The sequence below is a fragment of the Microplitis demolitor genome, chromosome 2 (assembly GCF_026212275.2).
Source record: "Microplitis demolitor isolate Queensland-Clemson2020A chromosome 2, iyMicDemo2.1a, whole genome shotgun sequence".
NCBI lineage: Eukaryota > Metazoa > Arthropoda > Insecta > Hymenoptera > Braconidae > Microplitis > Microplitis demolitor.
Genome location: NC_068546.1, coordinates 3,781,466 through 3,918,377, shown reverse-complemented (window position 1 = coordinate 3,918,377; position 136,912 = coordinate 3,781,466). Strand labels below are relative to the sequence as shown.

The 136,912-nt window shown below is 28.2% G+C and overlaps 10 protein-coding genes and 1 long non-coding RNA gene across 12 annotated transcripts; 6 read left to right on the top strand and 5 right to left on the bottom strand.

Annotated features, from left to right (window-relative positions):
• The first annotated feature begins 1,905 nt into the window (after nucleotides 1-1,905).
• LOC103579924 (RING finger protein 207) lies at nucleotides 1,906-9,500 on the top strand. Its single transcript, XM_014439610.1, has 6 exons — nucleotides 1,906-2,275; nucleotides 2,352-2,500; nucleotides 3,811-4,631; nucleotides 6,390-7,044; nucleotides 7,195-7,602; nucleotides 8,869-9,500. Exons 1-6 carry the CDS (start codon nucleotides 2,079-2,081, stop codon nucleotides 9,498-9,500), a joined length of 2,862 nt encoding a protein of 953 aa, XP_014295096.1. The 5' UTR covers nucleotides 1,906-2,078.
• A 2,673-nt stretch (nucleotides 9,501-12,173) lies between these two features.
• LOC103579923 (poly(A) RNA polymerase, mitochondrial) lies at nucleotides 12,174-16,442 on the bottom strand. Its single transcript, XM_008561489.3, has 4 exons — nucleotides 16,218-16,442; nucleotides 15,945-16,135; nucleotides 14,389-15,298; nucleotides 12,174-14,305 (listed from the first exon to the last, which is right to left on the bottom strand). The coding sequence occupies exons 1-4, from the start codon at nucleotides 16,426-16,428 to the stop codon at nucleotides 13,698-13,700; spliced, it is 1,920 nt and encodes a 639-aa protein (XP_008559711.2). The 5' UTR covers nucleotides 16,429-16,442; the 3' UTR covers nucleotides 12,174-13,697.
• A 9,095-nt stretch (nucleotides 16,443-25,537) lies between these two features.
• On the top strand, nucleotides 25,538-30,495 carry LOC103579922 (facilitated trehalose transporter Tret1). Its single transcript, XM_008561488.2, has 3 exons — nucleotides 25,538-25,682; nucleotides 25,773-26,120; nucleotides 28,051-30,495. The coding sequence occupies exons 1-3, from the start codon at nucleotides 25,626-25,628 to the stop codon at nucleotides 29,227-29,229; spliced, it is 1,584 nt and encodes a 527-aa protein (XP_008559710.1). The 5' UTR covers nucleotides 25,538-25,625; the 3' UTR covers nucleotides 29,230-30,495.
• A 2,519-nt stretch (nucleotides 30,496-33,014) lies between these two features.
• Nucleotides 33,015-37,778, bottom strand: LOC103579926 (uncharacterized). Its single transcript, XM_008561493.2, has 4 exons — nucleotides 37,420-37,778; nucleotides 35,081-35,453; nucleotides 33,128-33,283; nucleotides 33,015-33,056 (listed from the first exon to the last, which is right to left on the bottom strand). The coding sequence occupies exons 1-4, from the start codon at nucleotides 37,776-37,778 to the stop codon at nucleotides 33,015-33,017; spliced, it is 930 nt and encodes a 309-aa protein (XP_008559715.2).
• A 7,723-nt stretch (nucleotides 37,779-45,501) lies between these two features.
• Nucleotides 45,502-50,240, bottom strand: LOC103579921 (odorant receptor 33a). The gene is made up of 5 exons (XM_008561487.1): nucleotides 49,578-50,240; nucleotides 47,264-47,692; nucleotides 46,999-47,200; nucleotides 45,623-45,778; nucleotides 45,502-45,546 (listed from the first exon to the last, which is right to left on the bottom strand). Exons 1-5 carry the CDS (start codon nucleotides 49,934-49,936, stop codon nucleotides 45,502-45,504), a joined length of 1,191 nt encoding a protein of 396 aa, XP_008559709.1. The 5' UTR covers nucleotides 49,937-50,240.
• Nucleotides 50,241-57,104: 6,864 nt separating this feature from the next.
• LOC103579919 (testis-expressed protein 10 homolog) lies at nucleotides 57,105-62,139 on the bottom strand. Its single transcript, XM_053742785.1, has 5 exons — nucleotides 61,633-62,139; nucleotides 59,475-60,651; nucleotides 59,167-59,395; nucleotides 57,374-57,528; nucleotides 57,105-57,293 (listed from the first exon to the last, which is right to left on the bottom strand). The coding sequence occupies exons 1-5, from the start codon at nucleotides 61,831-61,833 to the stop codon at nucleotides 57,190-57,192; spliced, it is 1,866 nt and encodes a 621-aa protein (XP_053598760.1). The 5' UTR covers nucleotides 61,834-62,139; the 3' UTR covers nucleotides 57,105-57,189.
• Nucleotides 62,140-62,249: 110 nt separating this feature from the next.
• Nucleotides 62,250-74,664, top strand: LOC103579918 (ATP-binding cassette sub-family B member 6). The gene is made up of 11 exons (XM_014439607.2): nucleotides 62,250-62,638; nucleotides 64,273-64,710; nucleotides 66,684-66,883; nucleotides 66,955-67,114; nucleotides 68,859-69,070; nucleotides 69,466-69,612; nucleotides 70,576-70,799; nucleotides 70,881-71,161; nucleotides 72,008-72,108; nucleotides 72,454-72,955; nucleotides 74,199-74,664. The coding sequence occupies exons 2-11, from the start codon at nucleotides 64,399-64,401 to the stop codon at nucleotides 74,616-74,618; spliced, it is 2,559 nt and encodes an 852-aa protein (XP_014295093.1). The 5' UTR covers nucleotides 62,250-62,638; nucleotides 64,273-64,398; the 3' UTR covers nucleotides 74,619-74,664.
• Nucleotides 74,665-74,687: 23 nt separating this feature from the next.
• LOC103579917 (mitogen-activated protein kinase kinase kinase 7) lies at nucleotides 74,688-87,067 on the bottom strand. Its single transcript, XM_053742786.1, has 8 exons — nucleotides 86,432-87,067; nucleotides 83,667-83,892; nucleotides 83,466-83,583; nucleotides 82,025-82,354; nucleotides 80,677-81,082; nucleotides 80,485-80,575; nucleotides 76,548-76,798; nucleotides 74,688-74,974 (listed from the first exon to the last, which is right to left on the bottom strand). The coding sequence occupies exons 1-8, from the start codon at nucleotides 86,684-86,686 to the stop codon at nucleotides 74,813-74,815; spliced, it is 1,839 nt and encodes a 612-aa protein (XP_053598761.1). The 5' UTR covers nucleotides 86,687-87,067; the 3' UTR covers nucleotides 74,688-74,812.
• Nucleotides 87,068-91,297: 4,230 nt separating this feature from the next.
• LOC106693166 (uncharacterized) lies at nucleotides 91,298-95,949 on the top strand. The gene is made up of 3 exons (XR_001345052.2): nucleotides 91,298-91,430; nucleotides 93,238-93,376; nucleotides 94,652-95,949. It is a non-coding gene; the product is annotated as an uncharacterized LOC106693166 (long non-coding RNA).
• Nucleotides 95,950-101,343: 5,394 nt separating this feature from the next.
• Nucleotides 101,344-106,197, top strand: LOC103570564 (uncharacterized). Its single transcript, XM_014439604.2, has 3 exons — nucleotides 101,344-101,449; nucleotides 104,492-104,823; nucleotides 106,111-106,197. The coding sequence occupies exons 1-3, from the start codon at nucleotides 101,344-101,346 to the stop codon at nucleotides 106,141-106,143; spliced, it is 471 nt and encodes a 156-aa protein (XP_014295090.1). The 3' UTR covers nucleotides 106,144-106,197.
• A 5,241-nt stretch (nucleotides 106,198-111,438) lies between these two features.
• Nucleotides 111,439-127,939, top strand: LOC103570561 (testisin). Of its 2 annotated transcripts, XM_014439605.2 has the most exons (9): nucleotides 111,439-111,639; nucleotides 120,014-120,498; nucleotides 122,588-122,632; nucleotides 123,329-123,601; nucleotides 123,818-123,903; nucleotides 125,877-125,962; nucleotides 126,085-126,359; nucleotides 127,331-127,488; nucleotides 127,609-127,939. In XM_014439605.2, exons 2-9 carry the CDS (start codon nucleotides 120,021-120,023, stop codon nucleotides 127,765-127,767), a joined length of 1,560 nt encoding a protein of 519 aa, XP_014295091.1. In that variant the 5' UTR covers nucleotides 111,439-111,639; nucleotides 120,014-120,020; the 3' UTR covers nucleotides 127,768-127,939. The 2 variants fall into 2 exon arrangements, with proteins under 2 accessions (XP_014295091.1, XP_014295092.1); XM_014439606.2 differs by lacking the exon at nucleotides 123,329-123,601.
• The last annotated feature ends 8,973 nt before the right edge of the window (nucleotides 127,940-136,912 follow it).

Below are 136,912 nucleotides of genomic sequence, written 5' to 3'. Positions count from 1 at the left end.
GTAGTTTTTTTTTTAACTTGATAGTTATTAAGATATTTAGAGTTTAAAATATTCTAGGGTATTCTAGACTCATTGATAATAAAAATATATGCGCTGTCAAAGATTTTCCTTGAAATTTAAAGAAAATTACTTGAAGTTATTGACAAGTTCAACCAGTCATAAATATAAAATATAAATATCATAAATTAACTTATTTATATACTTTATTTTTATATAACTTTAAATTTCCAAGTGATAAATGTCATGAAAATTAAAATCACAATGTATTTTATTTTATTTCATTTAAATTATTTTTTTTTTATTGTCCATAAGTCAATTAATTTTAAATAATATTAATTTTAAAGCTGATAGTTATTTTAAAAACCTGAATTTTAATTTAAAATTATTTTTTTTCATGTGTAATTAGTTTTTAAATTCGCGAAATTTCATAGCAAGACTTTAATAAACTTGCAATTATCAAAAACTAATTAAGGTTTTTTAAAAAAAAGTTAGTACTGTATTTTAAAACTTTTTGAATTTAAATCCAACTCAATTAATTACATAGATCATATATTTTTAAATATTCACATTGTATTTTCATTTAAAATTTTGCTCTAATTTCTTTAATTACGAACTAATCAATATTCTTTTAAAATTCATAAATTTTATTAAATTTCCATGACAATAATCCTCAAAATTTCCACCTAGATACTGAATAATTTATTTCACCTTTCTGTTAATTAATTATAAATATTTCTTATTGATACCTTTATATTTTATATAAATATTTAGTCATTTTCAAAATCTCTACTTTTTATTTCAATCATTTTTAACTTTTTTAAAAATATTCCGAAATTCTCATGTATTATTTCATACAATACTCAAATTTAATTCTAACTTTTCAAAAAAATTATTCATTTCAAAAATTTTAATTTTAAAAAGTTTGCCGCATCGCCTAATATTCAAATTTACCCGCCACAAATTACAACCCCTTAATTACACACAATAACAATAAAAAAAAAAAAAAAAATTAAACATAATTTTTTTTTCAACCCCAATTCAAATTTTCCACAATAATTTATTTTTTTTTTCTAATTAAAAAAAATTTATTTACTTCTTTCAAATTCCACCCTTGAATAAAAAAAAATCTCCCTCTAATTAAAATGAAAAAATAAAATATATAAAGAAAAAAAACTAATGAAGCAAAAAATATAAATTAAAAAAAAAAAAACTCATTTATTTCCATCATTAAAAAAATGCTAAAAATTGATTGTGACAAAAAATAATGAATCCGTCATAAATAAAAAAAAAAAAAATCAATTTATCAGTGTATCTGACGTCAAATGCAAGCCCATAATCAAACAAACAGGCGACAATAAATGTCTAAATGTAGGTCTGTAGTCTCGGTAGTTTGTTTTCACGCCCTTTGACCCGCTCGAAGGGTCGGACCATCGGAATAATCCACATCTCTAGTGTATTCATCTATGAATGTGGTTCCTACACAGCTGAAAAGTAAAAAAAATATGAGAATAACAACGAATAAGAAAAAAAAATAAGAATTTTTCTGTAAAGATGTTACCTGATTGGTTGAGTGTATTCCGTAGAGTATGACGTAATTCGTAACAGCGCAAGCTCGCTAATGGGGATGGTTTGCAAGCTCTGTCATCATCGGCAGCACCACTACCAGCAGTAGCTGTGTCACGGCGAGTTAATACGTCATAATAATGATTCACGAATAAAACAACACAGAGGTCTATTGCGGAAACGCGTCATCATTAGACGCGTCTCTGGGGCGGGTAAAAAATTTACTGTCAATTATTTAATAATATAACAATACATCATTTTAATTATCAATGTTAATTAATTTTAAATCTTTCTTTATTTTAAACAGAGTAATTTGTTTTAGCGAATCGATTTAAATTTACAATACGGGGAGTGTCAATCGTAGAGAAATTATGAGCTTCTGGTTCAGATAAAATATAATTACGGGAGAGAAGAGAGAAAAAGTATTAAAATTTCTTATGGTTGGTGGATTTGACAACAAATAAGAAGATAAGTAAAGAGTGTGCTGGTAAAATTAATTATTTAGGGTAAAAATAATGGCGAATTCGGGTGATGGTATTGACGGGGATGCAACTGCTGGTATTTCAAACAGTACACAACGTAATCCATTAACTTGTGGTGTTTGTCAAGATTATTTTAATGATCCTTGTCTATTGACTTGTTTTCATACTCTGTGTGCCAGATGTATCCGCGGACCTCATTTGGATTCAAAAGTTACTTGTCCTATTTGCGGGTAATTATTTATTTTTTTCTATTTATTAATTATTTAAGTTTATTATGACGTGAGTGAGTAATTATTTATTTTTTAGACAAGCGACACAGTTGAAAGAAGGGGCGCAAATGCCACCGGTTGATCAATTGATAAGGCAATTAATTGAAATAGCCAATTCGGAAAATCCAGCATGTGCTAATTGCGACAAACGTGATAAGTCAACTATGTACTTTTGCACTACTTGCTGTAAGTTGGGATTTATGAGCTTTTCTTTATTTTAAGACACAGAGAGGGCTGTGAAATTTAAGTGACGTTCAAAAGGGATTTTTAAAAGCTGCTTATTTTTAATGACACTTGAGTATTCGAAATCTCTCGGAATGTCTGCAAGTGATTTATCGATATGTGAAACTTATACGCGATACTTACATTCATCATAATTTATCTACAGAAAAAAAGGATTTTTTGGCGCAAAAAATTTTTATTTGACTCAAGAAAATTTTTTTCATTTTAAATTAAAAATGAAAATTTTTTTGAAGCGAGGAAAACAAAATTTTTTCTAGTATTAAGGAAATTCTTTTTTTTTTGCGATGCAAAATTTTCTTGCGCCAAGAAATTCTTTTTTTTTCTGAGCACTTAAATACGCAATCAAGACCACAATGTTTTTTGAAATTTATTTTAAGTTGTAGATAATTATTAATATTGAGAATTTTTATTTTTTTTATTCTGGAAAAGTTTTTTTCTTTAAAAAATTTTAGATTTTATAAAAATTACTCGTGATAAAAAAATTAGAGCGCAGTTTTTTTTTTTTGTAAAAATTTGAGTTTTTTGGAAAAATAATTTAGCTCGAATTGATCAAAGATTCAAGTATTTAAAAAATTTCAGATCTACAAAGATCTATAGATCTTAAATTAAAAAATAAATTTTTTAATGAATTTTGAAACTAATTTAAATAAAATTTTTTTATTTTACAAAGAATTTGCACTTTTTGACTTTGATTTACATAGATCTCAAAAAATTAATCAAATTTCAAAATTCAAATCTGCGTAAATTTTTTTCCAGAAATTTATTCAAAATTATTAAAAATTTCTTTGACTATCTACAATTTTTTACTCCAGATTTTTTTACGAAATTATATATTTTACATAAATTTACTTTACAAATTAATTTTCGTTTCTATACAAAATTAATAATTTTTTTGGCTCTCATTTTCCCTCCAAAAAAACAAAAAAAAAAAAATTCCTAATTCAAAATTTATTTAAATTTGTCAAAAAAAAAAGTATCCCAAGCATTCAAATTAAATCTCATCCCCAAATTTCAATTTTTTTTTCTATCATTCAAAGCAGCGCAAAAAAATTTTTTTAAATTCATTCAAAATATTTTTTCGCGCTCTTTTTTATCCATTCGAAAATTCTTTTTTTTCTGCTCAAAAGTACACAACTCAAAAAAACAAAAATTTTAATCAATAACTTTTCATATATTTGAATAAATTTTTTCCGCATCTCAGAATATAAATTCATAATAATTATTATTATTATTGTTATTATTATTATTAATAGGTCAAGCATTATGTACACACTGCCGTGAGCACACTCACCGCGCAAAAATGTTTTCATCACACGAAGTTGTGCATATGAGTAAATGCTCAAAAGATACTCAAAGACGTTGCCCATCACACGGGGATTTATTTATCATGTATAGTCAAAGTACTAAATCAATGTTATGTGCAACTTGTTTTCGTGATACACCAGCAGATGCACGAATTCATTGTGTCGACATTGATACGGCCTGGCAACAGGCTAATAAAAAAATGGAACGCGCTGCCAATTCACTTTGCGAATTGCAAGCCGGTGTCCACGACAGTCTAATGGCATTGAAGAGCCAATTGGAAGAATTGAGACATAATTTAGATTCAGAGAAACGTTCGCTTAATTCTTACTGTCAGGGCATGCAGGAAGTTGTAACCAAAACCCATACATCTGTATCTGCTGAATTGCAACGTCAATTTGAAACAAAGGAACGTATGGTCAGAGCCCAATTACTTAGTCTAGGGTCAGCAATACCTGTATTGCAAATGCACTTAATGTTGTGCACTGTTTTTACAAGCGGTGCTACTAAGTACCAATTTCTAGAGCTTGCTCACCCCATGCTTGAGCGACTTGGACGGGTCGCACAGCTTGGACATCCGTCCAGACCGCCGGTCTTGGCTGGTCACTTTAAAATAAATTATAGAGTTGAATTTGCGAGGGCATTACAACCATTTTTAGGACAAATAAATAGTAATACGCAACAGCAGCAGCAGCAACAGCAACAGCATCAGCAACAGAAAGATTTGTACGAGCACACTCATCAGATTTCTAATGAGCCGCCGCTGCTTCAGGTGAGAAATGTGAGACACTTTGAATTGTGGTGAAAGTTTAGAAGGTGGTGTTAATTATTTTTTAAGGTTTCTTTGTTAAGGTAACAGATTTACTATGGTCGTCGAGTATATTAGGGAATTGTTTTTTTAGTTTAAAATTAGCCGGTTGTAATTGTGAGGAAACAGAGGGTTGGAATTGGCCGATGGTGATGATGATTGAGTGACTGTTTAAATTTGAGGAGACGTAATTTAATTTTGAGGATATGATACTGAAGATGTTTTGATCGGTTGGTTTCGGGGAGTAAGAAAATGTGCACAGTTTAAGTAATTTACTATGTTATTTTCCTCGGGGATTATTTTAGTTGGTGACAAAACTGAAAGTTATGGCGACGATCTATCAAATATTAGACGCAATGAGTTTTATTTATTTTTATTGTTCAATTGCTTAACGGTTCACGTGGTAAAGACAAATGATTATAAATTAATCAGTACGTCAACAGGTTGATAATTTAAAAACGATAACAAAACAAATTAAAACCCCGGCACTAAGTAAAATTACATCGGCCTGTTATTTGTGTACATCAGCCCGCAATAATCTCAATGATAAATAATTGTTTATTATAGGATTTTTTTTTAGTTGAATATGAAGATTTATCATCATTTAAATCATTAATAGAATCATCTACGCATGTTAAATTAAATGAAGTAGTGCCGGTTCAATCGCAAATGCTGTGGTTTCGTGATGCGCTACTACGCGAAAATACACAGGGATCATCGGGGGCATTTAGAAAAGATGAAATTATACCATCGGCATTAGAAATAGTAAAATATCCAAATAAATTAATAACAAATGATTATATAAGAAAATTAATAAGTAGTAAAGAAACAGTCTCTGAACAAATGGAAATAATTTACGAAGAAAGTAAACTACAGGACATTGATTTGAGACTGCGATTTTTATTAGCTAATCAAATGGAATCGAGTTTATCTGGTATGTTTCCAAACGTCACAGCCTTACCGTTCGGCTCGACTGTCAACGGGTTCGGTAAATGCGACTCGGACCTTGATTTAGTTATCAATTTACAAACAAAACCGGAGTCTAAATCAAGTCGCCTTGTATTTCATGCAAAAGCAGCAGCATCCGATGGACGCTTGAACGCAGCTCGTCTATTAGAACCAATATCCGGATTGATGCGTAACTTTTTACCGGGTATCCAAAAAATTGAAAATGTACTTCACGCGCGAGTACCAATCGTCAAGTATCACCATCTCTACACCAACATCGAGTGTGATTTAAGCATAAGCAACATGACTGCCGTCTATATGTCCGAGTTGTTGTATCTGTACAGTGACTTCAACCCGAAAGTGAGTCCGCTTGTTTACACAGTCAGACAGTGGGCGTCTTTTGTCGGTCTCACGAATTCAAAAGTACCCGGGCCATGGATCTCTAACTTTTCACTTACCCTACTCGTATTATTTTACTTACAACATCCTGAAGTCTTATCCCCAATCAATGAACCTCTGTAAAACCAGCGGTATCCGATGTACACAAATAGCAGGCTTATTTGAATCAATATCTCAATTAAAGTTTAATATCCGATCTAAATAATCATCAGAAATTTATTTCCTCAGGCCGCCAATTCCGAGCTTCTTTACCCCACTTAATAATTCTATAATTCTTAATCTTTTTTGGCCATTGTTGCTCTAAAAACTCGGTCAAGATCTCATACTATATTGAAATTATTCATAATAATCATTTTTTAAAAACATTATTTCCAGAACACAAAATTATCATCTCGAATATTGAAATCAGGACAAGAAAGCGGCCAATTTTCCAGTCACTGCCGTACATTTGATTCACAACTAAAAGAATTGACTCAACAACTAATGGCCGTAAAAGATCGTATAAGTGAATTACATCATGACGTAACAGTACTGAGACGCGTCAACACACCCCCGATAAATTTACGGTATGAACACGCCGTAAGAGATTGTCGATTACTTGAGCAGGAATTGGAGCATCACCAAATAGAATTAGAACGATTGAGAAATATATTCGATGCACTGTGGGAAGAACAGTTGTGTAAAATCCACATCGAGAAGGAGATATTCCATTCACAGATGAATGATATTCTAACATTGAAAGGAGAGCTCAAACAATTGCAATCAGTTTCCCAACAAATGGAACCCTTCATAAAATCATTTTCTGCTGGAATTTCCGCTGGTGAAATGAATGCTGCCGTTGCCGATGCTGCTAACCATCAACATTTACAAGCACTTTTGGAACATTTTACAAGGCTGCAGATGCAGGAACCCCAGCAACAGCAACAACAACAGCAGCAGCAACAGCAGCAACAACAACAGCAGCAACAATCGAAAGATTGCCGACATTCCAAGGGCTCCAATATGTCCGATAACATTTTTTATATAAAAGGTATAGATTTTATTTCGTTTTACTGATAGTTCTTTTAGAAAACTGGGTCAGTTAAATCTCTAATGGTCACAGGATCTATCGTTGCTGTGATTCGTGCCAGAAATTTGACCGCTGAAGGATAAATAAATATACTGAATATCTATATTACAGATTCAAAAGACGTGCCAAGATGTAGGACACCTTCGGGAGGGGTCGGCGCACTTTTGGATTCCGGGGGTAACATAATTGTTTACGGAACCGCTAAATCATCGGAAGCTAAACGGGGTGTACTGAGTCAATTGATTGAAAAAGCGCGAACACGCGAGGATCGTAAGAAATCACCGGGGAGAGACAAAGAGGAAGGGGGTAGCAGAGATCGCAGTCAAGGACGACGATCACGAAAATCACCTGACAGTGGTCACAAGCCTAAAACACCACCGGGTCACTCATCTTCCTCGACTTCTGCCAGTAAAGTACGTTCTATTTACCGATCGTTGAAGGGTGGCGCTGGTGACAATGCAGAGGCGACGGAACAAGATAATAAAAATGGCGAAAGTCAATCGCAGAAAGATAACACTGGTAATTATTACATTTGTTTTAATATTATTGCTGTTATACGGGGAAAAAAATATAGAGAACTTTACTGAAATATGAATTAAAATTGCTAAGTTCATATTTTAAACTTGAAACGCTATTGAAATTCTGTAATTTTTACTGTCTTGAGAATTTAATTTTTATGTTTTATAATTTTTATTATTTGAGTATGCTGACAAATATAAACTGCAGTAGTAAACTTGATTTATGTTTAGAGAAATTTACTATCCAATATAGTAAATTACCGTATATTACAGTACTAGGGAAATTTACCGCAATCCTACCGTAACACTACTGTACCAAAACGACAAATTTATGATAAAAATAACCGTAGGATTACTGTATGAGAACAGTAAATTTACAGTAGAAGTAACCGTAATCCTACTGTAGCATGACTGTACTAATACGACATCTAGCCGATCCGAAATACGGTAAATTACCGCAATTTACGGTGTTTGGAAGAGTTGTCGTAAATTACCGCAAAACACGAAATGTTACGGTGAATTACGGCATTTATGGTAAAAATACAGTATTTTACGGCAAATTTGCGGCAACACTGCGATATGTTACGGTAAAAGTGCAGAATTAAACCGTAAATTACCATAAGTGCAGTATTTTCACCATAAACTACGGTATTTTAGGTAAACTACCCATTTTTACGGAAAATTTACTGTAGTTCAGATCCGCTAGGATTTACAGTAAAAACTTTCATAAGCCTATCGTAGTATGACTGTACAAATACGATAAATTTACAGTAGATCTTACCGTAGCAAGACTGTACAAAAGCGGTAAGTTTACTGTAGAACTACGATGAAAATACGGTATCTATCTGGTGATCATAAATAGCCGTAATTTACGGTAACATATACCGTAGTATTAGGGCCACCAGGAGAAATTGTACCGTGACTTTACATTTTACTGTTATTCATCCTAAAATGCCGCAAATGACCGGAAATTGCCGTAGTTTATCGTAATTGACCGTAAAAGATCGTCAATTACGGTGCAACCGGATATTCGCCGTAGATTTACCGAAAATCTATCTTGGATTTACTGCATATTGATCATAATTTTGCCGTAAATTTACCACCGAATTACGGTTCATTACCATAACATTGCCGTAAACTTACCGTATATACTATTAGATTCGCCAGGGTTACTAAAATATATTAAGAATTGCATTTTCGAATTTCGTCTTCTTTGTTTATTTTTAAAAGTTCTACTTATTAATAAATTTTTCTTTTTGTAAAAAAGGAGCAACTGAAGAAAGTGAATACCAACGAATATCTGAAGCTTCAACACTTGGTGAGGTCAAAAAGTCACGTGTACAAGCGCAAATTCATGCAGCTCCACAAGACGAATCACAGACAGGATCATCAAAAGCTAATGACCAGCGTCAGAAAAGCGTGAGAGTTTATCCAGCGAGTGATTCCGAGGATGTTTTTTATTCTGGTGAAAAAACAGCTGATGGCAGAAGAAAGAGACGAGCAAGTTGCGACAGTCTAAGTACCACGGGATCGGGGGGTAGTAGAAGATCAAGTCTCACTGATGCCGCGTTAATTGCCCACGGTAATAAAGATTCGCGTAAAACGTTGTTAGTGTTAATAGGACCGACCTCAGCAAAATCAACGCCAAGTCTCGTTTCAAAACAACGATCATGGGAAACATTTCCGCGACCCAAAAGTAAACGGTCGGCTGCAAGCTCAGCAATTATTGCTGCAGCTGAAGCAAGCGCTACTGGTCTTGGTCCTTTGAAAAAGGCTGACAGTTTAGAAGGACATGAAGAAGCGGTAAGAACTCTTGTCGCCGCGGTACAAGAAACTAGAAACCAGAGGCATTATCATGCTCACCATCATCGGCACCAACGTAAAAGTAAAACTAATTAATTAATATTTATATACTGTTATTTATTGTTTTATAACAGTATATTGTTATATAATTTGGATTTGAATTTTGATAAGTCTTTTTTGAGGTATAGTCATTTATTATATATTTAATAGTAAGGTTATTAAATTTAATATACATCCACGCCAATATCGAGTAAGCATTTTTTTTTTATTTATTACCATGCACTTTAAGATTACTGGGTAAAATAGGCACCTGAAAAAATAAAATTCGAAGGTTAATTTTAAAACTTCAAAATGGCGCCCAGGACCGCCGATCAAACCCGAGGGCAATCTCAGACAGTTCTTCCACTTTTACAAAATGGCCGATGGCTTTTAACTGTTGTAAATGTATTTAAATTTTATTAATTAATTTAAAAAAAATTAATAGATTAATTGGAAAAAGGGCAAGACAGTTATGATTTTTCAGAGCATAGAATTTTAAAAAATTACTTATGGTTATAGATTATCTGCTACGTAAAATTTTCCAAAGCAATTTTAACCTGCAAAATTTGAAATTTTTAATTATAATCTTGAGACGGAGATTTTATGAGTTTTATGTAAGAAATTTTTTTGTACAACTAATTTAAATTGACTGTAATTTTTTTTTAGATCTACATCCTGGGGAAATTATAATTATGTTACAATTAAAAAAGTGGGGGGTTGTATCTAAGCTTGTGTCAGAGAAAGAATGAACTTCAAGAGTCCACCACTACCGATTGTTTTCAAACTGCGCATGCGCAAGGAAGAGGGGGGTCAGTCAATAAAACAGTCAGAGTAGGAACAAGAACCGAAAATAACCGAGTTAAACTTTTTTGTTGAGACAATTTTAAGAATGACCTTAAAATCGACTTCTTTTTTTAATTTAACGGTCAACTTCATTTACAAGAAATTTTTTTAAATTATAATCGGACTGAGCGATAGATAATTTTTATTCAAATTATTTCTATGCGTTTTTATAGAAAGTGCACTATAACTTTATTCACGTAATAATGGAGTCGACAATATTACAATATTCGGACTGATTTATACATTTTTTTTTTCAGGTGCCTATTTTGCCCGATCTTTATTTTGGATAAATTTTGAAAAATAATTACATGACATATTAATTATTTATCATGTAGGCAAAATAATATTTTTTTTTTTTATATTTACAATTATTGGAAAAAAAGCTGTAGACGCTCAAAAATTAACCGGCAGTGCCAGTTGATCGTAATTTTTTATCCTCGTTATTTTTAATATTGTATATTGTTACTTTTCTTCCCAATTGTTAACATTTACTGCACTGTAAATGCTATCAATTATTAATAATAATTATTATTATTATGATAATTAAATCTAATTATTGAAATACACGATGGTATTATATAATTATTTATAACGATATTAAAGATATGAAATAATATATGACGCACTTTTAGGAGCCTTTATTAGTATATAGTAGATAAAAATAAAATAAATAAATAATATTAATGGGACAGATAAATAAACTGTTAGTTATTTTAAGTTAATATAATATAATAATAATAAAAAAGCTAAAAGCAAAAAAGTTAAACATAAAGTCGTCATGTACAATTGTTTTGAAAAGACAAAGGCAAATTTTTCCTCCTTGCTATTTGTACAATAAATTTTTTTAAAAATAATTTTATTTATAAGCATTTTTTAATTGATATAATCTGTTATTATTTAGCAAGTTTGAGGACAAATTTACCTTAAGTTTAAAAAATTAAAAACAAACTTGATGTAAATTATCAAAATTTTAATAAACTTATTAATCAAATTAATTAATAATTAAAAATAATAATTATTAATTATTGTTAAAAAAAAAGTTATGATTAAATGAAATTGATAATCAATGCAAGATTATTAATGTTAGTAAACAACACTGCCAGTTGCCATGGTATTACGAATTTAAAAAATTATAAAATTAATAATTTTATGTGCGATACGTATCTAATAAGTAATGATATACGTATTAAAAAAGTTAATGAAATAATGATCAAGAATAAAAAAATTGTTAGATAAATTAATAATAAATAAAATATAATTTTTTTTAAATTTATCTGTTAAAAAATGTATTATTTCAATAGGATCAATTGACTGGATTTAAATAAATTTTTTTTTGTTTAAATAAAAATTATTAATCTTTGTGTTTACAAACTTTCCAGGATGCTCACTAAAAGGACATTAATTAATATACCTAATGTTATAGTAAATGTTACCTAATAAGTGATTAATCACTTTAATAAAGGCCAAATAATAATAAAAAAAGTAAAAAAACAAACAAAGTTGTGAATAATTAATGAAAACAAATTAAATTTTGAATTCAATAAATTATTCAATGTTATATATATAAATATATATATACATACAAGTGGATAAAATATACGTATCAAAAGATGTATACTTGGTATATAAATGAATTAACAATCGTAAATTCGAATAATTAATTATATTTGATTAATTAAATAAGTTGATAGTAATAAATTGAATTCTATATAAAAAAAATTTATTCAAATTTGCTCTCATTTTTTTTTCAAATTACTCAATATATTACAAAAATGTATTATATTATAATTAGTTCTTTTTTAATTTTTTAAAAATATTATTCATTAAAATATATACAGTGCGAAAACGAAACAAATTAAATTATTACAATTTTTATATAATTGTAATATTTTTGTCGGAACGATTTAATTTATAATCAAGTTCTTATTAGATTAGTATTCATTTATAAGAATTTATAATTTAGATAAATAACAATTAAAATTATCAGATTAAAAATAAAATAGTAATTTTTTCAAAAATTATCAATACACTTATGAGTGAATTGTAAAATCTTTTAGACTATTCGTAAAAAAATACAGATATGATCATATATGATCATGTATGAACATTTAAATCTGATAAGACACGATATATAGCCATATCCAATTATATAATTACATCCGCGCGTATGTGATCATGTAAAACTATATATATACATATATGATCATGTATAATCATATTTGTTTGTATATGATCAGATAAACTTTTTTTCTGTCAATCATTTATCAGATCCAAGTATTTACATATTTAAAGATTCCGCTTGATCATATATGATCATACTCGACCACATATGATCATATCTGATCAGATATGTGATCATAACTGATATCATATATGACTATGTATAAATTATATGTGATTAAATCAGATATTATTGAAGAACTGATTTCATATCACATATGATCATATCTGACGTCATATATGACCAGTTATGATCTTGTATGAATCATATATGACCATATCTGATATTATTTATTGTCATGAATGATGTGATTTTTGGTAGAGTCTGATATCAAGTATAAATCATGTGAGCATATTTGGAATTATATATGATTATGTCCGATATCATCTGACCATATATGATATTATTTATTAACATCTGTGATCATGTATGAATCATATGTAACGATATTTGATATTATGTATGATCATGTCTAATGTAGTATATGATCATGACTGATATCACTTATGATCATATCTGATGTCAAATATGATCATATCTGATACCACATACAATCATATCTGATATTATATTATATATGATCATGTTTAATGTAATATATGATTATGTCTGATTCCACTTATAATTATATCTGGTGTTACATATGATCGTATCTGATATCACATACAATCATATCTGATATTATGTGACCATATATAAATCATACGTGACCATATTGGATGTTGTATATGACCATGTTTTATGTGAATTGTAATCGTATCTGATGTCATGTATGAACATTTCTGATGTGGAATATGGTCGTATCTGATATCATATATGATATTGTTTATGATCACGTATGAATCATATGTGATCACATACATTATGTATGTTTATGTTTTATTTAAAATACGGTCATATCTGACATCACATGTAATCATATACGGTCATATCTGATCATACTTGAATATATATGATCATATCTGAGTATTTTGTTCCCAAACTTTCAAATTATCACTTAATGCTGCCACAAAAACCGTCAAAATAAATTTTAAAATTTTCCAACATAAAATATTAACAATAATATAAAAATTAACAATACTATGAAAAATTATTAAATAAATAGGATGTCAATTTCTTTAAAATGTCAGAATAAAAGAATCAACTAGACTTATTTATTTTTTTAGTCATATTTTTTATTTATAAAAATTTCATCTTCTCTTACCGTGGGATTGTTTTGGACTTGTACGCTTAACATCAATAGTATTTCTATTATTATTATTATTATTACTATTATTATTATTATTATTATTATTTTTATGTTTATTAACATTATCTTGATCTAATGAAAACAATTTTGAAACTTGTACTCTATTTGGCTTCGTCACGTATCTCTTCCCCAAAATAAATCTCTTATCAAGCGACTTTCTCTTCTCAACAAATATATCAAGTAGACCACGAGGATAGTAATCGTTGCCTTCGTCCATCAACGCCGCGGCTTTTTGGGCGGCAATTATAAACCCGGTTATTTCATTAACAGAAACATTATGACTTACATTCAATGACGTCTCCAATGGATTACAAATATGAAGAGGGGACGTATGTTTTCTTAGTCCTTGAGTAGTCGGTTTATTGATACTCGCCCCCTTCCGCAATGATATCGCCTGTGTCGTGAAGTCAAATTCCGCATAAAAACTAAAAAACTCATGTAATAAATCTTCTAATGTTGTGTCTGGGCATTTGCCGACAGGCCATTTTGTTAAATCTCGTAGAAATGTACAATTTACTGATGAATCTGCAATGCGAATATCTGATAATCCTGAAAGAGAATGTAATATGTAAATTAAATGTAACTTAAAAGATATATAAGATAAGTAAATTGATGAAGGATGTCATACTTACTGGCATTCGCTTTGAGATAATCTATAGAGGGTAAGATTTCTTTTTGTTGTAAGTAAAATAATACGAGTAGGGTAAGTGAAAAGTTAGAGATCCATGGCCCGGGTACTTTTGAATTCGTGAGACCGACAAAAGACGCCCACTGTCTGACTGTGTAAACAAGCGGACTCACTTTCGGGTTGAAGTCACTGTATAGATACAACAACTCGGACATATAGACGGCAGTCATGTTGCTTATGCTTAAATCACACTCGATGTTGGTGTAGAGATGGTGATACTTGACGATTGGTACTCGCGCGTGAAGTACATTTTCAATTTTTTGGATACCCGGTAAAAAGTTACGCATCAATCCAGATATTGGTTCTAATAGACGAGCTGCGTTCAAGCGTCCATCGGATGCCGCTGCTTTTGTATGGAATACAAGGCGACTTGATTTAGACTCCGGTTTTGTTTGTAAATTGATAACTAAATCAAGGTCCGAGTCGCATTTACCGGACCCGTTGACAGTCGAGCCGAACGGTAAGGCTGTGACGTTTGGAAACATACCAGATAAACTCGATTCCATTTGATTGGCTAATAAAAATCGCAGTCTCAAATCAATGTCCTGTAATTTACTTTCTTCGTAAATTATTTCCATTTGTTCAGAGACTGTTTCTTTACTACTTATTAATTTTCTTATATAATCATTTGTTATTAATTTATTTGGATATTTTACTATTTCTAATGCCGATGGTATAATTTCATCTTTTCTAAATGCCCCCGATGATCCCTGTGTATTTTCGCGTAGTAGCGCATCACGAAACCACAGCATTTGCGATTGAACCGGCACTACTTCATTTAATTTAACATGCGTAGATGATTCTATTAATGATTTAAATGATGATAAATCTTCATATTCAACTAAAAAAAAATCCTATAATAAACAATTATTTATCATTGAGATTATTGCGGGCTGATGTACACAAATAACAGGCCGATGTAATTTTACTTAGTGCCGGGGTTTTAATTTGTTTTGTTATCGTTTTTAAATTATCAACCTGTTGACGTACTGATTAATTTATAATCATTTGTCTCTACCACGTGAACCGTTAAGCAATTGAACAATAAAAATAAATAAACCTCATTGCGTCTAATATTTGATAGGTCGTCACCATAACTTTCAGTTTTGTCACCAACTAAAATAATCCCCGAGGAAAATAAAATAGTAAATTACTTAAACTGTGCATATTTTCTTACTCCCCGAAACCAACCGATCAAAACATCTTCAGTATCATATCCTCAAAATTAAATTACGTCTCCTCAAATTTAAACAGTCACTCAATCACCATCACCATCGGCCAATTCCAACCCTCTGTTTCCTCACAATTACAACCGGTTAATTTTAAACTAAAAAAACAATTCCCTAATATACTCGACGACCGTAGTAAAACTATTACCTTAAAAAAGAAACCGTCATAATGAATAAACCCGCCTGTTAAAAATTTCACCAGCCTGTTATATATAATTCTTTTACCTTACATTAATATAAATTTTTTTTATTCTTATATATATTTACTTACTCCTTCATTCGGAATTGTATACTGGTGTATGGAATTGATCGGCCCGAAACTCTGACAATACAAATACAAGTCGGCGTAAGATCTAGGAGATTCGACTTGAATAAGAACCGACCTCTGAGCTTGTGATCTACGTTTTGATATAAACGTATCAAATGGTCCAGGTGAATTGTCTTCATCTTGTTCTCTTTCATCTAAAAAAAAAAAAATAATAATAATAATAATGATACATAAAAAATAAATTACTATGCAAAAAAAAAAATAAATAAAATTTACCTAAGAAATTTTCCGAGTTTTTTTGGTTATAATCAGCAGTCAAAGTACCGATACCACGTGAACTATTACAATTATTGTTAATTGAATAATTTGTTCGTGTTATCACAGGAATAGAATTAAATTTGAACGAGTTCACAGATAATTTATTGTAATATTTATTTGTAATTAATAATAACGATCTATTAGTTGATGCACGTATGAATAGCGCCATTTTTCATTTTTACTCTACCCCACGTGTGTATACAGAATTTGTTATATATACATGTGGTATATATTTATCAGTTGATGGGAATTTCTACGTCTAGCTTATCGGCAATGAATAGAGGGAAAAGCATTTTTTTTATTACTTTTTAAATTTTCCCGCTGTTTTTTAAATTTATAGTTTGATATTATTCCTAAATATATGACATTGCAGTACCAGTTTTGGACTCTGCCCTATTTACGGACACTTTAGAAGGAAAAGTGGGTTACATGGACCACATGAAATTAATTATATATGAATATATAAAAAAAAATATTTTTATCATTTTTTAAATTTTCCCGCAATTTTTTAAAATACAGTTTGAGATTATTCCTAAATATATGAGATTGACGTACCAGTTTTGGACAATGTCCTATTTACGGACACATATGAAAAAGTGGGTAAAATTGACTACAGAAAATTAATTAAAAATAAATTAAACATCTATGAAGTAAAATGGGCGTAAAATTTTTTTTGTGTTAAAGGTGAAAAGGGGCAGTATGGGCAAGAATGAATCGAATTGACAGTTACTCAGAAATCAGAAAGTTAATTGAAAAAAAAAGTTATTAAGTTTTAATTGAATCTGATTCAATCTGATTGATAAAAAATTTCATTCGAATTTAAATTTGATTGAAGTAAAAAAAAAATTTTGATGTCAATTCATTGCGATAAAAAATTTATCAGATTTTTTATTGATAAATATAAATATAGAAGGATTTTTTAATTAAATATTGTATTGATTTTTTGATAAAGATTGATAATTATAAATTAAAAATTTAATATCAATTTTAATTTTCTTTTGCGTTATTCTAAATTTAACCCCGCGATAGTCAGAAAATTTTATAATTTTATAATATCACTGCGGTTATACAAATCCATGGCCAGAAAAATAATTTGACCTAAAAATGAAAAAACTATAGAGGCTGAAATTCAACTCAGATTTAATTTACAATAACAGATAATTCTGTGATAATTTACGATAAATTAATTAAGAATGATATTTATGAACGTCGATTATTTATTCTTGTTGATTAAAGGTTTATTCAGCAAATAATATATATATATATATATATATATATATATATATATATATATATATATATATATATATATATATATATATATATATATATATATATATATATATATATATATATATATATATATTATACATTTAATTAAATATATTAAATTCTTAGACAATCAAGTATTTAAATAATATGTTATTTTTAAATAATTACTGATCTGTAGCTTTTATTTACTCAATAAATTTATTTCAACAATCACACTTCCGGTACAAATACTAACTGTCAATGTCAGTAATTATTTTTATCATAAATTTTATTTTTTAGTTCAAAATTTTCCCTCGGAAGTTTAAAAGTTATCGAAAAAAAAGTATGATCGGTTATTTGGAAATATCTAAATAAATATTGAGTTTTTCGAAAAAGTATATGATATCTTTTTTGTAGAATTTTAAATTTTATACAAAATTGGTCTTATATATTTTTTCATAAAACTGTATATTTGCAGAGATATTATGAGTTTAAAATTCAAATAGTAAAATATCAAAATTTGGAGTTTGAAATTGCCGAGTTCTTCTAGACCCGAAGGCGTAAATTAACATTCTTGACTATAAATATTCTGAACAATAATTTCAAATCATCACTTCACATTAACTAATACATTGCAGTCTTATAAAACATGGACAATATTTATTATTGCTTTTTATTGCATATGCATATTAATTTATCATTTTAAAAGCAATTTTTTCATTTAAATTAACTTAAATATTAATTACATAAAATCCTCTCTATCTTTGATTAATTATTCAAAATGTCCATATTAAGACACTCGTATATTTTTGCACACCCACACTTTGACCTTTCACGAATTAATTTCTTTTTATAAAACCAATAATAACGAACAACTTTCGGTCACTCCGTGACTGCTTGAGTATTGGTACCAAATTTATAAAACATGATTTAAATTTAATTGTTTATTAAATTTTTACGAATTTACTCTCAAATATTTTGTTTATTTTTTTATCATTGAAGTTTAATAAGACAAATCTTGTCATTAATTCGCAAACTTATTGATTTCGATGATTGTATAATCATGAGGTTTGAAAAAAAAATTTACACACGGTCAAATTTTTTTTATTAGTCGTCTAATATATTTTTTTTCTAAAATATCTCAACTGCGATGAAAGATACAAAAACTTATTAAATTTTGAGGGTTTACCAAAGGGCTGATGTCTTTCGTTGATACAAAAAAATTCAGTATCTAATCTCAAAATATTTAAAAATTTTTATGTCAGTAATTTTATAAAATCGTATCGACATCTTTTGGCGCGAAATTTATATATGTATTCATAATTATTTATAAAACTTAAGACATTGAACTGACTGTTGCATAAAAACATCTGAAACTATGAAAAGGCACAAATTAAAGTCAAGACCTTTTCACTGATACCAAATTAAATTTGTTTAATTTTTATTATCACAGAGACATGCCATGGACTGAATTTTTCTTATTTTCTCTTAATAATATAGACAATAGATATATATTCGGTGACATTGAGGTATTTTCAGTGACAGAATAATTAAAATATTAATTTATTTAAAGAAACTAAATACGATCGTCTTTTTCCCGCTTAATTTAAATGTATTTCGAATGATATAGATAAATTTATTTATCTCGACACTTGGCAATAAAAAAGAGTTTAAACCATGAGGCACAAATTCAAGTCAAGAAATTTACAACGATACCAAATTCAATAACATTAACTAATTTTACCTTAGATGTGACTGGAACAAAATTTACCTTACTCTCTTAATAACATAGATGATTTTAATGATATATTAAGGCCTACTAATTAAAGTTTAAAAATAAGTTTAATCTTTCCTTATCTCGATTGATAAATTACATAAATTTTTTAATTACAAAAATTGACGAAGTTTTCCATCATCAAATTTATTCATAGTCAAGTTTATCATAAAAAAATAATTATATGTATACATATATATATATAAAATTTAAATAGAGTAATATGATGAAATATATAAAAGATACGTATAGGTAATAGATACATTTTTTTTTATTTATCGGATTTTGTAGCAGTGGTCATTGTCAAGGTCGTACTCAAGCAAGTTGTTACTCAATGATTGCATAATTGTGTAATTACACAAGATGAATCCAATTATTGTTATTATTATCTTACATCAATGAGTATACTTACACAACAATTAAAAGGGCAATTACCTAAGAAATAATACTTATTCATACTCATTTATTTATTGTTATTATAAACAAATAAACAGCAGTGTAATAAAATTTTTTTTATTATTATTTTATGTAATATCAATCAATTATAATTTATATCGCGTGAGCTAAAATTTTTTTGTTATCCAATAATAAATCTATAAAATTATTTTTTAACATAAAAATTTTTTTTTTATTTTTTATTTTTATTGTTAAAATTTTAAACAAAATCATCAATCAGTCTGTCGGTTAACAAATAAGTTTTTTTTTTTTCTTAACTTAACTATTGCAATAATTTGCGCAATTTATTAATCATTAAATTTTTATTGTCTTATTTAATTACTTAAATATCAAATGATAATAATAATAATTTTTGAATTTTTTTTAAAGTGTATAAAAATAAATTTTTTTTTCACTTCATCAAATGCGGAAGTGATGTAATATTTTAACTAAAAATATATTACACGCAAATTAAATTTAAACAATGAAGTTTTTGATAAATGCACACACTAATAATAATAAAAAAAAAAATGATTTTTATTAAATCAACATGTTAATTAGTTCAACTTTGATGACGTGATGGAAAAAAAAATATAATCCTGGTTAGCAGAGTCAGCAATTCTCGATTTTTTTTTCAACAAATCGAAAAAAAAAAAAAAACTAAAAATATGCACTTGTAGAAAATTTCAAAAACTATACGTGCAATTTTTTTAAATATTTTTTTTTTCCATAATTTCTCATTTTTTTTTTAAATCTAAAAATTACTAGACGGCTAATTTCAGTATCATAAAAACATTAGTGGAAATAAAAAAAAAAAAAAAAAAAAAAAAAAAAACCAAAAATATGCATTTGTCAAAAATTTAAAAAACTATAGGTGCAATTTTTTCAAATATTTTGTTTTTGATAAATTCTCATTTTTATTTTTTAATTCACAAATTATTAGTCGGCTAATTTCGGTATCATAAAAAAATTAGTGGAAATGTTTGAAAAAAAATAAAAAAAAATAAAAATAAAAAAAAAATAAAAATATGCACTTGTAGAAAATTTCAAAAACTATATGTGCAATTTTTTAAAATATTTTTTTTTTTTTATAATTTCTTTTTTTTTTTTAATCCAAAAATTATTAGACGGCTAATTTCAGTATCATACAAAAACTAGTGAAAATATTTTAAAAAAAAGTATGTGAGACTACTAGTTATAACTCTGACCTTCTCTGTCCTCTCTCACTTTTTAAAACCCAACATATATGAAACTTATAAATATATTTGTAATTTAAGACCAAGTAAGTAAACCCACTAATTACCTTAGTAATTATTATGCAACAATGGTCTTATCAGTAATCGATTTTGCGATGTTATGAAAATCCATATAATTTGTATAATTAAAATCAATCGATAAATTTATTATAATAATGGAAAAATCTAGGATTTGCATATTTATTATATAGGTAAGAAAAAAACTCTAAATTGATGTTTATATAATAAGCCGATGAATAATAAATTATAGCAGACATTAATCAATGATTGTAAAAAAAGTCTATAAAGACAATAAAGTACGTTATTAATTTCTAAAAACAATCTATTTATGCAAGGACTTAATCAATGTTAATCTTACTCTTAATTGAAGGATATGAGACGTATGGTAAACATTTATAGTGATGACTAAAAGTTATTTAGACGAGTTAAATGTATATATATATAAGACATTGAACTTCCGGAGATTAATGTCCTTGATACAGATTTCTTAATACGTAAAAGGGTATGTTTATTCTATGGTACATACAAGTGGGTGATAGTTACCCTCAGGCGACAGACAATGTACTTGAATTGTTCCGCCTTTAGATCAATTACTTTTTTATTATTGTTTACTTTTATTATTTATTTATTTATATATTTATTTTGCAAGTAAACAATCTTACTGTTTACATCCTGGATTGTTTAAGTTCTTTGGTAATTAGAGATTTTTTTCTTTTTTTTTAAATAAATTATTTATTTATTTTTTTATTGCGTAATATTTTATAAGTATTTTATTTTATTTTTATTAATTTGTTTATTGTGGAAACAAAATTTTTTTATGAAGCCTATTGGGGAGAAAAATCGGGGGACTATGGGCAGAAAAAATTTTTTTTTTGATCGGGGTGAGTATTTTTTTAAGTGAGGTAAAATTCCGGGGTTAATTTTTAGTTTAATTAGGGGAGAAAATGGCGGAAAGAAAATTTTTGAGGTTTACAAGGTTGGCAAAATAAAAAATTTGAAAATTTTTGAAGAGTAAAAAATATAAATTTTCTTAGAAAATAAAAATTTTTTGTCTCAATAAAATTTTTTTTTTTGCTGTAAGAAATTTTTTCTTGATTTCAGAAATTTTATTTTTGATGCAATTAAAAATTTTTTTTCATTTTCAACCATAATAATCATCGATACTTTTAATTTACATGCATAAAAAAATTATAATCATTAAATTTTCCTGATTCTAGAAATAATTTTATATAAATTTTTATTCTTATATATTTTTATGTTAATAATTAAAAAAATTTTTTTTAACAGAAGGAAACACTAATTCAAATTATCATGGATTATAATTTTTTATTTTTTTTCGTGATTGTGAAAAAAAATTTGGACGTAACCACAATGGACTCTCACATGATCGAAGGAATTAAAGCATTACCTCTGAGAAAATGTTATGTAGCTATAAAACTACAAGCTTTATGTGATTAATCAATTAAAGATATTGAGTTTGATTTCAATTAGAAGACATTTATTGTAAAATTGTTATTATTTAAAATTAATTACCATGAGGACAATAAAAGTACTCATTCAAATGAAATGAAATTGAATATGTTGTGATTTTAATTTTTATGAACGAACTTTAAAATTATATATATATATATAAAGTAATAGGCATAGTTATATTTTATGTTTCATTAATTCTAATTTTCGACTTAAATTTCTAATTTTTCAAATAAAAATGCCGATGAATAAAATTATCTTAAAAAAAATTGATTTTTTTTCTAAAAAATTTCATTTATTTCATGATTCATATTTTTCATTTTACTAAATTCAGATACTTCAAAATTTTCATTAATTTATTCCAATCAATTCTATTGAAAAAAAAAAAAAAAAAAAAAAAAAAAAAATATATGTATAGGGGAGGGGAGGAATGGGTCCCCAAAATTTAAAGGGCCCATTTCACGCCAAAATCATTTTAGGCACTCAAAATTTTAAGTGGCTCATTTTTCCCCTTTTTCCCTATTAGAGTAGCGTGGGGCAAAATGGACCCCGGGGCAAAATTGGCTGACATTTATACTATATATAAGCGCTCATTTCTTGAGAGGCCTATTTTGCCCCACCTTCCCCTATACATATATATACATATTTTTTTCATTTTATTGATTGAAACTTTCAGACAAGATTTTGTCACTACTCACATGCCTAAAAATATTTTTATTTCCAATCAAAATTCTCCTCTTCCATTTTAAAAAAAATTTTCAACTGCCTCTCCGCCATTAAAAAAAAAATTTTTATTAAAATTTTTGACTGACCATTTTCACCCATGACCAAAAATATTTTTACATTGACTTTCTAATTTTTTTTTATATATTTAATTTTTATTATCTAAGACACCGACAGAAAAGTTATATATTTATATATTTATTGCTTAGAAAAAAATGATATTATGTCAAACGGAAGTATTGAGTACTGTTGGCACATACTTTAAGTATTGTACTACTTAATTACAAAATCTAAAATAACAAAAAAAAAAAAAAGATAAAAATAAAAACATTATTTACACAAGTAATACATTGGAATTTTGAACGATTAACAATAATGACAATCAGTCTACTGCAACATGAATATAAGTATATAAATGCGAGTGTGTAGTCCGAATGCTCTCAGTCGAGTTGAAAAATCGCCGATGGTCAGTGTCGGTCTTATCACAGGATTTCATTTTAGAAATCATTCGTAAAAAAATCAATTGCTATTTTTTTTTTTTACTATTCAAATATATGTCAAGTGATGATTTAACATGTGATTTTTTAAACAAGTGATTCACATTGTTTTTATGAACAATTAATTGTATTAATATGTGATATTTTTTTTTTCTTATTGAACACTTAGTTAAAGGTAAACATTTTTTTATTGAAAAAACATTTTTTTTTTTTTATGATTTTTAAAAAAATGAAATAAATCAATTAAAAAAAAAAGACGAAGTGATAATAAAAAATGTCAATTAATATTAATGAGATTGAAATATGATAACTTATTTGTATTTAGTGTAAAAAAGAAAAAAAAATTGTATACGTTTTGCATAAGCGGAGTTTAATCTTACTCAATGGATAATTATTAGTTGGTGTAATTGTTAAACAATTGATGTAATTATTTTTATTACGACAATTAGTAAATAATTTTCGGTTGAATTACGCGGAAAATTTATTTATAGAATTTGCTTTTTGCTTGAATAAAATGAGAGACTTTGTTTGAAATTTTTTGTAGACAAAAAATTGATAAAAAAAAATTTATAAGGAGCAAAATGGCCATTTTTGAATTTTGAGTGATGAGTGTCGATATGAAATTTTTGAATTTTTAAGGCTACTTTAGGTGATTGTAAAATTTTGGCGATCGATTTGATTGAATAATTTTGAAAAAATAGTAAATGACAAAATTTTGAAAAATGAACGGAAAATTTTCGATGATAGAAATAATCTAGTAAAAAATGTTTGGAATTTTTGAAATTTTGAATTTTTTATTCAATTAAATGTTTTTTTTGTTTTGAAAATTATTTTAGCAATTTTTGGATTAGATTTTTCGAAATATAGTTTAAAGATTTGAACTTATTCAAAAAAGTAATATTTTTGAGTTTCGGCTCAAAAATAAAAATTTACAGAAACCTAAAATATTGTTTTTTTGAAAATTTCATAAGATTTCATAACATTTTCATAACATCAAAAAAAAATAATATTTGACATTTCCAAATTTTAATAATGAGTCAAAATTTTGATCATTTATTCAACTAATCTAAAAATTTTTAAAAATCTTTTACGAAATAATTTTACGAAAACTACAAAATTTTCAAAATCAGTCTTTTCTTATTTAATTTTAGGTTAAAATTTTATTTTTTCAACTTACAAATTATTTAAGAAAATTTCATTTACACAATTTTGATTCAAAAATATGAAAAATTCCAACAAAATTCGTTCCAAAAAGATTCCAAAAAAGTTTGATTTATAGAACTTTCAAATTTGAAAATTTTAATTTTTACTCGAGCTTTTAGAATTTGATTAGTAAAAAATATCGTAAATTTATAACTTTATACAGTAGAATTTTGAATCAAATGAATAATTTCATTATACTTTCAAATTATAAATTTTTGAACTTTTTCTCAGCGAAAAAATTGTAGTAAAACACGTTTTGAAAATTGCGTTTCCAAATAAATTCCGTCTCAAAATTAGTAGACCGTGTTCAAAATTACTCATATTTTTTGCTATCAAAATTCTAAAAATTCCAAAAAGTTCTAATCTGTCAGATTTAAACTTCTGGACATCAAATCTTTTTGTTTCGAATTTTTTTTCACGGGTTCAACTGCAGTTTGTTATTTTTAAAATTTTAAAATAATAATGAAAAACAATGTGATTTAATTTTAATATCTAAGCGAAGTATCTCAAGCATTTTGAGTCATTGATAATAGTTTTATTATTCAATTTAAATAGTGAGTTACTCATCTTACACTTCTCTTAGTCTGTTATGCTTTCGTTCCGTTTGCAAATAAAATTATCCAATTAAATTTATCGTGACTCATGTTATTAAATTAAAACATGTGATCAACACATAACATACTATCAATACAATATAATAATTTAATGCAATAAATTTGTGGTATTTTTTAATTTAAACAGAAAAAAAAAAAACAAAATGCAGGACCAAGCTCGGTACTGGTGGAAGCTGATTTACATCGCCGACGCCAAAGGTGTAAGTAATTGGCTAAATGATTTAATTAGTAATTAATTATAATTACTAATTTAAAATAATTAAATTTTAATTTAATGAAATAAATTACAGATAATTGCCGGTTTGGCTGCACATTCTGGCCAAATATCTGTGGGATTGTCCCAAGGATTCAGTGCGATATTGGTACCAAAATTAGTAAAATCAAATTTTGCGAGCATCAATGAAGCCTCGTGGGTTGCCTCATTGGGGGTTATATCGAACCCATTGGGTGCATTTATTGCTGGGATAACTGCTGAGTGTATTGGCAGAAGAACTGCAATAGCATTGGCAACATTGCCTCATGTTACCGGTTGGTTACTTATTGCTTTTGCGCATGACGTACCGACATTATATGCCGGAAGATTTATTGGCGGTATCGGTACCGGGATGGCGAACGCTCTTTATCTCTACGTCACTGAGGTAATTTTTTTTTTTTATGATTTGACATTATTGCGATGTCGGAAATTTTTTTTTTTTTTAACTATTGTTGGAAATGATTTGTGGGATTATGTCTAGTTATGACATGAAATGCATGGATTGTAATTTTGTAGAGTTAGTGTAAGATTGAAATCACTCTTCTGTTATACTGAGATAAAAAATAAGTTTTACAAAAATTAAACTGCAGATAGATAGTGTAACGATCATTCTATTACGAAGTGGCTAAAATTTTTAGGCATTTCATGAAAAATGCAACCCGGCTTCAGACAGATCATGTGAAGTTGCAGAATTACATGAAATGTCTACATAGAAAATGATGCTCAAAATTTTAATTGTTTGTAGTTTATTTTCGACTTAAAATTAGTGTATTCGATACTAATATCAAACCAGGATCATTATATATATATTAAAAAATGGCTATTATTTATATTCAAATTTGATACACATAGAAGAGCGAAATTTGTAATTTCGTATATTAAAATTAATATGAAAAAGAATCGATGAATTGCTGTCTACAGTTATTACTATTCAAATCAACAGAAAAATTTAAAAAATGAGGAACCGAAAAATTAGGAAACGTACATATTAATATATAAAGATCTAGTATACGAATTGTTCATTTTATTCTTTACCACTTATTCGATATATCTATACAATAAATTAATTTATAATAACGAATAAATAATATTTTATATTAATTATTAGTCAATGCGATAGAATATATAAAATAAGAGTTTAAAATTTTCGGTATTTTTATGAGCAACAAAATCAGTATCTAGTATACTAATTTTTCATTTTATTATTTACCACTTGTTCGATTTATGTATATTGTAAATTAATTTATAATGATGAATAAATGATATTTTAAGCAAATAATTGATCAGTGATATCGAATTTATAAAATAAAAGTTTGTAACTTTTGCAATTTCCGGCCGGAAAAATCAGTATCTAAGATACCAATTCTTAATTTGACCAATTATTACTTTTTAATAGATTATGCCATAAATTAATTAACTTTTACTAATAATTCACTCATTATACCTAAAAGTAATAATATTTAGTTGCTTTTTGAAATAATTGATAGTAGTTTTTAGGGATCTACAAAAATTAGTAAACTACTTTGCACTAAGCACACAATAGTATTAATTATTGATAACAGATTCCACTTTTTACTATTATTTATCAATTTTTAATATTCTGTTTTTTCCGTGTAAGTTACTTAAGCAGTTCGTGAAATGTCAAATGTATTGCTGATTGTGTAATGTCAAGGAGTAATATATCTGAATGCGAATTAAATTTTATTTATTACTCTCTAAACATGAATACGTGAATATTTCTTAATTCTGAGCGCCTACCACTTTTTGAAATTAGTGGTTCGGTTTGCTCTTGGAATTAGTGAATATTCACTTATTTTCACTAATTCATGTTAAGAGAGTATGGTATAAGCTAGCAAAACATCTACTATTACATAACACATTTGCTTTTTTGCAAACACACTTCTTAGTTGTGCATTGCATGCCCGAAGCTGTTCACGAGCATTGAAAGTATCCCTGTCCACTGCAACAGTTTTTAACAGCTTCCCTAAAAAATAACAGATCATTCATGCCAATTTTATCCCGTAGAAGAAACTGTAGATCTCATGCTAGCTTACCATGTATTAATAAATGAAATTTAGTTCACATTCGGATCTATCACTCCTAGAAATTACAATCAGCAATACCACTATTAGACATTTCACGAACTGCCTAAATAACAGACATTCCATGTAATTCTGCAACATCACACAATCTGTCTGAAACCCTGCATTTCATGAAATGCCTAAAAATTTAAGTCACTTCGTGTAATAGAACGACCGTTACATGATCTGTGCAGTTTATGAAATGTCTACGATACATATACCATTTAATTTCAGGCCGCAGCACCGCATCAAAGAGCCTGGTTAGCATCAGCAGGACCAATCCTCGTATCATTCGGTGTCTTAGGAATCTATGCACTGGGCGCCTTAACAACTTGGCACAGTAGCGCAGCAATAAGTATAATTCCAGCGATTATTTCATTAGCTCTTACAAGAGTAATACCCGAATCACCGGCATGGTTAGTGCGTAAAAATCGTCTTGATGAAGCAAAGCAAGCCTTGATTTGGCTCCGTGGTCCTGGATTAGTTTGCGAGCACGAATACAAAGAATTGTGCACCTCGAATGTCCAGCAACTGACAATAAAGTCTGAAAATTTAACTAAAGTGATAAAAAACATATGGAGACCTTTTATAATATTGTTTATATTCTTTGCATTGCAGCAACTGTGCGGTATCTACATAATACTTTTTTATGCGGTTAATTTTTTAAAAGACATCGGAACGGATATCGATGAATATGTAGCAAGTGTCGGAGTTGGTGTGATTCGTCTCGCTGCAGCCATTTTGGGCGCCGGGTTGGCCAACCATTTCGGTAGGAAAAGTCTTGCCTGTACCAGCGCACTGGGAATGGCGTTATCGTCTGGTGGTATTGCAGTTGCTATTAAATATCACGTGGTACCAACATGGATACCGTTATTGTGCATTGCACTTCATGTCGCATTTTCAATGATTGGTTACTTAACTCTTCCCTGGGTCATGACCTCAGAATTGTATCCCCTCAAGTATCGCAGTACCGCTGGTGGTTTGACGACAGCCATTGCCCAAATTATGACATTTGCTGCTATAAAAAGCTACCCGCATGTAAATACTACCATTGGTGTCCAGCCGACTTTGTATATTTTCACAATAGCTGCGTTACTTGGCGCACTATTTGCTAGCACTATTTTACCGGAAACCAAAGGGAAAAGTTTGGACGAAATTGGCAAAGGGCTTTCAGCACCGAAAGTTAAGAATAATTGTAATTTAATTGTTAACGATAGATTTTCAATGCTACCTGATGATAAATATGTTATATATCCTAATGATATTGTTGTTCCTAAAGAATATAATAATTTAGGAATGGATTTGAGTGATGAAAAGGACGTTGTGTTGAGGTCTGAAGTTGGTAACAATCAGGAAAATTTTAGAGATAGGGGTGTTTTGAAAATTTCGACATTAGAGCATGGGTATATTTAAATATTTTATGAAACTCATGTTCGAAAAATACGCCGCTAACCGACTTTAGACATTTCATGACGTTTTTCTTCATGCATTCGTTACATTAACTAGTGTATACTTTTAGTGACATCGAGTACTATTTCGTGTGTTGGCAATACTCGATTCACTCGGTGTATAGAATTCTATTTCGTGATTATGCTGACGATAATGATATAATATTAATTGATAAGACTTTTAGTTAGGTTTGTTTTTTAGAAGGTAATTTTTATAATTTTGAATAGTGAGAGATTGATTAATAATTTGTGACGTAAACTAGTGATCAAACAGCTCGATTACCATATGTTTTGAAAAGGGGTTTTCTTGGCTTTGCTAAAGATTCAGAGGTTTATTTTATGAAATTGAGTAACGGATGAAAAGAATGAAATGATCGATTAATATTCGACTGAATGATCTCAATTTTTTATAAAATCTTAGTTGTGATTAATTTTTTTTATTATCGTCGTTAATTGAAATCGGTTAAAGTTCGAGGTATTTTATGCATATGATAATAATCAAAATAATTCAAATTTCAAAAATCGGACTATAATCAAAAATTGATTTTTGAAAATTTTCAAAAAAGGAAATTAGAAAACCTGTAAATTTTGTACATCTAAAAATGAACTAATATGATAAATGTTTTTTTTATTCAGAATTAATTTTTTTAATCCGTTTTGAGTTAATAATAAATGTTCAAAAATTAATGCTGCTCAAAAATAATAATTAACCTTGAATTTTTTGTTTAAAACTTCTGCCGCGGCTAAAATATTAAATTAACAGAAAAATGTTTCAGATATATTTTGCAGGAAATTTAATTCTCTATAAAAAAGGTCCTTATCAAAATTCTCAAATATACACTAGTTAAAAAGTTACATGCGTCCGAAATTATGCGCATTTTACCTACCAATACTTTTAGATCAGTTCATTAATGCTTTAAGACTCTATAGCTTTTAAAATACTACACCTACAATAATTTTGCTCAGAACCTTTTTTGTAGAGGACAAAATTTCCTACAAATTACCTTATACAAATTTTTTCATAAAATTAATACTTTAGCCGTGGCACGTATTCATGCGAAATTTGAAACCTTGTAATCTTTGGGCAATTTATCTAAGCTCCTTATACATATATTTAAGTAGGAAGTATGTATATATAAAATATATATATAATTTTTTTCTTGACTTATTCACATGAAAACTCCTACATCCGATACCTCTAAATCATTAAAAGAGCTCATATTTAATATTTAATAATTAAGAAAAAAAAAACTAATACGCGATTCTGAAGAACAAAGAAGAAGAAATATTATTTTTTCAAAACACTAATTCATATATATTGTAAGAAATCTTCGAGGCTTAAAGCCAAATTAATGACTCGTAATTAATATTATAACAAATCCATTGATCAGTATTAATTATATATATAATTGTATATAAAATTGTATTATATAGAGTAATTATAAGTTATTATTATTAATCATTGTATCAATGATTATTATTATTAATCTCATCATTATTATTATTATTATTATTATTATTATTATTATTATTATTATTATTATTATTATTATTATTTACACATGTATCTTTTGTACATTATAAGTTAATAAACGAATAGTATAAGTTGTATTTTTTCAATAAAATGATCCGATATGCACTGAAAAAAAAAAAAACTTTTGTAAAAACAATATTTTCTCAAATAATAAATCATTAATATTAATTTCATTTTTAACTTAAAGAATAATTTCCTTGACAGAAGAACATCGAAAATTTACATAGTGGACTATTTCGAAAAAAAAAAAAAAAACAGATCAGCATATTTTAGGCTTAACTCAGTTTTTTTTTTATCAAGAAAATGATTTTGAATGGAACCTCAAATTTTTGCACCAAAAATACATTAGACTAAAAATTTTCGGTAGTATAATTTCTAGTGGACCCTTTAAGGTATAAATATGTATATATGTAATATATAGATATAAATATTGTTCTACTTACTTTTAATTGTAATGATAGCCATTTTGGTCGACCGCAAACTGAAGGATTTGATTTATTATAACTCGTGTTCTGATTAACCGCGACCTAGATATAGGATTAACTAGATGTGAGTCATTATATATATGTATATATATATATATCATCTAGAGTAATATCTTCGTAATGATCAATTAATATAATTAAAACCTCTAGATATTTAACATTTGGTATTATTATTATGAGATCACGTATTATTGAACGTGAAAGGATTTTTCTTTGCTACTAATTACAAGACTAAAAATAAATTATTGTATAATATAGCCGATATATTTTATAGGAGAGAAACTGGAACTAAATGAGACACTATTTTCAAGATTAAAATAATTTTTGTTTTGTAGAAAATAGGCAGTGTTATATATTTACTTATGACATTTCTACTCAAGGGGAATAGCGACAACTCTACTCATTCACTGTTTTACTCAGGCTCAATCGTACACGGAGAGAAAATTATGGTAACAGTTACAATATATTATGGGAATGGTTCCCATACTGCATGGTAACCAGTTTTTTTTTCAAATGTTGATTATAGGAACGGCACCCATATATATTATGGTAATCATTCCTATAATTATGGGTATAATTCCCATATGGTATCGAAATAGTTCCTTTGGAATCATGGTAATTGTTACCATGTAACCATGATAATGGTTACCATAATATTATTGTAATGGTTACCATAATATTTAGAAATTATGATAAATTTTTTTTTGTAATAAGCATTTTTTTGTATACTTAAAATTTTGTAATATACACTGTGAAAAATTTCCAACAAATTTTACTATGGGCGTATTGTAACACCGGACCATAAGAAAACTGGTACGAAATTTACAAGTATCCCATAGTAAACAGTATGCGCAGACGACACAATTGGGACCTATGCGCATACGTTTACTATGGGACACTTGTAAATTTTGTATCAGTTTTCTTATGGTCCGGGGTTACAATGCACCCATAGTAAAATTTAATGGGAATTTTTCACAGTGTACAAAAAAAAAACGCTTCTTACAAAAAAAAAAAAAATTATTATAATTTCTAAATATTATGGGAATTATTACCATGATATTATGGTAACCATTCCCATACTATTATGGTAACTATTCCCATAATATTATGGTAATCGTTAACATAATATTATGGTAACGGTTACCATAATATCATGGTAATAATTTCCATACATTATGGGAATGATTACCATAATATGATAGTAACCATTACCATAATATGATGGTTATGTTTACCATAATATTATAGGAATAGTTACCATAATATATAGGGCTTATTCCCATATACACTTAGGAACCATTACAATGTGGTTATAGGATCGGTTACTATTTGCTTGTGGGAATTCTTCCTATGGGTATGGTAAACATTCCCATGATTCTTTCACATGCGATATGGAAACTTCTACCATAATGATAGGAATTGTTCCCATACTTATGGACACTTTTCCCAGAAAGTATGGGTCTATATCCCATAATCCCAAGTAATTATTACCATAACGGTATGGGATGATATTTCATAGACGTACTAGGAACAGTTACCATAATTTTCTCTCCGTGTCGATTACTTAACTTCAAAATCAACACCATAGCATTTCAAACGAGAATAATTTCTCTGAGTAAATGATAGTAGTTGAATTATTTATAAACGATAGCACATTCATTAAAATTTCTGTACAATAGAATATTTTATTTCAATATTACAAAATACATTTGTTTTCTGTATTGTAACAGATTATTCGAGTACATTAAAAATAGTATACGATAGTTTCATTATCTGCATAAAAAAATATCTATTCAGTATTGAAAAACTATAACTAATTTCGATTAATTATTACTTGTACTTACACTCTTGAATGAATCCAGCGATAAATTAACGAAATGCCCAGTAACAAAAACAACGGGCCTTGATGTTTTGAACATTATTATTAACATTGATTTGATTGTTGTAGTCCGTACAGTATACCAATTGGTATTAAATATCTCATTATTGAGATATTCGAACTATCATATATGTAGTAAATGGTAAATAATATTTTTATAACCCATTAAAAGAATATTCCGTAACATGTCCCCACACAGTATAGGGCATTTGCAGAATGAATGTAAGTAATGCCCTGGATAAAATAATTTAGATCTTTGTAGACCTACGTAGATCTACAATTTGGAATAGATCTCTGAAAATTTCAGCAGATCGTCAATGATTTAAGATCTATAATGATCTCAAATGATCTTGAGTTTTCGATGATTTTCGATCTATGGTGATCTCAAAAGATTTCTAGTGATCTCAACAGATCTTCAAGAATTTCACAATAATATCAATGAAGATCTATTTAAATTAATTCAGATCTTCGCAGATCGACAAATTACTGTCAAATATTTCTGATTGGGATTACACGGAGAGAAAATTATGGTAACTTTTCCTAGTAAGTTTATGAAATATCATCCCATATCGTTATGGTAATGATTACTTGGGATTATGGGATATAGACCCATACTTTCTGGGAAAAGTTTCCATAAGTATGGAAACAATTCCTATCATTGTGGTAACAGTTCCCATCTCGCATGTGAAAGAATCATGGTAATGATTACCATACTCATAGGAATAGTTCCCATAAGCAAATAGTAACCGATCCTATAACCACATTGTAATGGTTCCTAAGTGTGTATGGGAATAAGCCCTATATATTATGGTAACTATTCCTATAATATTATGGTAAGCATAACCATCATATTATGATAATGGTTACCATAATATTATGGTAATGGTTACCCTAATATTATGGTAATGGTTACCATAATATTATGGTAACCATTATCATAGTTACATGGTAACGATTACCATGATTCCATAGGAACTATTCCGATTCCATATGGGAATTATACCCATAATTATAGGAATGATTACCATAATATATATGGGTGCCGTTCCTATAATCAACATTTGAAAAAAAACCGGTTACCATGCAGTATGGGAACCATTCCCATAATATATCGTAACTGTTACCATAATTTTCTCTCCGTGTACAGAGATCGCTAGAGATCTCCGACGATTTCTAGAAGTTTTCTGGAAGAACAAGCCTTGGCGTCTTCGAGATCTTTCCTGCTATCCGGAAATCTTCCAGGAAAACCATAGATCCAATTCTTTTGGAAAAATCAGATCTTTGTAGACATACTGTAGATCTAAATTATTTTTTTCCGGATGATGTTGAAAAAATTATTAGTAATTTAATATAAATGTGTTACCTCTATCGTTACTTGTTGAGCAGTAATACATTGTAGAAACTGTTGCGAACACATAACCATAAAAAAAAATACATTAGTTATAAAATTAAGATCACTAGGTGGAGTTTGAGATAACATATATGCAACAGTACATAATACAACTGTATTTGTAATGTAATGAATAAATACTGCCTTTGAAAATAACAAATTGCTGAATTTAAATAAACTAAAAAAAAATTAATTTGCTGTAAAAAAATTTTTTTTTCTTTAATAAGACTTACACATTAACTACACAGAAAAAAAGGATTTCTTGGCGCAAGAAATTTTTATTCGCCACAATAAATATTTTGTCGTCCCAAGAAAATTCTGGTTGTCAATTCATAATTCAAAAATTTTCTGACCGACTAACAATTTTTGGCGGCAAAAAATCCTTCTGTTCGGTGTTGATTAAATTATATATTAAGACGGCGATTTTTTTTTTTTGAATAATCGATATTAATTTTGATTGTGCACCCCATTTTACCCCATAATAAATTGTCTAATTAATTACTTTAAAATAGCAATATGATTCTCAACCCAATCACGTATCAATTGTTGTTCGATTTTCGATAATCGAAGTTGATGGTTATTTTTTTCATGAGTTGATATAGTTCCTAATTTTTGTATAAGTAATTTAAAGCGATGTTGAAGTACACTAAGTTTTGCACAAACTTGAAACATCATTGTTGGTAAAAACACATTAAAACCTGCATTGACAACAGCAAGACATATTACGGAGTACATTTGTTGAACAGCAGTGCACCAATAAACAATAGGATTTGATGAATAATTATACGGAAAGTATCCTCTGTAAGGTAATCCATAGGCCGTATCTATAGCAACGAAATGTCTCATTGTATACCATGCGATAGAGGTCATTCCTAATGTTGGAAACCAAAAAGTGATAATTCTGTAGAAAATAATTACATATTTTATGTTATATAAATATTGAGGTTTATCATTCAGACTCTCAGATAACAATTCGAATTTATGTTAATTGTTTAATTAATTAAATATGTAAAAAAATGGCACTTTATTATCATAGTGTTGGGGTAAATTTTTTAATTTTAAATCACTTGACTTGACCGAGATTCGAACCCTGATCTCCCGCGTAGGAATTCTGTCCCCATTTTGCCGGTCCGATGTCTCTTTGACTGAAACTTTCTGAATTTTTTATACAAATTCGAATACGCTATCTCTACCAGTTTTTAATTTTATCGATCTGCTTTGGAAAAGTTACAACCCGTTTAGTAATTTTTAGCTGTTGTACAATACTTAATACTACACAAAGAGAAAATTATGGTAACTGTTCCTAGTACGTTTATGAAATATCATCCCATACCGTTATGGTAATGATTACTAGGGATTATGGGATATAGACCCATACTTTCGGGGAAAAGTTTCCATAAGTATGGGAACAATTCCTATCATTATGGTAACAGTTTCCATATTGCATGTGAAAGAATCATGGTAATGATTACCATACTCATAGGAATAGTTCCCACAAGCAAATAGTAACCGATCCTATAACCACATTGTAATGGTTCCTAAGTGTGTATGGGAATAAGCCCTATATATTGTGGTAACTATTCCTATAATATTATTGTAAACATAACCATCATATTATGGTAATGGTTACCATAATATTATCGCAATCATTCCCATAATGTATGGAAATTATTACCATGACATTATCGTAACCGTTACCATAATATTATGGTAACGATTACCATAATATTATGGGAATAGTTACCATAATAGTATGGGAATGGTTACCATAATATCATGGTAATAATTCCCATAATCTTTAGAAATTATAATAATTTTTTTTTTTTAAGAAGCGTTTTTTTTGTATATTACAAAATTTTAAGTATATAAAAAAAACGCTTATTACCAAAAAAAAATTTATCATAAATTCTGAATATTATGGGAATTATTACCATGATATTATGGTAACCATTCCCATACATTATGGTAATCGTTACCATGATATTATAGTAATGGTTACCATAATACTATGGTAATGGTTACCATGATATTATAGTAATGGTTACCATAATATTATGGTAACCATTATCATAGTTACATGGTAACGATTACCATGATTCCATAGGAACTATTCCGATACCATATGGGAATTACACCCATAATTATAGGAATGATTACCATAATATATATGGGTGCCGTTCCTATAATCAACATTTGAAAAAACCGGTTACCATGCAGTATGCGAACCATTCCCATAATATATTGTAACTGTTACCATAATTTTTTCTCCGTGTATGCTATTCATTTGATTTACAGAAATTACTAAACAGATTGTAACTTTTGCTTACTAATCGAGTATTCAATATCTATTTTCACGAACGAATAAGTAATGAAAGTAATAATCTAGCAATTTTTCAGATAAACATATAGTATACTTATCACCGAAATGTGACATAGTATGACAAAAGGGCATAGGGGGTCGATAGTTTTGGGACTTCACATGTTAAAATTGAAAAAAATACTAAAACGCGAAGTTCAGATGTGAATAAAAAACTTTAAAGTGTTACGAACTTGATCTATATTTATTAATAATTAAACAAGTTTACTTTATTAGATTATTTAACAAAAATAAGTAAAAAAAATGAAAATAGCTGCTCTCTCGATTATTTTTAAATTCATGCATAAATTTCAAAAATGTGTGACGTCACATCAGGAAGGGGGTTATAAAAATGTGACAAGGACAGGGGGAGGGGTTCAAAAGTTCTAAATATCATAATATTTCCGAGGCTCGTTTTTTCCGCTTGGTTACTAAATACGATTCAAAATTTAATGGAATTATTTTGACACTTCCCATTGAATTTCATTAAATTCTATAAAAAATTTCTTACCTGTCAAGTCGATCATATTTAGCATGAATTAGTTTTTCCTCATCATTCCTCAATTTAAGTGGATAACTATTGAGTTTATCAATAATATCAATAAGGTCTCGTCGATATCCAACGATGCTCGTTATTTTCGGGAAATTTTGAACGTAGCCCACTATTAGCGATAAGTGATCAACCATCGCAGCAAATTCAAAATCATCAAACCCCATGTCCATTAGTCCAGATATTAAAAATGTTAAGTGAGATATTATTATTATAATCGTGTACGAATCGTAAACTCGTCCTTTGAGACCTTTCCATTCAACGGGTTTCCAAACACCAGCGTAAGTAAGTACATTTAAACTACGAAGTACTATTGTCATATTGTCATTTGTTATACCCACCCTCTATCCTTACATTGTTTAGTTACAGGCAAATAATAACTTATGGCGTCGCAAAATATGAGTTTACAACGACAGGAAATATTTATGGGCAATTTGGATTTAAATATTTAAAAGCAGGAATTAACTATTTTGTCAAGCGTTTAAAGATAAAGAAAATTGGTAATAAATTATTCAGGGGCAATTGTCTATAGGAAAGTTAGATAAATTAACATAATGGTCTGTAATAGTTAAATTAAATATTAATGAAGACTGGAAGGGTTGCAAAGACATGCATCTGTGGGTGGATTTATTGTCAGTCTGTTCTTTTGTTGAAATCGACGATATTCGTAATATTCATTCTTAAATTGAAACTGTTGACAGCGCAAGTCATTTTATATATTCACCCCAGTATAAATTTGATATTGATGTCTATAGACTTCAGTCTACAGATTGTTAACTTCAGTATAAAATTCTGATCCATGTTTTTTTATACAGTCGAGTTTCGATATAAGCCCGGGAAAGGTTTATATAATTATATCTTCAAAGTCGTAACAAAAATTACGATAGAGGAAGTTGCTTACAATGAGCTTGGACTGTATAATTTCTAATAAAATATTCAATTTTCGCAAATCGGGGTGAAAACAATAATTACCCGACTTTTTCGAAAATCTGTGAATTTCTTAGCGGGAAGTTAAAAACTCCAGATTTACTTCATACGTGTTTTATTTCTTCATTCTAGTACCCTGAGTGACGGGAGTGAAAATGAACTCCAAATTCACTCCCGCTTTTGCTCAGTATGTACACAATAATTTCACATATGATGGTGACCATATTTATCTTCTCTCCCTTAAGTTTTGACCCAATCAATGATCATTTCTAAAGGTTATATTAACTAGCTAAAGTTCTCGGTTGTATTTCCGTTGCTTAGCGTTGCGGTTAGCGCATAAGACTAGTGAGCGTTAGGTAATAGGATCGAATCCAGGGGGTTGCTATTTATCGTCGATTTTTTTTTTTTACGGTATTCTTAAGTTGGTTAATAATAAGTGTAGTTAGTCATAGACTCTAATAAATATTCTGCCTCTTTCAGATCCTACCTCCAAAAATTCCTCAAACTTCAGAATAAAAAAAATTTCTCCATTAATGTGTTTTTACTATTTGAGCCAAATTTAATTATTTCATTATGTGTTTATAAATTTATAATAATTATAATTTCATAAATAATCATCATAATGAGAACAGTAGTGTTGCTTATAAAGTGTCGGACGTGTTATCAGTATCTTTGTTTTTTTATAATAAATAATTATTTTTCTGCCCTCCCGGAGGGAAACTTTTAGGTCACTAGCCTAAACGAAGTTGTCACTTTCCGGCTCCGTCGAGCAGAAAAATAATATACGCACCTTGGTCAGTAAAAACGAAGCCTTAGATTACATGTTTATCAGCCTTGACTAACAATTACATATGATCTGAGACTTTTCTTATTCCCGTGCAAAAAAAAATTTTGTTTATTATGAATTTCATTGTGAATTTGATAATCAAATTCAGATTTTGGAACAAATATGACTTTGATAATGAATTAGCTATAAAAATATTCTTATTTTCTATTGCAGCTGAATTTAACAAGTAACCAACAGCTGAAATCTAATAATTTAATGGGTAATTTTTAAAAACTTACCTCTTGCTTTAAACAAGTGATAAGTGTCTAGGAAATGTCTGGGAAGTGCCTGGGAAGTGTCTTTCGGAGCACTTTCAATGCATTTTCGGAACACTTCGGATACTTTCGGAACACTTTCGAGCACATTCGAGCAGATACCTGTCAAAAACTTGTCAAAAACACTAATTTCACATGATAAAAAATTTCAAATAATAATAAGGTAAATGTCCCAATACCGGAACGAGACCTAATATCGGAACGATTTGATAATCATTATATTATATTACAACTCGTACGGGATGAAACTAAATAAAACTTTCTTTATTTGAAACCTTAATCTTTCAGTTAAAAAATAAGATATAAAATAGATTTTAGAAAATATTTAAAATATGAAAAAAAAAATGTTAATTAGAGCAATAGTCTCGGATTCATGACTTTTTCATGTCTCTTAATGGTTTTGCTAAGAAATCAGTCAATGGTCTTAAGCTTATAGAAAATGCATAGAATTACTTTTCAATAATTTTTTTTTTCGTATATGCATCTTGAATGACATAAAATTCAAGAAAACATATTAAAAATATGAAAAAAATAGTATTATTATATTAATTTTACTGTTCGTCTATTGGTACACCAAAATGAACCAGTGCCCAGTACCGGAACAGCCAATCATATTAATGTTATCGATAGACATTAACGGTGAGTTTTATTGACTGGCTAAATCAAGTACAACATTAATTATTACTGGAGCCCTAATATTTAATGCAGTATGTATAATTGTTATAAAAAATAGATTAAATATAGATAAACTCTAATTTAAATCATCAAAAATAAATTTTTGTTTTTAGTTTTTTTTTTAAATTATTTTTCTAGTATAACCTCAAATGATTTATTTTGTTTCTATTCTTTAGTTCAAAATATTTATTTTCATTGAATATTCAATCATTTTTAAATTTTAAATACATTTTACATTATGGGTGTAATATAGCAGACATCAGACAAATTTAAAATTATTAATAAATCGAGTAAATAATTAATAATATAAAATTTAAAAAAATGCAAATTTAAAAAATTTTAAAATTAATAGTGCTTTTTTTGTAAATATTATTTTTTTAATTATTTATCTTATTTATTTATAATTTTAAAGTTCTCTGATGTCTGCTACATTCATACTCGTTTTACATTAATATTATTTAATAATTATTAATATTTTCACCATGAATAAATGCAAAAAATAACTTATTTTATTTACTGTTCCGGTATTAGGACAACCGAATTCCCGTATTGGGACAAGGCTATTTCAGCGTTCCGGTATTGGGTCTTTTGGGTGTCATAGAAAAAAATTTTTTTTTTATATTAAATTTAAGAAAAATGAACTAATTTGATTATTTTTGCATTGGTAAATGTCTATTCTATATGATGTAATAAATTATTTTGGTTTATAATTTATTTGAATATTTTTAAAACGATAAAAATCAGTCATATACTCTTCGTCGTTCCGGTATTGGGACATTTACCTTAATATGATTTTTTTTTTAGTGCATTATGAAAATTGTATATTTCCAGCTTTGAAGAAGATTCAAAAATTTTTAATCGAAAGAAATTAAGACAACGAAGAGGAGTAATTCATGATAATTTTGATAATAATTATTATCAATTTAGTACGAGATTCATATTGAATTAATTATAAGATAAATGTGTTTTATTTTATAATTGTATTTTTTGTTCGTACACCCGAGATCTTAAAAAACGTAAAGAAGTATTTTACTGTTATTCTGGAGGAAATAAAGATTTTTCAGTTTTTATTTAAACGGAAGGAAAAATTTGGTTATTGAAGAAATGAGGAAAAAAGTATAAGATTTATATTTCTACTGGTATGTTCAAAACGCTGCAAGCCTATAGTATAGAAGTTTGCACAATAGAATTTGGCTGATTATTTATAAATGATAAGTAAGTGTAATATTTTTGATGATGCGATTTTTAAAATTTATTTTAAATAAACATTACACAATGGGAAAATTTTTTTATAAATACTCTTGAAATATTTCATTTATACATGAAGTTGATTAATAGCGAAAATAAATTTTGATAACTTTCTCTTACATATCAATTATATTCATTATCATTACATCGATATAAATTCTACTTGCACTAATAAAATACTACTGTTTATTTACTTATATATCAACTGCTGTCTACAAAAAAAAATATAATCATAATGGAATGATTTCCTTATCACCGAATCAATGAATATTTATATATATTTTCAAAATGATAAGTAGATATATTATTATTATTATTAATATCACTATTCGAGTACATTGTAAATAGTATATGACAACTTCATTATCTAAATAGTAAAAAAAATATATATATAATTAATAACTGTGCGTAAAATTGAGTTGATATACTTACACTTTTGAATGAATCTAGAGATAAATCGACGAAATATCCGCAAACAAAGACCACTGGTATCATAGTTTTTGACATTATTATGATCATTGATTTTTGAACGGCTCTCTTGGTGGTGTACCAGTTGGTGTCAAAAATAGTATCACGAAGATTTTCAAACTATTAATTCAAAAATTCCATAAGTATAAGTTCAATTAAAGCGGCCAGTCCAGAATTTTTAATTTAAATTTCAAGGGTGGCAGAATATTGTTTTACCAAATTGTAAAATTTGATAGTAAAATTATATGATAAATATTTTAAGAAAAAAATTTTTTTTTTCAATATAAAGTTTGCAATTACTATGGTTGGGGTGGCCACTTTGCTACGCTCTCCTCTATTATTATTATTACTGTTATCAGTGTAGAACGAATAGAAACGGTCAAGATATTCATTTGTGAGGGAACAAATATCTTTACCATTTAATAAAATTTTCTGTACCATTTATATATAAAAGAGACCGGGGCACGGCGGGATATCGCAAAAAAATTTCCAAAATAATGATGAATTTATTTCACAGTTACTGTAAAATTTTGCGTGATACAAAGTATTAAAGGTAAAACGGAGTACCAAAAAAATAAATAAAAATAAAAAAAAAAATTTATTATACTCCGGATAAAATAATTATTAATTATTATCGACTTCTTAATCATTAGTGAAATGGGAGTATGAACTGTAATTAAAAATTAATAAAAATTTTTTTTAGGTCAACTTGTACCCCGAAAAAAATTTATCTCTTATTACATAAATATATAATATTTTTTTATACCTCGACGGTGACTTGATGAGCAGAAGCGCACTGTAAAAATTGTTGTGAACATTTGACAGTAAAATAAAACAGATAACTAACAGAAGCCATACCGCCAAATGGTGTATGCGAAAATATATATGCGATAGTACACAATAAAAATGAATTAATAATATAATGGATAAAAACAGCTTTTGCAAATAACGAATTAACAGAATCAAATAAACTAAAATAAAATAAAAAATTAAATTAAATAACTATACAATAAAGAGTAAAAATTAAAACGTCAAATTGATAAAAAAATCTTAATGACAAAAGCTCAAAAAAATACTCAACTTTAAAAGTCTGATATGATTTTCAACCCAGTTGCCGATTAAATTATTTCTTATTTCATTAAAATTTTTTTTACCAAATTTCGTACTATTATTATTTTTATCGCACTCTAATTTTTTCAACATAAGTTTAAAACGATATTCAAGAATATTAAGTTTTGCACAAAGTTGAAACATCATAGTTGGAAACACTGTATTGAATGCAGCGTTTATACTTGCAAGACTAAATACAGAATAGATTTGATTTACAGCAGTCAGTAAATAAATTTTTTTATTACTTGAATAATTATATGGTATTTTTCCATCATAAGGCAGTACTGTAGGTGACTCCATTAATGAAATATGATTAATTGTATACCACATTATGGACGTGAACCCTAATACAGGAAACCACAAATTGACCCGTCTTCAAAATTAATAGACAATTTTTAATATTCAATAGTTGATATCTAGAAAAACTCGGGACAAAATGAGCCTTGATTTTTAATGCAAATTAATTTTTTTTTGTTTATAAACAGTGTCCCATTTTGCCTCGAATTCCTTCTCAGTTCCGTCGAGTCATGAAAAAATTTTATAATATCTCTGTCAAGAGTTAAAAAAAAATTAAATTATTAATTTAATTACCTATTGAAATTATCAAATTTCTGTTGAATTAATTTTTCATATTTATTTTTTGGATTTAATGGATCACTTTGAAAATGTCGAAGTACATCTAAAATAACGTTACGATCATTCATGACACAAAGCACCTTAGGTGTATTTTCGACAAATTGTAGCATTAATGTTATTAAATCCATTGAACCAAAAAAGTCAAAATGAATATAATCTATATCCATAAAGGCACTTATAAAAAATAAGCTATTTGTGATTACGACAAAGACAGTGTAGAAATTGTAAAGAATCGCTTTTAAACCATTCCATTTCACTGGTCTCCAAAAACCAACGCAAGTAAAAAGAAAAAATGAATTTTCAAGAACAGTCATCGTGTGTTGGATTATTTTACTGGTTAGTACAATGAGAAAATAAGTCTGTCGCGTAGAAGTATTAAAGATACGATTAATATTTCTGTTATCCCTCAATTTGAATTTGGGCGCCACGGTGTCTAGGGCTAGAGACTACTTTGTATTGACAAAGGGACAATTATGTAATTTAGCATTTTGCTATTCGAAAACTGTAATATTTCAACCAGATATCGTTATAGTGCAGTAGCTTATTCAAATTGCAACATTTTAGTTGATTACTCATAATGACCGCGGGATTTTATTATTCATAAGCAAGGGGTAGAGTTGCGTTGACATGCGCTGCTGTATGTCACAACTCGATAGTTCATACCATTGTCAGGAAATAGAGTAACGAGAACTTATTCGATCATTAAAAAGATTTTAAGACATCTCTATAAAACATTGACAATAGAACAGAGTTCATGTACAGAAAATATTTAAATAATATTTTTGCATCTCATTCGATAATAATTAATCTTTTAATCGAGCATTAATACTCTTTATTCGAATCAATTGCACGTTGGATAAAAGAGTATCAAATTTTTTCAGCTCTATTAGCTAATAAAAAAATTTTATAAAATAAATTTTTATTTTTTATAGAAAATTGATGTGCAAAGAAATCAGGCAAGAGGAGTTGATTTATTCATGTGTTCAAAGTTAATTACCGTATTCTGAAGGAAAAAAAGATTTTTCAGTTATTTTTCAAACAGAAGGAAAAATTTGGTTATTGAAGAAATGAGGAAAAAAGTATACGATTCAAATTTCTACTGGTTTGTTCAAAATACTTTACACTGTAATATAAAAGTTTGCATAATAGAATTCGACTGATTATTTATAAAGTACTGGTAAGTGTAGTAGATCATCATAAAGCTGTTATTTTTCAATATACTTTAAAATGAATGTTGCAGAATGAAATGTTAATTTTTTTAATGGTAATTCATGGATTTTAATGGAAAATATTTCGAACTGTCTAAAAAAATTTCACGGAAAAAAATCTATTAGTATCTAATTTAAAAAAACAAAATTAATATTTTCTTGTTCCATCAATTTTCTGAATCTGAAAAAAAAAAAAAAAAATTAATAATTCATTCTCCGCCTATTTTCCAATTACTCTATAGACTTTTTTTTAATTTGACTTTCTTGAAAATTTGTTTGATTGCTTCTTCTAATAGCTTACTTTTCATCGGGTCAACATTAAGACGAATTTTTAGACTTAGTACTTGGCCTTTAAGTAATTAGCTCATTTGAAGTTGTCTCTTTTTCCCTTGTTTCACAATACACTATTTGTTCTAAATTTTCCCAATAAAGAAAAAGTTTTATCTATTATTATCTATTTTATTTAAATCTTTAATTATGATAATTAATAACAAAATTCTACTCTACTCTACTACTGACAATAAATTTAACATTAATTTATCTACTCAAGCGTTATATTTATTCAAGTTTTAATTATTTCCATTAACTTCAACCAAAAGAACTGGGAAACTTGAGCATTAATGCGTTTACTGGATTTAAATAATTCACCATTTTTTTAAGAACAATTTGATTAGCCCTCAAGTACATTATAAATAGTGTAAGACAATTTAAGAATCTAAATAAAATTCAAAAAATAAAACACTAGAAGAGATCAAGTAAGAAACTATTATAAACAAATTGATGAAACTTACCCTTTTAAATGAATCTAGTGACAGTGTGACGAAATACCCACTAACGAATTCAATTGGGACTATCGATTTAGACATTATTATAATAATTGATTTTTGGATATTTATTTTAGTAGCGAACCAGTTGGTACTGAAAATCATATCTCGAAGATCTTCAAACTATTTTATTTAAAAAAAAAAATATTTAGTATAATTAAATACTATTAGATAGGAAAAAGTTTTGCAAAACACTGGCGCCCAATAAGCCGTTTTATTTTCTATTTAATCATCAAAAATTTTTTTCAAACCTTGTTAGCCAATGATCGAGTTTTTAATTAGAATTTGATAATATTTCAAACCTGGGAATGTATTAAATCAGAAAAATTTTATTTCAGTTGATAAAATCTATCAAATGATCAATAATTGACATTTAGTGGGCGCCAGTAGTTATTGATTCATAATTTTGTATTTTAAGATGCATAAACTAAGTATTAAAAATTATGAGCCTGCTCAATCATGCATCATATCAGATAGATCATATATGATCATATACAACCATATATATCATACATGACCACATAATCTTTTATTATAATATGTGAACTCACATATTGAATTATACTTTATTATATATGACCATATATGATCATATGTTATGCTGTATATGTTAATGTAGCTTATACATGATATCAGACATAAAATTGCCTGATTATTAATAAAATCGCGTATAATTGTATATGATAATGCATAATGTCATATATGATCATATAAAATGTTGCATATGTTGATGTAGCTTATACATGATATCAGATATAAAAAATGCTTGATTACTAATGAAATCATGTTTATTTGTATATGATCATGCATAATATTATATATAATCAAATAAGCTGTTCATAAGAATCATATATGATATCACATATAAATTTGCTTGCTTATTAAGAACGTGTATAATTGCATAATATCACATATCATATCTGGTGCTGCATCCATTGTTAATGCTCATATATGATAATATGTGATATCATATAATAAAATCATATATATGACTATATATGATAATATGTGATATCATATATAATCAATTCATATATATGACTATATATGCACATACGTGATCACATTTAAATTCATGCATGATCATGTATAAACATATCTGATCATATATGGTTACATATGAGCACATATTTTTCTCGAGTTGTAAAAAAAATGACGTTTACTTAAAAAAATATTTTTTTTTAAGTGGGTGCTCAATTTCAAAACCCATGAAGAGCCTAATTTTTAAGAACTGACTTTTAAAATATTTTTGCGTCTTTTATTGGCTCTTATTAAGTTTTAAAACTGGAAATTTGTAAGCAATAATTGAAAAGACTATAATAAATAACAGAAAAATGTGTTACCTCTAAAGTGATTTGATGAGCAGAAGAACATTGTAAAAATTGTTGCGTACATTTTACCGAAAAATAACATACGTTACCAAAAAAGATGTTATCTACTTCACAGTGGCTTAAAATATATGCAAGTGTACACATTACAATTGAATTTATAACGTAATGAATAAAAACAGCTTTTGCAAAAACACATTTAGCATAATCATATAAACTATAACAAGAAAATTTTGAAAGTCAGTATTTAATGTCTTAAAAATATATAAATTGACTCAACTTTATAAGTGCAATATGACTCTCTACCCAGTTAGCAATAAGTTGACTTTCAATTTTATCCGTCATCGCATCATTTTTTCTCATAACATCTCTAATATTTTTATTATCATTATTATCTATTTCCCCATTATGTTCTAACTGTTGAATAATAACTTTGAAACGGTGTTTAAGTATACGGATTTTAGTACAAATTTGATACATTGTAGAAGTAAAGACCAAATTGAATGCTCCATTTATGCAAATAAGACTTGATACGGAATAAAGTTGATCGAGGGCAGTCAGCATATAAATTTTATTACTACTAGAATAATTGAACGGTATTCTGCTTCTATAAGGCAGTATTACGGGTGATTCCATTGCGAGAATTCGACCTGTTGTATAGTATACGAGTGATGTCGCTTGTAAAGTTGAATATGCCAGTAAAACATACCTTGAAGAAGAATATTAATGATCATTAATCATAAAATATATATGTTTTCAGAAAAAAGGATACTTTGGCTTATTAGTACAGTCGAATTCCATTAACTCGACAATTAGCCTACACGGAGAGAAAATTATGGTAACAGTTACAATATATTATGGGAATGGTTCCCATACTGCATGGTAACCGGTTTTTTTAAAATGTTGATTATAAGAACGGCACCCATATATATTATGGTAATCATTCCTATAATTATGGGTATAATTCACGTATGGTATCGGAATAGTTCCTATGGAATCATGGTAATCGTTACCATGTAACTATGACAATGGTTACCATAATATTTAGAAATTATAATAAATTTTTTTTTGTAATAAGCGTTTTTTTTTTATACTTAAAATTTTGTAATATACAAAAAAAACGCTTCTTACAAAAAAAAAAATTATTATAATTTCTAAATATTATGGGAATTATTACCATGATATTATGGTAACCATTCCCATACTATTATGGTAACTATTCCCATAATGTTATGGTAACGGTTACGATAATGTCATGGTAATAATTTCCATACATTATGGGAATGATTACCATAATATGATAGTAACCATTACCATAATATGATGGTTATGTTTACCATGATATTATAGGAATAGTTACCATAATATATAGGGCTTATTCCCATATACACTTAGGAACCATTACAATGTGGTTATAGGATTGGTTAATATTTGCTTGTGGGAACTATTCCTATGAGTATGGTAATCATTACCATGATTCTTTCACATGCGATAAGGAAACTGTTACCATAATGATAGGAATTGTTCCCATACTTATGGAAACTTTTCCCAGAAAGTATGGGTCTATATCCCATAATCCCAAGTAATCATTACCATAACCGTATGGGATATTTCATAAACGTACTAGGAACAGTTACCATAATTTTCTCTCCGTTTACGGAGGAGCGTAAATTTCAAGTGTCTTTCGTATGTCATTTTGGGCAAGTCTTTGTAGCATCTATCAAATAATTTTGTCGTGTCTTGACCAAAAACTTGTGATGGAAATTACATAGGTCTTTTTTTGTAGAAAATGCATTATAATTTCAGATTTGTGTCGTCAATTCGAGTTTACATCCTTAAAAAAAAAAACGATGTGGGATCGCATGGGAATAAAAGAACAGATCAATATTCCTATAGGAAACCATATGGGAATCCATCCAAAAACGCCATGTGGGAACCCACTAAGGAATCTAAGCTGAATTCCCATATGGATTTTTTTGATAAGACAGTACTATTTTGCCTGTATCTACAATAGCTTGACCAATGGAAAGTAGAGTACTGCAGTCTCCATGACTCAGACTCTATACGGGGATAAAAATGTATGGTATTCATAGCCAAGCTCAGTAAATAGAAGTATCTATGATAAGAGGCAATATAATTACTAACAAAAGAATTCCCTCATAGCCAGGGTCACTGAGCAAAAGGTAACTTTTGAATTTTCCGTCGAATTGACAGCAAGTATTCATCAACTTTTATAAATCTGTTTTTTGACTACAATATATAGGTAAAATACTGTACACATTGTCAAAAGTTAACCGAAAATTTTTCTTTTAAACTTTTGCTGTAAATTTGTCATCAACTTCTGGCAGCAGGTTTCGGGTAAATTGAATTTTCAACTTGCCATCAATTTTTGGATAAAGTGGCTAGTAGGGTACTATCGTGTACTTAAAGCAGAGAATAGAACCCATACAGTTCAGAAATAATTCCTATGCCGCATAGTCTTAAGTCTAAAGAATTTCTCACTATTAAGATATCAAATAATAAAATTTTATTATTCAAAATAAAAAAAAAATAAATAAATAAAATTGACTTACGTACAACAGTAATAATATTACCTACTAAATTTGTCAAATTTACTTTGAATTTTTTTTTCATCCTCGTCTTTTAATTTAAAATGATCGTTTTGAAGTTTAAAATCAATTTCTATAAGAGCGTTACGGCTCAGTATCATGCATAATATTTTCGGCGTATTTTCAATGTATTGTAGCATCAATGTAATGAGATCGATGTCAGCAAAAAAATTAAGATGAGTAAAATCGATGTCCATAACACCGCATATAAAAAATGAGTAATTGAAAAATAGTACACTCGCTGTATATAAATCATAAATTCGCGCTTTTAATCCCTTCCATTTAGTTGGTCTAAAAAGACCTAGCCAGGTGAAAACCATCCAGCAAGATTCAATCAGAGTCATTTCTATATATTGTTTGAGTTACAGTACGATGGGAGACAGTGCAATGTTTTGAATTTACAAGCCAGTTGACAAATTACGTATGTCGTCTATAAGTATTAAATGCACGGTAGCTGTTTCTGTTGCTCCCCTATTCGAGCCTGGGCGCCACAACGTCTAGGGCTAGAGAGTAATTTGCATTGACAATGGGACAATTACGTAATTAATTATTCCGCTGTTATGAAATTATAATGTTTTAGCTTGAAATCATTAGATAGGAACAACTTTTTCAAATTGCGACAATTTCGTTGATTACTTATAATAACCGATATTCTATTATTCATAAACATGGGGTAGGATTGCATTGACATGCGTTAAAGTCATAATTTGATATTTCATATTGTTTCGAGAAAGCAGAGTAATAAGAACTTAGTCTTTAAAAAAAATTATTATATAAGATATATAAATAGAAAACTCTAATATTTGAAACCGGAAGTTAGTCAATTTTTTACAATGAAAAATAATTTTTGCAGTATAAATAGTATGATCAATATTATTATAATGATATACTATCACCATAAAGTGGTTAACTGTCAAAAAATATGGTTATTGAATATCTACCAAATTTTATGGAAATATATGTAGTAATAAATTAAAAGAATAGTATCAAAAACTAGTTTTTAATTTTAGACTATTTATGTTCAATTTTTTTTTTTTTTTGGCTTACTACTTTACAGAGTAATAAAAAATGGAAAAAGAATTTTTATAAAAATAATTTTTCATAAAATATGAATTTTGAGAAAAGTTCAAAAACATTATTTTGATTTTGTTATTTAGTGACTTAACTTATAGTTTTTAAAATAATCACATGAAATTTGCGTTAAATTTTTTTTTCAATTTCAGCATGCAGAACTAAACATATGGCTTTTGAAAATTACAGCTGTCCAATTTCTGAACCCAGTAAGTGTAAAGAAAAAAATGTTTTTTGATGCGGAATGGCTTGTTGATAAAATTACTTAAGCATTTCTCGGGCAAAATGTGCGTCAGAAATTTATTAAAGATACTCACGCATGGCTTGCGCAAAATTTTTTCAAGAAGCGCTAAATATATGATGTAAGCTAAAGAAAAGGGTGTGGCAGAGATAGTTATTTAGCATTTTTTGAGAAAATCTAGTGCAAGCAACGCGTGAGTTTATTTTTAAGGAATTTCTGGCGCGAATTTTGCGCAAGAAATGTGTAAGAAAGTTCATCAACGAGCCATATGTAAGATGTCTGCAATATTGTTCCGTACAATAACATGTGTAAGTATCCATACAAAAATCTTTACTTAAACCTTGCATTGATATATTGTGACAAACGTAGACACCGATATTTCGTAGAAAACGCGTTATAATCTTAGATTTGTATCGTTAATTCAAGTCTACAACCTATCAAAAAAATGTATATGGGATCGAAGGGCTACCCATAGGAGTCCGTCTTGTTTAATTCTATGTAGTATCTATCAAAAGTTTTTATGATCAGTGTCTTGACCAGTAACTTGTGATGGAAATTTTTACAGGGTATGTATTGAACATGCTTCGAAAATTATCATTGACCCTATGAGTGCGATAATTCCATTGATTTTTTTATTAAGTGTGAAAATAGAGAGACGATGGATGACACTGCTCTGGAGATCTCCAAGTAACAGTAAAAAATTTGTGTTGAATAGTTGAAATTTTTCTATATTTACTTAGCAACAGACTATTATTTTAAAGTTAAATAGTAGTATATTCGACACCAGGGGAGAAAGTAAAACATTTGAATCCGTGTGTGGTCCATGCTCGCTTTTGGCTTAGGGAATTACACACGTGGGTTAGAATTTCCTATTTTGTTTCCTGGCTGTGTAATTTTTACACATAAATTGTGTTGATTATTATGAAAATTTTTTACTGTCCCTACGGACTTGACTGAAAATCAATTAAAAATTCATACTTTACCGTAAAAAAAAACTCAGTCCATTACAATAAAAATAATTTCTGTCAATTTTTATTACAGCATTAATTTGAATTAAAATTCCCGCTTAATCTAAAATATATTTATTTCTGTTTTGACGATTTTTTTTTTACAATTAAAAAATAAATAATGATTTTTTAAAATAAAATAAAAAAAAAAATTCTTTTAAGAGCGCCATCTGGGCAAGCAAAGCGTGCAGACGTATTGTTAATCGGTGTGTACTTTTTGCGGTATAATTGTGGTGTTTTGTGGAATTATAAATTTCAAAAAGATAGAATCATTTGCAAATAAAGTCGGTGTTTAACGGGAAAGGTGTAAATAGTCGACAAAAAGAATCAGGGTACAGCTGTATCATGCAGAAGCCGGCTAACCTAGAAGGGGGAACGCCAGGTGAAACGAAGGGCCAGAGAGGTGAGGAGACGAGGGGGAAGGTGGAAGAAAGCGGCAGCCCATGGGCGGGAAATGATAACGTGATCACACAGGAGGAAAACGACAAGTGGGATGAGGAGTGGTGCAGTGAGTCGGAAGATAGTGGAAAAGGTGAAGCAAGCGAAGTGGGTTGCGCGGAATCCGAGCCGAAAGCGGAAAAAATTGTGAAAAAAAGAGGAAGACCAGTAGGAAGTGGAAAAAAGGCGGGCAAATGGAAGGTAGATAAGACAAAAAGTATTAAAAATTTTTTCCAGCTGTCGGTAAAAGAGAGTGCAGGTTTACCTAAGAAGGAGGGGCTGGAAAGAATAACAAGAAGCAAGAGCCAGACTAATGTTGGAGTGGGGCAAAGGGGCAGAGGAGAGGGTCTGTTGACAAGCACTGATGACAGAGAGGCCTTCAAGGTAGCGGACAGATTGAGCAGAACTCCGACGGGCAAAGAGATGAAGAGAAATGAGAAGGAAGAAGAAGAAAAAGGTAACCAAGAATTTGAAAAAGAAAGCGGGGCAGAAAATAAAAAGAAAAATGAATATGAAATGAAAAAAAAAAGGATGAGAATAATAATAATAGAAACGGAAACGAAAATAAAAAGGAAAAAGAAAAGAAAAATAAAAATAAAAATAAAAAAGGAGGCGAGAAAAAAAGTGGAAATGAAGATGAGTCTGGAAAGAAAAGAGAAAATGAATTTGAAAAGGTGAGTGCTGAACAAGTGGCAGAGCAAGGGGGGGAAGGAAACTGGTTCCGAGAGGTTGTGACGACTGGGCCTGTCAACGAGAGGCAGAGGGTGGAGGCGGAAAGAACGGGGCGGAAGGAAGACGGGAAGGCGTTAAAGGAGTTGGAAGCAGCGACATGCGCGGGATGTGATTGTAAATGCTGCAAAAATATGAAAGCTAAATTGGAGCAGATAGAACGGAAGTGGCTGGGGAAGCTTGAGGAGATGAAAGAAGACTTACTAGATGCGCTGGATGACATCAAAGAAAAGAAGAAGAAGGATTCGAGGATAAAGGATGTGAACAGCGAGGTAGAGTGTGGGTGGGTGGAGGCGGATATAGAATCTGAAGAAGAGGTGAAAAACAAAAAAAAGGTATTGGTGAAAAGAAAGCAGAAGAAAAAAGGAGCAGCAGTAGGTAACAGTGGCAGAGGAGAGGCCGCTACAACAAGAGGTAAGGAGAAAGAGGTATGCATAAATCTGGAGGAAAGGCTGAGCTGGGAAAGCAGTGACGAAAGAGATATACCACCGAAGGGCAAGAATAGCAAGACATACAGCGTGGCGCTGGGTGGGGATGGAAAAGCAAAAGGCAGTAGCTCTGAAGCGAGAGAGTCAGTAAAATCGAGTGGCTCAAAAAACAACAAGGAAATACAGAGCCAGCACGGTACCCACCAGAAGTTGGAGAGAGCAAAGGAACCGGAGCCACTAACGAAGGAAGAGTGGGAGAGAGAGAAGAACGAAAGGAACTACAGGAGAAACAGGATAGTGGTGTGGGGAGACCTAGGGAAGGGGAGAGTGACTATTGAAACATTTAAAAAACTATTCGAGGAAAAGCTGGGGGAAAAAGTCATCATTGTCAGAAGCAGGAGGGAGATTAAGGAGGGCAAAGATAACTATGTTTTGACCTTGGACAAAGTGGAGTCAAAGCTAAAGATAATGAAAAAAAAGTCTTTGTTTAAGGGAACAGGCATCTGGGTGGATGATGACCACACGGAACAGCAGACAAAGGTACTCCAGTGGCTACAGCATGAGGTGCAAAGACTCAGGAAAGAGGGCAAGAGGGTTAGTCGAAACTATATGAAGGTGCTGGTGGATGGAGTTTGGTGGTACTGGGACGAATTACTCGGGCGGCCAATGAAAACGGCATTTCAAAAGCGCCACCAAAGATAAGAAGGTGAAAAAAGGCAGGGCAAGTGGTGGGCAGGTGGTGGGCATAAAAAAAGAATGGGCTAAGGAATGGGAAGTAAAAGAATGGGAGTATGGGATGAAAGCAGAACTAAAAAAAGAAGGCAGGGACCTGACATTGATAACAGTATATAACAACGTAGGCATGAAAAAACTGGAGGGACCACTAAGAAAGATCCTGGAAGATGGCATTTATAAAGGAGAAGATACGGTGATAGTTGGGGACATGAACGCAAGAACTGGAGAGGAACATGGATTTGTAGATGAGGAAGTGGGACAAGTCGGGCTACAAAAGAGTGAGTCTCAGGATAAAGTAATAAACTGGGAAGGAAGAAGGCTGCTAAGAGTATGTGAAGAGCTGGGGTTGAGCATACTGAATGGAAGAGTGGAGGGGGATCGTAAAGGGGCAATAACTTTTGTGGGAGGAGGCGCAGAGGATAGCAGTACGGTGATTGATCTGGTCATGAGAATGGGAGAGAAAAAAGGGTACGAGATATCCAGGATGGAAGTGGTTGCCAGGACGGACTCGGACCACCTCCCGATTGTCCTAACAATAAAGAACGAAGAGGGGGGTGAGGCAAGGGCGAATGAACAGGAAAAAGAGTCGGAAAAAATGGAAGCAGGTGTAGTGGGAGGTGAGAGCTACAAACTGAGGTGGAAGGCAGAAAAAACGGAGGAATATCAGGAGGTATGGAGGAAAGAGTGGAATGAGAGAGTGAGAGGAGGGGAAAAGAGAAGATGGGATGAACTTGTCGAGACCACGAAAACTGCAGCAAGAGTGTGTGAAATGGAGTACAGAAGCGGCAAAGAAAGAAGAAAAAGGAAACCGTGAAAATAGTTGAAGAGGTGAAAAAGTTCATTGAAGAATGGAGAGGTGATAGAGTGAAGGTGGACTTCGAATATTTGTTGACGCAGACACTTAGAGGCGAGCCAATTTATGAGATATGCTCGTACATTAAAAAATTTGAGCAGTTATGCAACAGCGAGGTGGGTGGCATAACTGAGGGCTAAAAACTGGAGGTGAGGAGCAGCGGTGGTAAAAGAGATGCAGGAGTGTTCATAGGCAGCCGGGAAATGAGTGAAATAAAATAAAAAAAAATAAATAGAAAGAGTGTAAATAATGTAGTGCAGAAAGGGAAACACCCTTGTCAAAAAAGTAAAAAAAGTTAATTTAAAATGCAGATAATATATGAAAAAAATGTAAAGAGTTACAATTGTAACTGTACATTGCTATAAAGCTTTATTATTATTTATTAAATTCTTTTAAATTTATTTTTAATATTAATTTTTTAAAAATTATCTGCCAAAAAAAATATTAATCCGTATAATTTTGGTATTATTATTGAAAAATGAATTAATTTATACCTGATGCCTAATTTATTTTTATACTTTAGAATGTTAAGTATCAGTACGCTGTCAATTAATGATGGATTTAAATATGATCGACCGGGTATTTCCTCAGTAATCAATAGAGCTCATCATTTGTTCCCAAGTAGTTTAAAAAAAAATCATCATGGTCATGAGAAATAAATTTGAAACCACAACAACCTCGTAATTCATCTAAAATTAAAAAAACTAATAAATAAATAATAAATTAATTACAAAATTTTTAATAAAATCAAACATACCATAGATAATTTTTTTTTGAAAATTTTCAGCATAAGAAATTTTAATTTTGAGACAATTTCAAATTTTTTTTTAAATTTAAAACTTTTCAAAACTAAACTTTTAGTTTAAAATTTTTAAGAGAAAAAAAAAAAGATCAAATTTGAAAATTAATTTCTTATACTATATTTTTTACGTGATATATTTTATCAAAAAAAATTCACAGAATCACAAATATATATTTTTTTTAACACTTGCACTCGCACTTACATTTTTAAAATAAAAAAAAAAAATAAAAAACTTTGATTTCATTGTCGACAAAAAAAAAGAAGATTTTTTCCTTCTTCTGAATTGGCTAAAATGTCTACTTAAATTTTTTAATGACATCTGTCATGTAATATTATTACTGAGAGCTCGCAGAACTATGCGACTGTAGTTCATATATAATACTAATGATATATACATTTAAATATGATGATAAAATGATTTCTGCGCAACTAGGGGTTGGCCGGATTGCGTGAACATATAATTTAATCTGACATTATTGGCTAGAAAATTTTGTTCCATTTCGAGTTTGCGTAGACTGTAAAATATATTAAGTAAAGTTATAAACTAAATGTAACAACAATTAACGATGGCTACTAGGGCAATCTAAGATGCAGAGTCATGTGATATTTAATTATTATAATTATGGTACTGGATGCAAATTCAGATTCAGAACCATGTCAATCAGCTAATAAAAATTTTAGGCCCCGGATACATGTCCGGAGAACAACTGATTTTACTTAAATTTCAAATTTTAATAGTATATAGAATTAAATTAAATTAATACACATGCATTTTTTTTTTTTTTTTTTTTTGTAATTGATTTGTTGAAAAAAGAAAACCTGAAAATTGTTGATTGGCTGTCAATTTCAAGATCATAGTGCACCTGGGGTTGATTGACATCCAAATGTCATCCTCTTGGTAATTTTTTTTAAAAATTGAATTTTTTTTTTATTTCTACAATCGATAGTAAAATAAATTTTAATTTGTCATAAATTTAATAACAATAATAATAATATTAATAATAATAACTTTATAAACTTCGCCTTGACTTCAAACTTTTATTCAATTTTCAGAAATCGATTATTGGATAAAAGAGCGGATTCGCAGATGTCAGGTGAATATTTAAAACTTTTTTTTATACAATGCAACTTTTTTTATAAGTACTTTGAATCGTTTATTATAAAACTATAACTATTGATTGAATAATATATTGCATTAACATGTTCTTATTTTCCTCAATTTTATTCAAACCTTACATTTTATTTTTACAATGTACAGGTTTTATTTTTCATCATTTTTATAAAACATATAAACTAATAATAAAACTGACCATCGATAAAATAAAATAAATTACAAATCATCAAACGCGAATCGCTTTCATTGTGAGATCCAATTATTTTTATTGTTTTAGCATTATCTATAATAAAAAAAAAATATATATATATATTTATAATGTGAAATGTTATTTAGTGCTTTGATGGTAAATAAAACAATTACCTAAAATGCTTGTTTGGTTTTTTTCAAGTCCATCGCGTAAATATTCGCGATACTTAAGCACGACGTGATTTATCATTTTAATTATATCATCATGGATGCTTTCTTTTAGTAAGAGATCAGGTAAACTCATAATAAATTTTTTAAAACTGTCATTCCTATAAAAAAAATATATTAATATTAATTACCACAAATAAATGTACATTAATTAATATATGACTTTAAATGTCAAAATTTTGAGTGTATGGTTAAAATTAATAACTCAAACAAAATTTTTCTTCTAGATATTTTTAAGATTAGACTAAAATTAACCACTTTCATTTTTTCAAATTTTCATAGCGGGAATTTTGAAAATTTGAATCACATCTTCAGCGTCATAAATATTTTTGATAATAAAAAATTAGTTAATCAATTAATCAGTTAATAAATAGTTACAGTGAAACCTGGATAAGTGGGATCCAGATAAGAGAGGAACCTCTATAACTGAGACTTTTTGGAGGTCCCGGCACTTCCACAACGAAAAACCTGTTTAAGTGATACTGAGGAACCTCTCTAACATAAATTTTTTTTGAACCTCTTGATTATTTACTTTCATAGTAAAAGCTATTATTTTATTATAAAGACAACACACTTCTTTCGTATGCATACATAAATGTGTATTAGTTACTCGTACGTGTTTATTTACAAATACGAGTGACAAAACGTGAAGCATTATAGTATTATACATTATAGAAGTATTATAGTCCCCGAGCTGGCCTCTATTTCTGACTAGGCTTAAATAATCAGAACGTCTAACAGTTCGGAAAGTAGAAAATTCATCAGGGACTGAACAAGAATAATAGTTTGTTTGAAACCAGAAAAATAACAAGTGGAGGAAACCCTTTACATAGAAAATGGGGAGAAGCAACGTTCCATCATCCATAACCTGTTGACCAGCGATGGAAGACTTGTACCACGGAGGCATTTCCAAGCCCACTTCAACCAAAGTCTCTTTATTTCCTGAGATAGTCGTGTTTGGTCCCCAGAGGTAGGATTCGTGGTGGCTGTGGTTAGATACTCCGTGTAATGAAAATTTTTGATTATACCTCCAGTTAATGTCCATCTTAATCGTCACTCGATTAAGGTACTCCCGGGTAATAAGGCCTAAGTGACAGAAATGATATTTAAAATAATCGCCTCCGCTAAAGGCTACTCTAGTAAAAGGGTTTTGCATAGAGATGTTACAACAAATTTATAGAGTCCCGATACCACGTTCCCTGTCTTCTATATTTCTTCATCTGTCATATGCTGTCGTAGCGCAGAAGAAATTATAAAAAACAATCTAGTCTTCTGACTCTTAAAAAGTATCGTTGCTGAATTTAAGTGATGATTCATCTCTAATACCAATTTTATTAAGTATAGTTAAACTATTTCAGTTTGTTTAACCCGCAGGCCTTATTACCCTACCGTAGTAAAATAAAGTCTATTCGTATGGTTTTTGTAAAAGTATAATTTTTTGTTTGTTTATGGTAAAAATTACCATTACTTCATTACATTTTATGGCTAATGTATTGAAATAAAGATTAATGATACATTTCGATAACTAAATGCAATATTTTCGATTCTATTCAAAATCTCCCTTAGCTAGGCCTTATTACCCGCAGGTACTTTATATTTTTTGGCTAAAAGTGTCATCTGGGTCGGAAGATAAGATCTATGTCTGAAAGGGCGCGAAAACGGCCTCCGGTAAAATGAAGGTGGACTTCGATCCCGTTACATTAATTAATCAATTAATAGTATTGTAGTAAATGTCTTACTTGTGAAGTTCATTGAATTGGTCCAATAAAATATCTCCAAAAATTTTGAACAATTTCATGTTAACTTGCGTCGTATCTTTCAAACTCGCAGCAATTGTCGCTTGTAAAGTCCTTTCTAAATTAATTCCACTCTTGTACAAAAATTTACTGCAATTCAAAAAAATTATTCGTACAAGTTTCACTAATTGCGATACAGTTGAAGTATCCGTGCTCCAATTATTTAATGAATCTTAAAAAAAAAAGAACTAAAAATTAATAAAATAAAAAAAATAGAATGCATTTTTTTTTTAAATGAACAGATTAATTACCATCGACAAATTTAATAATTTTTCTACAATTAACTTTGCATTCTTCATTTACTTTATTATTTCTACCATTAGAATTACAAACCATCCACATATAAATATAACAGAGCTCTAAATTTTCTTCAAGACAATTTTTATTATGAGTATGACTAATTACCGTCTCAAAATCATTTTGTCTTTTCGAATTATTTTTTTTACTGTCGACAACTTGAATGGCTTTAAAGGAATAAGGAAAACTGGTAATTAAATATTTGGATAAATTATGTATAAATTTACTACTAAATTCTTTAGAAATATTTTCCTCTATTTTAGGCTCAACGATGTCAATAAATTCGATAATTAATTTAATTATTGACGTTATTGCTTTCAAAAAATCTTTTGTTTCATGAGAAATCAGCGAAATATTTTCGTCACAAGTTTCCTGTGGGCGGACTTCAATCCAACTTTCAAAAATCAGTGGCACTAAAGTGTAAATATATTTTATGAATTCGAAAATTTCATAGTTATATTTTTTACTTATCATATCTTTATAATTACTGTCGAAATTTATATGACATAAATTGGTATTATAATTATATATGGGTAAGTAATAAATGTTATTGTCAATATTTATATTTTTTTCGTCAGTTAAATCGTTTTTTGAGCAGTATCTCAATCGGATGTCATCAATGATAGTAGTAAAAATACTAGACAATCGATAGAAAACTTTATTCCTCCATTTAACTGAGGTCAATTTTGAGCTGAATGTTGTCGTCAGCTGACGATTTATTTGAGATTTATTTTTGGAAATGAAATCCAAAAAAAGGTCGAGTATTTTTTGCGAATTTTTGGCAATTAGGTAACCCGATTTATCAACAATGATGTCAAGAAAATGCAATGAGTCTTCTTTTATTGGTGGGGAAATATGAGTCATTGCGCAACATAAATAAGAGATTAATATATCGGAAAATGGTGCCAATTGTTCACGTTTTATTGACCCTAATATTAGAGATATTGTTTTAAATGTATCACGTCTTATATCTTTTTCTTTATCGAGTATCAATGCGCCGAGACCCTGCAGTATTTTATTTAAATTTGAATTAAATATTTCGGACGGATTGTTTTTTAAAATTTCTTCTAGTTCTTTTATTGCTTCTTGTCGTACTGATGAATTGTGATGGTGCAAACGTACCAATAGATCCTGAAATAATATTATTTATTATGTGTTCTGTATTATTAGGAGAATAAGGAGAATTGTTCCAGTCATATTTATGATAGAATTAGTTAATGTTATTAAATTTGGTATCGTTGTAAATTTCTTGACTTGAATTTGTGCCTCATGGTTTAAACTCTTTTTTGTTGCCAAGTATCGAGATAAATAAATTTATCTATATCATTCGAAATACATTTAAATTACGCGGGAAAAAGACGATCGTATTTATTTTCTTTAAATAAATTAATATTTTAATTATTCTGTCACTGAAAATACCTCAATGTCACTGAATATATCTATTATCTATATTATTAAGAGAGAATAAGAAAAATTTAGTCCATGGCATGTCTCTGTGATAATAAAAATTAAACAAATTTAATTTGGTATCAGTGAAAAGGTCTTGACTTTAATTTGTGCCTTTTCATAGTTTCAGATGTTTTTATGCAACAGTCAGTTCAATGTCTAAGTTTTATAAATAATTATGAATATATATATAAATTTCGCGCCAAAAGATGTCGATACGATTTTATAAAATTACTGACATAAAAATTTTTAAATATTTTGAGATTAGATACTGAATTTTTTTGTATCAACGAAAGACATCAGCCCTTTGGTAAACCCTCAAAATTTAATAAGTTTTTGTATCTTTCATCGTAGTTGAGATATTTTAGAAAAAAAAAATATTAGACGACTAATAAAAAAAATTTGACCGTGTGTAGATTTTTTTTTCGAACCCCATGATTTTACAATCATCGAAATCAATAAGTTTGCGAATTAATGACAAGATTTGTCTTATTAAACTTCAATAATAATAAAAATAAACAAAATATCCGAGAGTGAATTGGTAAAAATTTAATAAATAATTAAATTTAAATCATATTCTATAAATTTGGTACCAATACTCGGGCAGTCACGTAGTGACAGGCTTATTATTCAAAATTTATAGCACAAAAAAAAATAAATAAATACCTTGACATTTAATTTCCTCCGACTAAGAATTTCCGACTGTTCATGTTCCTTCAATTGTTCTTTAATTATTATTTTCTTAACTTTGAATGTTGTGTCTGTTATATTCTGTCCTTTTGGCAACAATTTCGCCTTTGTTTGTTTTAATTTAACTTTCGACTTCTCAGATTTTATATTTTTTTTATGCCGATTATTTTTACCCATGTTTTCAAATTTTTCTACACTATTTTATTTAATCCTTGCTTTTAATTTGCTACTTTGTTTTTATTTTCAAGCAAAATTTTAGGTTAGTGTTCCAACGAAACAGCACGTGGACTCTTAGCGTTTTGTTTCTGGTGGGGGTGAATAATTTTCTTCAGGGCTGTAAAATTATTGTTTTTCACCCAAAACATAATTGTAAATTTTTCCAATTAATAGATAACCTCCAATATTTAAATAAAAGATTTTTTTTAAAATTTCCCATTTTTCAAATTTAACAAAAAATCCTAATTTCCAAATTTGTTAAAGAAAAACATTTACAAAAATTTACGCTTTGCGCAAATAAATAAGTCATTTGAAAAATTCTAATTTCAAATATTGTTTGATGCAAACAAAGAAACAATTTCTAAGAATTCGACGTCATCGCTCTCATCACCTTAATTTTTACTGATATATCATTAAATGATAAAACAGAGTAATGAATTTACTCACTGAGTAAACAATTTTTTACCCTATTCTCTTAAAAAAAATATGTAGATTTTTTCATCATATTAAATCTTGAATTGTTGGCGACTCATATTCATAATGTAATAATTCAGTGACATCACATGGCGATGTATGACTCTCAAAAATATATGACACATAATCTGAGAAAAATATTTTTTGAATAATATTGTGAATTATTTTTTCCAACAATGTCGTGTTTTATTGTTCATTAATTAAATGACAGTAACTAAGTCTTCTTACAAATATATATAAATAAATAAATAAATAAATGAATGAATAATTTGTAAATGATCTCATATATCAAGTAAGTAAAAATTTTAGTCGCTAGAAAAATTAATTAATTAATTTATTTGAATTTTTATTTTTTTTAAATTATACAATTTTATAAATTCTCATATTTATTATGGGACAGATAAATAAATAAGAGGAATGTTGGAGGTTAAAAAAAATCAAATTGTTTTAGATATAAAATTTCAATAATTTATAAAAAAAAATATAATTACTCTATTGGAATTTATAATAATTGTTATGTAATTGTTTTTATTTACACTATTAATGCAATAGTTTTTTTTGTTATATATTTTTATCAGATAAATTCTTCATTAAATTATCGTTTAAAAATCATTAGCTCATTAAAAAAAAGTTTTTTTTTTTTTTGATTTTTATTGATGTTAATTTAAATTATTTCATGTAATAGAAGTTCATAGTTTCAAATTTTTGAATAAAATGTATACATATATATGTATACATATTTATAAATTTTTGTTATGTATTTATGTGAAACGATTTTCTTTTCATTGAAAAAATTCTTTTGGTCGGAACTAATGTGATATTTGTAAACTTGACAAAATTCCGCGTAAAGTGAGTACTGATAAAAATATATTACGAGTAATTATTTAATCAAATTATTATCAATTTTTTTTTATGAAAAAGCTATTACGCTATTATTGCTGTATGATTTTAATTTATAGAGAATTAATTTATTTATTTAAAATTTTGGTTTAGTAAAAAAAAAAATATAGTCAGAGATAAAAGAAAAAAACGGTATTTAAAAATGATTTGAATGGGCGGTAAAATATAAAATTTGAAAATTATTGTTGGAAATATTAATGAAGCGCTCAGAAGTTAATTTGCGATTTTTATACATACAGTAGACTGGTTATAAGTTACATCGGACACTACTCACTCTCATGTCAATTGAATTTTTTCCTGTAAGTAAGAGCATAGACAGAAACATTGCTTATAACCAGAGTGTACTAGTTTTAAATATATTTATAAAATAATTTATTATTAAGTAAATTATCGTAATTGATTGATAAGATTTAGTAAATCTACATACATATTTGTTCAAACAAATTTTTAGTTAATTGAAAATTATTCATGAAGTAAATGTATTTACTTTAAATCGCGGATTACTGATTGCGCCATTTGTGGATACGATACTTAATTTCAAAAAAGTATGAAATTATTTTGACTGTAATAAAATGTAATTAAATTACTTTAGAATTCATTTAGAAAATAAATCTAATTGCAATTTTTTAGTTGCGTATAAATATCACACGACGAAACATCACATAATAAACTATCATATTAGAAATTATCACATAAATTTGAAATTTTTCGTCTTCGATTTCCACAAGTTTTTTTTTTTTCAAAACCACATTGTTTTTTTTAAAAAAAAAAAGAAAACTTGAAAAATTGACTTGAGAAATTAAAAAGTTATTTTTCTAATTTTAAATTCTTAAAAACTAGTTGAGAACTTAAACAAATATTATGAAATTGTATAATTTAATCATCATTAAAGTATTTTAAAAATAGATAAAAATATATCTTATATGTATTATCTTATTAAGGCTTTACCTTCTAACAAATATTTTAATTACATAAAAATAAATACATAAAAGTATCTTTTACTTTATACTCAAATGAATATTTTAGATAAGGTACAATACTTGAAATTATCAAAGTATATATCAACTTTAAATCGATAAAACAAAATATTTATTCGATACCAAACTGATTTATTGGAGTACAAACGAAAGGAAATAAATAGTAATCAATACAATGGATAAAAATCACACGATAACATTTTGCCCGCCGAATGTTACGTTCAGTGAAATATGGGTTACTCATGGAATGTCTAAATGCTTTCTTGACACTGTTACAATTGCAGTTGTTTCTTTATATTTATTAATATTTGGTTCTTTACAATTATGGATCTATTGGAAATATGGAACTCCACGTAATCATTTATTACCGCGTAGCAAATTATATAATTTACAAAAATTATTTTTATATCTTGTACCACTGCTTAGTCTTACTAGGATAATATTACAAGCGACGATATTAGATGACAAAAAAGTCTATGGTTACATGGTAAATTATTTAATAATTATTACTATTATAATTATTCCCGTATAAAAAAAAAATGGTTATATTTCGCATGAGGATTTTCTTAATTTGGTACCGGTGTAAAAGTGATTAGTTCTAAAAATATTCCGAAAATGTTAGACATGTACAAATTCTTAATTACACGGATAAAAATGCAGGTCGAAATTAAATAATAATTACAATCACAATGAAAAATTTGCTATCTCAAATAAAAAATTACAATCCACAAAAAAAATTACGATGATTTGTTGAAAATTAATATTTTATTTTAATTATTACTTTCTAGATTGTAATTTTCACTTATCATAATAATTACAATAGAGCTTCGTTAAATTTTTGCTTGGAAAAAATCAATATTTACTTATTCATATAAAAATAGTTCAATGTTACAAAAAATATAAATTGTTATTATAATTATTAAAAGTTAGCACATTAGTCGCAATTTTTGTTTCGTAGTTGATAAATATTACATCTCCAATGTAATTCTACGTAGGTATATGTGAAAAAGTTGGTCATTCATTAGTTTCCGACTAACTTGACGACAAGTTATCGACAACTTCAGCTTTTGCAACTTTTGGCTACAAGTTACCGCCAATTTTCTCAGAAAGTTGGCACCAGTATGGAGCCGCAACTGGAATGCAAGTTTCTGAGGAAATTGAAAGGAAACTTACCGTCAACTTATGATTGCCAACTTTTGCAAACAACTTTTGCCACCAACTTTCTCAGAAAGTGACCGTCAACTTTTTTGATTTAAAACTTTTGCCATCAACTTTCTCAGAAAATGTCTATCAACTATTGGAGGTACCAACTGTTGGCGGTCAACTTGGTGTCCAGTTGCGGTTGCAAGTTTCTCGTCAGTTTCTCGCCAACTTGGCTATCGGGGTATACTGTACATTTTATAATGTCGGTAAGACAAATTGCTAGGGGAGATAAAATTACTATTTGAGATTGTAAAAATTACTATCTGGACTGTAAAAATTACTCGCCAGAATACATCTTTCACAAAGCGCGTCAACTAATATTTACCAAGTACAATAGTAAAAATTATTGGTACATTACAATTTTTATTTGTCGCTAGTTAATTTTATTTTGAATGCAGTAATTTTTATAATAAACAAAAATTATTATTCTAAATAATATGTTGTAATTTTTATTTTGAGTTTTGTACAAGTTTTGATTTTTTTAACGTTTCGAGGTCACTTCTCAGATTGTAATTTTTTTTTTTTTTCAAATTTAATAAAAATTACTCAGTTTTTTCTCCGTGTAGGATTTGAGGTCGGTATTCATAGCCAGGACATAGCTTAAGATCATCTTCTCTATGTTGAATAACATGGGTAAGAAATTTTAGTAGTAAAACATACAGTTATTTTAGAATTTAATGGGCGCGAATTTTGAATCAATTGAATGATTCTATTATACGCCTTAATAAACATTTTGATGGCAAATTTACGGAAATCTACAACCGAAATAAGAAGTTAAAGTTGATTGAGATAATTTGATGCCAATTGTTGACAGAAACTTCTAGTCAGTTTGAACCTAAAATTTGGCTCACTCAAATTTTTCCCCGCAAATTTCTGTCTAATTGATAGCTTTGTAACTTTTGCTATTCAAGCTTTTTTCCGTTATTTGAAAGCAACTTCCGATTCAATGCATTCATATTAAATTCAAAATTTAGAACAGAAGACGTAAACTTGATCTTAATTTGACCGAAAGCATTGAATGACGTTTTTTAGTCAAAGTTCGGTAATCAGAGCAGCTTTCAAATTACAAGTTTTTGAACTTTTTCAGAAAGAAGTAAAAATTCAGTAAAACTTCATGTTGAGAATTACATTTAAAGGTCTTAATCGTCTTAAACTTTGATGTTCCTCATACGGAAAATTTCCAAAACTTTTTTACACGAGAAAGTAACAGCAATTATTATTTACCATTAATTAATAAAAATAATTTGATGATTGTAGATATTAACAACATGTTTAACATTGGTTGTATATCCATATTCTGTATATATATTAAGAGTTGAAAGGCATAAATTATTACCATCGGTTCCACCACGCGGCCATGGTTTGGTACTTTTAGGTTTTTGGACACTTGCATTTATTGGTGAAAATTTAACTTTTTTCAATATCGGAAAATCCGAATGGTGGTTCCATTTAAATACGTAAGCATATATATATTATAAATTGTATCATATATCATGTTATTAAAAATTTATTGAATATTCTATTATAGACCAAGTGATCAAATAGAAATGTCATTATTTGTACTGAGATATGTCAGCAATTTGATGATTTTCGCATTAGGGTTAAGAGCGCCTGGAATATCTGGTTACTCTGACTCTGATTATCATACACTTAATGATACCACTACTAATTCCAGATATTATCGAAATGTAAGTTGTTATTTTTAATGCATGCTTTCAAACATAGGAAATTCGGGGGAAGATGAGCGGTTATTAAAAGATCTTGAAAAAAGTCTGTAATGAATTTTGAAAAAATTTTTTAGTAGATTTCTTATAGTTGCAACATTCAGAAAATTTCATCATTTAATTGACAAGATTCTAAAATTAAAACAGCGCTAAGTCACCTCATGTAATTGAACGGCGATAATTTTTAATTGGTTTTTAATTAACGTTAAAAACTGCCCTCGCTGGCCACCTATACTGCAAAGATAAGAGTTTCCATTGCGTTCTCAAATCATGCTTCTGTTTTAGTAATTTTTTTTTTCAACATATGGTCTGTAATTTACGACAGTCTTGCATTTTTTTTTCCATTAACCATACAATTATTTCGTTGAAAAAAATTCGTTTATTAATCAATTTTTACGTGTCTGATTTTTTGTAACTAATTTTATATGCAAATTGGAAATATAAAGTGTAGTCCGAAGGTTAGTAATAAATTTGTATTTGGGTTCATTAATTATATTAATTAATGCACATATTTTTCCATTAATTAGTTTTTAAAATTTTTTTTATATTAAGGAGGTTCGACTGAATCCAATGTAAAAAGGATTTTCCTACTTTAAGATTTGAAACTTAGTATATATGTAAAAAAGTACGTTATCTATGTATTCTCAAAATTTGAATTGATCCACCGTCTAGTTTTAAAAAAAAAAAAGATTTAAAAATGACGTTTTTAAAGTTCTTATACACAGGCTCTTATGGCGGACGAGCTCCCGTCATGACTTGTTCGATTATTTTCATTATTAACCTCCCAAGTTTAAGAAATAAAAAACCATGCCATAAACTTGAATATTTTTGGAATATGATAAGATTTTAACAATATAGTGTTACCGTTGTAATTATTTAAATAATTCAAGTTAAACTTTATTATTTAATCTCGTTCATCGACAGAGATACATATTATTGAGGGTTTGGCAACGTCGCGGAAGCAGCTGAGAGAAAAAACAAAGATAGAAATACATTAATAAGAGAGACAAGATTATAAATAAATTTTTCCCGCTTTAATTTGAATATCGATGTGTAAGAAGTTAGAACGCGCTGTTGCCAAATCTTTTTATTAAATCATATGAGTCAAAAATAACCAAGTCATTTCATTACTTTCTTTAATGAAATAAGTAATAATTACTAATTTATGAGTTCGTTATGCTATTATATGTTAAAATAATGAATTTTCATAACTATTAGGAGAATTCAGCAAACAAAAAAATTCAAACACTACTTTGACTCACTAGTGTCGATCGAACCTCCTTAAAAAAAAAAAATTTCGAATTTTATTATTAAATTTAATATTTAAATTAGAAAATTTTTTAATTATTGCGACTGTCAAAAAATAGTAAAAAAAAAAGTATATAAAATTTGATTTATTTTTGTATTTTGAAATATTCTATTGCTTTTAAGTCAGAAAATTTTTCTAAGTAGTAGATATTAATTACTATTCTGATTTGGCAACATCGTATCTGATAAAAATGGCGGCAGATAATTATGCGAAGTTCGGTAAAAATACGCTAGAGACAGGGTTAATTCATAATTTTTTCTAGGCGTGACTTTTTAAAAATATTTTAAAAATTAAATCCTTATTTAAAAATAAGAAATCTACTTTTCCATTGCAGCCATAAGCGGGAATTTTGAAATTATTCATCTGAAATTATTTTTTTAATATGCATTATTTTTACAGCGACCTGATGACAATCAGTCAACATGGAAAAACGTTTGGTACAAAATAAGAACACTCAGCCCATTTCTATGGCCAAAGAGTTTTTTACTGCAGTTGCGAGTAATATTTTGTTTTTCATTGTTAGCTGCTGGTCGCGCTATTAATCTTTACGTACCAATTTATAATAAAAAAATTGTTGATAGTGTTACAGATTTATCTATTAATAATTACAGGTAATACACTTACATATGAAACAAAAAATTATATGTCGCTTCGAAATTTGTATTTTTTTTAACTTTCATACTGATAAAAAACATCGAAAAATCTCTGGAAATTTGAAAATTCTGATTTTTTTTTGCAGCTTAAATACAATTCTTTTACGCGAGCAAAATTTCGAATTTCAAACTTTTACTTTCGACATTGATAGCTTTTTTGAAAATGTTTCAAAATTTTTCAAATTCGCCGGGTAATTTTAGACCACAATTTATTCATTTCTATGCATTCAGTTCTGCAATTTCAAACAAGTTCGAATTTTTTTCAAATTTCAAAGTCCGGATGGTCAAACTTTTTTTTCTGAGGGAATCATTTTATTTTACAAAACAAGTTTTATTTTTTTTTTATATTTCAGATGGGACTTAATTGTTATATATGTACTGTTCAAATTTTTACAAGGCGGTGGTACGGGTGGTATGGGTGTATTAAATAATTTAAGATCATTTTTATGGATAAGAATACAACAGTATACAACACGCGAAGTTGAAGTTGAATTATTCAGGTACTTAAAGCGGTGTTCCCAACAGTATTCATTTTTTTATCGACACAGTATTGTAAAATAATCAAAATTAAAAGTTATTAATTTTTGAATGGAAAAGTTTAATTTTCACAGATTTTCAAATGAATTTTATGCCTTAAAAAACATGAGTTCCACTTTGTCTATATCTAATGTACAAAATAAAATAATTCAATCTTTTCTAAATTTTTTACTGAAAAAAGTAATCGGTAGTAGCTACCTATTGGCAATTGGTAGCTACTACTGATTATTTTTTGGTAGCCGCTACTGATTGGAATCCGTATCAGCTACCAAAAAAAAATCGGTAGCTGTTACCCAAAATAAGGTAACTGGACCGAAATAATCGGTAGCGGTTACCAAAAAAAAAATCGATAGCGGCTACTGAAAAATAATCAGTAGTAGCTACCGAAAAATAATTGGTAATAGCTACCGATTGCCAATAGGTAGCTGCTACCAATTATTTTTTGGTAGCCGCAACTGATTGGAATCCGCATCAGCTACCAAAAAAAATCGGTAGCTGCTACCCAAAATTAGGTAATTGGTACCGATTGCCAATAGGTAGCTGCTACCGATTATTTTTTTCAGTGTTTGGTCACAAAATTTATGCGGAAATGTTAACTTAATTTAATTAACGTAGAAAAATACTTGCCTAACACCTGATTTACCGAATTGGTCTGCGTATACCCTAAGTGGAAATTTTCGGTCACAAAGTTTAATACTATAAAAATTCGATTAGTATCAAATATTGGCTCTGAACTTTTCAAAATCAAAATAATGCATCCAATCAGTCCCAGTACTTCGAAAGTTGGATGCATTTTCCGACAACAAACAAAATTTTGTGATGTGTTCGATAACTATGTGACAAATGGGAACACTGTCTTCAATTTTTATAAATTCTAAAAATTAATAGAATACATTTATCTATAACCTTTTTTTTATTTGCAATAGACATTTGCATAGTCTAAGTCTTCGATGGCATCTTGGGCGCAAAACCGGCGAAGTATTACGTATAATGGATCGTGGAACAGATTCAATAAATAATTTATTAAATTACATATTATTTTCAATCGTACCAACAATAATCGATATTATCGTTGCTGTTATTTTCTTTGTTACTGCTTTTAATCATTGGTTTGGACTTATTGTTTTTTCTACAATGCTTTTATATATCAGTAAATATTTTTTTTGACGATCTAATTATCAAAATTTATGTTAATACTAATAATTAATAATGATATTAATTATTTGATTAGTTGCAACAATTGGGATCACGGAATGGCGGACGAAATTTCAGAGACGAATGAACTTAGCAGACAATGCACTCAATGCACGAAGCGTTGATAGTTTATTGAATTTTGAAACTGTCAAGTATTACGGAGCTGAAAGTTATGAAGTCAAGAGCTACAGAGAAGCCATTTTTAAATTCCAAATCGAAGAATGGAAGTCGATGATAACTTTGAATATTTTAAATACTATTCAGAATGTTATTGTGTGCAGTGGATTACTTGCTGGATCTCTACTCTGCCTTCATATGGTCAATAACTAATCATTTATTTATTTAATTAGTAATTTATATACCTAGTAGTTGCCATAAGGGAAATTTGTGTCTGTGTGACGTCACTTTGATCGTGTAACCGGTGCTTTGATAGTTGAACATTAGACTGTTAGATGGCGGTGGAAAAGTGACCAATTTTTATGCCTTATTAGACTTTAAGACGTTACGTAACGGTAACCGATTTTCAGTTCCTTTTTTGAGAAAAGTTTTGGAAATCTAAAATGGAGTCTAGGGCGTTTTCTAGAACATCAACAGAGGGCGCAAAATTTAGACGGAGCCCTAAATGGAATAAACAATATAGTATTGGCAACTCTCTGGATAGTACTGAGTACTAGCCCGGACAGTAGTAGATACAGTCTAGATAGCATACAGTACTGTCTGAAATTTTTTTTTTACAGAAAGTACTCAGTACGGTAAAATCTCCGTAATGTTAACAAATCCTGTCGTCCCCACTATACCAATACTCGTGTCTTATGTGCGCAGGTCTGCGCCGTAAAAATGTGTAATGTACAAAAAAAAATACATTTTTAGGTTAGGATTTAATCGTATAGATGTATGTGGGAGAATTCAAATTTCCCGCTACTGAGCTTTTTTTTAATTGGTCGCGCGAAAAAACGTAATAGGAGACAGAATTTTTAATATTAGGGAGCGAATCTTGTTAAATTTAGAGAGAGTGTAACACTACGGAGAGTCACATTAAGGAGGTTCTACTATCCCAAAGAGTTGCCATTACTGTATTGTTTTTTTCGTGTAGTCTGAGCATGTAATCAAGTGACCCGAAGGGTCAATTTTCTTCTGTTATTAAAATATAATTATTTTTTTTAGATTGTTTATGAGAAAACATTAACTGTTGGAGACTATGTATTGTTTGCAAGTTACATTATTCAACTTTATGTTCCACTTAATTGGTTCGGAACATATTACAGGTATTAAATATTACTTTTGAGATCGGTTCTGAATTACGGTAATTACTGCAATTTACGGTATTTTACGGTAAAGGTACGGCTTTTTTACCGCACACTTGCAGTAAGAGTATGGGAATTTACCGTAAAGTGAAGTATTGCACTGCAAAACCCGTAAACTATCGTATATTACTGTAAATTTCCGTAAAACACAACAAATTGCGGCAAATTTGTCGTAGAAATACTGTATTTTATGGTTAATTATGGTAAAATAAGGTAAATTACTGTAATTAAGATTCGCCAGAGTAGTTCCATCTGATCTTGTAGGAAAAAGTTTTAATAAAATAATATTGTTCTATAATTTTTCAGAGCAATACAAAAAAATTTCGTAGACATGGAAAATATGTTTGAATTATTACGTGAAGAACAAGAAGTTATAGATGCACCGGGTGCTGGTCCATTGATAGTAAAACGCGGACAAGTTGAATTCAACAATGTATCATTTGGTTATGTTGGTGAAAAAACAATACTAAAAAATGTAACATTTACTGTACCGGCTGGTAAAACTGTCGCGATTGTTGGTCCATCTGGTGCCGGTAAATCGACAATCATGAGATTATTGTTCCGTTTTTACGATGTTGAACAAGGATCCATATCAATTGACGGTCAAAATGTTAAGACCGTCAAACAAGATTCGCTAAGAAGTGCCATCGGTGTTGTTCCTCAAGACACTGTTCTTTTTAATAATACAATAAAATACAATATTCAGTATGGGCAATTAGATGCACCAGAGGCAGATGTGATTGCGGCAGCTAAAAATGCTGATATTCATGAAAAAATTTTAACGTTTCCCGAAGCATATGAAACACAGGTAGTTATTAGTTATGAATTTCCACGAAACAATACTTACATAGGACGATATTTGTTCAAGTATGATCAGATATGACCATATATAAATTTCAATCTGATCAGATATGATCATATAAGTTATATCTGATATCCTACGAGACCTACTAGAGTGATAACGTAGGATGATTAAGCAGGATCATATTCATGATCAGATAAGGCCATTTTTTGTATATGATCAGATATGAGTATTCATGTATGATCACATAAATATTTAGATCTGATCAGATATAGAAATGGTCTTATCTATTCATGTATAAACGAAATAGAGATAAATGACAATATATAATCATATATGGTTTTTGTTCATATCATATCAGAACCATTTACTATCATTTAATAATTGTAAGTATTTATATTCACAAATATGATTATGCCTAATCATATATGATCATATAAAAACTTATCTGATGAGAAATGGAAGTAAATGGTCATATATAGTCGTATTTTATATTATATGAATATTATATGATTATTAATGAAAATGAATGGTCGTATATTAGTATATGTGATCATATATTAACTTATTAATGATCACATATGATCTTATATGAAGCTTGATATATTACTATCATATATGATATATGCAAACTTTCACTATGGAACATAGTATCAGATATGATCATACCTGATTGTAAATGATCATAGAAGAACATTTGGTTATTGATGAAATTTAATGATCAGATAAATCATCGAATGTGTTCATGTATGATCATATATATCTTGTATAATCATATCTGATCATTAATTAACATATATGATCACATGCAAAGCTGTATACATCACTATGGCTATATATGATCATGTATGACATTAAAAGTAATCATTAATCATAGAACACAGTATCAGATATGATCATGCATGACCATATATGATCATATCTGATCAGGTTCAAATTTATACATGATCGGATTTTAATTGATGTATGATTCATATATGATCATTAATTAACATATATGGTCATATACAAAGATGTATACATTACTACGACTATATATGATCATGTATGACATTAAACGTAATCATTTATCATAGACAATAGTATCAGACATGATCATGTCTAATCAGGTTTAAATTTATACGTGATCAGATACTAATTCATATATGATTCATATCTGATCATACTTAAACATACATCATTATATCCAAGTATTTTTTCCAGCTTTTTAACATTTGAACACATAATTTATTGTGACTTTTTTTTGTAGGTCGGAGAAAGAGGATTAAGATTAAGTGGCGGTGAAAAACAGCGTGTAGCAATCGCACGTACGATGTTAAAAGCCCCAAAAATAGTTTTATTAGACGAGGCAACGAGTGCACTTGACACTCAAACCGAGAGAAACATTCAAGCGGCTTTACACCGTGTCTGCGCTAACCGCACGACAATTATCATAGCCCACAGATTATCGACAATAATAAATGCCGATGAAATAATTGTTTTGAAAAACGGGGAAATAGTAGAACGCGGCAAACACGAAGAGTTGATTTCTTACGGTGGCGTTTATCGGGATATGTGGCAAGCGCAGCTGCAAAGTGATAATGAAATACAGCAGCAGAATAGTCAAGTAGAAGATAGTAAAAGTAATTTAGATTTATTACCTCCTGGGCATCCTTCAATTAATCATTAAATATTTTAATTAATTCGTTTTTAAATAAATAATTATTATTACGGTTTATTTATTTATTTTTTGATGGTATGAAAAAATATTATATACTAAAATTAATTATTTAAATGATTGTTGGAAAAAATAGATGAAGGCGATTTTCAGTATTTATAAATACAATAAGTAAGTATGTAATTAATTAATTAATCAGTCAACACTCATGATATCCTTGATGGCTCTTGTCGAGACACACAGACCCAACCGTCTTCCCCAGGCACTATGGTATTCATTGTGTTTGATGAATTTAGTGTTGGTCTTCTTATACCTTTTATCATGTCTACTTGCCTTCTAAGATTATCATGAAGTTTTATTAATGCTTCCTAAGAGAGCAAAATAACATTTTATTATTATTATAAATAATAGTGTTCTGGCAAATTAGTATAAAATTATAGAATGCTTATCATTAAGTTTTTAAATATTTTTCCGTTGCCGCGCAAAGTTATTTGACAACAAAATGACCGTGAGAAAAAAGCGGCAAGGTAAAATAACTGAGACGGAATAATATTACGATTACCACCGAAAAAGAACCCTCAGATATCATCATATATGAATACATATATGATTAGATACAATAAATAGCAATATATGATCATATCTGAAAATTATTTCTCGTATGATCCGAGCTTTTGTAATCATTTATGATCATATATGAACATATCTGATATTATGTATGATGATATATGATTAGATCTGATATTATGTACGATCTTCATATCTGATCAGATTCAAATTCACAAATGATGGTATAAGAACTCATCTGATCATACTTGAACGTATATGATCATATCTGAATATCTTTTGCTAGATTGGTCAAACTTTTATAGGTATGAACAGATATAACAGATAAATGTAAAGTTAGGTATGGAAATGTATGCATTGGAATCTGATCAGATAAGACCAGATATGATATTATAATTATCTAATAGGTTCATATATGAATACTTATAACGGATAAAAGATAAAAAAAATTATCTGATCATATATAAGCAGATATGATTATATCAGATAATGTTTTTTTTCATATCTGATCAAATCTGAGTATTCATACATTACGATACAAGATCATATATGATCAGATTTCTATTGATACATTACCATATATGATAATGTATAAATATTTTTCCGACTAGATATGATGCCCGATATATGCATGATCATATATGCTCAGATATAATCAGATTTTATTTCATATATTACCAGATATGATCGTATATAATTAGATTCAAATTCATATATGATCATGTATGATTAGATTCCATTTCATATATGAACATATATAAGATGCCATTTTGTACATGACCATATACGATCATATATGATTAGATTTCAATTTATGCATAACTAGATATGATCACATATGATTATATTTCATTCCACACATTACCATATACGATCATATATAATTAGATTCCAATTTATGCAGAACCACATATGATCATATATGATTATTTTTTCCTTGATTAGGCATAGCCATGATCAATCATACTCAGGTTTACACATGGTCATATATGATCATATATAAACTCGTCTAATCATATTTAACCATATATGACCACATTAGAGTATTATTATCCAAGTTTATAGTTACAAAAGCAATTAAGCCGGGCTAATTTCAATAAATTAATTAATTTTTAAATTACCGCATACTTTAAAAAAAAAACTTATAAAAAATTATTTCTAAAGCTTCAGTAAATCCTTAAAAAATCTTCCGAAAAAATTTACGGAAATCATTCCTACCGGAATTAAGAGATATTCAAAATTTTCAAAAAATTTAAAAATTCCTCTACTCAATTTTACAAAAAGAAACAAAAAAGCTATTGAAATTCCCATTTATTAAAATATCTGAGTATAGAAAATAAAAGTGACAAATAAATCATCAAATATCATAAAAACCTTTTCATCCTCAAGTTTACGGAGCTCTTGTTGCCGTCTAATGCCTTCACTGTTTAAATTCTTCATCATATCACTTTTATACTGACTAACAAGCGCAATTTCGGTTTGTACTTTAAGATATTCCTCAGCTAGCTGTTTATGCTCTTCAAATATAGTCCTTGATAATTGGCATGTATTGTCTGGTGTAAGCGGACGTAAATCAGCTTCCAATAGTCCACAAATATCATCGAAATTGTCATTATTATTACTCCCTATTTAAACAAAAATTTAAACAAATATTCCATTACATTTTTTTTTTCAAACCCATGGAAAATTTTTGAATACTTCAATAGAATACTGACGCAAAAGAAACCAACAATGTTTCAAATATTCAGTGTCAACTCTAGAGTAGCTGAGTTTATTTAAATTTGAAGACATTTTCTTTTAATTATTATCATTGACATTCTTCACTTATTTTTTTTCATCATTATTAATTAAATAATTAATTGATTAATTAATTAATTTTTAAAAATATCTATCAAAAAAATGAAAGTGTTTATTTTTAATAAAAAAAAATATAAATAATTATATTATTTAATTGCAATTGAATATTACGCTAAAGTTTAACTTTTAAAACTGATCTCTCTCTTCTTAACTCTTTGGTACACTGGCGCGATAGTTTAATCTCCCGCAAACTAAACACAACAAACGTACAGCTATAACGGGGAAGCTGACTCAGCTACACCTGCTGTCTTGGACCAAATTTCTCACTTTTTCTCTCTCTCTTTCGCACTTTAAACTCTTTCTCTTTTTATCAATTTTTTTATCAGTAATAATTTTTAATGAAGTGAACAATCGTAATGACAATTTTTTTTTCCTTGGAAATTTTAAAAAATTTGAAAAATTCAAAAAATGAAAATTTATTTAAGGGAAATTTTAAATGGTAATTATGAAATTTTTTACGGTAAAAATATGCAAAGAATTTATTTATTTTTTTTTTTTTGTTTTGTGGTGACAGGAAAATAAATTGATTCTTGTATAGAATTAGATCATAAAGAGTTTAGCTAGGATAAGTTATATCAGTATTAGCAGCAGGGTCTGCTATTTAACGTGTGAGTCAGCACTCTCAAGTGCTATTTCATGCTGAAAATAATTTAGTGTGTCCGTGTGTACTCTATGTGCTAAAATAAAAGAGAGGGAGCTGAGCAATTACGTCAACTTATAATGTATACTATACGATCCCAATGTCTCACACAGTAATGCCTTTAAACTTCTTTAAATATAATCGAGTCCCTCAGACATGTTTTATTATGTTTTAAATATTGTTTATTTTTTTTTTTTTTTATAGGACGAGTTTAGTCATTACACTTTTTTCAGCAACATTAGTGATGAAATTTGAAAAATTTTTTTATAGAAAAATACATATGTATATATTAGACTGGGCCAAAAAATCGGCTATTTTTTTTTTTAACGATACTGTGGAAATATTATTTGAGATGACAAAAAAAATTATTGTGAAAATTTGAGCCCTTAATATTGATATTGAAAGGTGTATCATAGCGATTTTTGATTTTTTTTTTAATGAGCAGGTCTTTGTCTTATAACTCTCAAATAATCGAGATAAACAAAATAGACTTGAATACATTTCTTCTAGGAAATTGAATGCTCTACAAAAAAAGTCTAATTAAAATTTTTGTCAGATGGACCGTTTCCTTATAATCATGCGTTGAACATTGGTATGATTTTACAATTTGATTGGTCAACTTTGAAATTTTGTAATTAATGAAAAAATTAGTTTCTGGATGAAAGCCGAAGAATATTTTCAAAGGAAATTAAATGCTCTACAAAAAATGTCTCTTAAAAATTTTTGCTAAATTCACTCCTATAAAAGTTATTCAAGGTATTGATGTCGTTTTTACTTCATTTCTATATATACCTATATGTATGTATTAGGAATGTGCATTATTTGTGAATTTTCGAATCATCCGAAAATGTTTGAAATATTTGTAACTTTTCGAATTACTCGACTCAAATTTAAAAAATTCGGATCGGCTTTCAAATACTCAATTTTTATTTAATGAAGAGCATGATTTTCTGAAGTAAGCAAAAGTGTTTTTTTCGTAAATTTATGTCCGAGCTCTATTTACCTCTGGTGAAAATTTGAATTTTTTGAAAAAATATTACAATTTTGAATCGTTCAGAAGAAAATTTTGGAGTTTTCTGTAAATTTCCGAAGCTTCATGGATTAATCTTAGTCTCGAATAATTCAAATTATTCGTAAGTTCTTGAATTATTCGAGACTAAGATTAATCCATAAAGCTTTAGAAATTTACAGAAAATTACAAAATTTTCTTCTGAACGATTCAAAATTGTAATATTTTTTCCAAAAATTCAAATTTTTACCAGAGGTAAATAGAGCTCGGACATAAATTTATGAATAAAAACATTTTTGCTTACTTCAGATAATCATGCCAAAGAAAATTTTGGAAGTTTCTGCAAATTTCCGAAGCTTTATGGATTAATTTTAGTCTCGAATAATTCAAAAACTTACGAATAATTTGAATTATTATTATTATTATTATTATTATTATTATTATACATCATAAATAATTATAAATTTCATATAAAATAGTATATTACACACCAAGGGAGAAAAATAGGACATTATAACCCGGGTGTGTAACTGCCTTCCTTCGGGGTGTGAATATTTCGGAGAAATTATTTTAGTTTAAAATTCTATAATGTCATAGTAAAGCTGGGCAAAAAAATGGATCAAAAATGACTATGGCCATAATAAAATTGACAATAGTTACAGTAGTTTGTAGTATAATTGGTGTGACTTTTTTACTGTGGCCATAGTCATTTTTACCACATGTTCATTTCAATTTTTGCAGGTGGCTACTATAGCCCGGTTTTACTATGAAACCATAGCATTTCAAACAATAATACTCCATGTATTTTTTTCTAGATCTGCAGCTTAAAGTATAAATTTTGCATACCTAACGCGCGAAGCGCTGAGGGTGTCTTGTTAATGGTTTTTTTTCAACTATTTTACTCACACAAAAAGGTAAAATTATATACTAGCGTGTAGAGAATTTATTAAGGAACAATTTGAACCTAATATCAAGTCGATTCGTTGTTTTATAAGTTTAAAATAAATTATTTTAACGCAAGAAACCAGTGCTGTCAATTGTTACGTATGAAACTTCGTAGGCACGATAACTCTCGATAGACACAATTAATCGGCCCAACTTTTTTTTATTATCTTCGGATTTTTTATCACAAGAACCCTATGGAAAATCACTATCTAAATCCTTTTAGTTTAATTGTAATTAATTAAAAACGTAAAACTGATTATTCACGAAAAATTTAGCTGCCATTTTTATTTTTACTGTTGTTATTATTTTTTTCATTTTTTCTCTCCATCAACTACTGGCGGCAGCACTAGCGTAACAGAATAGGTTTGAAAAAAAGAGCGACATCTAACACAAAAAGGCGGGATATTTAAAAAAAAATGTTAAAAAAAAAATATTAAACTGAAAATAAGAAATAAAAAAATCAAATTGATAATTTTTTAGTTGAATAAAAATTCATAAAAAAAAAAAATTAATATTGTAAAATAGAAGTAATGGTTAAAAATGAAATTAGCGATTGAGGTGTGCACTTTTTGATTTTCCAAGATTTTTTTTCTCTTTTTTGCAGAATAAATGGTTACATGGTAACAAAATGTCGCTCTAAATTTAACAAAAAGTCAACAATGTTATTTTTTTGTACCACTTGGAGTACAAAAAAGTGCAACTTTTTCCGCTAAACACGGCAGGGATTTAAATTTTCAGTGCAATTATGATTAAAAAGTTATTTTCTCAATATAAATTTTTACAAGCAATTGCATACCAAAAAAAGAAACCTCTTTTTTTTTTAACACACATTTGATTTATAGAAATAGGAAAATACTTACGATTAGTTTTTTTTTTGCCCATTTTGTCAAAACCTGCAGTATTTTGTAACTCCCATGATGAATCTGTACCCGTCGCTAAATCCCAAGCACTCTGTTTACCAAATAAAAGAAAAAAATGACAATTTTTTTGTTGATTAATACAAAAAAAAAAAAAAAAAAAAAATTTAATGCGAACAATAAAAAAAAACCTACTGGATCACATTCAACATGAAGTGGTTGGAACCCATCATTAGAATCTCTATTATTATTACTATTAATTGATTTGATTGGTGACAAATTGTGACTAACGTTAGAATCCCTAAAATCTTGACTATTTTGTATTGTTTTAGATTGTTGTGATTGACTAAGCAAATCAATTTTATTATCATTATTAATGCCATTTATCGAATCACCGTTAATTTGACTAGAAGACATGTCCCATGAAACATCAATAGTGTCTTGGTCAATTTCATCATCATTGCCGTAATTTTCTTCATAGTCATCGGACATACTGTATTCAACGGGTTCTAAATGTCCGCTGACAAACGTAGACAAACAAGTCATTACACGAACTATTTCATCCATTGATGGTCGCTCTTCGGGACGTTTGCTCCAACATCTTACAAATTGATAAAATTAGTTAATGTTATCAAATTTGGTATCGTTGAAAATTTCTTGACGTGAATTTGTGCCTCATGGTTTAAACTCTTTTTTATTGCCAAGTATCGAGATAAATAAATTTATCTATATCATTCGAAATACATTTAAATTACGCGGGAAAAAGACGATCGTATTTATTTTCTTTAAATAAATTAATATTTTAATTATTCTGTCACTGAAAATACCTCAATGTCACTGAATATATATCTATTGTCTATATTATTAAGAGAGAATAAGAAAAATTTAGTCCATGGCATGTCTCTGTGATAATAAAAATTAAACAAATTTAATTTGGTATCAGTGAAAAGGTCTTGACTTTAATTTGTGCCTTTTCATAGTTTCAGATGTTTTTATGCAACAGTCAGTTCAATGTCTTAAGTTTTATAAATAATTATGAATATATATATAAATTTCACGCCAAAAGATGTCGATACGATTTTATAAAATTACTGACATAAAAATTTTTAAATATTTTGAGATTAGATACTGAATTTTTTTGTATCAACGAAAGACATCAGCCCTTTGGTAAACCCTCAAAATTTAATAAGTTTTTGTATCTTTCATCGTAGTTGAGATATTTTAGAAAAAAAAAATATTAGACGACTAATAGAAAAAATTTGACCGTGTGTAGATTTTTTTTTCGAACCCCATGATTATACAATCATCGAAATCAATAAGTTTGCGAATTAATGACAAGATTTGTCTTATTAAACTTCAATGATAATAAAAATAAACAAAATATCTGAGAGTAAATTGACCAGATTTTAATAAACAATTAAATTTAAATCATATTTTATAAATTTGGTAGTAATACTTAGGCAGTATTACGTAGTGACAACAAGTTGCTCTTTATTATTATATGAACAATTCAATTCATTAATGTTGATGAAATAAAACATACCTAGTTATCAAGTCTTCAATTGGTTTGGGACAATTGTCAATGAGTGGCGGTCGCTGTCCAACGTGTACGGCCCACATAATACGATAAGCAGAGCCGCCAATGTCATCGAATGGCTTACGACGTGCCAATATTTCCCATAGTATGACTCCCCAACTAAATATATCACATTTTTCAGTGTAACGAGAGCCCTCGAATACTTCTGGTGCCATCCATGCTGCGGATCCTTTGTTGTTCGTCATGTAACTGTTTAAATCACATGCGGTACCAAAATCACAGATTTTTAAAGTTCGGCCACCAAGGATTAGTAGTAAATTTGGTGGTTTTAAATCTCTGAAAATAAAATATGTTGTTTTTTAAGAAGTAATAGATTTATTTTTTATGGTCGTCTTTTTATTTTAAATTTAGTCGATTGTAATTGTGAGGAAACAAAGTGTTTAAACTGGGCGATGGTGATGATGATTGAGTGACTGTTTAAATTTGAGGAGACGTAATTTAATTTTGAGGATATGATACTAAAGATGTTTTGATCGGTTGGTTTCGGGGAGTAAGAAAATATGCACAGTTTAAGTAATTTACTATTTTATTTTCCTCGGGGATTATTTTAGTTGGTGACAAAACTGAAAGTTATGGCGACGATCTATCAAATATTAGACGCAATGAGGTTTATTTATTTTTATTGTTCAATTGCTTGACGGTTCACGTGGTAGAGACAAATGATTATAAATTAATCAGTACGTCAACAGGTTGATAATTTAAAAACGATAACAAAACAAATTAAAACCCCGGCACTAAGTAAAATTACATCGGCCTGTTATTTGTGTACATCAGCCCGCAATAATCTCAATGATAAATAATTGTTTATTATAGGATTTTTTTTTAGTTGAATATGAAGATTTATCATCATTTAAATCATTAATACAATCATCTACGCATGTTAAATTAAATGAAGTAGTGCCGGTTCAATCGCAAATGCTGTGGTTTCGTGATGCGCTACTACGCGAAAATACACAGGGATCATCAGGGGCATTTAGAAAAGATGAAATTATACCATCGGCATTAGAAATAGTAAAATATCCAAATAAATTAATAACAAATGATTATATAAGAAAATTAATAAGTAGTAAAGAAACAGTCTCTGAACAAATGGAAATAATTTACGAAGAAAGTAAATTACAGGACATTGATTTGAGACTGCGATTTTTATTAGCCAATCAAATGGAATCGAGTTTATCTGGTATGTTTCCAAACGTCACAGCCTTACCGTTCGGCTCGACTGTCAACGGGTCCGGTAAATGCGACTCGGATCTTGATGTAGTTATCAATTTACAAACAAAACCGGAGTCAAAATCGTCGCTTTGTATTTCATGCAAAAGCAGCAGCATCCAATGGACGTGCAAATGCATCACGTCTAGTAAGTTCTTGAAAAACAAAGTGAACATACCTGTGAATTAAAGGCTTTGGTTTCATATTATGTAAGTAAGCTACCCCTTGAGCACATTGTAATGCCCAACTTATAGCATGGCTCGCAGTATACCTCGGCTTAGGCTCGCAATGTAGCACTAAAAAAAAAAATAAATATAATATACAAAGACCCCTAAAACTTAAATAACAATATAAAGACAATGATAATAAATATAAATACCATTGTATAAAGAACCACCTTCAGCATACTCCATTACCAAACAAACAGGATCTTTAGTGCAAGCACCATAAAGTCGTACAATATTTGGATGTGATACCCGTGAAAGCTGTCTTACTTCAACAGCAAATGCTCGTCTTTCACCTTCAGTATTTATATGTTTTATTGCTACGTAACGTCCACGCCACTTTCCTTTCCATACAACTCCAAAAGATCCTTTACCCACCACCTATTAATTAATTATCATATTATAAATTATTTATATAAGTAATCAATAGTCAATAATCACTCAAATAAATATAACTCAAGACTATTATTATTAATCACTTAATTTAATAATTGTTATGCGTAAGATACTTATTCACTACAAATATATGATGATAGCGTACTCTGTAATGATAATCTTATCCACGAATTATCCTTGACTTAGTCTTGGAATAAAGTAAGCCTAGAGATAGTAAATAATTAGGATGCGAGTCGCAGAGTTCGTGAAGTTACTGACCGACAATTAATGTAAGGACCAATTATTTATTAAGGCTTCCCAAAACGGAAGAGAAGTACCAGTTAAGGACCAGAGAATCTCTTGTTATGATAGCGATGGATTAATTATATAAGGATTACTATACTAAGAGTATACATAGATTAGCATATATGATAATCTGCATAAGAGCTCGCACGAGGGTAATTGGTTCGTTTGATAAAATAGACTGATCTGCGATTACCATTTTTTCAGTTTTTCAAAGTTACAGAGTTTAGTTGATGTCGGTTATAACAGTCTTCGGTTTACCCTTACAAAAGATATTTGACGATGACGTAACGATATCTCATTGGATTTTCGTTAAAACCTTGTGTACTTGTTCATTATTGTAAAATTGTATCAATAATGATAATAATGATACGTTTAATCATTTAGCAAAAGCTACTTTACAATCTACTTTGCGAAAACTAGTTATCTGGATCAATACTTTTTTTTTAACTTCCCGCTAAAACAATTGAAAATTTTGGAAAATTCGAAAAGTTGATTTCGGTTCGACATTCGAAAATTAAATTTCTAAGAGATCTTGACGTTTTGAGGTTCTAGGAAGCTATTCTGATTAATTTCGAGATGATGTCCGAATGTATATATGTATGTATGTACGTACGTATGTAAATATTTATAACTTTTGATCGGATGTCATTAGCGGCTTTTCAATATCTAAAAGCTACGAAAATTGAGCTTGATGGATTGTTTACGGGCTGAGTATGGATTGAGTATGTATTTTCTATGTAAGCTTCAGACAAGGGCTTCTGAAATAGCTTTAGTATATAGAAGTTCACTTGAAGAACATTATACTGCTACAGTATTCGAAATAGGCTGCAATAACTGCCTTATGAATAACATTTTTTGTAAAGCAATTTATCAAATTGTCCAAGCGATATATAGTATTCAATTTTCTGGCAACTTAATTAATTATTGACTATAGCATTATTTTCAAATGTCAAATTATTGTCAATTATTACTCCCTGGCTAAAAATATTCATTCAAAAGCATTAATAAGCGATCACTTCATGCAAATTGTATATCTATATTTACAAAAAATTGAAGTATTGATAAGAATTGAAATTTCATCATTTTCAATTCTTTTCAATCAATATCTTTAAACAGGGACGTTAAATATTCTGTTTTATGAATGTGAATGTAGTAGGCATTATACAAATTTGAAATTATTTATGAATACTGTAAATGATCAATAAAATAAAATTTTTAAAAAATGCGCATTTAAAAAATTTAAAAAGTAATCAGTGCATTTTTTATAAATATTGTTTTTTTAATTATTTACTCCATTTATTCATAATTTTAAATTTGTCTGATGTATACTACATCCACACTTATAATAATAATAATAATAATAATAATAATAATAATAATAATAATAATAATAATAATAATAATAATAATAATAATAATAATAATAATAATCATAATAATAATAATAATAATAATAATAATAATAATAATAATAATAATAATAATAATAATAATAACAATAATCGTAATAAAAGTAATACTGATAAATTATCAGCAGGGTACGGAAATTTTTGCTCAACAATGAAAATAAAAGAATTCACGAATTTTAAGACATCTTAAAGATGTCTTTTAAAATAAGACAAATTTTTTTTGTCTCGTAATCACTTTTTTTTGTTAAAAATAAGACATGCAAATGTTGGCTCCAGAAACAGAAAATTGATGTTGTTTTTCCCGTCATCTGAATTAAAAAGTCATTCAGATGACTTATCTTTCCACTATTTCTAATTTACTTTGCCATCACTTGTGTCAAGTCTTTTAAGTAGATATTTTTTCGGTAACATAAATTTCTGATCGTTTAGTCAACATATTGGTGCCTTATCATTATGTCAAAAAATAGCCTAAAAACTGATACCCGCTCACTATGAGCGTCAGAAAGATCTTTTTAATATCAGAAAGATAACATAATTTTTTATAGATTTATGACATCAATAAGATAACTTTTTGACAATAATTCCGAGTGGGTATCTTATAGATGTCACGAAGGCAAATTTGATACTTGGGTACGTGAATTAGATTAAAAGATATATTCGAATATCGAATGTCATAAAAGAATTTCGAAATTGAGGCTGTGAAAAAAATATGTTAATAAGACAATCAGCAAGACAATTGTCTTGCTAATTGTCTTGACGTCGAATTACTTTCTTTTGTTCTTATTGTTGAACACAATCTTCATACCCTGCTGCTAATAGAGTAAACTAACCTCTTCTGTTTCAATTTCATTATAATCAATTTCTTCAACAAATTGTTGAAGTGATTTCTGTTTTAATAATTTTGGAGGTGGACTAGGTGATTTTGTTGATTGCGATAATTCTGATGACGCTGATGACGATAAGGAACAAGATGTTAAATCAATTGTTTTTGTTTTCGTTTGTCCTAAATTATCAATATCTGGTTTTTTATCATTGAAATCAATTAAATCCAATTGTTGATTATCTTGTTTAGTTTTTTTCGACATCTCACTAAAATTCACACTTAGTCTTATTATTATTATTTTATTTTATTTTTTTGCACATTATTGACATTTCACACATTTGACGTAAAGTGAACTTCATGACGCGTTAGATGTGTTATGTGGATATTTTTGAAAAAATTAAAAATTCAATTTTTTTTTTAATTTCAATTATTTTTCAGTATCCCGATTTCTGTATTTAATTACTTAAATTAAAATAATTATATATTTTTTTAATTTGATTAACAAATAAAATTGTGGTCAGTAATTTTTATGTGAATTATTTTTATTTTATTTTTCATGGTTTCTATTTATTTGTATACTTGATAAGTGATATCGATATTGTTTTTAAATATTTAAGTTATTTAAATAAACTTATAATTAGTTTCATTATATTTATTAATATAATACAAGAATATATAAATAAAAGAAAAAAATAGTAATTAATGTAATTTAAGTAAAATAGGTGTCAGTATTTGTATCTGATAATATAGTCGGTAAAATATCATGAGTTAGTAACAGAATTGCGTGGGTGTAATTCGAGGAATGATGATATGGTAGATATCTAACATTTAGCCACCTAAGAGCTTAATGCACCGTAAATAATCGCACTTTCAACATCCACGTGTAAAAAAAAAATTTTCGAAAAATGTACGGAAAGTATTCGAAGCTCGAACATCGAATCGTGACACGATTTCGTATAATTTTTGAACATTCAATGATTTGATATTTTTCATTTAGAAAATTTTTTATAAAAAATTTTTTATATTTTTTTTTCGAACTTATAGATTTTTTAATTTTTAAATTCTTTCACTCTAGAGGGGTGAGAAAATTTTTATAATTTCTAATTTCTTCGATTTTAAGTTTGTGTTTCTCAAAATACTAAGGAAACTTTTCGAACAGATGTCGTACATGAAATTCCTTCGATTTTGAGTATATTTAAAATTATGTTGTTGTGTTGTAAAATTGGTAGTAAATTCAGAGAAAATATAGACTTTAATGCACACCTCAAACGCGAAGCTATATTGGCGCCAAACTTAAAAGCTGAGTTTTTGTCTTCAATCACATTTACAATAATTTTATGTAGCACTTACATAAAAAAAGCACTAATATCGAAGACATTTCATTAAGAGAAGGGGGAGGGGGTACGGACTAAAAATTGGATTTTTTTTTCATTTCCTTACAGCTACACATTTTAAGAATATTGTCTCTAAATTTCAAGTCGATCAGAGCAAAACTTTCGAAGTTATTAACTAATTGATCTTAGAAACGAGAAGCTGAAGACATCGAAGCTGCTGCAGGGACTCTACTTTATGAAGTTGGAATCGATGATTCAGTGTAAGTTAGAGAAAAAAAAATTTTATTTTTTTACTTTTTTAGCATCTAAAACTTTAAACGCATTTTCCTCAAAACTACTTTTTCAAAATCCGTGAGCATTGTTATTTAAAAACTACATTACCGATTCATTTCAAACTTGGCACACACTTTCTACGTATAAAAAACCTCCCCCCAACGTTGAGTTTTAGAATTTTTTCTTATATCAAGGGGGTTTCCCACCCCCAAAATGACGCAAATTTTCAGAAAAAAATCGTAGTTTTTATTTAAAATGACCACAAAAAATTAAAATTAAAAAAAAAAATAATCAGGGAACGTTGGGGGGAGGTTTTAATAATGCTTTGATTAAATTTCAATGGTTTTTTTTTTTTTTTTTTTTTCAGATAATTTCCAGCTGAGATACACTGCTCACCCCAAATCATGTTTTTTTAAAGACGTTCTGGGAAAAGCTCCATGACCGGCTTATTTGTGGATACTATTATCTAAAAAAATTACCTAATGTTGTTGAATATAAACTTAATGATGTTCAAAAGGTTTTTATAAAATTTCTCAATCCATATGCCTAAAAAAATTCATGAAAAAAGCGTTTTTTTCCCAATTTGGCACGTACCCCCCCCCCCTCCCTTAAACAATTCTAATATATAATAAGTCGTTTGTTGAGTATATTTTAATAAAAAGTGATCGAAGAAAATAGACGTTAATTAGGAATTTGTAAAAAAAAAATTACATAAAAAAGTATAAGAAATTTTTTTAGTATCTAAGATAAGAGACCTAGTACCTGATCAGTGAACTGGTACCCGATCACTATTGTGAGAATTAAGTGATTAAAGTATAAAATTAAATAGTTATTAAATTTTAATGAAAAATAAATTAAACTCAGATAAAATAACTTAAGTTCAAACAGATGTTACAATATTTGTAATGATAGTCATACTCTGTTAGAAACAATATGAGCAAACAAGATTTTTAATTGTTAGTACGACGCATACTTGATAGATAACGATTGTTAATAATTATTTTATCATAACTACCTTTTATATAATAAGCATACACTTAAGCTCTTCACTTAAAAAAAAAAAATCGAACTTTGAAAATTTATTTTTTGTTCTTGTGATGAAAAATAATCCGTTTATAGAATTTTGTAATAAAAAATATAATTTTACAAAATAATATTAGTCGATTTCAAATCTATTGGCTCAATTTTATCTACTGTCAAATTTTTTTTAAATTAAAAGTTTCATAAAATTTCAGTAAAATTATTTAACTAAAAATTTTAGACTGATTATAGACTAAAAGAACTTTTTTTTTTTGTACAATTTTGTTTTTTTTAACTTCTTATAATTTTTTAGAAAAGCCACTACCTTTTATTAAAATAAAACAAAGCCTAAGTTTATACACTAAGCAGTAATGAGTCAAATGAATTATAATTACTCGCTATTGAAATTCTTATTAATTTAAATACCTAAGGTCAAATTACTTGAAAATTATCTGGCGGTCAAGACTCAATGCAATAATATGTAATTGCAATCTTATGTGGATTATTTGAGCCTTATAAATGGATAAGTTGAAAATGTAATGAGGTGAAGGAAAGAAAATAAAGAAGATGAAAGAAAGAAAGAATAAAAAGTAAATGGGTAAAAATAGATAAGAAAACATAAAAATAGAAAGAGTTAAATCAGGATAATGCTGAAGCGGAGGACAATTATTGTTAATCGGGTGTGACAATATGAAGAACACACTATAGTAGTATAAAATTTGTTGTCTTACTCAATGCTTACTTTCATTAGGCAATACAGCCTAATTGTATTAAGACGGCCTATATCAATATTAAGGACTCAAACTTGCACAATCATTTTTTTTTTAGTGATCAGGAATAATATTTTCACAGTATCGAAAGAAAAAAAAATAGCCAATTTTTTTCGCCCAGTCTAATATATATACTAGAGTGATTCAAAACATAATAAATTTTTTTTTTTCGCAAACAGGTTCAAAAATTTCGTTTAGATAAACAAAGACGCCTGTGAAAGTTAGAGCTCTTAATATTAACATTAAGAGTTTCCACATTGCACTTTTCTATTTTCCATAAGAATAACATGGAAAAATTTTTTTTTTTCGTCTTCTGATTTTTATAAGTAGCTAATGATGCGTCATAGGAATAATTGGCGGGCATATTTTTGTAGGTAATTGAATGCTCTACAAAAAAAGTTTCTTATCATTTTTTTATAAATCTATTTGTTCAATAGTTATTTGAGGTTAAACTTGAATTTATATCAAATTTTGAGAGTTTTTTAGTTTTCCGGCTTAACTATCAGACCTATTACAAAATATCATGAGACCTTTTTGTAGACAATTTTATTCCCTAGAAGTTATTCTAACAAATTTTTTTCGAATTCCGCATTGTTTTATAGTTATTTTTATTTTAATGTCAAACTCTTAAAATCGATCAGAAAACTATTTCTTTTATGAGCTTGACATTAAAATAAAAATAACTAGAAAACAATGCGGAATTCGAAAAAAATTTATGAGAATAACTTCTAGGGAATAAAATTATCTACACAAAGGTCTCATGATATTTTGTAATAGGTCTGATAGTTAAGCCGGAAAACTAAAAAACTCTCAAAATTTGATATGAATTCAAGTTTAACCTCAAATAACTATTGAACAAATAGATTTATCAAAAAATGATAATAAACTTTTTTTGTAGAGCATTCAATTACCTACAAAAATATGTACGCCAATTATTCCTATGACGCATCATTAGCTACTTATAAAAATCAGAAGACGAAAAAAAAAAATTTTTCCATGTTATTCTTATGGAAAATAGAAAAGTGCAATGCGGAAACTCTTAATGTTAATATTAAGAGCTCTAATTTTCACAGGCGTCTTTGTTTATCTAAACGAAATTTTTGAACCTGTTTGCGAAAAAAAAAATTTATTATGTTTTGAATCACTCTAAAATATATATATATATATTATAATATATATGTATTATAATATAATATGTATATATATATAATAATAATATATATATATATATATATATATATATATATATATATATATATATACCACAAAAAAAAAAAAACAAAAAAATTCACCAAAAAAATTTTTATTCAAGTCAAATAAGGCTTCGCTAATATTACAAATATTTATTTAAAATCAAATAATGATTTAATCAAGATTTTTTTAAAATTAAATATTTATTTAATTGTAATGAATATTCATTTGTCTCAAAGAAGCTTCTCATAAGAGTTTTAGTTAATTTAGTTTATTACTCTCAAATACAGTTGATTAAACAGTTGAAACTAAAAAGTCAAGAAAACGTGTCCAGTTGATGAGTACATAAGTAAGACATTATCAAAGTTAATAATTCATAAAGTAATTCATCGAAGGATCGATTCGTGACAAGAAAACGGTAAAAAAATGAAATTATTTTAAATACACTACCTTATAATTTTTTTTTGTCACTTTTAAATCTTTGAATAATCATTTTTTTTAATAAATTATTTTTTATTATTAAAAACAGGTTTTTTCTGAAATATAAAAAAGTTTTCGTTGCAATTGGGATTTTTTTATTTATTATTAATTCTACACACAAGAAAACGATTTTTTGACGCAAGAAAAATTTTGCATTACGAAATGAAAACGAAAATTTTTTTAAATTAGAAAAAATATCTTGATGTACGAAATTTTTTCTTGCCTCAAGAAAATTTCCGTTTTCAATCGACGATGCAAAAAATTTCTTGGCAAGAGTAAAAATTTTCTTGACCCAAGAAATCCATTTTTTCTGTGAAACAATTTTTAGAATTTACAACCAAAAATTAGCATGTATTTTATATATATATATCTATATATATATATATATATATATATATATATATATATATATATATATATATCTATATATATATCTATCTATCTATATATATATATATATATATATATATATATATATATATATATATATATATATATATATATATATATATATATATATATATATATATATAGTTATTATATTTTTTCGTTATAGTTTTATGGAATTTTCTTTAATTATTAAGGAGGTTCGACCAACACTAGTGAGTCAAAGTAGTGTTTGGATTTTTTTGTATGCTAAATTCTCCTAATAGTTATGAAGAATCATTATTTTAATTTATAATAACATAACGAATTCATAAATTAATATTTATTACTTATTTAATTAAAGAAAATAATGAAATGACTTGGTTATTTTTGACTCATATGATTTAATAAAAAGATTTGGCAACAGCGCGTTCTAACTTCTTACACATCGATATTCAAATTAAAGCGGGAAAAATTTATTTATAATCTTGTCTCTCTTATTAATGTAGTTCTATCTTTGTTTTTTCTCTCAGCTGCTTCCGCGTCGTTGCGAAACCCTCAAAATATGTATCCCTCGCGGTTTTGATTCACCCTGGAAACACCCCGGAAACACGGTGGAATCACGGTGGATCCACAGCGGTTACACGGTGGGTTTTTTGTCATTTTATTACCGTGATTCCACGGTGATTACACGGTGTATTCACCGTGATTCTACGTACACCGCGTAATCACCGTGAATACACTGTGGAATCTCGGTGAATACACCGTGGAATCAGAGTGGGTACACCGTGTTACCATCGTGGAAACACCATGTAACCACCGTGTATACACGGTGATAAAATGGCACAAACCCACCCTGTAACCACCCTGGATCCACCGTGATTCCACCGTGTTTCCACTCCCCGGGTGTTTCCAGGCTGATTTAAAACCGTCAGGGATCTCTATCAATGAACGAGATTAAATAATAAAGTTTAACTTTAATTATTTAAATAATTACAACGGTAACACTATATTGTTAAAATCTTATCATATTCCAAAAATATTCAAGTTTATGGCATGTGGTTTTTTATTTCTTAAACTTGGGAGGTTAATAATGAAAATAATCGAACAAATCATGACGGGAGCTTGTCCGCCATAAGAGCCTGTGTATAAGAACTTTAAAAACGTCATTTTTAAATCTTTTTTTTTTTTAAAACTAGACGGTGGATCAATTCAAATTTTGAGAATACATAGATAACGTACTTTTTTACATATATACTAAGTTTCAAATCTTAAAATTGGAAAATACGTTTTACATTAGATTCGGTCGAACCTCTTTCAAAATACGAATATATTCATAAAATTTCATAATTCAAATAAAAACATTTTTAATATTTCAGCTAAGAAGATCAATTTATCTGCGATATGTTTAACATCAAGTTATTTTTTTTAATAATTTTGGCAATATTTTTTTTTACTGCTCAAACGTTATCTGAAAGTGCCGGTGTTTATCAGCAGTGTCAACCAGATGGCGAGTTGGTAAGAACGAAATATTTTTAATATCGTTTATATTAGGGTGGCCGAAAAAATCGACTATTTTTTTTTTTCGAGTCTCTAATGACAATTTGTTTGTTTACGGTGTTTTAAGAAGTCTCTCCAAAAATCAGCTCGATGAAAAATTTCAAGAGGTCGCTTACGAATTTTGAAATTATCAAAAATAATTGAAATTCGGATTTTTTGCTTCTAAATTTTTTCTTTCTCGTGGTAGCAATAGTTTATATTTGTAAAATCATGTCTATGCTGAAAATTTCAGCCCGAAATTTAAATATTTAAACGGCGCTCACGAATTTTGAATATTAACTGATAATATGTGACTAGTACTTTGAATTAGTTTTTGTATTTTTTTCTAACTCAATTATTGTCATTTCACTAAAATATAACTTTTCCATAACCAAAAATATACAGGACAGTCTTAAACAATAAAATTTGGTAAGTTTTGAATATGCGAAAAAACCTAAAAATTGAATTAAAAAATAAAAAAGTATGTAAATAACTTATCATTTCTATTTCTCGGGTTATATTTCTATTAATTGTGATACAAATTGATGGCGAAAAAATCGAGAAGCTTTATTATCAATATTCAAGGGTCGCTCGAAAACGTTCAAAATTCTTGAGCGAGGTTTAAATATTTAAATTTCGGGTTTAAATTTTTAGCGTAGTCATGATTTCACAAATATAAACTATTGCTACCACGAGAAAGAAACAATTTCGAAGTAAAAAAATCCGAATTTCAATCATTTTTTATATTTTCAAAATTCATGAGCGACCTCTTGAAAATTTTTTATCGAGCTGATTTTTGGAGAGGCTTCTTAAGACATCGTAAACAAACAAATTTTCATAAGAGACTCGAAAAAAAAAATAGTCAGTTTTTTTGGGCCCCTTAGTGTATATATTTAGGGAGCAAAGAATCAAAACGGGGCAGGAAAGAGAAGGAGGGGGGGGGGGGGCACAATGGGGCTCAAAATTCTACAAAAAAAGTTAAAAACAAAAAATCAAATTGATTCCTTACTACTTTTTTACAAAAACAAATTTTTCGAAAACAGTTAAGAAAAAAATTCAAAATAATGCTCAATTATATTTACAAAGTCGTATTCGAATGTTTTAAAAAACAAACTTTTTTTATAAAACTATGGGGATACCGCATTTCGCCCCCTCCCTTACCCCGTTTTTGCCGTTCCCTCCCCTATATATACTACATATTTATTAAGCTATATATAATTTACTAATTATTGTTTTTTTTTTTATACATTAAAGTGCTCGGCGCCCGAATACTGTTGTAGTGGGAAATGCAGTCTGCATATGAGTGATTCATTCTGCGGAGATATACCAGAGTCACTTATGAAATTAGAGAAGCCCGATCCACATTTGTTTGGCTAAACTTCCAATCCTCCTCCTCTCCTTAAATCCCTTCAATAATTACTTAAAAAAGCGAATTTTTTATGTACAAAAGTGTCACTGTTAATGATTTTTGGCGGCAGAGCCAAGCAAGTCACCATTATGGTACTAGAACAGATGTAGTAACTGACACGTGCACACACATTGATGATACAATAATTAATTGACTGATTAATTAACACATGCGCATAATTCAAAGTGTAAAATATCAATGATTCGCCAGCTAATAATCGTTAACGAATCGCGAATTCAGTAGACACTGAACAATATTAGGTTTCATCTCAGATGTGATGGTGGTATCGTCAGTGAGGCATTTCTATCACATCCTGCCTCATACCTAACACAGAAGGTACCATAAAATTATAAATGGGTTGGACCTACGAGCCACCGTCAATCGTATGGTTTTAAATAATATTAATATACTTAGTAATTTTATTTTAAATCATGATATTAGATGATAAATCAGTTGATACAACACTACACGGAAAGAAAATTATGGGAAGTGTTCCTATGCATTATGGGAATAGTTCCCATACTATTATGGGAACCATTCCTATAATGTTATAAGAATAGTTCCTATAATTTATGGGAATGGATCCTAGAATTTATAGGAATAGTTCCTATATATTATGGGAATGATTCTACTATAGGAAGTCTTCCTATAAAATATGGGAACCATTCTTATAATTATAGGGACTATTCCTATAATGGTATGGGTAGCATTCCCATAATTATAGGAACTATTCCTATAATTATAGGAGCTGCTCCCATAATTTATGGTCGTAATTCCTATACTGGTATAGGAAAGAATTTCACAAAATTATGGGAACCATCCCCATAATCTTCTTTCCGTATAGCGCCATCTGTGTGCATGTACTTCGACTAACTATTGTCTACGTGGCCTTGTCGCCAAAATTAATGTACTTCACTGAATTATAGGTTTTATGAGCCACAATTTGACGCTTTTTCAGAGTAATAAGTGGGGGGGGGGGTGGTTTTTAAAAGTATAGCCAATTGTTTTAAAATTTAAACAGTTTTACCGAAAAAAAAAAAATTATCCACTCACAGTGTTTTTGTAAAGTTACAAAATTTCATATTTATGTTCAAGATTATTATTTAAATGTAAAATAAAAAAATGTATCAATATCAATAGTAGAAAAAAGTGCACAATAAATTCATATTGAGTAACAAGTTTATAGTCGTATTGAGTTTATTTTATTGAATATTTTAGTTTTTATATTTTTTACATTTAAATTATTACGGTTCCACGCGTTTTCATCCCGCGACAAAAATTCCTACGACAAAATAACTCCGATAAAATATCCTACGGACAGAATATCTTCCGACAAAACATTTCCAGACATAATGATATTTCAGAAAAGAATAAGATATTAAAGTTTTTTTTTATATTGATTATTTATAAATTTAGATAAAGGAATTATTTATAAAACGATAAATATTTGGAGTGTGCGCAGAGAGTTGAAATAGAATTGAATATTACAATTTGATTTGAAATTAAAATTTAATAATAATAATTCGAATATTTTGCATGTTTTTGAATTAATCATAATTTTTTTTATTATTTATTACACTGTGGAAAATTTCCTACAAATTTTACTATGGGTGCATTGTAACTCCGGACCATAAGAAAACTGGTACAAAATTTACAAGTGTCCCATAGTAAACGTATGCACATACCATTTACTATGGGATACTTGTAAATTTTGTACCAGTTTTCTCATGGTCCGGAGTTACAATGCACCCATAGTAAAATTTGTAGGAAATTTTTCAGTGTAGTTATACATGTTAGAAATACACGTATTCGAAATGATACGGACACGTGCCCTAGGATTGATATATTACACACCTAGGGATAAAAGTAGGACATTCTAAGCCACGTGTATAATTGTCTACTCGAGCCAAAGACTACCAAACCTGCACCCAAAAGTTTAAATTTTTGCCTGTTTGTGGAAAAAATGGCGCGTGCGCTAACTTTTATCATTTGTTTTCTCATAAGAGAATAGAACCACTTTCTTATTTAAAATTTTGGTGCAGGTATAGGGAAATAGTATATTGCACACTAAGGGAGGAAAGTAGGACATTGCGACCCGCATGCCGAAGGCGATTGTGACAAATACGAGGATCAAGACGTCTTATTTTCCTTTCTTAGTGTGTAATATACTATTTTACTAAATTTCCACCTAAAAGTTTAAATTTTCGCTTCTGTTCACGGAAATAATGGCGCCAATTTTTATTTTATCATAAAAGAAAAGTACAACTTACTAAACACTTACATTTTAATTTCGTAATGAATTTGGTTGTATCAGTATTAAAAGTTGGTTACTTATAATTCGAAATTGTGGTTTTTTTCCGCAGATAAAAATTCAGTTAAAAATAAAATTATGTTCGATAAAATTTGTTATTATTTTATTTTTTATTAGAAAAATAATTAGTTTTTTTTTAATGTGTACAAGACAATTATTATTTTATTAATTGTTTTTTTTTTTTCAATTTTACTTATTACGTTGGATTTTGAAAATGTACAAAATAATATCGTTTTTTTAAGAACAGCGCATTTTATTTACGAGCTAATATTTATTTTTGTGATCATTAAATATTTTACATTTACGAAATACAGTGGTAATTCCAATCAGTTGATAAATTTACTACTAGACACCTTCTTGAGCAGCAGTGATAATTTCTAAAACACTAAAAGCAATAAAAAATTTTACTATTTTAAAATATCATTTATTTCATTTTGAATATTTGAATCTGTTAGTATTATACATGTATTTGAATACATTTCAAATACAAGTATAGTATGTATTTGAAAATTGATATATTTTTATAAATAATTAAACATTTGAATTTATAAAAAAAAAAAAAATTAGCAATACAAAATTTAAGGAAATTAATTAACCCTCGGAGTACACACGGGATCAAATTAACCCTACTTCAATTTTGAAGTTATACTCAAAAACTATGCATTTTATCGGAATGCAGGTCATGACATTTTTTGGATCATTATTTCGAATTGATTGATTTTTTACGGTGAAAAAATTAATTAAAATCAAACCTAACTTGAGAAATATTTTAGGATAAAAAAATTCTGGAGTCAAAATGACCCCCAGTGTACTCCGAGGTTTAATTGTGATTTACTGGATAATTTTTAATTTTCATTATTAAATAATTACAAGTTTTTTTTTTGTATTAAAAAAAAAAAGATTAGTGCAGTTGAATTTGTGATAAAATTTCCTGTTATTTGAGTACCCACATCAATATATTTTAATAAACTGATCGTTAATGATCACCTCGCGGTTAATTCGCGGATGACTCGCGTCCAGTCGACAAATAAATGGCTGTATTCAAATATATTGTTGTTGGTATTCATTTTGTAGGGAATTTCATCTACTTTACGAAAGTCAAATTTGTTTTATTTTAAAAAAATATTTTTCAAAAAATTTCTATATCTATCGGTAATTAAACGTTAGGTAACTGATACTTTTTTTCAAAATTTATTAATGGAAATTTTGAAAAAATAATTGTTCAATATTTTTACATACCCTTCCATTAGCGACACATTTTTTCGGAGCTGTTATTACAACAGTAATAAGAAATGCAAGAACAATCAATATTAATAATAATTTCCTTGACATGTTTAATGGAAAATAAATGTCTTATTAATATTTTATAGAGTCAAAAATAATTAGTAGTATGATCACATATACCATTAATTTCAAATTGTAAACTGATACTACCGAAAGAATATTTAGCCGTTTATATTTATAATCAGAAGTAATCGACGTTAATAGAATTGATAAAAATTAATGTTATTTTTATCGATTCTTTAAAAAATTTTCCATTACAATTAGATTTGACAGTTTTAGTTTAATCGATTTATTATTTGTTGAGAAAAAAAAAACAGGAAATAATTAAAAGTAAGAGTTTATACATCTACATATATACTCCCGTATAAATATATATATATATATATATATATATATATATATATATGTTATTTGAATAATAGGGTTTTTGCAGCACAAAACAGTAAAAATTTTTTTCTAACATGTGCTTACATTTTTGTTAAATTTATTTGTCCAGCAAATGACGTGACTATAACAATAAGACGACCCTCTTAATTATAGGAATATGATGAAAGAAACAAATAAATTTTCAAGTATATTATTTACGTACATAAAAATATATAGTAAAAAAAAAAAAATTAATTGTAATGACAAGAAAAAACATTCAAAAAATTACCTTTCGATACGACTGATTTTTTTTTTTTTTTAAATTCAGTTTTGCATTTTGATGGAAAATGTAATATTTGGAAAAATCGGTCTTTTTTTTGCAATTAATAGTCTACGGTCTTTAGAAAAATTATGGGGTGATTTGGTTTGGTCAGGTAATGTGGCCATTTTATAATTTTTATAAAAAACGCGCCTTGTCATCATGATGGCGCCCACAGTTCTGACCACAGTGAAACTTGATACAGTTTTTTCAAATCAAAGTACATAATTATCTTGATCAAGTTTGAAGATGAGCAAAGTTGTTAAAGCCTTCTAGGTAATTAGTATCTGTACAATTTTGCCTATTTTTGGATACAAAAAGTTAAAAAAAATTTTTTTTTCTCAATTAATATATTTAACCTCGAATTTTAATTTTTTGGTAGTAAACATTTTTCAAAGCCCAAAAATTATCATTTTTTATTTTGTACACGGAAAAAATGATGCTCAATTTTAATAGTTTGTAATTTATTTTCGACTAAAAATTAGTATATTCGATACTAATATCAAACCAGGATCATTATATGTATTACAAAGTGACTATTATTTATATTAAAATTTGATACACATAGAAGAGCGAAATTTGTAATTTCGTGTATTAAAATTAGTATGAAAAAGAATCGATAAATTGCTATCTACAGTTATTACTATTCAAATAAACAGAAAAATTTAAAAAATGAGGAACCGTAAAATTAGTAAACGTACATATTAATATATAAAGATCTAGTATACGAATTTTTCATTTTATTATTTACCACTTATTCGATATATGTATATAATAAATTGATTTATAATAACGAATAAATAATATTTTATATTAATTATTAGTCAATGGGATAGAATATATAAAATAAAAGTTTAAAATTTTCGGTATTTTTATGAGCAACAAAATCAGTATCTAGTATACTAATTTTTCATTTTATTATTTGCCACTTGTTCGATTTATGTATATTGTAAATTAATTTATAATGATGAATAAATGATATTTTAAGCAAATAATTGATCAGTGATATCGAATTTATAAAATAAAAGTTTGTAACTTTTGGAATTTCCGGCCGGAAAAATCAGTATCTAAGATAGCAATTGTTAATTTGACCAATCATTACTTTTTAATAGATTATGCCATAAATTAATAAACTTTCACTAATAAGTCACGCATTATACCTAAAAGTAATAATATTTAGGTACTTTTTGAAATAATTGATAGTAGTTTTTAAAAATCTACAAAAATTAGTAAACTACTTAGCATTAAGCACATAATAGTACTAATTACTGATAACAGATTCCACTTTTTACTATTATTTATTAATTTTTAATATTCTGTTTTTTCCATATAGTAATTTAGAGACTTTCGTAAGAGTTGAAAGGTTTGTAAAAAATTTTAAAAACAATAAAAATTTCTTCCACATTTTCACGGTAATTACAAAAATTAACCAGCAATTAGTATTGTCAGCTAATTAGTACACTAAACATTTTTTTATTTCCCACATTGAAATTTCGTTTTATTAATAATTTAAAATACCCCGTTAATTCCTAATTTATGTAGAAAAAAAAAATCAGTGACAGATTGATAAAAAGAACGTAAATCTGTAAATAAATTGCAATAATGAGAAAAAATAATGTTTCCGTAACTTGTTGATTTTTAGTACATACAACAGGTCAAACTTCCCTCTCTTAGTATGTCGCCTATATCTCGATCGTAGGTGGATGGGTGCTCAGTATATAAAGCTCACACCTGAGCATTACAACTCCACAGTTGATTCACCCTCGTACCCTTAAAGTCGCTCACAAGCTTGTCACCGAGCTTTCGTTTAAACTTTACCCGATTGACAAAAAAAATTTGTTTTTAAATTCTATCAAAAATATAAACTATTTCGCCATCTTCACAATAATTTAATTTTTTTTTTTACTTCTCATTAAAAAAAAAAAAAAAAAAAAAATTAGGTGTGATTACTAATTAATTTTTTATTTAGAAATATAATGAAGTGAAAATAAAATTGAGGAAAAAAACAGAATTTTTATAAATTTAGGTAAGAAAGAAAAATAAATAATAATAATTAAGTAATTAATTAATTAATTAGTGATGAGTAATTAAAAATATATAAAATTGTTAAAAAAAAATTAATTTAGTAAAATATATATATTATTATTTTTATGTAATAATAATTATAATTGTAATTTACTATAGATACTGGGATGTCGTGTAGTAATAAAAAAACAAGTAAGCCCTCAGTGATCCAGATAATGAACTTGGAAACAAAGATGATTGCGTGTTTGTGGATCATCTTCACCCTCGTAAATGTTGCGTTTGGTCAACCGAATTTTTACACTCATGGTCGATATGGTAAACGTGAAGAGACTCTGCCGAGTAAGTACAATTGTACTATTTATTTATTCATGTCATTTTTTTTTTAAATTTTCATTTTATTTAAATTTAAAATTTTCATTTCTTATCACCGCTATTTTATAAATATTACCATCGCAATTTTATTCAAATATTTACTCTTAATATTTTTGAATTTACTTTCAATTACCGAATAGTTTATCATGATAGCACTTTGCTACTATCCATTGAACGGAACTGAAGTGAATTAATAATTATTGAAAAAATTGTCATTTTATTTTGAACCTAAAAATTTGAACTTTAGAAAGAAAAATTTCCAAAAAATGTAAAAAAAAAAAATTTTCGACCATTAAAAACCAGTTTCAAATTTTTTGTTTTCTTTGACTTTTTTTGGAAATTTTTCGTTTTTTTTTCTCTTTCCCTCATATTTACTGAATACCCAACGCGAAAATGAGTGAAAAGTAGAAAAGTTATTTTTTCATTTTGATTATGATTACACAATTAAAGGAACAAAACTTGTTCCTTTAATTGTTTAGCAAAATTTTGATCGATCACCTAAATTTTCCTTGCCTCTAGAAATCCTTTTCTGTATGCATACAGCAGGCAAAAATGTATGTTTCTTCCCTTGGGAAGAAACACAATTGTTTTTGCCCAGTGTTAGTTATATTTAATATGTTCATTTGCAGCCGTATTATTCTCATTTGCTTGCTTGTCACTTCAGTTAACTCAGTCCATTTTTTAAATGACAATTTTAATTAACCAAATAAAATTACTAAAAATGAGTGAAAATAATAGTTTTGTCTAATTTACTATTTAATAAGTGACTGTAAATCACATATTTTTCATTCTCTAACAGCTCTCCGCATCATCGGCTTGAGGAGTCTGTTAAAATTATGATGTAGGTTATGTTCTTTACTATTTAAGATCGAAATTTTTACAAAGACTATAGTAAATTTTAAAATAAGACATTTAAAAATTGGCGCCAATGAAAGTTCAGTCCACGATTATGATGTTAACATCGTAAATTTTAGTGAAATTTTCTTTCCGTGTAACGAAAGGATGAAACTCGATTTCAGACCACGGGTGATGTCAAACAACTTCACCCTGGTTTGAAATTATCTTGTTTTTTCCCTTGTCATACAATATACTATTAAAGTCAGTAAATTGATTCTACTGAAATAATACATTTTTTGACAGATAAACTTAAAAAAAATTGTATTTTTTTTATTATTAATTTGTTTAACAATCTTTTTATTTTTGGTCATTATTTCATTAGCTTTTTTAATACGTATATCATTTCTTATTAGATACGTATCGCACATAAAATTATTAATTTTATAATTTTTTAAATTCGTAATACTATGGCAACTGGCAGTGTTGTTTACTAACATTAATAATCTTGCATTGATTATCAATTTCATTTAATTATAACTTTTTTTTTAACAATAATTAATAATTATTATTTTTAATTATTAATTAATTTGATTAATAAGTTTATTAAAATTTTGATAATTTACATCAAGTTTGTTTTTAATTTTTTAAACTTAAGGTAAATTTTTCCTCAAACTTGCTAAATAATAACAGATTATATCAATTAAAAAATGCTTATAAATAAAATTATTTTTAAAAAAATTTATTGTACAAATAGCAAGGAGGAAAAATTTGCCTTTGTCTTTTCAAAACAATTGTACACGACGTCTTTATGTTTAACTTTTTTGCTTTTAGCTTTTTTATTATTATTATATTATATTAACTTAAAATAACTAACAGTTTATTTATCTGTCCCATTAATATTATTTATTTATTTTATTTTTATCTACTATATACTAATAAAGGCTCCTAAAAGTGCGTCATATATTATTTCATATCTTTAATATCGTTATAAATAATTATATAATACCATCGTGTATGTCAATAATTATATTTAATTATCATAATAATAATAATAATTATCATTAATAATTGATAGCATTTACAGTCCAGTAAATGGTAACAATTGGGAAGAAAAGTAACAATATACAATATTAAAAATAACGAGGATAAAAAATTACGATCAACTGGCACTGCCGGTTAATTTTTGAGCGTCTACAGCTTTTTTTTCCAATAATTGTAAATATAAAAAAAAAATATTATTTTGCCTATTTGATAAATAATTAATATCTCATGTAATTATTTTTCAAAATTTATTCAAAATAAAAACCGGACAAAATGGGCACCCGGAAAAAAACTACTAAAAAATTTGATACAATATATAATACCAAAAATACAATCTTTATTTTTTATACTTTCAGACTTGAAAATTTTATTTTCCATGTAGTTTTCAAAGCTGTTCATTTGACATAAAAAAAATTAAATGCAACTCTTTAATCCAAAATTCTATAAGTTGTGTAGGAGTTCAACATATATATGTGGCCTGCTTTGCCATGTCTAATTAACCTGTTGCAAATCAGCCTTCTAGTTAGCGTCACTCGATCCTGGCTAAAAATCTCTCGGACTTTATTTTACTTTGTCTTCTTTTTCACTAAATACCCAATAAGACTAATCTACTCTGACGCATTGAAATACAATAGAGTATACTTAAATTTATATTTAGGTTATTCTGTCACACACTGAACTCCCAGTATACAATTATCACCCGAATCGTCGTGTAAGCATTAATTTAGTACTCGTTATACGTCAATACGACGACGATTGAAATCGGAGAGTTAGCTTACATGCTCATTCATCAAATTATTTACGTTCATTGAAGTGAAAGGTGGGGCAAAATGAGACACATCGTTTTTATTCATAAGAATTTTTAATTGGCACACTGACCCAGGCTGATCAACCTTCCCCTTCTCTTAAAAAAAAAAAAAAAAAAAAAAACAATTTAATATTTTTTAATTTTTTCAGTCCATTTTACCCCATATAAATTTTTTTTTATGACAGTCATATTGATGTCAAATTTTGACTTGGGTTTAAAAAATTTGAATGAGGAATAAATTCATAGTTTTGAATTTTTTTTTCGTACCCCCCTCTCCTACTCCCCAGATAATAATTTTGCAGTTTAACAATTTATGTTACCAGCGGATCAATTAAATTTCAATTTTGGAAGCCGATATGGACGAGGTGAAAAAGTCGAATTAAAGGCAACAAATGAAAATAATGAAAAATCAAACGAAATAATGGCACGAGTTGATCGTTTTTTTCTAGGAAGTCGTTATGGAAAACGTGGAATTAACGATAATTTAATTGATAACAGTAATGAAAAATTTATATACTTAAATAACATAAGGGATGCACTGAGATATTACTACTACCGTATACGTCGAGAAGCTCAACAATTATCGAGTGATGATATAAATAATACTGATAAAAAAAATGAAAGCATTATTAACAACAAAACATCACTTTCAAAGGTATATATATATATATATATATATATATATATATATATATATATATATATATATATATATATATATATATATATATGTATATATTTTCTTTTATTATGAAGGCTTTTTATTATATTAATATAATAGCATTCTGAAGAGAAGGATCGTATGATAGCGAGGTTTTACGAGTTACCAACGTAACATAACATAGAATACTATAACTATCGATAATGTAGTTATGTTCGATAATCGATAATACACAGGGTCATATTTTTTTTACGATCAATTTGTTAAAAACCACTTATAGTAAAGTTATACTATCCTTTTCTTATTTGATGTTTATTACAAATAGTATAAGCACATACATTTTATGTAGATTAAAATGTATAGCTTTTTTTATACATCTGGGAAAAAATAGTCACATATGATCATATAGGGTTCAAGTATGAGCAAATGTAGTTCATATATGAGTGTTGGGATTGGAATTTTTTAGGCATAAGCGTACATGACCAATGATCATATATGTGATATCATATATGATCATATATGGCCCGATGTGTCATATGTGAATTATTACGCCGGATGCAGTAATATATATGATATCTGATTATATATGATCAGGTATGAGCATATATGATCATACATGAGATCACATATGATCATATATGTTCATGTTTGATATCTTGTGTAATCTATAAGAACAGATGCATATTATATAAAATATGATTGTTAATATATGGTCATATATGATTATATCTGATCGAATATGAGTTTTCATATGTGCCCGGATAAGTTTTCAGAAAAGTCATATATGATTATATCTGATCGAATATGAGTTTTCATATGTGCCCGGATAAGTTTTCAGAAAAGTCATATATGATTATATCTGATCGAATATGAGTTTTCATATATGCTCGGATAAGTTTTCAGAAAAGTCATATATGATTATATCTGATCGAATATGAGTTTTCATATGTGCCCGGATAAGTTTTCAGAAAAGTCATATATGATTATATCTGATCGAATATGAGTTTTCATATATGATCATAAAAGATCGGATATGTGTTGATATATGATCATATATAATTCAACAATTCAACATCTGATAGGATGTTTTAGTATATTGCCATATCTGATTATATAAGTCTTTATGGGCATATATGGTCATATATATGATCACACGACTATTATTTATCAAAATATTTTCATATGAAAAAAATGACACTAAGAAGTTCATATTTATCATATGCATTGAAAAAAAAATTTTTTGCTACGATATTCATTAAAATTCATACATTCATGTTTCAGGCGGATTCTGCAGAGCCAATGAGTAGCGAATAAAATTTTATCAACAAGAAAAAAATTATAGTATACAAAATTTCAAATTCTGCAGTAAAATTTACTAATCTCAAAAAAAGCGCAAGCAATCAATAAAAATATATATATAAAAAAAAATAAAATTTTTTCTCACAATGCTTTTCTAAATTTAAAATTTAAAATTTCATAATAAAGAAAAAAAAATAAATAAACAAAGCAAACATATCAAATTTATTCTGTCACTAATTATAATGAATAATAATTTATCTTTAAATTAAAGTATATTTTCAAGCGTAAATAATTATTCTGACTTGTATAAAATAGTATCCTCGTAATTATTTAAAGGTCAATTGAAGAAAAAAATAATAATAGTACATAAATGTGATAAATATATACAAGATATTTCTATTAAGCGAAAGTCTAACGACGGTCTTGAAGATCGATTATCGAACCTGTCATGCTTGATACCCAACAATTTTTTTTTATTAATACACCAACTTCCTACTATAATTTGTGAAAATACTTTTCTTCAATAAATATATACACGCTTTTAAATAATTTATCATTAATTATACATATATAATTATACTTATAAATTGCTAACAAACTTCAAATTTATGTACATGAGTTACAGAAAAAAAAAAAAATTACATCTTACATTTATGAATTTATTGTTAATTTCGTAAAAGCTTATGTATATGTATATGTATATGTTTATGTTAAATGTAACAGTGCAATTATTTTTCGTATATTTTTCAATTATTTATTTAAGTCATGCATTCACTTTCACTGCGTTGAAAATACAAGTTGTGTCTTTTTACTTACAGCAATACGGAAGTTTAATGTCACATGAAGAATACTTAATGGATTTTTTAAAAATCATATATATATATATATATATATATATATACATATATATTGTTGATAAAAAAAATGAATGTTAATTTTTAAAGAAAAAAAAAAAATGGAAATTTTGAATGGAAATTTAAGCAAAAATATGAATTTATCATTCATTTATATACATATACATGCAAATATATATATGTATATATATATATATATATATTTATTTGTTAATAAAGGTCAATAAATTATAATAGCATTCAAGGTCGAATCTCTTTGTCTCTCGACAGCATAATATGATCGGTGATGTGTATTTTGAGACCTACTTTTCTACGGAGAAAGTAAGAGGAATCCTTAAGTTCTTATATACTTGTGAAAGTAATGTTTATATATATATATATATATATATATATATATATATATATATATATATGTATAAAGTATATTATTTACACGGAGAGAAAATTAACAGAGCAATCCTACACGAAATTCACAAGAACCATTTCTATGTGGGTGTGTAGGAACCATCCTTATAATATATGATGGGAAATATTACCATGATCATAGGAAAGGTTCTGTAAGTAAAAGAGACGTTCAAAGAAATAGTAAACATAAATATGAGGATGGTTCTCGAAATTATATGGATGGTTCCCATGATGGAGATGGTTATCGTAATCATGGAAATGGTTACCGTGAGTATGGAAATGGTACTCATAAGGATGGTCCTCATAATTATTGTTACTTGTTATAACGTATGACGATGGTTCTACAAGTATGGAACATTTTATTAGTGCAGTTGATGGTTCATATTTGTTTTAGGGATGGTTCATTTAATTACTGAACTATTTTCCGTAATTATGGAGATACTATCTTATGATGCATAAGGATGGTTCCCATAAGTATTAGAAATTTTTCGATGCTTATGAACATGGTCCTTAGAAATTATGAGAATGGTTCTCTAATGTAGAAGGATACTTACTATACATATAAGAATGTTTCTTATAGATTATGACGATGGTTCCCATAATTATGATTTTTTTTCATGTGTTTGTGTACATCATGGAGATGGTTCCTATAACATCGGATCCATTCCCATGAACATGGGAACCATTCCTATAATTTTGGATACTATTTTGATTAATTTTAGAAAATGGTTCCAATAAATTATGGAAGTAGTTTCCATAATAGCAGAACCATTTCACGTCATTTTGAAAAATTTTTTTTTTTTGTAAAAAAATTTTAAATATTTCTAAATAATTTTCGACATTAAAATTATTAATTGAATTATTAATCGATTAATTAACCTCATTGACTTTCCACTAGAAGTTTATTAATAAACTATTTATAAAAATCTGAAATAAAACTTCAAACCGGATGTGGTTTGGAAAGTATTTTGATCGACTTTTACATTAAAATCACTGTTATTTCAAATTAATTTGTTTTAGCATTATAAGTTCTCATAGATGTTTATTTTTAATTTGAAAATTCAGGTGATAAAACGAGAAAATTATATATTTGCTATTAATAGTATCTGATAAAGTAAAAGTTGCTAAGTTTCAATAATTTTTCTTCTAATTTCGAAAAATTAAAAAATTTTTTCTTATTAAAAGAAGTTTACATTTCGGAATTGCATTCAATGAAAATGTTGATGAAAATTTTTCCAAAAAACATGGATTTCAAATAACTTACACAGAAAAATAGGAAAATGGATTTTTTGTTGCAAAAAATTTTTACTTGTCACCAACAAATTTTTATCTGCCTCAAAAGATTTTCGTATTATAAATTTTGAAGAATTTTGTGAACCAAGAAATTTTTTGTATTAAGAAGTAAAAATGGTATTTTCTTGTGACAAAAAAAATTTTTCTTGAGCCAATAAAAAATTCTGTGCACAGAAAAATGGATTTCTTGGTGAAAGAAATTTTCACTTGCTTCAAAAAATTTTTCATATCAAAAATTAAAAAATAAAAATTTCTTAAAAGGAGAATAAATTTTCTCAGAACAAGAAAAAATTTTTTGAACCAAGAAATTTTTTCTCGTCTTATGAAATTTTTTTCCCACTTTAAAATACAAAAATTTTTCGCGCGAAAATTTTTTTTTTCCTAACAAAATTTTTGTTGTAATTTCGTAATGTAAATTTTTTTTTGCGCCAAAGAAATTATTTTTTTCTGTGTAGATAATCGTGAACCATTTAAAATTACAAATGTTAACAAATTTACGTTACAATTAGCAAATAATGAAAATTGTATAGATATTTAGTAAACATTTTTTTTTGAACAATAACAAAAAAAATGGTGATTAATTTACAACAATATCCACTTTGACGTTACAGTAAGTGATTACAATTGTGAAAGATTACGAGGTTAAATTTACAAGTGCGGAACAAAGTAATCCAACTAAAGGAGACAAAATTGCGAAAAATTAACTTTTCAAAATGTCTTAGTATCCAGCGGTACGAGACGAGCTGAACAATAACTGCTAATCTATTATAAATAAAATAATCTTTGTCTCATTTCCGGTTGCACAATATGTACTCTCATATTATTTAATAATAATAAATAATCAACAATAAATTTACAAAATACGCAAAAATAAAATGCGAAAAAAATTTTTTTTTGTCACGTTAAATTTTCTAAGAAAGCATTTTTTCCTTTCACGCTCTCGTTAGGCAGTACAATAAGATTGTTCTTAAGAAATATTGTATACAATGATGACAATCGAAATATAACAAAGATTGTTAAAAGATAAAGAATTCGAAATTTTAAAAATATGACGACTGCTTTATTTTTATTTAAATTGCAAATAAAATAATTATGAATTACAATGGACACGCGAGTTTGACTCTCAAGAATTTATTTATCACATAATTGCGCAATTGTGTACATCATTAATAAAAAAGTAATTGTTAATAAGTTTTTTAGTGATGTTATAATTATTATTAACTCGTAAAATTGACGAGTTACTTGGTCACTACGTGACTGCCTGAGTATTGGTACCAAATGTATAGGATATGATTTAAATTTAATTGTTTATTAAAGTCTGGCCAATTTACTCTCAGATATTTTGTTTATTTTTATTATTATTGAAGTTTAATAAGACAAATCTTGTCATTAATTCGCAGACTTATTGATTTCGATGATTGTGTAATCATGGGGTTCGAAAAAAAATCTACCACGGTCAAATTTTTTCTATTAGTCGTCTAATATATTTTTTTTCTAAAATATCTCAACTGCGATGAAAGATACAAAAAACTTATTAAATTTTGAGGGTTTACCTAAGGGCTGATGTCTTTCGTTGATACAAAAAAATTCAGTATCTAATCTCAAAATATTTAAAAATTTTTATGTCAGTAATTTTATAAAATCGTATCGACATCTTTTGGCGCGAAATTTATATATATATTCATAATTATTTATAAAACTTAAGACATTGAACTGACTGTTGCATAAAAACATCTGAAACTATGAAAAGGCACAAATTAAAGTCAAGACCTTTTCACTGATACCAAATTAAATTTGTTTAATTTTTATTATCACAGAAACATGCCATGGACTAAATTTTTCTTATTCTCTCTTAATAATATAGACAATAGATATATATTCAGTGACATTGAGGTATTTTCAGTGACAGAATAATTAAAATATTAATTTATTTAAAGAAACTAAATACGATCGTCTTTTTCCCGCGTAATTTAAATGTATTTCGAATGATATAGATAAATTTATTTATCTCGATACTTGGCAATAAAAAAGAGTTTAAACCATGAGGCACAAATTCAAGTCAAGAAATTTACAACGATACCAAATTTAATAACATTAACTAATTCTATCATAGATATGACTGGAACAAAATTTTCCTTAATCTTCTAATAATACAGAATGAATAAATTAATTAACTGTTCATCTAAAGAAACTAATTTATTTTATTGTGCTATAATTGTTATTAGCTCGTAATATCGATAATAAAATTAAAATAATTAATTAACATAAAAAAAAAATCGTTATTGTTATTGTTTGGAATAAATATAACCATAATAGTGGGAGAAGAGAGTCACGAGAGAGTTTATAGTAACCAAAATGAAACTACTTCGTCGGAGAAAGTGAGAGCTAGTCCGTGTTGTCTTGTAACGTTTGGTTGTATATCGTGTTGTGGTATAGTGGGTACTGCTGGTTAAGCCACTAGCAAGTTAAGTACAACCGAGTCCATTTGTATCGGATCGGTTCGGATCGGTTTTATATTTTGTATTTATTCATTAAAAAATATCATTAATTTAAAAACTCGCGGACTCGCGGCTTCGCCTCGGCCTGTTTAAAATTTTCTTACATCAACAATTCAAAAAATAAAAAAATTCGAGGCGGAGCCAATGATCGTGATCAGTGATTTTAATGTGAATTTTAATAATTAGTGTAAAAATGCATGTGATGTTAAAAAGATTGAATTTTAAAAATAATTAAATTTTTTTTTTTTTTTTTTTTTTTTTTAATTTTCAAAAATAAAATATGAAGAAAAAAAGTTAATGTTTTTATGGAAGTGAATAATAGTAAATTAATTTATTTTTTAAATTCAAATTTTTTTTTTCCCGCGAAATGTAATTTAATTGGTGGCTATTAAATAAAATTGAGGAATTTAAATAAATAAAATTTAGGACTTAAAATAAAATAAATAAATTAAGTTAACAAAGTAAGTAATTTTTTTTAAATTATTTTATCTAAAAAAAAAAAAAAAAAAAAAAATTATCCGTTACACAATGGAAAGTTATTCGTACACATGAGATTAAAAAAAAAAGGATTAAATTAATCAGAGCATAAAGAGCATTGTTTCAAGGCCGCAAATGAAAAAAAGGAAAACAAAATGAATTAATAAAATGATAGAGAGAAGGGACTAGCAACAATTTTTTTTTTTTTTTCATATGAAAATTTATACGGGAATTAAGTAGCAAGTCATAAAAGATTTCTTTCGGCATAAATTAAACAAACGTGTAATCCCCCAGATGGAAAGAAATCGAAAGCGCTGCCAATGGTCTGAAAAAAAAAATTAATAAATTTCTCTTTCATGACATTAAAGTTAAGTCCCTTTACTAAAATATCACTTTTTGTACAAACAAATCTCGTATGATTTTATGCTACTAAATTTAAATTAACAATTTAAAGGTCTATACTTTCACGTTCATTTCCTAAACATTTATATATAAATATCCATATATTTTTTTATATACATATAGATACATGTATATATATATATATATATATATATATATATATATATATATATATATATATATATATATATATATATATATATATATATATATATATTGATGTAGACAGATAGAAAAGAGAAAGATATATTACTTTCAAGCGATGCATCTCCTAAGAGACCAGGTGAAAGTTCGCATGTCTTATAGATTATAAAAATTTAAAAAAATAATTAAACATAAAATATATAAATATATAGATATATAAGTGTATAAAATAACAATAGGCGGTATCGGAAAAATGACCTATTGAAAGAGGAAGTCGATATGTATAACGAGCATTAGAATCGCGGTAAATATATAAACTGAATCATAAGAGCGTGAATGTGAACGTGAACGTGAACTTCAATCCTTGTTCCTTGATATAAAGACACATGCACTTTCACTTCTTGTTTTATTTCTTTGTCTACCTGCAGTAGTATTTCTTGTTTATTTATTATTATTATTTTTTTTATGCTAATGCGTGTGTAAATGATTATTATGATTTATGAGTTACTAATAGCGAGATTAGTATATTTATTATATTTATGGAAATTGTTTATGCCAATAATAGTGATAAGGCAATGAATTAATGACCTACTGATGATATGTAATTTGTCCAAGGTCATTATTATTTTTTAAATTGGGTTAAAATTCAGTTTTTTTTTTTTTTTTTAAAGGACGTTTTTCAAATTTTATAAAATTTTTCTTTCCATTGTTAATAAATATTGAAATAAAAATTTTCTCAAAATTGAAAGTGAATTTTTAAAGAAACAGGAGCTGTAATTTTTTCTTTCCTCTGAATCGAAAAAAAATTTGAACTGCTCTAAATTAATAAAAAGGTTACTGTACCAAAATTATTTACTGAGTTCTATTTAATGTCCGGGTACACAGAAAAAAAAAATAATTTTTGGAATAAAAAATTTTGACCTGCCCCTAGAAAATTTTGGAATTATAAATTCAAAGAATTTTCTTGGAGTAAAAGAAAATTTTCCAGTCCTTAGAAAATTTTTGTCATCATTTTTTAAAGCGAAAAATTTCTAAGGATCATTAAAATTTTTTTTTTGTGAACCTGAAGATTTTTGAAAATGAAAGAATTTGTGAATTTAATTCATGAAAATTTAAAACTACTAATTAAATATTTTTCATGAACTAAATTTAGCAATTTTTTAATTTTCGAGGATCATTAGGTCATAACCTGGTCATAAAATGTCTAAATTTGGTACTGTCACTTTGTATCTGCTCAACTAAAATTACAATACCTGATTTTAAATCAATTCACATTAATTTCAAATAGATATGTAGTTTACAATGATTATTATTATTATTAAAAGTGCTACGCAGAGAGAAATGTGATTGTAATTACACAGTAACTAATCTGATGACATGCAATGTTAAACGCTCATCTAAGCACTCAACAAACGTTTTGGTTGAAGTACTTTAGTTACTGCGAATTTAAATTTCTCTGAGTGAACTTAACTTACGGGTATTGTATTAGTTTCAAAAATTTTTCCCGTGGAAAATTCATCATATATGCCCTTATCCGAAGTTAAATTTCACACCGGGGAAGTAAGCTTACACCAATTTTTTTTTTTTTTTATAGTGTACATATATGTTCATATATAGAACATATATGACTTTACATGGGATAGATTACCCGTGAAAAATAAAACTTGATTTAGTCTTACTTCACTTTCTTTTCGTATGAAGTTATCAATTTTCCATCGGTTTTTCAATCAAATCTCGACTTTTAACAAATTAAATTTTTGTCAACTTTTAGAACTTTTTTCCTTTTAAATTGAACTTATTCGTCTCCATTTCGAACACGATAGTCATTTACCTTACCTTAAGTAGACTCGATCAATCGAGTCAAAAACAATCAGTATTTTTTATTGTAAAATTTTTTTTTCATGGTTCGCCCTAATTTTGACTTCTTCGCCTTATTATTTAAGACGAATAAGTCGAAACCCAGTCAATTTCGAATTGATTTAGATTTTTTCGTCTTAAATCATGACTAAGGAAGCCAGTTGTCTAAGCCGAGGCGAAAACTCAATGTATTTAATTTCTGTAAAAAAAAAGTCAAGTTTGTCTCCTGAAAAAAGGCTCAAAATTTCGACTTGGTAAACCAAGTCTAAATCAAATTTTATTTTTGACCCAGGTAGTGAAATTTTTTTTCACACAGTAATTAACTAATTAGGCTGGACATCGAGTAAATGTTTATTTTTTTTTTATGTTGAAATTGAGAATTTTGAATTTTCAAAATTTTAGTTGTCAGTTACTGTATTTCAAAATAATTTATTGTAGTCGAAAATTAATAAATAAATTAATAATTTCCTCAAAAATACTTGAGTTTAATTAAAACATGTTTTAATACAAATTCGCAGTCTTTAAATTCAATTTAATTTTTTTTTGTCAATATTTCTAAAATATATCTAATCAAAAAATTAAATTTATCTATAATATTTAACTCAAAATTTAAAAATCCTCCAATGCAGCATTAGTTAAATTTATAAACTACTAATTTAGAGTTTATGAAATTTTTTCAGTGGACACAAGGTAAAAAAAAAAAGTTCCACGCTGCTAAACTTAAGAGCTAAAATTTTGTGTAATTTTTTTTCCGTTTTCGAAATTGACTAAGAGCTGGACTTTGAAAATGTAAAAATCATTTAATTTAATTAACATTAATTTCTTTGAAAAAAAAAAAAAAAAAATCCTAGATACAATTTTTTCATTCTTTTGACATAAATGCCGCGTAAATTGATGTAAACAATGAGATTTCTTTTACAATTTCAAAATAAACGCGTTTAAAAAAAAAGTTGATTAAATTTTTAAGTTGACCTATTTAGTCCTACCTCAAAAAAAATTATAATCTCATTTTCGAGCAATAAAACAAATGCTCAAAATAAATATTTGAAACTTTGAAAACTGGTTCTATTGTAGACATAGGGTTGGGAAAAATATCTAAAAGGTCATTGACTAGATAAGATTAAAAGCCGAAGCCACAAGTATTTTAAATGAAAATGAAAATGAAAATTAAAAGAATTACATAACGAAAAGTAAACAAATACATTAAGAAATAATAGTTAACGTCATATATATAATGGTAGATAAGTAAAAAGAAAAATAAAAAAAAATGACGATATGATTCCGGGATTACCGATATTTTGTGAAAGTCAACATCCGGATTGGTAAAATTTACAGTACACGGTTACGAAATGATTCGCTATTTATAACCACATAAAAAATGTCATCAATGGTTGTTGTAATATATACATATATATTGTAAGTGGAGCTAAAGATGTGTGGGACTCACTTTTATTCATTATCACCGTCACATTTTTATGTATGTGTATGTATTATATATGTTTGTATGTATATGTGATAAAGAAAAGGAAGACGAGCCTATTGCCACTTTCCCTTGTTGTTAAATCCTTCAACCAGTTTTGTAGCCAATGATACATCGCTTTCCCTATTTCTTCGTCATATAGATTTATTGAGTTTCTATTCGTTATTATGAACATTTGATACTTATGAATATTTTTTTCATTTTTGTATCAAGCATTAAGGAAAGATAAAAAAAAATTACATTCTAAAGTAATAAAATCCAATTTTAAAATAATAAACAACGATTTTTGCTGAGCGTTTATTTCTTCAAGTCATTTATCGTAAAAAAAGAAAATAATATAATTTGTGTGTACTCGGATGATGAGATGCCTTTTTACTTTCACTCCATTACGAAGTCACCAGTGACGTAAAAGACTATTTTACAATGCGTTTAAAAGATTATCTATTACTTTGTATTCTATTTGTTTAGTGTAGATTTAGATATAAAATTATGTGGATAAATAGTAGCTTAATGTTGAATGAAAAACTTTATTTGGATTTACGGAAGAGGAAAGAAAACAATAGTGGAATATTAAAAATGGTCGAATTTAATATTTATGTAAAATAAAATTACAGTGTAATTTAAGAAAATAATAAGAGTTGTTTGTTTTAATTGTTGAAAAATATGTAAATTACAATTAAATTTAATTAGTAAAATTTATAATTAATTAGTCAATTTTTATGATTATGCATAATAACAACTATGATAAGAAAAAAAGATAACAGTAAAAACAAAAAAAAAAATAAAAAAAAAAAAAAACAAAAAAAAAACAGAAACAACAACAACAACAACAACGACAACAATAATAATAACAAAATGACAATTACACCAACAACGAAACCACCAACAACAACAACAACAACACCAACAACCATAACGATAAGAACAACGAAAACTACCATAATAATAACAACAACGACAATTACACCAGCAACAATAACAATAATAATACCAAAAAAAACAATTACACCAACAACAACAACAACGACACCACCATCAGCCATAACAATAAGAACAACGAAAACTACCATAATAATAACAACAACGACAATTACACCAGCAACAATAACAATAATAACACCAAAAACAACAATTACACCAACAACAACAACGACACCACCATCAGCCATAACACTAAGAACAACGAAAACTACCATAATAATAACAACAACGACAATTACACCAGCAACAATACTTATAATAACACCAAAAACAACCATTACACCAACAACAACAACGACACAACCAACAACCATAACGATAAGAACAACGAAAGCTGCCACAATAATAACAACAAAATGGCAATTACACCAACCACAACAACACATTAAAAACAACAACAATTACATCACAATCAACCATAATGATAACAACATTTACACCAGCAACAACCACGCAATAATAACAACACCAATAACACCACCAGCAACAGCCATAGCAATAAGAACAAACGAAAACTACCACAATAATAACAACAACAACCTCAAAAACAACAGCAACATTAAAAACAACAACAATTACACCAACAACAACAGCCATAGCAATAAGAACAAACGAAAACTACCACAATAATAACAACAACAACATCAAAAACAACAGCAACATTAAAAACAACAACAATTACACCAACAACAACAACCACAATAAAAACAACAACAACGACACCATCAACAACAGCCATAACGATAAGAACAACGAAAACTACCTCATTAATAACATCAATAACTACAACAACAAACAATAAAGAAATGTTATAACATCGATAAAAGCAAAAACAACAAAAACAACAATAAAATAATAGATTACAATAATAATGTGTTCAAAATGGCGATAAATGATTATAATTATAAACTTATTAAAACATTAATTTTCATAAACTTGTAACTTAAAAAAGGATTGATAAGCCTGAAAATAGTTTAAGATAAACTGATTAACTTGAGCGCCAAAATGTATTTTTTTTTTTTTTTTTTTTTTTATATTAAAAGTATTGAATTGAAAACATGAAATCAGGTAGAAATATAACTATTACCTATGTATTTTTTTAAGTTGTATTTTGAAACCATTAAGAAAAGATTAGAATGATTTTGGCGGCAATCAATAGGATTTCGAGACTTAAATAATTGAATTTCCGCGCCGTTCGAATCAGTAGTTTCAAGATATTTTTATATTTACTCACTTAACAAATAATGATAAAATTAGTAAATTGTATCTAAGGTCTTTCGTAATTTATATTTCTCGAACAAATTGACCGATTCAATTGCTCCTTGCGGCAATCGAAAGAATTTACTGAGCGTCGCATAATTAGATTTCAGATCGATCGGCTGAGTGGTTTTCGAAGTTATTAAAAACAAATATTTTTTTTTTTTTTTTCGTTATTTTGTAAAATGACCCAAAGTCAGCCTCGTTGATTGCGATCTTTATCAATTTTTGAGTGTCTCGAAAAATTCAAACAATATACGATATCTCTACAGACATTATTGGGACACAACGGACGCTCCAAAAAAAATAAAACATAATCCCTCTATAATAAATAGTGCGGCATCTTATAGCTTAGCCTTAAAAGGCCAATTTTATTTAATAATTAAAGTGTTTCGAACAATAATTGAAAAGCCATATTTCAGAAAGTGGACAAAATCGGGTCTACGACAGTTTTCATGGCAACTGCCATTGTAATGTCGTACAAAAAAGTATATATCCTGGCAAAATAAAATATATTCGGTTTATATCTGTAGTATTGTCGTATGTATGCTATTTTGCCGGATTCGAAAAAATGTTATGCAGAGTTTTGAAAGAGGAGAAAGGGCATCGTGCCTAAAATGAAAAAAAATTTGTTTTTTAAATTATGGTAAAATCATCTATTTCTTCGAAATCGATCAAAATAACTTGTACCTGATGCTCAAAAGCCAAAAAAATAACGGCTTCGAGCCGGCGTGCCCCGATCGTCCCTACTTTCATTATATGTCTTCACCAAAATTGCTCCTAAGTCTATTCTAGGTCTAAATTAAAACTGACTTAAAATTTATAATTTTTATTATCCCTTATCTTATTTTTTGCGTCAATAAATTTTTCCCTTCTTTCAATTATTTTACAGACTGAAAAAAATTTTGCGATAATTCCTCAATTAAAAACTTATTTCCAAATTTCAATATCCTCCACGGAAAATAATATGTAGTATCATTTACTACAAGGTTGCAGTAAATGTGTTTGTAGTTAAAAATACCACATAAATGATAAAAGTTACTTAATATGCGACAAATTTTACTAAGTTAATAAGTTAAATTTACTCCTATCTTGCGGTTAATTCTACTGCACACTGCAGTAACAAATACTCCAGGCGGGAGTTGAGAGTACTACAGAAAAAGCACTTCCCGCTATTTCGCCATTTTGAGGTTAATCTGTTGTGTATATTCAATTATTAAAGCGTCTCATAAATAATCATCTGACTTTTTCAAAACCCAAAAATTAACAATTTTTAATTTTTTTTATTCTGCTTGTTCTTACGGCGCATTTATGATAAAAAATGTAGTGAAAAAAAAAATAAAGATTTCGATAGCTTTTTTGCATTTAAAAATTGGAAAAAAAATTGACTTGCATGTTTTTGGATAAAATTTCTATTTGATCTTTTTTTATAATATTGATGTATTTTTTTTTTAAGTACATAAAACAATGAACAATTAAAAAAAAAATTGATCAATTTGATCAAAAAAAATTTAACATGGCCCAGCATGGGTGGACCCTATTTGTAAAAAATTACCATGTTTAGTATATACAAATAACTCAATAAGTGATTTTTAAAAATAATTTATAAAAATTTTAGGTTATATACCGTTTATTTTTACGTAACCGCATATCGAGTAAATTGAACTACAATTGGAGTTACAAATACCGCATACTGTGGCATATCTTACTTTTTTCGATAGTTGACGCTTAACTACAATATTGTAGTAAATCTGACCACAATTTGGAGTTGTCTCATGTCATACTACAGCCTGTGGTAAATGGAACTCCAGTTGTTGCCATTACTACAATTTATTTTCCGTGTCATACTTCAGTTCCGATATTTTTTTTAATTAGCAAGAGAGTTAAAATAGCCGACAATTTTATTTTTTATAATTATAATATAAATATATATCAAAATTGTAATTATTCAAAAGCTAGAAAATTAATTATTTAAATATTGTCTTTTCCCGCCTTTTCTATAATTTAATATTAATAATAAATAATTGTACTTATTAATAATCATAAGCAATAAATTATTTACAATTACAACAAATTATTTAAAAAAACTAATTACTGTCTCGATTTAAATTAACAGGAGTGAAAGTCGCGGATTATAATAATTCTTAATGAATAAATTGAAACTTTATTGAATAAAAAAAAAAAAAAGTCATTAATACAACTGTCGATTTAATTAACGAATTTTTGATACTTTACAGAATTACAATGATGCCGATAAAATGTAAATGGTATAAAATGGCACTGATATTGACCTTAATGGAATTTATTTATCTAACTAATGGCCAGTCACCAAATCAATCAGCTAGTAATATAACGGATACAAAAAATCGCACTAGTAATGTTCCACATTTGTCAACACGAAGAAAAAGATTCGTAAGGTATCCGTCAGCTGGTAATTATTTATTCGAAAATAATCCACCTGGAGTTAGCGCAAGAATCGGTTACCCGATAGCAAGATTTTCTCCAGTCCAGTCGTTTCAACCGGCGCCGTCTGTCTGGCGCCAGGCGAAATCATCATTTTGGCGATCGCCCATTGAAAACTTTCCATCGAGACCTGTTTTGGCCCATAGAACTCCCAGATTAATATTCCGCGATGACTTTCCAACATTTCCTGCCAGTGGAGTTGGTTCATCTTTTTTCCAAACGAATCAATTGTCGCCTGAAGTTGATGACGAATTTCGAGGTATTTTTTTATTAATAACAAAATTATTTCATATTAATATTCACATACTTTTAAATTAAGGAGGTTCGATTGCTGCCCGGGTTAAGAAAAATTTTTTTTGGGATCTTATCAAATCACCATATAGTCTACTGCCAGTTATAAGCCTCTTTTCTTTGAACAGTAGTTACTAGGAGCCTACACTTCCCCTACTTAATCAATCATTTGAAATTTGTATCAGACTGCCCCTTAAAATTTTCAAAATTATAAGGTATGAAACGAAAAAACAGAAAATGAGGAAAATTTACTATCGATATTTTTCAGAGATTTTAGAATGCAAGCACTGGAAAAATCAAAGTAATGGCATATAATAAAACGTGAACATAATATTTAAAATTATGAAATGAAAGAGGCTTATAACGGGTAGTCGAAATTTTTGATGGAATAAATATAAGACTATTAGATGAGGTTAGACAATGTATAAAAATAGTAAAATCTAGATGAAAAATGGAAAAATACATTGAAAGTATTGATAGAAAATTTAAAATCCAAGTGCAGTAAAATGGAGTCAAGTTGACAAAATGGCGGGACTGAATGCGCGCGCAATAAATTGAGGCATATTTACTTTTTACACTTTTATCTATGATTAGGGATTTTTTCCTCTAACAATTTCAAGTTCTCGTCATAAAATAATTTTTAAAAAATAAGTAAAAAATGAGGATTCATTTATAATAGAACATGGGGTAAAATGGGACTTGATACTTTTGATCGGTATCCTGAGCAAAATGAGATGAAAAAAATTTGTTTAAAAATGCTTAGTTACAGTGTTTAGAAAAGAGTGGGACAAATTGGTTAGCTTAGACAGAGCAGCGACTTCAAATTTTCAGTATAAATTTTTTTTTTCCAAGGGTTTGTTAACTAGATTATTTTATTAAAAACTAGCAAAAAGAGACTCTGGCATAAAATGGGCTATTATAGTACAAAAAAGTTATTTTTGACGAAATTTCAAATTTTCACAGTTCGAACTGATCAACTTTTTCTGGACACACTAAAAATATGATCTCATTTTACTCCAGGATTTCCGAAATTTCGAAAATGAATTTTGTAAAATTTAACATTACAAAAAAATAAATTATTGTTCTCTAAAAAATTACAAATTTTTCGATTAATTTTAATGGACAAATTTGCTGTTTTTCGGTTAAAATAATTTTTATTATATATTAGGGTGGCCGTTAAAAATAAAATTTTCTCAGGCGCCCCATAAAAAGCTTCTTTTTAGTGTAAAAATACGTGGGGAATTTAGTTTTTTTCGTTTTAAGTAAAAAGAACACTTGCCGAAGCACGATCAAAGTTCACTTTTCGATACAATCGCGGTTTTTTTTAAATATCTCATGAAATATGCAGATTAAAGGAAAAAACCATAGAAACAATTTTATTGGAAATTAAATTCTTAACAAAAAAAGTTATGTTCATTTTTTTTATAAAACGTGTATTTATGAAGATATTGTAAAAAAACTTTTCTAGATCTTATCAATTGGGCATTTTAAGGATAACGAATATTAAAATAACGTTTTTTCATAAATATAGACAACTTCGTAGCTCGTAACATATCAATTATTAAGGCTTGTTACAGTTTCTGTATACTTAAAAAAATTTTATTTTCAAAATTTGTAATCCTTAAAACGCTCAATTCATCAGATCTGAAAAAAGTTTTTTCAAAATATCTTCGTAAATACACGTTTTATAAAAAAAATGAACATGACCTTTTTTGTCAAGAATTTAATTTTCTACAAAATTGTTCCTATGATTTTTTCCTTTAATCTGCATATTTCATGAGATATTAAAAAAAACCGCGATTGTATCGAAAAATGAACTTTGATTGTCCTTCGGCACGTGTTCATTTTACTTAAAACGAAAAAACTAAATTCCCCAGGTATTTTTTCACTAAAAATAAGCTTTTTATAGGGCGCTTGAGAAAATTTAATTTTTAACGACCACCCTATTGTATATACTTAAATACAAATTTGATTTTCCCATCTCTTACCTCAATCGTCTCATGCAGCATCAAACCTCCCCGTATCGAAAGTAATAAACAAAATGAAAATTTTTTCAGATCAACGGAAACAAATTTTTACCGATTATCCAAAACTTGAAACCGGTATGATAAAAAATAGTAATTTTTACCTTAATAATATTAATGTTTGAACCTCGCTTTTTGTGTCACTAACATATTTTTACATCCATACCCTAGGCTCGAGGTAAAATGGGCAACAAAATGGCTTTTTTCTTACCATGCCTAAAAATGGCCGAATTTAAAAAAGTCACATTCATCATTGCAGAATTTGATGCTACAACTTTTGTTATAAAATTTTTCTGTTAGTTCAACTCTTACCGAGTAATTTGCAAAAAACTCAAATAAACATCATAAAAAAAAAATTTTGCCCATTTCACTTCTAATTTTCTTCAGTAATGATACTAACTAATAACGCAGTAGAAAAGCTTTTCACGTAAACAGATGTCATAAAAAAAAAAAAACGGATGTTAGAATATGATGAAACTTACTGATAATAAAAGGCTACAAAATAACGTCACGCTGACTAACCTCGATAATCTTCGAAGAATTTAAGATTATTATTATTATTTTTTTACACGAAAAATAAGGTTTCTAGGACAAAAAATTTTCGACACTAAAATATAATAATAATAAAATTGTTTCTTACATGACAAGTATTTCATTGACTTGGAGTAATTTATTAAATTCGACAATGACATATTTATATTATATACAAAAACAAGACAATTACTGATGAATATTTGTTAGTTGAAGAGAAATACCATTATATTATGTGTACAGAGAAATCGCGGACCGAAAAAAAACCAGCATGGGAAGGTGACGACAGTTTATGCTCAGACGGACGAAGCTGTGAATTTTTTCTTAAGTGTTGGATGACATCTGGGCTATTGGATGGAAGTTGTGGTGGTATTATGTACGCTTGTTGTCATCGTAAAGACGCTAAAGCTATTGCTGGTGATTATAATCTTATTGAAACGCCTAGAGAACAATTATTACATCCCCAGCTTGCTTCGCCGGACAATACGAACACCGAACATGTCAGTGACGATCATCGTAAGTTGCCAATTGTCATGCATGCCATTTATTTTTCTGTTATTTTTAATAGTGCATGTATACATTTGGCTAACAGCAAATTTCCCATTTGAATATATATCATTTATAACATTATTAACAATTCTTATTAATTACTCCAAGTCTAATGAGGTATATAGAGGCTAAATACGGATTTTCGTAAATTCCATTGTTATTAGACGGTCATTTTTTTTTTAGAATGCGGAATTTCGTCGAGCAAACAAACGGCTCAGAGACGGATCGTCGGAGGTGATGACGCTGGTTTTGGAAGTTTTCCTTGGCAGGTATTTAACGTCATGTTATTTATTTATTTTTTCGAAGAAATTCTATGATCCCCTGAAACCAGAGTTGCAGTTGCTATCCAAAAATTTCTAGTTAGACGTCAATTTGACAGCAAAAGTTGGGTTTCAAAAATTTGGTGTCAGATGATTGCAAAACAGCGAGGAAATTTATTGTCAATTTTTTATCACAAAGGATGTCAGCTTGGCAGCAAAAAGTTGCTGTCAATTGGCACCTAGTAAACATCGAGCAGACTAAAAATTTTACTTTATAAATTTTGCCGTCAAACTGAGGTCTACTTAAGACAATAGATTAACACAAAACTGGTATAAGGAACTGGCGGGTAATAAGGTTTAGCTAAAGGAAATTTTGAATAGAATCGAAAATATTGTATTCAATTATTGAAATGTATCATTAATCTTTATTTCAATACATTAGCCATAAAATGTAATGAAGTAATGGTAATTTTTACCATAAACAACCAAAAAATTATACTTTTACAAAAACCATACAAATAGGCCTTATTTTACTACGGTAGGGTAATAAGGCCTACGGGTTAAACAAACTGGAATAGTTTTTAGTATACTTAATAAAATTGGTATTAGAGATGAATCATCACTTAAATTTAGCAACAATACTTTTTAAGGAGGTTCGACCGACACTAGTGAGTCAAAGTAGTGTTTGGATTTTTTTGTTTGCTAAATTCTCCTAATAGTTACAAAAATTCATTATTTTCATTTATAATAACACAACCAATTCATAAATTAATAATTATTACTTATTTAATTAAAGAAAGTAATGAAATGACTTGATTATTTTTGACTCATATGATTTAATAAAAAGATTTGGCAACAGCGCGTTCTAACTTCTTACACATCGATATTCAAATTAAAGCGGGAAAAATTTATTTATAATCTTGTCTCTCGAATTAATGTATTTCTATCTTTTTTTTTTCTCTCAGCTGCTTCCGCGACGTTGCGAAACCCTCAAAATATGTATCTCTGTCGATGAACGAGATTAAATAATAAAGTTTAACTTGAATTATTTAAATAATTACAACGGTAACACTATATTGTTAAAATCTTATCATATTCCAAAAATATTCAAGTTTATGGCATGTGGTTTTTTATTTCTTAAACTTGGGAGGTTAGTAATGAAAATAATCGAACAAGTCATGACGGGAGCTTGTCCGCCATAAGAGCCTGTGTATAAGAACTTTAAAAACGTCAATTAAAAATTTTTTTCCTAAAAAACTAGACGATGGATCCTATTCAAATTTGGCGAATACATAGATAACGTACTTTTTTACATATATACTAAGTTTCAAATCTTAAAGTTGGAAAATCCTTTTTACATTGGATTCGGTCGAACCTCCTTAAGAGTCAGAAGACTAGATTGTTTTTTATAATTTTTTCTGCGCTACGACAGTATATGACGGATGAAGAAATATAGAAGACAGGAAACGTGGTATCGGGACTCTATAAATTTGTCGTAACATTTCTATGTAAGACTCTTCTTCTAGAGTAGCCTTTAGCGGAGGCGGTTATTTTAAATATCATTTCTGCCACTTAGGCCTTATTACCCGCGGGTACCTTACACGAGAAATCACAGCTTTAATCTAATGTATTTTTCTCTGTAGCTTTTCAAAAATTGAATTTGATCTTTTTCTTATCATTATCTACTAATATGTCGAATTTCATTTAATTCCGAATGGAAATTTCAAAACCGACAGTAATACCTTTACAGTTTCTGTAAAAATGATTCAAATTAATGAACAATTATAATTGTCATACCATTTAGTGTACAAATAATGATTTTTACGCAACAAATCATTGTATTTTAATGAATCATTAAACTTGAAACTTTGGCCACAGTAATTGCTATATATATATATATATATATACCCTATACAATATATAAGGAAGTTGTTTACGTGGATATATCTGACCTTAAACTATAATTTCGTTTTGTCCTTTAGGCTTACATACGAATAGGATCAAGTAGATGTGGAGGGACGTTAGTCAATCGTTACCACGTTGTCACGGCTGGTCATTGTGTTGCTAAGTAAACTATCAATAGTCATGGTCAAAATAAAAGCCATTATAAACCATGAGTATCATGGTTGTTTTGTATTGCATCGCTTAAATAAATTAGTTATGTAATTGTAAGAGTTAACTTTTTTACAGGGCCTCGGCGAGGCAGGTACAGGTCACTTTGGGCGACTATGTCGTCAATTCAGCGACCGAAAATTTACCGGCTTATACTTTTGGCGTAAGGGAAATTCGAGTTCATCCTTACTTCAAATTTACGCCACAGGCTGATAGATTTGATGTCGCTGTTCTGAGGTTAGATCGGCCTGTTCATTATATGCCTCATATTTCTCCGATCTGTTTGCCGGATAAAAATGAAGACTTTTTGGGACAGTATGGATGGGCTGCTGGTTGGGGCGCTTTACAAGCTGGTAAATTATTATTATTTTTGATTAATTGATTGGAAAAAATAAATTCTTTACATAATTTTATGGGGATGCATTATATAATTCTTCAAACGGCTGTAACTTTTAAAATATCAACTTCATGCTATTTTGTAAAGAGATAAAAGTTGTAGGAAATTCAATTTCCTACAATTTTGGTTTCTTTAAAAATAATCTTAGGATCAATAGTTTAGAAGATATGGTTGTTTAAAGATAAAGGAAGAAGAATTTCGTTAGTGAAAAGTATTTAAGTGTTTAAACAGCTGTAACTTAGAAACGATTCAGTTTATGATATTTTTATATAGGAGTAAAGTTATAGGAAATTTAATTTACAGTAATTTTGGTATGAGTGAAAAATTTCATAAATTCAATAATTTAGAAGATACAGTCATTTGAAGTCTTGGAATTAAAATTTCCAGTCGAAAAAGTAATTTTATTGTTTGAGTGGTTGTAATTTTTCAAAAATGAACTTCGCGCTATTTTTTACTGAAATTTTGATTGTAAAAAATTAACATCTATATAAATATATATTTATATTAGAGCTGTGCGAATAATGATCGGATTAGATAATGATTCAAAATTTTGATCAAAGAATTCCTAAAATTCGTAAAATTTGGAGCTCAAATACTTGGTTTAAATTTTGAATATTAAATTCTCAACTTGAATACGATACATTATGAATAATTACAATCAAAATTTACCAATAACTCGAATTTCTCGTAAGTTTTCGAATTGTTCAAAAAATCCAAATTATTGGTAAATTTTTTTTGAAAAAAATCTTACAATTTATAACATCTAAGTTAGCAATTCGAAATTTGAAATTCGGACCGAATATTTGAATTTATAACTACGAACTATTTGCGACCCCTAATATGTATTTTAATAATTTATTCATATATTTCTTTATAAATCGTATTCATTAATAAAATTTTTGAAAAACTATTTTGTTTGTAATTAAGGTTCGAGATTAAGACCAAAAACCCTGCAGTCCGTAGACGTTCCAGTGATAGATAATAGAGTCTGCGAACGATGGCACCGCTCTAATGGTATCAATGTTGTTATCTATGATGAGATGATGTGCGCAGGATATCGCGGTGGTGGAAAAGATTCATGTCAGGTGATACAAAACATTGATTACAATGATAATTATTACTATTGTTATCATTATTATTATCAGTAAAAAATATTTGAATAATTTAATGTATTATCGGATGTTGTTTAATATGAACTCTTACAGGGTGACAGCGGCGGTCCTTTGATGCTTGAAAAAACCGGCAGATGGTATCTCATCGGTATAGTTTCCGCTGGTTACTCGTGCGCCCAACCAGGACAACCTGGTATTTACCATCGTGTTGCTAAGACAGTTGATTGGATTACCTACGTCATTAATTCGTAATCTACAGTATCATTTTTTTTTAATTATTAAAAAAAAAAAAAAAAAAAAAGAAAAAAAAAACAGTTTATTGTTTTTATGTTTTAAGTATTTTAATGCATACAATTTATAAATAAATATTTATTAATTAGTCTTTAATGAAGTATATATGAAAAAAAAAAAAATTTTTTTTTAGAATTTTTTTCGAGCAGATTTTACTGAATAATAATATTATAATGTATGGTTTAATTATTTTATGTAAAGTATTTAATTGTGATATGTGCGTCATGTATATAGTAACAATAATAATTTGTTATAAAACGTTGTAATTAAAGTTATTTTAAATAACAAAAATTTTTTTCAATTACTTTACTTGTACTTTTCACCCTTATTTTCTATAAAATGATGGGGTTTTATTTTTTTTTTGAACGCGTTAATTTTCCGTGAAAAATGAACCATATATGACCATACGTGGAGTATATATGAAAATGAGCCATATATGAAGGATATATGTATATGTATATATATATGTATCATATGTGAATCATATATGTTTTATAAACGGAATAGGGGAGCCTGGGGCACGAAGGCCCCCTTAAGCCGGTTTTTTCTTTTTGTGGCTTTTAACCATAAAATTCATTTATTTTCCGTCGATATCGAAAGAATAAGTAGAAATTTTGCAAAAAATCGAAAAAAAAATTTGTTTTTTTCTGGGGCACGAAGGCCTCCTCTCCAAAAAATTATCAACAAAAATTTTTTTTTTATTTCCCATTAAGTTATGACCTTTATAATGTTTTTATGACGTTTTAGGCCAGTATGTGATGTATGAGGTAAAATGGACCATTAAAAAAAAAATTGTCACGAAAAAATTAACTTGACGGAAAATAAAAAAAAAATAATTTTTTCTTTATAATTTTTTTTTCGAGTTGTCCGTTTTGCCCCTCATATCACGTATTGACTTAAAATATACTAAAAACATTATGAAGGTCATACTTTGACGGAAAATAAAAAAAAAAATTTTACCTAATTTTTGAAGAGGGCCTTTATGCCCCAGGGGGGCCTTCGTGCCCCAGGCTCCCCTATATATCAAGCATATGTTACCGATTTTTGTATATGATGATATACAGGTTGCATATGCTTCATATACAGATCATATATGCTCCATATATGATACACATAATTTTCCATACATGAGTTATACATACTATCTGTGAATCACATATTCTTGACAGATGATTCATCTATGCTCGTGTGTGAATCATGTATATGTATCATGGATTACTATTTTTTGTATATGGCCATATATAGATCATATGAGGTCTATATATGAAGCATATATGACCACATATGATTCATGCATGCTCCCTAGGATTCATATATGATCATGTGATTCGTATATGGTCACATTCGCTTCATATGATTCATATAAGCCATATATATGAATCATATATAGTCATATATGTCCCATCTGATTCATATTGGACATCATATGATTTATATATAGTCATATGTGCTTTATGAATGGCCATACATAATTCATATATGGATCATATATTGGCATTTATGAATCACGCATAGCCATATATGAACCATATGGATCATATATGACCATATATGCTCCATGTGATTCATATTGGACATCATATGATTCATATAAAGTCATATGTGCTTCATATATGGCCATGCATATTCATATATGGTCATATATGAATGATATATGGCCATACATGAATCACGCACAGTCATGTATGAACCATATGGATCATATATGACCATATATGCTCCATGTGATTCATATTGGACATCATATAATTCATATAAAGTCATATGTGCTTCATATATGGCCATGCATGTTCATATATGGTCATATATGAATCATTTATGGCCATACATGAATCACGCATAGCCATGTATGAACCATATAGATCATATATGACAATATATGCTCCATGTGATTCATATTGGACATCATACGATTCATACATAGTCATATGTGCTTCGTATATGATCCATATATGATTCGTAAATGAAAAAGTACAAAATTTTGACATGAAATTTTTATCGCTCAATGGATTACTCAGAGAAGAATTAATTTATATTTTATGCTCATCCGTTTTATTTTCTATCTCTAATCGTAAATGAGGTAGTATTTTTTAGTGTTTAACCTAACGTTCATAACAAATCCTACGAATCATAATAAAAAAGTATAATCTGATTTTATCAGAAGTCACCTGACAAAACATTAAAAATATTGTCATTCCCTAAAAATTACTTTTTGATCAGTAGTTCGTAAAAAAAAAACAAAAAAGTGTCGCTAACTTCACACCTTTTTGCAATTTTCGATACATATCACCCGAACTCACCCTCAAACAAGGAATATTGTTATATATACCTCATCGATGTATTCGAGGTCTCTATCAAGCCCAATAGCCGCCATCAATCGAGACGGAATTATTGCCCGGGTCCGGCTTATTTATGGGGTTTAATTCGCCAGGAGATTGCGCTCGCCTACGACGACGATATACTTTTTTTAGTCCATTTTATCGGGTTAGGATTTATTGTCACTCTCGTTCGGAATAAACGACGAGATTTCTTGGGATGAAAAATAAAAATTAAAACCTTTTATAAATCGATTTTATACACCCGTTTATTTATTTTGTACCCTATATAGACTATAGTCAGCGTCACCATTAATTTATGGGGTCTTCGCACATTCAGACAGTAGAAAACAATTAATAAGATTAATAAGAGAATAATAGGGTAAATTAGGTGGGAAAATTTGTTCACAATTCGCCACTAGCCACTGGTCAATGTGGTTTTATATTCTCAATATTATATTGGGGTGAGAAAAATCAGACCATTGAAGCTGAAACCATGAAATTTTCCACCCCCGCAGATAATGTGGATTTGCCCAGATGTCCATTTTATATGTTATGGGGTCAATCGTTGTCCAGTAGTCAGAGTTTTAAATCGCATTTGAAATTTGAAAAAAAATCGATTATGTTTAATCTTATCGACAATTTATTTATTGCCCATTCATCGTATAGGGTAAATATGGGTTTTGCTGCGGTCATGGTTAAAATTTAATAGTTTAATTAAATTTAATGATTCGTTGGCTAATAAGTTATAAAATCATACATTAAATTTTGCCGCATAATATATGACGAACAACCTACAGTCTCTACGTAATTGCCGAGTAAGTAAATTTGGAACATTTTTTCAAATTTAATTAACAAATTAAAATTTTCATATGTATTCGTATTAATGTTAGAAATTTATCCTCATAAAATCTTACAAATATATTTCTCTTGTTTTTTTTTTTTTTTTCATCAAAAGTCAGTGTAAATTCATAAAAGTCATGTTTTTGCAAAAATGTTAATTTAATAGTGTAATTCATGATGGAAAAATTTTTTATACATGCACTGAGTTCAAAAATTGAACCTCGCAATGTGAAGAAAAATTCGTTTCAAAAAGATTCCAAAAAAGTTCGACATGTAGAACTTCTAAATTTGAGACGGATTAGAACCTAAAATTGAACTTTTTTCCAACTTTTAACATTAACGATTTTAATTGACGATTTTTGAGTCAAATTGAAAACGTTTTTGAAACATAATTCTAAAAATGGATACATGGTACATTTTTCCCGTCCAATTTTTATTTTCCAAAATCATCAATTTTTGAATCTTCAATGAAAGCGACAAAAATTCACGTTCCAAAAACAGCTCAATAATTTTTTAAGTAGGGTAGGGAGGGGCTAGTTGATCACTTTTTGGTTTGACCTTCTGTAACCTTAAGATGATACATGGGACTTAATCATAATTCATATGCTGTTAGGTTCGTAATTTAGTCTTCTTCAAAAAGACTAGCGACACAAAAACAAATACAAATTTCCATCGATTTGAAAAAAGTTCAAAATTCAAGATACTTGAACTTTTTTGGAACGAGAGAATAATATAGTAAAAGTACGTTTTAAAAACGCTTCGTTTTTCTCAAAATTTCTCTAGATAAAATCTTACATCAAAAATTTTTTTACAAAGTCATAAAAGTTCGAAAAAAATTTGAAGTTCTGTTGTCTTAAATTTTGAACTTTTGTGTGGATTTTTTTTGAACCACCTCAAATTTAGGCCGCATATAAATGTGTTCTAGAACATTATTTGAACCTCTTATTCTCATTTGTTATATTCCAAAAAATCTGTCCAAAATTCGTCTCTAACCATAAGACCCCCGATTACACGTCTTGAAAATAAATATAAATTCGATCATTAATCAGTAGTACGAAATGGGTGGTAATTAAAATCAGCTCAGCTTGAATAAATAGCATCTGTTAATTTGTTATAGTCTGAAGGTAAGTTATCACTTTATAAATCTACATATACACATAGATATATATAAACTGAGTAAGCTCGGGTATCTATAAAGCGTGTAGGGGTTTGTAGGGGCTGCGCTGAGAGTTCGCATAATTGGCTTTGAGCATCACCACCTGAGACCTGCTGTGGAGAATTCTCAAACAGATTGAAGCGTACCACTAACTCTACTATCTCTGTTTGCTACTGCTGCCACTTACTATATATATATTTATAAAGTATATTACAGGGCATTTCGTATCAGGAAGATGTAATGTACTGTTATATACATGGTAGCATTAATCTAGTGCCTTATAACTATCTTATATATATATATATATATATATATATATATATATATATATATATATATATATATATATGTATGTTTGGCAGTATAGAAACTGCCTGCAAAACTTCGTCACACTAAGATATATATATACCACTAAGTATATATATATATATATATATATATATATGCTTAGTGGTATAAGTAGTGAAACGGTATTCGGTCGTTTAACAAGTAAGTATAAGAGCTACCCGCAAACTCTGTCGGCAAACAGAGCTCGTAAATAACACAAGAGAGGAGGTGGTAGAGGGGGAAAAGTGTTCTGTAGTTCTCTGTAGTCTACCGTTCACAGCTTTACTAAAAGTTATTTTTCGTATTATCTAGCCGACTACGTATACATCTCAATGGGTAAAATGTCCCTCTACCTTTTATTGTTACTCATTGTCGCGGCATAACTTACGATACGCTTTATTAGATTCGCTCAATATATACAAATATTATAGGAAATACTAAAAGTATATATATATATATATATATATATATAGATGGTTTTTTTGAATTGTTGGTTGGGGATAATCAATTTTCATAGTTACTATGGGCGGTTTGTGTACATGTTTTCAGGAACGGATTTTCATTATCACACTTTAAGAAAACAATAAATCAGAGTTGTTATTGTCAATAATTGGACAGAAGCGAAAAATATTTTGAGAGGTTTATTTGCCATGGAAAAAAAATAGTTTACGTAAAAAAACCTATGCTTAAAAAATTTTTCAGTATTTTTGGCATGAAAATTAAAAAAAAAATCGGTCTGTCGGTTGACCCTGCGGGCCAGCCCCAAAACATCCCGCTGTTTTCGACCTCAAAGAGCTCGAAAACATTGGTGTAGATATATTTTCGAGCTCTTCGAGCTCGAAAATGCTATCACATGCAATTGTTTTTTTATGATCTTTTCAAGCTCTAACAAGTTACCTGTTATGCTGAAGTTTGAAAATTTAAGAATCGAAAATCATCAATGAAGCGGTTTTTAAAATTTAGTTCCTGATTTTGTTCAGTAAAATAAGTGTATTGAAGCAGAAATCAATGTGGGGATCAAAATCATGATTTAAATAAATTTTGACTCATGTCAGAAACAATAAAATATGAAATATCCGATAAAAATATTAAAAACTACGTTTTATCGATTTTTTTGTTGATAATATGATTCAAACTAAAAACCAAGTTCGATGACATTATATGATCAAAAGAAACCATAAAAAAGAAGAGTTGGTATGATATCAGGCACATTTTAGTACATTATATTCTGATTTATCCGGAAAAAATATCATAAAATGTTATTTTTTTAACTTTTCAACGCCGATATCTTTTGAACTAATCAATCGATTTTGATAGTTGACGTGGCAATCGGCGCGTTTTATTGAGTTCTAGAGCTGATTAAAATTTGAAATCGATCGCGTCAGTCGTTTCGAAAATATTTAGAAAAAACCGTTTTTCACCATTTCTTTCTCCCGCGATAACTCTCGAACGAATTATCCGATTTTGATGTTTGAGGTGGCAATCGACGCGTTTTATTGAGTTCTAGAGCTGATTAGATTTTAAAGTCGATCGTATGAGTCGTTTTTGAGGAATCAATAAAAAACTAAAAAAAAAAATTTTTTTTTCCGTAATTCGTCAATATTTTCGAGTCTATCCGATCAAATAATCTGAAATTTCCAGGAAAGTTGAAGGCCAACAAGCTCTTTCGATTGCCACCTCAACCATCCAAATCGATTTATTAGTTCAAAAGTTACAAAGAGTTTACATACATACACACACACACACACGGACACTCGGACATACATACGCACACACACTCGGACATCATTCTGAAAATAGTCAGAATAGCTTCCTAGGACCTCAAAACGTCGACATCTGATGAAAACTCGATTTTCGACAATCGGGGTGAAAACAATAACTTCCCGAAATTTTTGAAAATCGTCGATTTTCTTAGCGGGAAGTTAAAAAAATGCTGTGCATGGAAATTAAAAATTTTCAATTTTTTCAAATTTTTTAGATCTTGTGAAAAAAAAGAGAAGTAATTTTTCCATAAATGAAAGAACTTTAGTAAATAGAAGACTAGCTTATCAAGAAATTTTATCAGAATTAAGAAATTTTTCTCACTTAAACGAATTATTTACTGACTCAAAAAGTCATTTTTTTTTTCGATTGATGCTTTATTATCTCAGTATACATAAATTTCATTAGATCTGGGGTAGAAGTACCTTTTTTGGCCACTTTAGGGCTAGTTTCAGTCACTTATAAATTTTAAATAAAATAATTTGTAAAATACGCATAGACAGTTAATTTTTGAAATGTGTAAAAGATGCTTTTAGTACACTATTAAGCAATGAAATTTTTTTTTAATACGTTTCCATTGTCAAAAATAAAGTATTCATAGTCCAAAAATGGAGTAGTGACCAAAAATGGTACTTTTACCCTATTCACTATAAAAAATTTTCGGACAACGCGGATCAAATCCGGAGTGAATGCGAATAACTGTATTTATATAATGCCTTTACACGGTAAAAAATGATGCTCAAAATTATAATAGTTTGTAGTTTACTTTCGACTTAAAATTAGTATATTCGATACTAATATCAAACCAGGATCATTATATATATTAAAAAATGGCTATTATTTATATTAAAATTTGATGCACATAGAAGAGCAAAATTAGTAATTTCGTATATTAAAATTAATATGAAAAAGAATTGATAAATTACTATCTACAGTTATTACTATTCAAATAAACAGAAAAATTTTAAAAATGAGGAACCGAAAAATTAGTAAACGTACATATTAATATACAAAGATCAAGTATACGAATTTTTCATTTTATTATTTACCACTTATTCGATATATGTATATAATAAATTAATTTATAATAACGAATAAATAACATTTTATATTAATTATTAGTCAATGGAATAGAATTTATAAAATAAGAGTTTAAAATTTTCGGTATTTTTATGAGCAACAAAATCAGTATCTAGTATACTAATTTTTCATTTTATTATTTGCCATTTGTTCGATTTATGTATATTGTAAATTAATTTATAATGATGAATAAATGATATTTTAAGCAAATAATTGATCAGTGATGTCGAACTTATAAAATAAAAGTTTGTAACTTTTGGAATTTCCGGTCGGAAAAATCAGTAACTAAGATACCAATTCTTAATTTGACCAATCATTACTTTTTAATAGATTATGCCATAAATTAATTAACTTTCACTAATAAGTCACTCATTATACCTAAAAGTAATAATATTTAGTTACTTTTTGAAATAATTGATAGTAGTTTTTAGGAATCTACAAAAATTAGTAAACTACTTTGAATTAACCACACAATAGTATTAATTACTGATAACAGATTCCACTTTTTACTATTATTTATTAATTTTTAATATTCTGTTTTTCCATGTACGCAATGTTGATATCAATAAAGATATAAAATAAAAAAAAACTATGTTCGGTATTATTAAACCTAAAAAATTTTTTCCAAGGTAAAACAATCTGTACTAATCACTCCATCAAAAATATGAATATATGTCAGAAAATAAAGTGAAGCTATGCAATTCGTAATATTCATACTTAGTATTGTTATGCAAGTGAAAAGACTCAATAACTAAAGTCGCCATGTTAAAAAGCTATTACTGGGCGTGCAGGAATAGCCTTGATAAATAAAACTAAAAAAAATGCGATAGCATCGATAATACAATTAAGATGGAACAAGATTAGGGTGCTAGTAAGACAATAAAACAATTCCTGTAACATAACTGCTAAGGAAAATAGAGATTTTAGCGAATTTATAGCGTACCATCTTATCATTTCTTATTATCTCTTCGATGAGTTGACTAGATATTATATTTTATTTATACTTCTTTTACTTCATTGGTAATCTCGAGTTATAAAAAAAAAGCTAAAAGTTATATACATATATGTATATATAATATTATATTCCAAGTTGATTTAGCTAAGATATGAGCTAGTATTCGTAGGGTGTGTATGGTGTAGGATGTACATATGTACACAGTCTTTTGTTATTTATGAGGAAACACGATAATAGCACGTATGATGGGACTCCGAAGCTGGATGGTGAGGGCAATCTTTATTGTGTTGCCTTGGCAACCAGTGGAGGAGGAATTTATACGGGTAAGGGTAGTCAGGGCGGTACATGCCGCCTGCCATGTTGGTCTTCAGCCAGCTATCGATAATAGCGCAGATAAAAACTTTTCTTTGTTTTTATTTACTTTTTTTCATTGGCTATTATATAAAAATAAATTTTATTTTATTTCATGGATTATTTTTTTCAAAATTTAACTCTGGGGTTAAATGGGTCATCTTTAATTTTTTTTTTAAATTTAAGGTACACTGTGAAAAATTTTCAACAAATTTTACTATGGGCTCATTGTAACACCGGACCATAAGAAAACTGGTACAAAATTTACGATTGTCCCATAATAAACAATATGCGCAGACGACACAATTGGGACCTATG

Excerpts from the sequence above, each read along its gene's own strand:
- LOC103579924 (XM_014439610.1), top strand. The coding sequence starts at position 2,079 with ATGGCGAATTCGGGTGATGGTATTGACGGGGATGCAACTGCTGGTATT. Across the intron at positions 4,632-6,389 it reads ATGAGCCGCCGCTGCTTCAG|AACACAAAATTATCATCTCG; the intron begins GTGAGAAATGTG and ends CATTATTTCCAG. Across the intron at positions 7,603-8,868 it reads ATCGCAGAAAGATAACACTG|GAGCAACTGAAGAAAGTGAA; the intron begins GTAATTATTACA and ends TTTGTAAAAAAG.
- LOC103579923 (XM_008561489.3), bottom strand. The coding sequence starts at position 16,428 with ATGGCGCTATTCATACGTGCATCAACTAATAGATCGTTATTATTAATT. Across the intron at positions 16,136-16,217 it reads AAACTCGGAAAATTTCTTAG|ATGAAAGAGAACAAGATGAA; the intron begins GTAAATTTTATT and ends TTTTTTTTTTAG. Across the intron at positions 15,299-15,944 it reads ATACAATTCCGAATGAAGGA|GATTTTTTTTTAGTTGAATA; the intron begins GTAAGTAAATAT and ends TGTTTATTATAG.
- LOC103579922 (XM_008561488.2), top strand. The coding sequence starts at position 25,626 with ATGCAGGACCAAGCTCGGTACTGGTGGAAGCTGATTTACATCGCCGAC. Across the intron at positions 25,683-25,772 it reads ACATCGCCGACGCCAAAGGT|ATAATTGCCGGTTTGGCTGC; the intron begins GTAAGTAATTGG and ends AATAAATTACAG. Across the intron at positions 26,121-28,050 it reads TTTATCTCTACGTCACTGAG|GCCGCAGCACCGCATCAAAG; the intron begins GTAATTTTTTTT and ends ATTTAATTTCAG.
- LOC103579926 (XM_008561493.2), bottom strand. The coding sequence starts at position 37,778 with ATGACAATAGTACTTCGTAGTTTAAATGTACTTACTTACGCTGGTGTT. Across the intron at positions 35,454-37,419 it reads AAATATGATCGACTTGACAG|AATTATCACTTTTTGGTTTC; the intron begins GTAAGAAATTTT and ends TATTTTCTACAG. Across the intron at positions 33,057-33,127 it reads CGCTGGATTCATTCAAGAGT|ATAATGAAACTATCGTATAC; the intron begins GTAAGTACAAGT and ends TTTTTTATGCAG.
- LOC103579921 (XM_008561487.1), bottom strand. The coding sequence starts at position 49,936 with ATGACTCTGATTGAATCTTGCTGGATGGTTTTCACCTGGCTAGGTCTT. Across the intron at positions 47,201-47,263 it reads AGTCATATTGCACTTATAAA|TTTATATGATTATGCTAAAT; the intron begins GTTGAGTCAATT and ends TTCTTGTTATAG. Across the intron at positions 45,547-45,622 it reads CACTAGATTCATTTAAAAGG|ATTCTTAAATTGTCTTACAC; the intron begins GTAAGTTTCATC and ends AATTTTATTTAG.
- LOC103579919 (XM_053742785.1), bottom strand. The coding sequence starts at position 61,833 with ATGGGTAAAAATAATCGGCATAAAAAAAATATAAAATCTGAGAAGTCG. Across the intron at positions 59,396-59,474 it reads AATTATTAAATTTGTCGATG|ATTCATTAAATAATTGGAGC; the intron begins GTAATTAATCTG and ends TTTTTTTTTAAG. Across the intron at positions 57,294-57,373 it reads AAACCAAACAAGCATTTTAG|ATAATGCTAAAACAATAAAA; the intron begins GTAATTGTTTTA and ends TTTTTATTATAG.
- LOC103579918 (XM_014439607.2), top strand. The coding sequence starts at position 64,399 with ATGGATAAAAATCACACGATAACATTTTGCCCGCCGAATGTTACGTTC. Across the intron at positions 69,071-69,465 it reads TTATCTATTAATAATTACAG|ATGGGACTTAATTGTTATAT; the intron begins GTAATACACTTA and ends TTTATATTTCAG. Across the intron at positions 70,800-70,880 it reads TACAATGCTTTTATATATCA|TTGCAACAATTGGGATCACG; the intron begins GTAAATATTTTT and ends TTATTTGATTAG.
- LOC103579917 (XM_053742786.1), bottom strand. The coding sequence starts at position 86,686 with ATGTCGAAAAAAACTAAACAAGATAATCAACAATTGGATTTAATTGAT. Across the intron at positions 83,893-86,431 it reads ATGAAATTGAAACAGAAGAG|GTGGTGGGTAAAGGATCTTT; the intron begins GTTAGTTTACTC and ends ATTAATTAATAG. Across the intron at positions 74,975-76,547 it reads GTAAACTTGAGGATGAAAAG|GAAGCATTAATAAAACTTCA; the intron begins GTTTTTATGATA and ends TTGCTCTCTTAG.
- LOC103570564 (XM_014439604.2), top strand. The coding sequence starts at position 101,344 with ATGATTGCGTGTTTGTGGATCATCTTCACCCTCGTAAATGTTGCGTTT. Across the intron at positions 101,450-104,491 it reads ACGTGAAGAGACTCTGCCGA|CGGATCAATTAAATTTCAAT; the intron begins GTAAGTACAATT and ends TTATGTTACCAG. Across the intron at positions 104,824-106,110 it reads ACAAAACATCACTTTCAAAG|GCGGATTCTGCAGAGCCAAT; the intron begins GTATATATATAT and ends TTCATGTTTCAG.
- LOC103570561 (XM_014439605.2), top strand. The coding sequence starts at position 120,021 with ATGATGCCGATAAAATGTAAATGGTATAAAATGGCACTGATATTGACC. Across the intron at positions 123,602-123,817 it reads ACATGTCAGTGACGATCATC|AATGCGGAATTTCGTCGAGC; the intron begins GTAAGTTGCCAA and ends TTTTTTTTTTAG. Across the intron at positions 123,904-125,876 it reads TTGGAAGTTTTCCTTGGCAG|GCTTACATACGAATAGGATC; the intron begins GTATTTAACGTC and ends TTTGTCCTTTAG.